This window comes from Sebastes umbrosus, chromosome 3 (assembly GCF_015220745.1).
Source record: "Sebastes umbrosus isolate fSebUmb1 chromosome 3, fSebUmb1.pri, whole genome shotgun sequence".
Classification (NCBI taxonomy): Eukaryota; Metazoa; Chordata; class Actinopteri; order Perciformes; family Sebastidae; genus Sebastes; species Sebastes umbrosus.
Genome location: NC_051271.1, coordinates 21,143,251 through 21,287,429, shown reverse-complemented (window position 1 = coordinate 21,287,429; position 144,179 = coordinate 21,143,251). Strand labels below are relative to the sequence as shown.

Sequence of the window (144,179 nt, the reverse complement as noted above, 5' to 3'; positions counted from 1 at the left end):
CGTGGATAACCGAGTTATCCAGATTACAGAGTTGACGATTTAACACGAGTCTGATTTTTCCTCAAAACTATATACATGTCACCTATTTTATTGTATTTTTTTATTTTGTCCTTTTTTATTGTTATTTTATTAATCACTTCTTTTATTTAAGTTTTATAATTGTATTCTATTTTATTGTTATTTTATTAATCACTTATTGTATTGTATTTAAGTTTTATAATTGAATTAAATTTGATTGTTATTCTATTAATCTAGTTTTTACTTCACATTGTTTTTACTACTATTACTGTTATTATAGCTTTTAATTTTATTTCATTACATTTTTATCGTTTCATTGTCTCGCGTGCATTGGTCTCAAATTATCACATTGTCATGTTATTGCTGAATTGTTTTCTCTTTTCTGTTGTTTTCACGATCCACACTTGTTCTGTCTTATTTTTGGTTTGTCAGTCATCTGTGAAGCACTTTGAACTGCACCTACCTGTATGAAAGGGGCTATACAAACAAAGTTAGATTGACTGATTGATTGAAATTAGTGGGATGAGAATAAACAGGATTATTTTAGCCTGATAAGAGCAGGTTAACCTGAACTAGTTAAGCCACATGTGAAGAACAGGACCCATGAGTATCCTGCTTATCATGGCTTTATTTAACTGAATCTGACTGTTGATTTCCTTTCTAGTTCTGGCGGTGCATGCACAGCAGCTGCATTCCTGAGAGAGTTTGTTACAGTTCCTCATTGGGCCCATCTGGACATCGCAGGTGTGATGAGTAACAAAGATGAAGTTCCCTACCTGAGAAAAGGCATGTCTGGAAGACCAACGCGTACGCTGGTGGAGTTTGTTGCTGGACTGGCCCACACTGGCTGAGAGATTAACACAAATATCACATTGGAAACAAGACTCTGACTGTGAGCTTCTTCTTCTATGATGTTTGACAATTTAAAAGATGATTTTGCAAGTCAAGAAAGTTGCAGTTTATTGTAAAACTGTTGAAGTATAAGAATGTGAAAACATGTAATAAGTCGCGTAAGTGACGTCTCTCTCTGAAGCCGCGATGTCTGTGTGTTTCATGCTGGGATGTACTCACACGAGCAACGGGTCTCGCTCGTTCTTTCGTTTCCCGGCTGATAAAAAGACCAGGAGTCGCTGGATAAAACACATCAGGTAAGATAACGTTTCATCTGTGTGTGGAACATATTCAAGTTAGCTAGCTAGTGTTGGTGACGTATATTGTGTGAGGATTACGCACTTACGACAAACTTTGACTTTCTTGCCTTTCAAAACTATCTTTTAAATTGACAAACATCCTATGTGTGATTCATGGCGCAATTCAAATGGGATCAAAAAAATATGTCTTGTCGTTGACTACTTTACTTATTTTTTCCAAATTAAGGTTCCATGGGGTCCACCGGCAGGGGGCGGACTTCACCTCTATATCATCCATGGAAGAGCGCTGAAAATGGCTGTATTTTTGTAAACCAATCGGACGACTTTGATGTTTACACACAGCTAATGCATCAATGTAAGAGGCCACTCAATGTAATGCAGGCTCAGTGTCTCCCCACTGAAGCGCTGTAGTTACTGCATAGCTGACATCATTTGTATGTTGTATAAAATAAACTCTAGAATTAATTATGTGTGTGACACATTTGTTATCTCTGTGGTTATCTCTATTTCTGCTGTCGACACAACATGGATGCACACTACTTGGTCAAAAGTATGTGGACACCAAAACCCTTAATGTGCTGCTGTAACTCTTTAAAAGGTTTACCACCAGATTTAGGAACCTGGCTGCAGGGATTTACTCCCATTCAGCCACAAAAGCATCTGTAGCAGTCACACATTTTCTGGGGATTGTGTCTTCATTCTCTTTCGTGAAACGTATTTTTTTCCACATTAATTTTGGCTGACTCCTGAGATAATTAGCAAATGATTCATATCACCTGTTGTGCAGGATGTGGTGCGTGGCTCCTGAGTGATAGTTGGGAGCAGCTGGGTGCATTTTCCCCTTTGGCCAATCAGGGTGTGACGACGCCCTTCTTCAAGGCATAAAAGAGGTAGAAAATGGGACACCTGGGGCATTCTGAACTTCCTAAAGACCAGTGCAGACATCAAGCTCACACCTCGTACATATTATATTGATGGTCGTTAGGGGAAATAGGGTTGTCTGCCACTGGGAAGTTGCTAAAAGCCAGATTACTTACTATAAGGAAAACCTTGTTACCATTGTGGAAACATTAGCCAAGCACCTACAGGCTTTATTATGTTCATTTGTGCACACCAGCATTTTTTTATACGCTACAATTTTGGGGAAAACTGTTAAAAGTGGAAAATGGGAAACCAAAATAATATTCAAGTTAAATTATTAATTAAATTATTAATATTGTATTATTATTGAAGACCCTAATTTGTTATAATTAAAGAGACTTTTGTTTATTAAATTTGAAGAGGCATTTGTTAATAAAAAAATTAAGGGGGCATCTTTCTCATAATTTCTTCCAAATACGTTTTTGTTTTTGTATTTTGATGTGGCTGGGAAGGTCAGGCTTTTACCTTGGGCTGAAGGCTGGAGAATCAGTACCGCCACACATTAGTGAGGTTGAAGGCTGTTATTCGGAGTTCATCCCGCAGGCCAGTCAAGTTCTTCCACATCAAACTTTGAAACCCATTTCTTTATGGACCTCTCATTGTGCGAGAGGGCATTGTCATGTGGAAAACAGGGAAGTCTCCTCCACAAACTGTTGCCACAAAGTTGGAAGCATCACTATCATCTAAAACCTTTTTCTCTTGTGACTCCTTAAAACAAGGCTGCTTGTGTCCCTGCATGAGTTGAGAGGAGTTCATTCAACCAAAGGGTTTTTTTCCTTTTTAAATTGATTCAGATGAATGATTTGTAAAAGCCTAAAGCCGTGAAAGTATCCACTATATATCACGAGTATATGCTCTTAGTTTGTTAATGACAGTGATTTATGAATGAGTCTTCTTGATGTGTGTGTGTGTGTGTGTGTGTACGCGCTTCTCTCATGACTATCGAATATACTTGTTTAACAGATGGGTGTTTATGGGATGCACTGTTGTCAAGTACTTTGCTAAACTATCTCTCTGTTTTTCTTTACTATGTCTAACATTCTTGATAGAGACATACAAACTGTGTACATTACATTACTGTAATTATTTTCTGTAATATGCTGCCTGGAGAATGCCACGTTTCAAGTCCCTGGAGGGTTGTTAGACAAAAAAAAATGCAAGATTAATAAGAATGCAAGTATTCTGAGTATTTCCTTAATCAATAATACTTTATTGAGAAGTGCGATCTATTAAGTGTTTAAAGGGACTGTTTGTAAGAATCAGAAATGCTTGTTAACAGCGACACCTGTGATCGTTAAGTCAACGAAAGTCAACGTCGGGCTTGCGCTTGTGCTCGCTCTACATAGACATGAACGAGCATCGCTCAAAACAGTGAGGCGACACATGTCAGCTAAAACCACAATATCACTCTATATTTCAGCTGCTTGGCAGTAATGTTGGCTGACCAGACGAAGGTCTCTCCATGAATCACTGCTGATCCTAGTGCTGGCTTTTCGTGCCTCAGCCTCCCGACCGCGGCCGGAGAGAATAGGGGAGACACCGGCACCCGGTCGGAGACGATAACTTTTCTGGCTGCAGAGCCCCGTCAATTCACAAGACACGGAAAACCTCTGTTGGTCTGGAGGAGCTGCAGCATTTATTTCTGCACAAACGTCCACTGTACATTCACCAGATATTCTCAGAGCTACTAAGTCTTCTGCAGTGTGTAGTGTGCGCGCATGCACGTGTGGAGCGAAATAGCGAAGAATGGTATAAATAAGAAATAAATAAGAATATTTCTTGAAAAGTACAGTATAAATGCACTATAAATGATAGATTATTGCACAGTTGAGTTATTGCACAGATTATTATACATATACATTTGTCTGTCCTGGCCTCCAGGTTGGGAACTACTGATGACTCTTACCTGAAACCAACAAAAACATGAAAATCAGCCCCAGACCATCAGACACATGAGAGCTGGTTTTGTCCACAGGCTTCATCCTCTCTCTGCGCATGTGCAGACCGGTCGACAGATCAAGATGTCGTCGTCACTGAGCGGGATGTTCTCCGGCCAGCAGCCGCCCGGTGCTCATCCCGGCGGGGCTCCCGGTGGACCGGGCCAGCCGGGCTTCCCCGGTACCGCTACCAGACCCCCGGGGAACAACACGCTGGTGGATGAGCTGGAGGCTTCCTTCGAGGTAGGAGACCAGCTTCCGGTAGCGGAGTGTGCTAGCTGTTGCTAAGATACGTTAGCTGCTAGGTGATGTTTAACGTTAACTCACTGCTGTTGCTAAGATACTGCAGCATCACATGAGAGGGCTATGAAAGAAACACATCTGATCTTACCACGTCTTTACTGAGTAAATCATGCTTAGATTACTCTACAATATAATACTAGATAATGCTAAAGTAAATGAGCTAATGCTACTTTCAGGCTGACTCTCTTCACATCTTCAGGCATCCTAACCTGACTCCAGCTCTACAGCCTCCTCTATCAACACTAAACATCCTAAACACAAACAATAGCAACTAGCTACACACCATCACAATAACCTAGCTAGTTTGGTTTCCCTTTACTCTGGGTGCTGCAGCCAAGACTACATCTCTTTAATCTCACACTTAATTAGATAGATAGATAGATGGATGGATAGATGGATGGATGGATGGATGGAGAGATGGATGGAGAGATGGATGGATAGATAGATAGATAGATAGATAGATAGATAGATGGATAGATGAATGGATGTAGATGGATGGATGGATGGATGGATGGATGGAGAGATGGATGGAGAGATGGATGGATAGATAGATAGATAGATAGATAGATAGATAGATGGATAGATGAATGGATGTAGATGGATGGATGGATGGATGGATGGATGGATGGATGGATGGATGGATAGATAGATAGATAGATAGATAGATAGATAGATGGATGTAGAGATAGATAGATAGATAGATAGATGGATAGATAGATAGATAGATAGATAGATAGATAGATAGATGTAGAGATGGATAGATAGATGGAGAGATAGATAGATAGATAGATGGATGGATGTAGAGATGGATAGATAGATAGATAGATAGATAGATAGATAGATGGATGGATGTAGAGATGGATAGATAGATAGATGGAGAGATGGATAGATAGATGAATGGATGGATGGATGTAGATAGATGGATGGATGGATAGATAGATAGATAGATGGATGGATGTAGAGATGGATAGATAGATAGATGGAGAGATGGATAGATAGATAGATAGATAGATAGATAGATGGATGGATGTAGAGATGGATAGATAGATAGATGGAGAGATGGATAGATAGATAGATAGATGGATGGATGGATGTAGAGAGAGAGAGATAGATGGATGTAGAGATAGATAGATAGATAGATAGATAGATAGATGGATGGATGGATGTAGAGATAGATAGATAGATAGATGGATGGATGGATGTAGAGATAGATAGATAGATGGATGGATGGATGGATGGATGGATGGATGTAGAGATAGATAGATGGATAGATGGATAGATAGATAGTAACATTATTGATCCCGAGGGAAATTCAAGTTTCCAGCATTACAGTTCTATAGTGCAAAACATGTTAGTAAAAAGGCAGTAAAAAAGTTAGTAGTACAAAGTACAAAAAAATATACCAGATATAAAAATACAAGGAGATGAGGAAAATGGTTAAAACTGAATATAGTGCAGGGTACCAACTGTGATGCAGGACTATTAAAAAAGTGAATATAGGGCAGAAGAGACTGTTAAAATGAGTATAGTGCAGGGTAACTCCAGTAGCTTAGTCTATGAAAGTGCACTATGTGCATTATTATCTGTCCTGCAGACCGTCCTCCTTGTGTGCGGATTTCAGTTTACATTTGATTCGCTTGTATAATATTTTATTCTCTTGTACTTGTCCAGCTGATTTTCAGATAGTGGCAACATGAAACTGAAAGCTGCTCTTGACCACAGCGATTTCGGCTGCTGTATGTTTCTATGCCCAATTACATAGGTTAGAAAGCTGGTACAGTATCAGTCAAGATGAAACAGATTTTCATGGCAAAACATCACTTGACACAGCCTCTCCTTCAGGACCTGCTAGTTGTCATCCTTATGCATCAAGTCATGGACTAGAGGGCTACAAAACCACCTGAACTCAACCCCTAAAGAGCCGGATGTTGAGCCACTCATTTAGAAAAAGGCAAATTTACTCATGTTGTCATCTGTGCATTTATTCTTCAGGCGTGTTTTGCATCCTTGGTAAGCCAAGACTACGTTAATGGAACTGATCAGGAGGAGATACGAACCGGTGAGTGAAGCCTTTAATATATTATTTGTTGTTGTTGTTTATGGTAGTTTTGGTTTATCGCTGTATATCAATGTTAATCTATTTGTCTGTTGATTGCAGGTGTTGACCAGTGCATACAGAAGTTCCTGGACGTGGCTCGACAGACAGAGTGCTTCTTCTTACAGAAAAGGCTTCAGTTATCTGTGCAGAAACCAGAGCAGGTGGTGAAAGAGGTAAACTATATACTGATACTTGCATTCTTATTTATCTCTTAGACCTGAATCTGTGATATGCTGTCAGTGTTTATTTATTTCCCCTCCATTTGTTAATGTGCCTTCTCTCTTCTCACCTACATTTTTTTCTTCTCACTTCAGGATGTGTCAGAGTTACGTAATGAGCTACAGAGGAAAGAATTGCTGGTTCAGAAACACTTGTCCAAACTGCACCACTGGCAACAAGTGCTGGAGGATGTGAGCGTTCAGCACCGCAAACCCTCAGACCTCCCTCCTCCTGGACCACTGGCCTTTCTGGAGCAGGCCTCTGCCAGTCTGCCCCCTGCCCCTTTAAAACCAAATTAACACTGTAAAAGGCACAGCCACATTAGTCTTCTGTTGAATGAAATTGTTCCACACCCACATTGTTATCTTGAACTGTGACCTGCAAGTTACAGAAACGCAGGCTGGTATTCATCAATCATACAGTCTTGATTGGAAATGAACGGGAGATGGAGCGAATATTTTCCAGGACAGAAGTGTAATGTGGCCGATCCTAAACACACGAAAGAAGAGTATACACACCACGCACGTACGTCATGTGATGCGCGCTGTCAAGTGTCAACCTCTGAGAAAACAGAAGAGCAGTTTGTTGTCACTGCAGCTGTGGGGACATCACAACATAGATTCATAGTTTTATTTCAACTTTTTTTTCAGTATTTTGATTTATGTAAATATTTATGTTAACTTTTTTACAGTAAAAATAAAATTTCTGAGTATTTTGACTCTGAAGTCTTAATTATGTTTTTCTTGTTGTATTACAGTGCATCATTTTTGAGTTTGAAAACAGAATTTAAAGGGACATTTCACCCATTTTACACATATAAGTTTACTAGTCATGGAGACTAACTACTCGACTCAGTCATTCCCAAAGACAGGAGATTTCATTAGGATTGCCAAATAAATTTGCAGAATTTCTTCCATAATCTTTTATTTAATATTTATATCTGCAGTACACCTTTGAGCCGCATGATTGTTGATATTGTTCTGATAATTGTAGCCTACTTATATAACATTTCATCTACTATGAAAGGCTAGCGTACATTCAGTTTGTTTTACTGATGAGAGGGGGAAAAAACGGGAGCCTGTTAACTCTACCTAAATGCATTTATTTGATCTCATTTTTAAAGTATTTAACATATATTTTCAATAGCACCTGTATAAAACAAAGTTGTGATTTATCAAACGTATATCTCTTCAAAATGGCTTCAATGTATACTATTCAACATAATATACATTGATGCAAAAATGCTCAGGCACGTTCATTTACGCACAAATTCACTCTTCTCACGATTCATGGATATAAGGCCTGTTGTGAATTGGGTCGCGATGGTTTGTCATTTTTAAAAAGTGGATCCCAGGAAGAAAGATTGGGAAACACTGAACTACATACAGAGTTGTATAATGTCTTTTGTGTCTCTGGAAGGGTTTTGTTAGGTCTGAAAAAATAAACCCTGATGGTGTTACAAACTGGGAGCCTGTTGCCGAGAGGAGCAATGGGAATTGTGGGATCCAGCATTCTTGGAGCGTTACTCATACTCGGGACTAAAAGTCAAGATCCCGGCTTCTGCTGCGTCAATTCTGACCAGTCTGTCTCTCACAAGTCTCCAAACTTTATGTAAATGCAAATGATTGGAGTCCTCCTTTCATCATCAAAGCTTGTCCCATATGGGAGCGAGGAGCTATAGGAACTATGACACATCAAATATTCACACATTTATATTAAATATGAAAGTTGAGTCATGTCATTATGGGTGAAACAAAACATGCTGACAGTTAATATTCCTTGTGACTTCTGTATGAAACCATGACGGAGGAATGACAGCCTGTTGTCTCTAATGCATGCAGTGTCTTCACACCACAACAGACTTGTTCTCCGCAGCTTCACAGCTATCGCCCGTCCACCGACAGTACAGGCAGACACAAACCTTCACAGATGGGCTTCTCGCAGAACGGGCCTGTGCACCTTGACATCAATAAACAGGGGAACCATGGATAGATTATTGAATTTGCAGAACTCTAAATGGGCTTTTCTTCTGTTTATATATTCTCATATTGAGATAATGTCTACGTAAGTGAATCAGCTGGACATAGTTGTGAAAACTTGTGTCATGAATCCAGGTTGAATATTTGCCTTATGGAAGCCCATATCTGTCAGGAAAAAAAAATAATTGATGAAATGTTTTTTAAAAATATAAATACTCATAATAACTTAAATGTATTAGACACTAAGTCATGAGATAAGTCAAATTCACCAGATATCAATATTTTCAGTTACTGAGTCAAACTTATTAGACACTAAGTCATAACTATGAAACATAAAGTAAGAATTATGACAAACTGAAGAAAAGTTATGAGATTGTAAGTCAAAATTGTGAGATATACTGTATATCAATGTTTTGAGATATTCAAATTAAGAGAAATTCAATAAAAATTATGAGAACATGATCATTCTTCCTGGCATCATGAGGGTTATGAGATGCAAAATCAAAACTGTGAGGTACTAAGTCAACATTGTGAGATAATAAATCAAATTTGACTGAGCCAAGAAGACTTTTCTGTATACTTGTCAGTAAGAGCCAAGTATACTGTACTTATGTATACTTTTTTAAGTATATCTGAAGTACATAAATAGTAAACTGAACGTATACTGTTACTTTAAGTTTAAAAGAGGTATACTAATAATAGCATACTTGAATAAACTTCTTTTTGGTAAGGGTGTGCAGGCATTACCTTTTTCTTTACTAGAATATTCTAATATAGATTATACCAGAGAAATATGGCAGAGTGAATTGTGCCAACCGACCTCGTAGACCAGGGGTCAGAAACCTTAACTATCAAAAGAGCCATTTTAGGCAAAAAAAAATAAAAAAATCTGCAAAACATTTGAGCATTGTGATGAAGGTAACACAGTTTATAGTCTAAGTATATAGTATATAAGTCTAATGCAGTGAGGGCCAAAGAGCAGATGTATTACAGAGTATTAAGGCCACATTGAGGGAAAAAACATCTGAGATTTACAGAATAAAGTCATAACATTACGAGAAAAAAGTCGTAATATTACGAGAATAAAGTCATAACTTAACGAGAAAAAAAGTCGTAATATTACGAGAATAAAGTAATAAATTAAAGAGAAAAAAGGTTGTAATGTTACGAGAATAAAGTCATAACTTTACAAGAATAAAGTCATAACTTTACGAGAAAAAGTCTTAATATTACGAGAATAAAGTCATAACTTAACGAGAAAAAAAGTCGTAATATTACGAGAATAAAGTAATAAATTAAAGAGAAAAAAGGTTGTAATGTTACGAGAATAAAGTCATAACTTTACAAGAATAAAGTCATAACTTTACGAGAAAAAGTCTTAATATTACGAGAATAAAGTCATAACTTAACGAGAAAAAAAGTCGTAATATTACGAGAATCAAGTCATAACTTAACGAGAAAAAAAGTCGTAATATTACGAGAATAAAGTAATAAATTAAAGAGAAAAAAGGTTGTAATGTTACGAGAATAAAGTCATAACTTTACAAGAATAAAGTCATAACTTTACGAGAAAAAGTCTTAATATTACGAGAATAAAGTCATAACTTTACGAGAAAAAAGTCGTAATATTACGAGAAAAAAAAGTTGTAATATTACGAGAATAAAGTCGTAATTTAAGGAGAAAAAAAATCGTAATAGTACGAGAATAAAGTCATAACTTAAGGAGAAAAAAAGTCGTAATATTACGAGAATAAAGTAATAAATTAAAGAGAAAAAAAGTCGTAATATCAATAGAGAATAAAGTCATAACTTTACGAGAAAAAAAGTCGTAATATTACGAGAATAAAGTCATAACTTTACGAGAAAAAAAGAAAATAAGACATAAAATACTACTACTTTGTTCTCATAAAATGACGTCTTTTTCTCATAAACTTATGACTTTATTTTCATAATATTATGACTTTGTTCTCATAAACTTATGACTTTATTTTCATAATATTATGACTTTGTTCTCATAAACTTATGGCTTTATTTTCATAATATTATGACTTTGTTCTCATAAACTTATGACTTTATTTTCATAATATTATGACTTTGTTCTCATAAACTTATGACTTTATTTTCATAATATTATGACTTTATTCTCGAAGTCTCAGATTTCTTTTTTTCCCTCATTGTGGCCCTGATACTCCATAAACCTACAACAATGATAAATAAAAATGAAAATGTAAATAAAAAACAGTTATTCATTTCCATTTTTATAAATCCACAGGGAGCCACTGGAGAGGAATTAAAGAGCTGCATGTGACTCCAGAGCCGTAGGTTGCTGACCCCTGTAGTAGACCTTTTGATTTCCAGATATCTGACTTGTTATTATAAAACGTGAGTAAGTATATGTGATATTATTGTTTATTGAAAACATAAGTGTATATATGTGATATTATTATGAGCAGTCTGGGTGGGTCTTCCACAGCTAGAAGTATATATATATATATATATGATATTATTATTGTCTGGGTGAGTCTTCCACAGCTAGAAGTGTATATATATATGATATTATATTATAGTAAGGAGTCTGGGTGAGTCTTCCACAGCTAGAAGTGTATATATACAGATGTAGGCAAAATTGTTGGTACCCTTCCGTTAAAGAAAGAAAAACCCACAATAGTCACTGAAATAACTTGAAACTGACAAAAGTAATAATAAATAAAAAATTACTGAAAATTAACTAATGAAAATCAGACATTGTTTTTGAATTGTGGTTCAACAGAATCATTTTAAAAAACAAACTAATGAAACTGGCCTGGACAAAAATGATGGTACCCCTAGAAAAGATGTAAAATAATGTGACCATAGGGACATGTTAAACTAAGGTGTGTCCTGTAAATAGCATCACAGGTATCTTCAAACTTGTAATCAGTCAGTCTGCCTATTTAAAGGGTGAAAAGTAGTCACTGTGCTGTTTGGTATCATGGCGTGTACCACACTGAACATGGACCACAGAAAGCTAAGGAGAGAGTTGTCTCAGGAGATCAGAAAGAACATTATAGACCTTCATGTTAAAGGTAAAGGCTATAAGACCATCTCCAAGCAGCCTGATGTTCCTGTGACTACAGCTGCACATATTATTCAGAAGTTTAAGGTCCATGGGACTGTAGCCAACCTCCCTGGACGTGGCCGCAAGAGGAAAATTGATGACATATTGAAGAGACGGATAATACGAATGGTAACCAAAGAGCCCAGAACAACTTCCAAAGAGATTAGAGGTGAACTCCAAGGTCAAGGTACATCAGTGTCAGATTGCACCATCCGTCGCTGTTTGAGCCAAAGTGGACTTAATGGAAGACGACCGAGGAGGACACCAAATCATAAAAAAGCGAGACTGGAATTTTCCAAAATGCATATTGACAAGCCACAAAGCTTCTGGGAGAATGTCCTTTGGACAGATGAGACAAAACTGGAGCTTTTTGGCAAGTCACATCAACTCTATGTTCACAGACGCAAAAATGAAGCATCCAAAGAAAAGAACACTGTACCTAATGTGAAACATGGAGGAGGCTCGGTTATGTTATGGGGCTGCTTTGTTGCATCTGGCACAGGGTGTCTTGAATCTGTGCAGGGTGCAATGAAATCTCAAGACTATCAAGGCATTCTGGAGCGAAATGTGCTGCCCAGTGTCAGAAAGCTTGGTCTCAGTTGCAGGTCATGGGTCCTCCAACAGGATAATGACCCAAAACACAGATAAAAACACCCAAGAATGGCTAAGAACAAAACATTGGACTATTCTGTAGTGGCCTTCTATGAGCCCTGATCTAAATCCTATTGAACATCTGTGGAAGGAGCTGAAACATGCAGTCTGGAGAAGGCACCCTTCAAACCTGAGACAGCTGGAGTAGTTTGCTCACGAGGAGTGGGCCAACATACCTGTCGACAGGTGCAGAAGTCTCATTGAGAGTTACAGAAATCACTTGTTTGCAGTGATTGCCTCAAAAGGTTGTGCAACAAAATATTAAGTTAAGGGTACCATCATTTTTGTCTAGGCCAGTTTCATTAGTTTGTTTTTTTAAATGATTCTGCTGAACCATAATTCAAAAACAATGTCTGATTTTCATTAGTTCATTTTCAGTGAATTTTTATTTATTATTACTTTTGTCAGTTTCAAGTTATTTCAGTGACCATTGTGGGTTTTTCTTTCTTTAACGGAAGGGTACCAACAATTTTGCCTACGTCTGTATATATATATATATATGATATTATTATTGTCTGGGTGAGTCTTCCACAGCTAGAAGTGTATATATATACATGATATTATTATTATTATAGTGAGTCTGGGTGAGTCTTCCACAGCCAGAAGTGTGTATATATATATGATATTATTATTATTATAGTGAGTCTTCCACAGCTAGAAGTGTATATATACAGTATATATGATATTATTATTATTATAGTGAGTCTGGGTGAGTCTTCCACAGCTAGAAGTGTATATATATATATATATATATATATATATGATATTATTATTGTCTGGGTGAGTCTTCCACAGCTAGAAGTGTATATATATACATGATATTATTATTATTATAGTGAGTCTGGGTGAGTCTTCCACAGCCAGAAGTGTGTATATATATATGATATTATTATTATTATTATAGTGAGTCTTCCACAGTTAGAAGTGTGTATCCTGTATAAATATGATATTATTATTATTATAGTGAGTCTGGGTGAGTCTTCCACAGCTAGAAGTGTATATATATATATATATATATATATATATATATATATGATATTATTATTATTATAGTGAGTCTGGGTGAGTCTTCCACAGCCAGAAGTGTGTATATATATATGATATTATTATTATTATAGTGAGTCTTCCACAGCTAGAAGTGTATATATACAGTATATATGATATTATTATTATTATAGTGAGTCTTCCACAGCTAGAAGTGTATATATACAGTATATATGATATTATTATTATTATAGTGAGTCTTCCACAGCTAGAAGTGTATATATACAGTATATATGATATTATTATTATTATAGTGAGTCTTCCACAGCTAGAAGTGTATATATACAGTATATATGATATTATTATTATTATAGTGAGTCTGGGTGAGTCTTCCACAGCTAGAAGTGTGTATATATATATGATATTATTATTATTATAGTGAGTCTGGGTGAGTCTTCCACAGCTAGAAGTGTGTATATATATATGATATTATTATTATTATAGTGAGTCTGGGTGAGTCTTCCACAGCCAGAAGTGTGTATATATATATGATATTATTATTATTATAGTGAGTCTTCCACAGCTAGAAGTGTATATATACAGTATATATGATATTATTATTATTATAGTGAGTCTGGGTGAGTCTTCCACAGCTAGAAGTGTGTATATATATATGATATTATTATTATTATAGTGAGTCTGGGTGAGTCTTCCACAGCTAGAAGTGTATATATATACATGATATTATTATTATTATAGTGAGTCTGGGTGAGTCTTCCACAGCCAGAAGTGTGTATATAAATATGATATTATTATTATTATAGTGAGTCTGGGTGAGTCTTCCACAGCTAGAAGTGTATATATATACATGATATTATTATTATTATAGTGAGTCTGGGTGAGTCTTCCACAGCTAGAAGTGTATATCCTGTGTAAATATGATATTATTATTATTATAGTGAGTCTGGGTGAGTCTTCCACAGCTAGAAGTGTATATATATATATGATATTATTATTATTATAGTGAGTCTGGGTGAGTCTTCCACAGCCAGAAGTGTATATATATATATGATATTATTATTATTATAGTGAGTCTGGGTGAGTCTTCCACAGCTAGAGGGAGACGGTGTTTTCTTGTTGGACGCCTTGGCTGCTCGGAGGACCGTCTTTGCCGACATGTCCTTGTTTGTGCGTTTTAATCAGCGATTGGAAAATAACAGGTAGCCTCGTCTGTCCGCCTCTCGCACCCAGATACACCCCGGAGAGAAAGAGGAGGAATCAAACACACAATAAACCCTGGCAGCACCGCTGGTTGGCGTGTTTTTATAGACAGAAGAAGCAGTCAGCAGCAGCAGCAGCAGCCGGGTTGAATCCACAACGTGTTTGTTAGTGTTAGTGTCAGTGAGAGTCACCGCAGTAGTCTGTCTGCTGCTGTGTGTGTGTTTCTATATGAAGCAGGCTGCTGCCGTCAGCTCGACTCGCCGCCTCTGGACAGCTGCTCTCCGCGGTGCTCGCCTGGATTTAAACCCCCTCTGAAGACGACATTGTGGATATGGAATGGTGCATGCTGCTGGGCCAAGTTTTCAGCCTCTGAAAAACACCGGAATCATGGACAGTCATCCGCTGTAAGTGTGAGAACAAACCGTGTGTGTGTTGACGTTTACCCAGTGGCTGCTTTGACTGATGGTGCCGCATTGACAGAGACAGCTCGGCCAGCCGGTGAGGCTGTGAGGCTGTGAGGCTGCTCACTGACCGGCTCTGTGGTCGGGTTAGAATGGCAGAGGGATTTGTTGGGAGGTGTTTTTGTTTATGACAGAGGGGATGTGTGTGTGTGTGTGTGTTAATGTAGCCATGTGTGTGTGTGGGTGTGTTTTGTGACAGAAAACAAGCTGCCACGTGATTTTACCATGAGCAGCATGATTATACATGTAGGCTATATGTGTGTTTTATTATGAAAAGGGAGAGGCTATTAGTGTGTGCTGAGCAGTGGTGGAAAGTTTACAATTTTGAGGGTGAATTAGTCTTATGTGGGACATTTCATTTTTTGCATTTCACATTTCTGGAATAGTCAAGTCAAGTCAAGTCAAATGTATTTCTAAAGCACATTTAAAATTTGTTTTGTGACAGAAAACAAGCTGCCATGTGATTTTTTTACCATGAGCAGCATGATTATATATGTAGGCTATATGTGTGTTTTATTATGAAAAGGGAGAGGCCATTAGTGTGGAAAGTACATTTGCAATTTTGAGGGTGAATTAGCCTAATAATGGGACATTTTTTTTTGCATTTCACATTTCTGGAATAGTCAAGTCAAGTCAAATTTATTTCTATAGCACATTTAAAACAACCACGAGCTGACCAAAGTGCTTTACAGACACAGTGCAGAATAAAAACAGGTCAACAGAGCAGACAACAAAATCACACACATCCACAGACAGAGACCAAGATAATAAAAAAACATGAGTAAAAGACTGTTATAATGGGCATGTTAATGTAGCCATGTGTGTGTGTGGGTGTGTTTTGTGACAGAAAACAAGCTGCCACGTGATTTTACCATGAGCAGCATGATTATATATGTAGGCTATATATGTGTTTTATTATGAAAAGGGATGTGGGACATTTTTTTGCATTTCACATTTCTGGAATATATTGTGATATGAAGCTAATACATTAAATTAAAAACCCAAAACCAAACCAAAAAAAAAAATGCAGATATCACACTCATAAAAGAAATGGTAGACATATGAGCACTCTAAATATGCCTCGTTTTCTCAGCCAAATCTTGCTTTTCTAATGTGGGACAGTCGTTGATGTCATTGATGACAGTCTGCAAATGTTCACTCAGTGGTCATGTTATTAGTTCAAGGCTGGTTTATCATCCGGGGCCCCCAGGAGCCAGGAGATTTGATTAATTGCTAATTAATCAACTATGACCAGCTCTGCATTATTAGCTAATGGTGTGACTGTCTTGCAGAGGGTCCCTCTGTCAAAAGCTCATCAGAAGACCTTATTTATTAGTTTATATTGAGCTCATATGATGCATATTTCTAAATATACTGGTGGTTTTAATCAAATCACCTGAAACCAACCGACTCACATAAAAGCTGGGGCCAGGGAGGATTACTTGTGGGGTGTAAAAGGGTTCATAAACTGGGCTCAGAGGTGTGGGCTGGTTTATTAGGTCGTCCCATAGCTCAAACTAATGCGGTCTAATACAAGAGTCCTGACGTAATAATGTTCAGTTTTTGATTCAACTTTATGGGTATTTTGGAGGGTGTAGTTTGTGGTGCTACCCTGTTCTTCACCTCAGTACAAAGAAATGACATTTAAAACATACAACAGCAACATCTCTCTCTCCATAATAATAATAATCCACTTAATATTCAACAGTTTTCACGGGGACTGTGTCTGTTGTAGAAAGTATTGTATCGTGGTGGAAGCAGAGCAACATCTCAAAACCTCAGAAAAACAAAGCCAATACCACGTGGATAGAAACTTCTAGAGGTATACATGTAATTTGGGTGAATCAACACTTTAAATGTGAAGTCACTAAATCACAGCTGCAAACCGTCCTACAGGCCTGACTCATAACACGTTTCATGCCAGAGCAACATTTGTCACTCACTGATCAATCACATCCCGGCAGACCTGTGGCCTCTGTTTCTTTTTCTTCATGCAGTGTGTTCGTGTTCGTGTGTGGTGTTAAAATAAAGAAAGCTGAGAGCAATTTAATGTTTTGTTTAATCTAGTGCACCAGCAGATTGACCTCTGATGCTGCTAATTGACATTTAACCTGCTGCGATTCAACGTGGTTGAAGCCATGTTTTTCATACTTGATATAAAATAAAGCTATTATACTGGAAGTGTTTACTTTATTTTATGTAGGGCTGACCCCTCTTAGTCGATTAGTCGACCAATCAGTTGTTTTGGTCTTAGTTGACTTAGATTTCTTTTGTCGATTAGTAGTTTTTTGTCGCTTTTTCATGCTGAATGACTTCATTCTAGGAAACTTATGAGCAAATCTCTGGTAAACACAAGATTTAAAGTGGTGCTTTTGTGTGATTCTTTGTGGAGAAACTCAGTTTATCAGTTCTGTCGATTAAATCAACTAATCGATTAGTCGTCAAAACGGCAGGAGTGTTAGTCGACTAAGGATTTCTTTGGTCGAGGAGAACAGCCCTTATTTTATGTCATAGTCATGGAAAATACTTGTTTCTGATTCACCTCCCAGCGAATCATCATCCACCCAGTCAACACATCAAAATGTGGGTTCACCCAAATTACAAAAAAACATACTTTATTACATAACTCTTGTGATACTGTGAGCGCTGCAAAAAGAAAAAAAAGAATTCACCTCCATTGCATTGGAGTGGGGGCAGAAATCTCAGCAACACATTTTAAAACGTGGACAAGTAAAGCCAAAACTATCTGCATGGCTAGATATTTTCATAATTTGGGGTGGACCAAACCTTTAACCTTCTAGTTTAATCTTCAAAATCAATGAGCAAGGTTGTTACTGTATATATTGTTCCTATTTTTTATATTTCCTTCTATCGAAATTGTTCATATTTAATATGTCTGTCTACTTTTGTTTCTGTTTTTTTTTACTGTGTCGTATCTTGCTTTTTGTTTTTACAGATGCTTCTTGTTTCTGCACTATCCCCTTTGCTGCTGTACACTGCAAATTTCCCCACTGTGGGACTAATAAAGGAATATCTTATCTTATCTTATCTTATCTTATCTTATCTTATCTTATCTTATTAAAGGTATGTTAAACTAACTAGTTAAACTCTCGCTGGTGAAACAGACCTGGTCGTGGTTTAAACTGCTTACAAACAAACTTCAGAGATAGATGACGATTTGAACACAGCTTCTCATTTATCTTGTTTTAAGTCAACATCGTATATGAAAGACAATGCACTCTGAGATGTCCTGCGACAGTCTACCCTCAGTAACAGGGTGTTGTGTGTCTGTGCTGTCCCTCTCAGGTGCACCAGACTCTGTCCACACGCTCTGGACAAAGAGGATGGCGTCGAAAAGCAAGGTCCCGTCACCCTCAACCCTCGGCACATGAGGAAGGCGTTCAAAGTCATGAACGAGCTTCGCAGGTGATGCACGTTCTCTCTCCTCAGTTCTCTGCCACCTTTTTAAAATCTTGACACCAATTGTTATAAATTTTGATCTTTCACCTACAGATAACACAGTGCATATAAACTGGAAAAACAAAGTTCGGAAACTTGTGTTTGGTGGATTATTTCTCTGTTGTTACAATGCTAATGGTCATTGTATTTTACATCGTTAGAAAGCCTGTTTATTTACCTTCGCAATGATGTCCAACTTGTAAGGATCATGCATTTGTGGGATGAGCAGCACAGCTGATTATGTGCGTAGCGCCCAGGAAAAATTTGCCAAAATGCTCTGCCAATGGTAAACAGGGTATTCTCATAAGGCTACCAGGAAGCCTGCAATGACTGCCTGTCACCGTCAGGCCCGTTTGCGCTGGTGTCGACAACACAGACAATGGAACCTGAACATGTGGGGGAATGTCATGTTCAGTGATGAGTCCAGGTTCTGTCTGCCAAAGCTGGATGGCAGGGTCAAAGTATGGAGACGACGTGGAGAACGCTATGCTGATTGTTGCACCGATGGAGTAACAGCTTTTGGTGGGGGCTGTGTCATGGTGTGGGGCGGCATCACCCTCACTGGCAAAACAAGGCTTGTCATCATTGAAGGCCATCTCAATGCAGTGAGATATCAGGATGAGATTCTGCAGCCAGTGGCGATCCCATATCTCCACAATCTGGGACCTAACTTCATCCTCCAAGATGACAACGCTCGCCCCCACAGAGCCAGGGTTATCACAGACTACCTCCACAATGTGGGAGTAGAGAGAATGGAAAGGCCTGCCAAGAGTCCAGAGCTCAACCCAATTCAACACTTGTAGGATCAGGTTGGGCGCGCTGTATGTGTTAGAGTGACCGACACAACCTCGTTGGCTGACCTGCAACGAATCCTGGTTGAGGAATGGAACGCCATCCCACAGCAACATGTGACCTGGTTGGTTACCATCATGAGGAGGAGGTGCCAGGCTGTTGTGGCTGCGTATGGATCTTTCCACCGCTACTGAGGCTCCTGACGGTGTATTAAATGAATAAAGTGTAAAATTGCCAATATGTCTTGTTTGTTCCTTGTTACTGATAGAGAGTTCAATCATCCAATCCACCAAACAGCTCAAAACAAGAGTCAATACCAACAGGAGAATACACTGTTTACCATTGACGGAGCATTTTGGCAAATTTTTCTTGGGCGCTACCCACATAATCAGCTGTGCTGCTCATCCCACAAATGCATGATTCTTACAAGTTGGACATCATTGCGAAGGTAAATAAACAGGCTTTCCAACGATGTAAAATACAATACCAATCAGCATTGTAACAACAGAGAAATAATCGACCAAACACAAGTTTCCGAACTTTGTTTTTCCAGTTTATATTAACAAACAAACAAACAAAACAACAGTTGATATTTCTACTGCTGCTATGACTTTCTATTACAGTTTCATGTATATTACTTAAAACATCTTCACAAAACATGATCCATTTAATATTTGATATATTATTAGTCATTAACCTTTACTTTATTTAAAGAAGGCACATCTTTTTTCCAAAAACTTTTAATTCGTATTGATGTTATAAATTACCTTTTCCAAACTTTATTATGTCCTCTACTCAGTAGAGGCTGGAAACAGTAGAGTCTACTATTTCCAGCCACTTGTTTACATTGGGAGGTTTCAGTCTCTTCCAACTTCTTGTAATTTGTTTGAGTGCTGTAATTCTCAGGATCCTAAAAAGTCAGAATTCCTCCCTTCGTAGGCTTTTGGGACGTGTTCCAACGACGTGTTAAGTATATTGTGTTTTTCTAGGTACCCCGCTTTCACAAAAATCAGTTCTATTATGCGTAAGATGTAAGGAATATATGTGTATGGACGCCGTTATTTTCCCCACATTTCCTCCAGCTACTAGAACAGTTTTGTGTATACCTGCATATGGTCGGTGGTGTTCTAAAGTATCTAATATTCATCTTCCAAGCATATTCCTTTTAAACATTAAAATTGTAACCTCCCGCCTCTCCGTCTCTTAAATGCCCGCACAGCCAGAGCTTGTTGTGCGATGTGACCATAGTGGCGGAGGACGTAGAGATCGCCGCTCACAGGGTGGTTCTGGCTGCTGGGAGCCCCTACTTCCACGCTATGTTCACAGGTGAGGACTCGCTTACAACCATGCTGCTGGCCATCTGGCAGGATCTTGTTTCACCCTGTGTATCAGTGTGTGTAACCAGCAGTGTTTTTTTGTTGTTGTTATATCCTGTGTGGTAATGGATGTCTAACACGTGTGTGTACCAACAGGTGAGATGGCAGAGAGCCGGGCGAAGCGAGTGAGGATAAAGGAGATGGACGGCTGGACTCTGGGCCTGCTGGTCGACTACATCTACACAGCAGAGATACAGGTCACAGAGGACAACGTGCAGGTAAACACACACACATTTATACTCACAGAAATGTCTGAATACCTACATCCTGTTATGCTTTTACGCTGCATTTTACTCTGGTAAATTGTAACACAGCCAGTTCTGTTTTAACTTTTAATTCTTGAAAATGTCCAAATTTCTAAGAGCTAAATGGCCGTTGAGTGAGAGTATTTGTTTTTCAGTTAGTTGGTTACACTGGTGTTAATCACATATATATACTATTTCATATCAACAACAAAAAGGAGGTTAAGAGATGAAATTGGAGAACATATTAATCTGTGTTGCATTAGTCTGATTACTGTTAAACGCAAGGAGCTGGTCAGATATAAAAATTCTCCAGCAGCGCCTCCAAAAGCCCCATGAGAGATCTTTAAAGATCCCATGAAACGGGTGCTTGAACTTCCTGGAAAACAGTGACTTAAAGGGACTATTTGTAACTTTCAGAAATGCTTGTTAACAGCGACACCTGTGGCCGTGAAATCAACGAAAGTCAGCGTCGGGCTCGCGCTTGCTCGCTCTAAATATACCTGAACGAGCGTCGCTCAAAACAGTGAGGCGACACACGTCAGCTAAAAGCACAATATCACTCTATATTTCAGCTGCTTGGCAGTAATGTTAGCTGACCAGACGAAGGTCTCTCCATGAACATGATTTAGATCTGATCCTAGTGTTGGCTTTTCCTGCCTAAGTGCAGGCTGAGGCAGCGGGGCTCTGCAGCATGTCTCCCTGCTCTCTCCGCCCGCAGCCGGAGAAAGCAGAGGAGACACCGGCACCCGGTCGGTAACGAGAAGACAACGTAACTCTCTGAAGAGCTCCGTCACTTCACAAGACACGGGAAAGCGCTGTTGGTCTGGAGGAGCTGCAGAATTTATTTCTGCACAAACGTCCCCTGTGCATTCACTAGATATTCTCAGAGCTAAACCATCTCTTCTGCAGTGTGGAGTGAGTGCGCGTTCACGTCTAGAGGTGGAGCGAGACAGCGAGGACGCGCGCGCCGTCTGAGTGAAGGAGAGCAGGCAGCGGAGACGAGGCTCCGGCCACACGCGAGCGCGCATATGCGAACGCGCATGTGTGCCGACCCGCTACATTTATACGCTTAAAAAGTTACAAACAGTCCCTTTAACTCTGCACTAGGAGGAGTAAACGACACATCCAACCAGTGAACTTATCACAAACAATTGAACAGTCCCACCATTTCTGATCGCCCTATCAAATGAAAGTGCCTTTTTTCCATAACTGATAACAAAACCTAATTGTTTGCACACTCAGATTGATCCCCAATAGGCATGGAACAATATCAAAATTTCATGTCATGATTGTTCTAGCCAAAATAATTGCGATTCACGATATTATCCCGATAATCATCAAAATATGCTTAAAAATTTTAAAATGGTACTGAAACATAATGGAATCACTTTATTTTACGTTTTGTGAAGAAACAAATATTTGTATTGCATCACAGATTTTTAGTGAAAAACAAACAATCTTAAATAAAGTCATATATCATAGGGTCCCTCTGGATAAATACATAATTAAAAAAATTGCAACACAGGTCTTTCTTACATGATCATTTCTGTATTTTTTTAAGTCAGGCTCTATTTTTCACTTCTCTACTATGATGGCGAGGTAGACAGCTTTTTCAAGTCACTCTTGACGATATTCACGACTATCCTGATAATGGAAATTCACCACAGTGAGTGTTTTTTTTATTGTAATCCGCAATAAAATTCTACATCGTCCCATCCCTAATCCCTAACTGTTCTATGTCCTGCCCCAATAACCTGTTTCAACAGAAATTCATGAATACCATTTCAGTCGAGTCTTCAGTAAACAAAAATTGCCTGCAAATAACTAAGTGAGAAGTTTTTATTCCCTCTAGGGACAATTCATTTGTTTATTACAACCAATAACTGTGTATCACTGATTGGGAGACGGTAAATTACTTTCAAACATGATGGTACTTTTCCATGCACAGTCATATGTTTAAAAAAGCTGACATGGTCTAGTAATCTGGCTTTTTCACCAGAAGTGAAAGTTGTAGTTGAAGTTTCATGATGCTGCTGACATCAGATTGCTGCTGAGATTAGGAAATAATCAGATCACTACAGTACAAATGAGCACTGTAGATTATAAATATCTATTTGTTTCACTTGATCATGTGTTGAGAACCCTTTAAGCTAATTTTTAAACTGCCTTGCCAACGGGGAAATTCACTCTTTTTGGAAAGTGTAAAAGATTAAAACTAAACTGAAAGGAGTTCTGCAGTTCTCACTGCTGTTATTTACAATTTAGTGTGGAAACTTAGACCATGTACTGTAATCCTCACGTACTGTATACATTTTATTATAGAAGTCTCCAGTGGAGCAGTTTAGTTTCTCACTCAACTGTAGCGCTGACAAGCGGGTCATTTTGAGTGACTGAACCTGTGATTAACTGACATAAAGATGGTGTCTCAACACACCAGGCCAACCTGTCGCCCCACTTGCACTGTAGTATATTATAGTACCAAAACTACCACTTTATGCAGGACACTCTGTGTGTGCGTGTTTGACAGGCGTTGCTTCCTGCAGCCGGCCTGCTCCAACTGAACGAGGTGAAAAAGGCCTGTTGTGAGTTCCTGAGCTCTCAGCTTCATCCATCCAACTGTCTGGGGATACGAGCCTTCGCTGACCTGCACGCCTGCTCTCAGCTCCTCACACAGGCCAACATCTATGCAGGTTTGCGTGTGCAAATCTCTATTTTTATATATATGTGTGTGAACAGCTCTTAATCTGTGAGGATGTGGGAGAGTGGATGAGACAGAATGAGAACAGGTTTAATTAATGACAATGTTGAGAGAAAGAGAGAGAGAGAGAGAAAAAAAAAGCTGTGTTCATGTGCTGTCCCAGGGTAGTTTTTCATTTGATGCTTTTTGCTGACAGAGCAACATTTCAGTGAGGTGGTTGGGAGTGAAGAGTTCCTCAATTTGGGCATGGATCAAGTGTCCAGCCTGATCGCCAGCGACAAGCTCACCATCCCCACAGAGGAGAAGGTACACACACATTCACTCTGCCCAATGTACACAGGTAAAACAGCACTTGTACCTGATGTGCATTAAGTGTCTCTTTTAATGTGTAGGTGTTTGAGGCGGTGATAGCTTGGGTCAACCACGATAAGGATGTCCGGCAGGAACACTTGGCTCACCTGATGGAACATGTTCGCCTACCGCTGCTCTCCAGAGAATACCTGGTGCAGGTATGAGAGGCTTTTATGTCTTTGTTTGTGCTCTTAAACTCAATATGGCTGTTGCTCTGTCACTTGGTATGACGCCAGACTAGCACAGGGCTGACACATAGAGACAGACAACCATTCACGCTTCTAGAAAATATGTAGCCACAATTTTTTTCTGTGACATTACTGGCAAACTGACCAAATGTCCTGCCTGAAGGCTCTGGACTTGTGACGGTGGATTAATCAACAACTGGTTGTTATGTGGGTCAGATAATCAGTATCAGTTTCTGCCATCAAAGAAGTCTTTAGGAGGAAGTGATACCTTTGATTGTTATAACACAACTATCAAAGTTTGACACTGGATTCAAGAGTTTTTCTTTAAAAAAAAACGGACAAGAAATCTTAGAAAATAATGAAATGATCTGAGTTGTGTGAATCTGTCATTATACTGAACGTTACGACCTTTAACCTCCGTTAAACCAGGTCTGCAGCAGGTTCAAGGTAATCCTGGGATACAGTGACCTTGACTGGAGTTTACGGGGTTCAGACTGAACCACAGGTGCGGTTTACGCCACAGCGTCCTAGGACACAGCAACGGGGTTTAAGGGATTATATGACTTAAAGGTGCAGTGTGTATCTGACGCCATCTAGCGGTGAGGTTGCAGATTACAACCAACTGAAACTTCTCTTGTGTGCCAAGCGTGTAGGAGAGCTACGGTGGTCGACGCAAAAACGTGAAAACGTGAATGTCCCTATCTAGAGCCAGTGTTTGGTTTGTCCATTCTGGGCTACTGTAGAAACATGGCGGCCGGCTCCATGAAGAGGACCCGCTCCGTATGTAGATATAAACGGCTCATTCTAAGGTAACAATTCTTATTTTCAGGTGATTTATACACTAAAGAAAACATACTTATTAATATTATATCCCATTTCTGCCAATAGATCCCCGTAAATGCTACACACTGGTCCTCTAAACACACACAACACAGGTTTAAACTCATCCTGAACATTAAAATCACAGCTAAGCTAACGACAGAGCAACAGCCTCAATTATTCTACTATCGAAGACAGGTTTGGAGTTTTGAGCTGCAGATCAAACTGAAGGTCGTGTGTTCTCGGTAACATTTCTTGCCTGTGTCTGTGTGGCAGTGACCAGTTCACAGTTATGTTTCACTGCAACCATCGCTGCTGCTTAACAACTGTTCTGTGCTTCAGTGCCGTTCTTGTTTCAACAGCCAGGAAGGTTAAACAATGTTTGTGTTATAGTTTACAGTCAGGCAACATGTTGCTACAAATCCAGCTTACAGTTGTCCAACTAGTTTTTTTCAGCTTTTGTTGAAACAGGAATGATCTTGCAAAAAAAAACATCAGGTCATATCTGTTATCACAGTCAAGTAAACTCCAGGTTACAGTATTGGTATATATTCTAGTTAACTGATCTCAGTCCTGTTTAGTTTTCTTTATTACTGTAACCTTCTCTGTCCCAGGATAGTGTTGACAACTAACGAGGATTCCCAGATTCAAGCAATGTGTTCATTTGACTTCCACAGAGTGAATTTTGCAGTTGCCTTCCTTCTCACAGACAAGAATGACCTGTATGTGTGTTGTTGACTGATTTACTTTCATTGCTGGCAAAACAACTGTGGGTTACTTTGATTTTTGTCTGCATGTAAAAAAGGATGCATGTAGTGACTGTGGGCACTGCTTCACTTATTAGGAAAGGTCATGTTGTTGTTTGTGATGGTCTTAGTCGATATGATTTCTTTAGTCGATTAGTCGTTTTTATGCTTTTTTCATGCTGAATGACTCTTAGAAACTTATGAGCACATTTCTAGTAAACACAATTTAAAATTTAAAGTGGTGCTTTTGTGTGATTCTTTGTGGAGAAACTCACTTTTACAGATCCGTAAATTAAATCAACTAATCAATTAGTCGACAAAATCCTATGAGTGTTAGTCGACTAAGAATTTCTTTGGCCGAGGACAACCCTAGTCAAAATAAACGATCATTGGTTGGACTCGTCTTGGACGAGTATGCGTGCTGTAAATCTTATGTTGTGGCTCTATTTTAGTTGAGTTAATGTTTGATTGCCAGCTAACATCCCTGATGTTTCATCATTTTACATTAGTCTTTATGATGGGGAGAGTTGGGCAGTCTACTATTTAATCCTATCAAGGAAAATCATGATGCGCTCCCCCAGATACATCTCTGGATGTTATCCAACTTATAAATAAAGCATTTCATCTTTTTTTACTATTAACATTGTTCAGGTAAAATCTAAAGATAAATATGTTAGGTGCCAAGAAACTTCTGATATGTCAGTAGAATCAGAACTAATCTTGATTTCTGATTAATATTATGAATTTCCCTTTGATTTTAGTTAATACGATTTCAGTTATACCGTTACTTCTGTGTCTCAGCTGCCGTGTCACAACATACTGCATCACTTTGTGTATCCAGTTGTCTGACTGGCTCCTCTCTCTCTGTTTGGTTGTGTTAGCGAGTGGAGGAGGAGTCTCTCATTAAGAATAGCAGTGCGTGTAAAGATTACCTGATCGAGGCCATGAAGTACCACCTGCTGCCAGCAGACCAGAGAGCTCTGATGAAAACGGCACGCACACGCATGAGGACTCCGGCCTGCTGTCCTAAGGTATTCACACAACCTCTACTACTGCAAGTCTCTTCACTCTTAGTTAATAAGAAAATAACAATGGTTGAGGTACAGTTCATCATGTAATGGCTCTGCTGTTTCTGTTCTGTGTAGGTGATGGTTGTGGTTGGAGGCCAGGCCCCCAAGGCCATCCGCAGTGTTGAATGTTATGACTTTGAGGAGAACCGATGGTACCAGGTGGCTGAGCTCCCAACCAGGAGATGCAGAGCAGGTAGGAATCCCTTAATAACCACAACAACAACGACAACAACGACAACAACAACAACAACAACAACAACAACCACACAAACTACATCACAGTTGAGGGGCCGGATCCTCTGAAGAACACGGTTCCATCAGAGAACCTGAACGCCTCAAATCACCAAACTAATGTTGCAAATATGATGAAAAGCTATTTTTATAAAACTGTCACTATATCCTGACAGAAGTGCATGAGACAGATAATCTGCAAAAAAATCATGTACAGTACCTCTGCCTCCTCCTGGTGCTCCTAATGCCATTGGCAAGTTTCTACCACGCCCGAATCTAAACAACCAATCACAGTCGAGCTGGAGCGGCCAGTCTCTGGGCAGCTGGCGAACTCTGTTCAAATGGTCAAACTAGGCAGCGCTGATCAAATATGAATCAATATTGTGTTACTGTAATGCCTATTTCTCGCCTCAAATGTTTTCAGAAACATCTTGTAGTGTACTGTTTAGCTGTAAAATGAGAAAGTTTGTGACCCGGCATTCATGTTGAGATCAGTTGATGAAATACCAAGCACTGCCCACCAAACTTTCTAATTTTACAGCCAAACAGTACACTACAAGATGTTGACGAAGGTTGACGACCTTTGTCTTGGAAAGACTACAGCCAACAGCCGACTACAACGTATGTTTTGCGCCTGCGTGAGAGGAAAGAACTCTCCACACCTTCAGGTGTTTGTAGTCTGTATTTGTCATTCAAAAAGGGAAACCGGAAGACCTATGACATGCTGAATCGTCCAAAAAGCCTCCGACACGGGCAGACTAGAGCCGACTTTGTAGAATACAACGCAAAAACTAGGGCGACAGACACTCACCACCGGCTCGAAATTGTCCGACAGACTAATCGTCGGCTTGGTGTGTCAGGGCCTTTAAAGAGACGGGGGCTGAAATGGAGCGTTTTCAGACAGAAGGTGAATACAGGTAAATTCAGACAGACAGTATGAGAAAAACAATGTGTTTTTTGAACATTAAAGCATGTAAACATTTTCTAATAGAAAACCCAAAATACAAGTATAAACCTGAAAATGAGCACGACATATTTTCTTTAATATATTCGTATAACTTCAATAAATCAGCGATTATTAACAAATCTAGTTTACTGGTGAGAACAGTGTTCAGGCCTTCTGGTGGGTCTAGATGAACACAAATACCTTATACAGCGTGGTCATGTGGTATCTCCAGATTATATGATTTGACAAGGTTCACCTGAACACTAGTTTACAAAATTCAGCAGCACACAGTAGAATGGAGGACACTGAGGGTTACAAAGAATTAATGTGGTATAAATTCAGGTAAAAGAAGGCTGTATCTGTGTATGAAAGTGTATGAAAAGGGAAGAGGCCTTACAATATGATGTATTTAGTTTAGAAGTACAGACAGCTACAAACTGTGGTGACCTGTGTCTTTTTGATGCTCTCAGGTCAGATCTTGGCTATCTTGGCTTTGAGATTCAACCTGTGTGAGATCTAAATCCATATTCTGAGGCATTCTTGTTTGGCTTCATATTTAAAGGTAATCCGAGTAAACAGCGTCACTCTTTCACCACGCCTCCTGGTGGCATGTTTCTGACTATCTTCCACCGCATGACATACGCCCACAGATAGGCCTCACTGTCAAGACACATGGAGGGAAACAATTTGTTAGTTTGTTACAAGGTTGTAACATCAACTGTGTCCGTTGCAGGGTTATTATAGTAAACTGAAATGAAAATAGGGCTGTGAGAAATATTTGTAATAAACTGAAACTGAATAAAAACTATATCCTTTAAAAAAAACTCAAACTAAACTGAAATGATAATGCCTGTGTAAAAAAATAATTTAAATTCATTTCGTGTTTTGTTTTTTAGCTGTAATATATCACAATTTCCGTCAGCTCTTGTGACATTGAACCACAGAAATTGAGCGGGTTTGACCTTCCAGGAGACCGCGCTGTGCTGCAGTTGCTTCAATAAAGTAGCGCGAGAAGAAAACAACGTAAAACTACTGTAAAAAAAAAACTAAATATATAAAAACTAAACCTTCAGAAAAAACTGAAAGTAAATTACAACTAGCAAACACACTCGGAAAACTACTTAAAACTAAACTAAAATGTAAATTTAAAAAGAAAATTGAAAATTAAAAACTGTTATAACCTTGGCAGGGTGCATTGATCCTCACTATACCAGGCTGTGTGAGTCCTTTTTTGTAGATATGTGTTTTTTACCTGTTTATTTCCTGTGTTGTTGCCCTTTAGGTGTGGTGTACGTGGGTGGGTGTGTGTATGCAGTTGGTGGTTTCAACGGTTCTTTGCGCGTCCGGACGGTCGATTGTTACGACCCGATGATGGACCGCTGGACGAGCGTGAGCAGCATGCAAGACCGCCGATCAACGCTCGGCGCCGCTGTGCTCAACGGACTCCTGTACGCTGTGGGCGGCTTCGACGGCAGCACAGGTACAGTCGAGTGGCCGTGACATTAAAATGTTTTTTAAATTGATCAGTGTGACGGAGAGAGTTGAAGACAGTGAATCCCTACAGGCTTTTGATTTGTGTTACAACAGGAAATTATATAATATGTGATTGTTCGTGGTGTTTTTGCTACATGATGTGTGTGTTTGCAGGTTTGTCGACAATCGAGGCGTACAACGCGAAAACAGACGAGTGGTTCCACGTGTTACCCATGAGTACCCGACGGAGCAGTGTAGGAGTGGGTGTTGTCAATGGTGAATACTATTCCCAGTTCAGTTTTACAGTCAGAAACACTATACAATCTATACAATAGTCCTGCAATGAATACACTTTTTGCAAAATGCATAACTTGTTTTTATTTTGAAACCATCAGAGGTGTTGACACCTCCAGAGTTTGTAGAGACAGAAACTGGCTTAAATCTTGATATAATAGATCCTTTTCACAGCAGACATTTTGACTTGCCAAAGCAGGAAAAGCACAGGTGGTATTAATAACATTAATGACGGCTGCTTTCCATTTAGGTGAGCCAGTTTCAGGTCTCTGGTGTTGTGCATGCTCACTCAGTGACATGGTTCGTTAGGACACTTAATGGAACGAAGCCATCTTTAATGTTAAATAAATACACCTGTGCTTTTCCTGCTTTGACAAGCCAAAGTGTCTGCTGTGAAAAGGGTCAATAATGCTCTATTGCACTCTTTTAATCTATAAAAAAACAGGAAAATTAATACTTGAAAAAAAGTTTTAAAATCAAGTTAAAGCCAAATACTTAAAGGCAGGGCAGGCAGTATTCAACAAAGCCGTATAATAATGTATTTTAATGTGTTTCTATTATTTTGTCCACCCATCGTGCCTCGCTCATTCTGAGTTGTGAGTTGCGCATGTTTCTTATGTGTGTTTTTTAGCGATCCTTTATGCAGTTGGAGGTTATGACGGTGCAACCAGGCAATGTTTGAGTACAGTAGAAGCTTACAACCCTAAAAGCAACACATGGAGCTACATTGCAGAGATGGGCACGAGACGCAGTGGAGCAGGTCAGAAAAAAAACATTATTCAACAGACAGATAAACCATTCTTACAGATGTATCCGTCAAAACAAGACAAGATAATTGTTATGCTATACTCAGTGAGGGAAATTCATGATAAGACAGAAATGGTGACCAGATCTTGTGTCCGATATCTTCTTCAGGTGTAGGTGTGTTAAAAGGTTTACTGTACGCTGTCGGGGGTCATGATGGTCCACTGGTGAGGAAGAGCTGTGAAGTTTATGATCCAGCCTCCAACAGCTGGCGGCAGGTAGCTGACATGAACATGTGTCGACGCAACGCAGGTAATGCAGACAGTCCATCCACCAGACATCCTCAGGTGTGAGATGTTAAACGAATCTTCATTCTGTATGTGTGTGTTTGTGTTTCCAGGTGTTTGTGCTGTGAACAACGTACTGTATGTGGTGGGAGGAGACGACGGCAGCTGCAATTTGGCCTCTGTGGAGTTCTACAATCCAAACTCGGACAAGTGGTCACTACTGCCGACCTGCATGAGCACAGGACGCAGTTATGCAGGTGAGTAGGGAAACACATGAGAACATACTGTACATGCCGGTTTCTAATTTAAAGGGATAGTCAGGGTGTTTTGAAGTGGTGATGTACGAGGTACTTTTCCGTAGTCAGTGATGTACTGCTGTGGACGGGGACGGCAGCAAAACGTATTTTAGCCACCTAAAAGAAAGATTTTCACTGCTTTACCTTGCCGTCAGACAGCTATACAGTCCATGTCTCCGACGGGGAACTGCAGAACACGGGAGTTGCTGGTCTACTGCTGTTAGTTTGTGTTATTGTGTGACTTTGGTTAGTTTGTAAGTCACACAATAACACAAACAAACCAACCGATCGAGGCAGCGGTAGACCAGCAACTTCCGTGTTCTGCAAGGTAAAATTACAGTTTTTTTTCAATGGAGTCTGGTTTCTTTGGATAAAGCAGCGATAACGGCTTCAGTTCCCCGACGGAAAGATAGACTGTATAGCTGTCTGACAGCAAGGAAAACGGCTGAAAATATTCTAAATATGGCGTACAGTTAAACTGATATTGATTTTTTTAGTTGAGCCTTTCTTTTAGGTGTCTAAAATAAGTTTACATACGTTAAATACGTCCACAGCAGTACATTGCTTTGCTCCCGTGCTGTAACTCCTGTCTGCTTCTCCAAACTGGGGACGTTTTACTGGATACTTTTGTCCAAATCCATAATTGCAAAACAAAAAAATTAAGTTTTTGTTTTACATATGGTATTATATATATACAGTATATAGGTACCGGACCGATACTTCACTTTTGTCACTTTAACTACTACTTGTTACATTAGTTACCGTACCACTATTTGTTATGATTAGGGCTTTCCCGGATGCTATATTTTGGGCTCCGGAGCTTCGGTAGCAGTAAGGAGGGAATATTCTAAGATACAAACAACGGCGGCAAGCGCTCTGGCTTGGCTCGTCTCCTTAACATGAATCGGGAAAGACTCAGTCAGACATAGCGCTGTCCATGTCAGCTGAGAACGCCTTCGGTTTAATTAAAGGCGTTAAATTTGAAGGATTCTGTTATTCCACAGTAGGCGTTGTTTGTATTATTATTTGTTATTGGATAAAAAAACAGTTTCCAAAAGGTTTGGTATGTTTCATGCATGTTTGTAATCTTTAGGGGTTAAAAAAAAGAACGAAAAAACAAAAAAAATATCCAAATCCTAAAATTGAAAATCTAATTCCTACACAACAAGTGAATAGTCGAATATTTGGGTCCAGCCGTAGTTTTAATGTCACTTTTTACACCTAAATTCCACCCTGGGGATGAATAAAATGTTATATACCAAGGAAAACAGTATGTGCTTTGCATTTCTACAGTAATATAAGTATTACAACTATTCCTACTTTTAACAGTACTAGCAATAGTAACTATAGTGAACATAAAAAGCTTTTGCTTTGATGTATTTCTATTATCTTTACATTCATATTATACATTTTTAGGGCTGTAACTAATGATTATTTTCATTGTCGATTATTTTCTTGATTAATTGATTAGTTGTTTGGTCTATAAATTGTCAAAAAATGGTGAAAAATGTCAATCAGTGTTTCCTAAAGCCCAAGATGACATCCTCAAATGTCTTGTTTTGTCCACAACTCAAATATATTCAGTTTACTGTCATAGAGGAGTGAAGAAACCAGAAATTATTCACATTTAAGAAGCTGGAATCAGAGAATTTTTAGTTTTATAAAATAGTTGGCAATTCATTTAATAGTTGACAACTAACTGATTAATCGTTGATATCACGTGTGGCGATAGCGGTGCTTAATCTTAATCTGCGTTTTCTTTTTTAACCACAGGTGTGACTGTGATCGACAAGCCCTTATGACTGCTCTTGACGCCTGCCACTGATTTGAATCACAATGTATTCTCCTGCTGAATACTGATCTTGGATCTGTCTATGATGCCAATGCTTCGATGTTGGGCAGCATTGGCTCAGGCACTGACGAGGATGAAGAAAATGACAAGATTGTTGTTGTTGAGGATGATGATGAAGATTTTTTGCACTTACCTGAAAGGGGGAGCTGTAACAAACGGGACGGGGAGGGAATCGAACCCGTGTTTTAATCCCCTCCTGGCAGGACTGCCGCCAGCGACTGGACAAAACCAGTCTGAAGCACCACTGCAGTGTCATTGAAACGCTACTGATATGAAGCTACTAAAACTTTAACATTAGTTATGTTAACATGGAGCAGCTCTGAGAGAGACCACTGATCTAACCTACGGGAGAGGAAGGACCATCTGGGACTGAAATCTTTGTTTCTCCTTCGTTTTTATCCTGAAAATGTGTGTGTGTGAGTGTTTGTGTGTGTGCGTGCGCTTGCATTTAAAGGTGCTCCTTTGCTTGCACACGTGAGCATGTGTGTTTGTGTGCATCTGTGTGGTGACGCCTGATCCGACGCCGCATGAACGCACTCTGTCTGACCTCTGACCTTTTACAGTGTTGCAGTGTGGCTGTTCAAGAGTGCCTGAATGTCAAATTACACCCCGCTCTCCCCTTTTCTTCTTCTACGTCCATTGTTATGCATCGAGTACTGTTACCGGACGGCTGGACTCGGCGGCTGTTCTGGGATACATTTGAGAGCTGACTCCGGATCGGTGATGATGTGTCGGTTGCGTCAGCCCGCATGAATTCAGAACAGCGACGTGAGAAGCAGAAAAATGTACATTTCTTCTTAAAAAACTTTAACTGGAACACTTCTCTTCTGGTAACGGAGACGAGTCATGTTGCCAAAAACCAGTGACGGACGGAGGGAGACGCTGTTTGAAATGAAAAACAGTTGGATGTATCAGTGCTTTACTGTCACCCGGCAGCCATCCTTGTTGTGGTTGTAACCACTAATGACAACAACAGCCTGAACTCACTGCATGGTCCCCAAACCTCCTATCCGCCAACAGTTCCCTCTCCCTCCTTTGGTGTAGCAACCCTATTAACTACTGCAACACCCTGACGTACTATGAATGTGCCAATTTTAATATGTCTCTTCATTTCTGTCTCTCTTTACTACTTTACTAATCTGTTCTCTCTCTCTCTCTGGAAAGTGACCAAACCTACTCTTGATTTTCTGTTTCTCTTCCCTCTCCTCGCTAAAATTGCTATAATACAGTCGTAACTGGTATCGCTGTTTTCTCGTCAGTGTATTGAGGAATGTCATGTAGGCTAATGACTTTGACAATGTTTCATTACTTGTTTTATATTCTCATTAATAAATATGCTTCTTGTATTTAAAGCTGTGAAATGACATAATCTGTTTTTAAAAACTTTGCCAAAATCAGTAAAAATGTTGAAATGGAATACGCTGTGTTTGTGATATTTTAATAATTATACGCTGATTAATTTATTACTATTCATATTTCGCACCATTTGCCTGCTAAGTTTCTCTCTCTTCTTAACTTTTCTGCCATTTTCTAGCTATTTTATTCAGTTAAAGTTCTTGTTATTCTGCCTGTATTTATAGACTATATTTAACTTTGGTTTCTTTTGTTAAATGAAAATGTTAAATGAAACGCTTACTCAAGTACTGTACATCAATTTTGAGGTGTAATTTACTTAAATACTTCCATTGTAGGCTAATTTATATTACATTTATTTGACAGCTAATAGTTTCTTAGCAGATTACAATTTTACATATAACACTGTCTGATCATCTTATAAAATAATAATTCACAATCAGTTTAGTGGTGCTTTAATTGAATGCAATGATACATTTTTTAAAATATATTTTTTAAACTTTATACATCAGTTTATTCGTCTCAAAGGCAAGGCAAGGCAAGGCAGTTTCCTTTGTATAGCACATTTCAGCAACAGGGCAATTAAAAGTGCTTTACATAAACATTCAAGAAAATTAAGACAAAATGCAAAAGAACATTAAGACATAATTAAAACAGTTATAAAAACATTAAAGATTAGAAAATACAAACAAGCTAAAAATAAAAACTAGGACTTCTAAAATAGAGTATAACACACAAGAGTAAACGCTCTAGTGCAGTATAAGATCATTATCTGGTTTAATAAAAGGCAGCAGCAAACAGGAAAGTTTCAAGCTTTGATTTAAAACAACTCAGAGTTGAAGCGGTCCTGCAGGTTTCTGGGAGCTTGTTCCAAATATTTGGTGCATAAAAACTGAACGCTGCTTCTGCATGTTTAGTTCTGACTCTGGGGACACTAAGCAGACCTGATCCAGATGACCTGAGAGGTCTGGATAGTTCATAACATAGCAGAAGATCAGAAATGTATTTTGGCCCTAAACCATTTAGTTGTTTGTAAACCAGCAGGAGTAACAGTGAGAACAGGAAATATAATTCACAATCAGTTTAGTGGTGCTTTAATTGAATGCAATGATCATTTTTTTTTAAATGTTTTAAACTTTATACATCAGTTTATTTGTCTCAAAGCCTCTACACCATTTCCAAAGTTGACATTGAAGTCACAAATGTAAATGTGAGCCGGAAGACACACATGTATGTGCATTATGACTCAAAGTTCTCCTGACCACCCCATCCCTCTCTTCACACAGCCCATCATCACTGCGCAGGTTATGAAAGCAGAGCTCGCCTCTGATTGGCTGTCGCTGTAGAAACATACAGTCTCACTATCATCGCTCCATCCAGCGGACCAATCAGCGAGGCCGCTCGGCCCCCTGACGTCACTCTGCTCTCCTCTCGACCAATCAGATCGCTCCATATGACTGTACTTCACCCGGCCGGCCGCCTCTGAGCTCTCAGGTAGACGGCACGTACCACGGAAAGGTGAGTTTATACCGTCCTGAGCTGAATATAAGATATTTAGATGATCTATTCTAGCAGCGATTGATAAAGTACATCTGTTGTTTATGTATTTGAGCGAGGAATAGAAGCAGACGTCGAGAAGCAGCAAGTTGGGAACATGTTGTCCTGTTTTGTTTTCTAAAACACATAAATAGTTCATTAATAATCATGAAATAGTGTCCAGTTATACTGGAGGGATGCAATGAAATGTTTGGCGGCTGTGAGTGTTTGTCTGCTTGTTTCATTGAGCTGTTTAAGTTGGTGCACTAACAGTGTGATTCTGCAGCTTCTGTGCACAATTTATTGATTCAAATAATATTTATTGGCAGTGGTGGAAGAAGTATTAAGACCTTTTACTGAAGTAAAACTACATACTACTATAGTATTAGCATTAAAATATAGGCCTACTTAGAGTATCAAAAGAAAAAAGTACTCATTATGCAGAATGGCCCACTTCAGAATAATATATATATTATTGGATTATAATTAGTGATGCATGTGTACATCACAAATTGCTTTTCCCCATGTTGTCCATGTATCTGTTTTTATGTTTTTTATTTTTTTCCCACTCACAATGTTGTTTGGTTACGATTGCCCAGAAATCTTTATAGACATTTAAATCAATATCCTCCTCACAAACACACACACTTGTCTTTTTTTTTAATATATATTTACTGTGTTGTTATTGTTGTTATTATATATATATTGTCCTAATTGTTTTGTTATCACTATTATGTAGTCATATTGTTTCTTTATATTAATCTTGTCTCTAGGTGGAGGCTTCAGATAAGCCCAGTGGGTTTTTTGCCTCTTCCTGCACTGTATATTATTCATTTATTTATTTTTTGTTATGTTGTATAGTCTTAAATTGGGCAAAATAAATAAACAAGTTGGGTTAATTTTAAGTACTTTATGTACTGCTGGGTAACTTAACCTGTGATTAAAAACATCATAATGTATTAATTGATTTTTCTTATTTTCTATTATTAATCCAAATATGCAAAGTAACTAGTAACTAAAGCTGTCAAATACATGAAGTGGAGTAAAATGTACAATATTTGCTTTCTAAATGGATTGGAGTAAAAGTATAAAGTAACGTAAAGTACAAGTACATCATAATTGTACTTACAGTAAGTACTTGAGTTAATGTACTTAGTTACATTCCACCTCTTGGACAGACCAATAGGTACATGGTATTCTGTCATAGTGTACCACCATTAGTTTTCTTCAAAGCAATAATAAAAACACATTAACACCTGTAAAAGGAGTAAATATTAACGATGAGATCATTATATGATGTTATAATCACTTAATATAAGTGCACAGTGTAAATTGTGATCTAAATGAGTTAAATTATGAGTTTAGTAATTACTTTATGTATTTCAGTGGTGTAATGTCTTAAAATTCTGCAGTGGTGGAGGATTACATTTACTCAGCAATCAAGTACAATTTGATGGTACTTGAAGCCTGATTTCCTGGAGTATTTACATGTAACGATACTTTTTATTTTTACTTACTTCTACTCTACAATTCTGTTGTACTTTTTACTGCGCTACATTTATATTACAACTACAGTTACTTTGCAGATTCAGATTTTACATACAAAAGCTATTGTCCATTTATAAAATATTATGCATGATTATAGATTAAACTATCCAACATTATATAAAGTAGGTAACAGATCCACATCGACAGCTGCAACATTTAAAATGCTGCAAATATGTTAATGCACCGATAATAATCTAATCATGTAATATAACACTTGCTGATAACACTTCTTCACTTTTACGTGGTGTTATAACAGATTTTACTTAGATAAAGTAACTGAATAGTTCTTACATCACAGTCTATTAGTCATGTTTCTGCATGCTTGTAAATAGCATTTATTATTTCAAATAGTATTTAGTTTACTAAATTTAATTTGCTGATAATTAATGTAATTTTTAAAAGGCGTCTGTGTTTTGGTGTAGTTTTAAGTAGTTCACATTTCGATTTACAAAGGGGAAAAAAAATTGATTAATAAATGTCTATAAGTTCAGTGTTTGATTATATTTTCAGTGTATTTGTATATTCATAAAATGTGTTTAAAAAGTATTTATTACTATATCATGATTAGACATTGCATTATAATGTGGTAGCAAACTACAATAACTCAGTTAGAAACTGAATATGTGCTGCAAACTAAATATTCTGAACTTTTGATGGTTTATAATTAGCACACATTGTAAACGGTGATTAAAAGTGAGATAGATTGGAGTGTAAAAGTTAATTGTTTTGTAATAATGATTTTAAATTCATCATATTATGGCAGTTTTTATTATCTATTGTTTTTTTATGATGTCTCTGCTATAAGTGGAATGGACTATCCAGTTTCCTTTCTTCACATTATCATTTTTTTTATTGAAAAGACAAACTTGTAGTGGACTAACATGACTGAGAGTATTATCTGTCCACCCGTAGCTGTAATAATACATCCTGTCTGAGAGTGTAACACTGTGTTCCTGTTTTCCCAGTCTTCTCTCCAGACCTGCAGTCACCTTGCGTTGTCCATCATGGAGGTGAACGGCACGGCAGATATCTTGAGCTCTGCCTACCTGGCGGCGGAGTATGTAGACGCGGTGTTGCCAGAAAACCCCTTCCAGCCCTCACTGAAACACGCCTGGGGCTACATGCTGGACAACTACACCAAGTTCCAGATTGCCACCTGGGGGTCGCTCATCGTCCACGAGTTCATCTACTTCCTGTTCTGCCTGCCTAGCTTCCTCTTCCAGTTCATGCCCTTCATGCAGAAATACAAGATCCAACAGGTGTGTGTGGGTTTTTTTTGGTTGTTATGATTTTTATTTTCAGAATCTAAGATGACATTATTATTTAATAAACCTTGTGTGTGTATGTGTGTGTGTGTGTGTGTGTAGGACAAGCCAGAGACGTGGGAGAAACAGTGGAGATGTTTCAAGATGCTGCTCTTCAACCATTTCTGTATCCAGCTGCCGTTGATCTGTGGGACTTACTACTTCACTGAATTCTTCAACATCCCGTATGACTGGGACTCAATGCCGCGCTGGTCAGTGGAAGTTCAATAAAACAGACCTGAACGCGTCATATTCAAAGCACCCTAGATATAGAGTAGAGTATTTATACAACTGCCACACGTGTGTTTGCAATCATCCAAAACAAGGTTTGAATGCAACATATATGAATGTATTTTTTGTCTCTTGTTGCAAACTCACTTTGCATTACCTTATCAGAAGTCGTCCATTTAATTGATTAAGAATTATTTTGTCTATTTTTCTGACTTATAGAGGACAATAAAGAATTAATCTGAATCTGAAATCTGCTACCATTCGTCTAAGGACCTTCAGTGGGATCCAACAGTAAACTCTGTTAGTTAATAACTCAGTGTGCTTCTCCTCTCTCTTCTTGTCTTCGTCTCCTCTCTCTTCTCGTCTTCGTCTCCTCTCTCTTCAGGCCGTACGTCTTGACTCAGTGCTTCGGCTGTGCTGTTGTTGAAGACACGTGGCACTACTTCCTCCATCGCCTGCTGCATCACCGCAGAATCTACAAATACATCCACAAAGTCCACCACGAGTTCACCGTGAGAACAACACACACATGATAAGATAAATAAGCACAACATTCTCTGGTTAAGCTCTTTACTGAAGAGTTACTTATTAATGATGTTGTAGCTCTCACACATAAACACACACACAAGCACATGCACATGTCTTCATCCCAGTGTCTCCGCTGTCCCTCCTAGGCTCCGTTCGGCATGCAGGCAGAATACGCTCATCCTGCTGAGACTCTCATCTTGGGAGCTGGTTTCTTCATTGGCATCATGATCTTCTGTAACCACGTCTTCTTCCTGTGGGCCTGGGTGTCCTTCCGCCTGCTGGAGACCATCGACGTCCACAGGTAGGACACTTTTTCTCTACTCCCTTTCCTTCCCTCTCTGCAGGTAGAAATAGAGCTTTGTTTGACCGTTTATCAGTACGACTCTAAAGAGAGCAAACATTTACTTTAAGTATTCGATAAGCAGAGCAGCAATTACATCACCGATTACAACAGCCAGTGAGGCGATAGTACTACACTTCCTCATTGTGTCAACTCTGTCAGTAATGTAAGACGTCGACCACTAGAGGGCCACAGAGAACACCAGATGTTACTATCATATTATCAGGTCACATAGAACTCATCCCTATTGAGATATTTATTATTATAATACATTTATATTTTGCCTTTATTTTATACACACATACATACATGTATACTGAAGACTTGTATGCACATACAGAAAAAATAACTCAAAAGACATGAGGTGGCATAAACAATACCACAAATTGTATTTTCATTATGGTGTTACTCTGTACACACGACATTTATTGCACACCTGAAGAGGAATCCCTCCTCTGTTGCTCTTCCTGAGGTTTCTTCCATTTTTTATTTTTCCCCTGTTAAAAGTTTTTTTTGGGGGAGTTTTTCCTCATCTGATGAGAGTGTCGCACCGTAAAGGACAGAGGGTGTCGTACCCTGTACAGATTGTAAAGCCCCCTGAGGCAAAATTGTGATTTGTGATTTTGGGCTATACAAATAAAATTGATTGACTAGATGCCGCCAAATCCTACAAACTGCACCTTTAATATCTGACACAGAACAACTAGTGTTGATTTCTTTGAATGACAGACTTCTGAATCCCTATTTTTTCTTCGCTCCCTCTCAGTGGTTACGACATCCCTCTGAACCCGCTCCACCTGATCCCGTTCTACGCCGGCACCCGTTTCCACGACTTTCACCACATGAACTTCACGGGTAACTACTCGTCCACCTTCACCTGGTGGGACAAGCTGCTGAAGACGGACAACCAGTACAACAAGTACATGCAGAAACAGGGAGACAAGAAGGAGCAGTAAACCACTCTCAGTTTATACCATTACGGTTCATACACTCACCTGGTTTGTCCGGAGGAGGGAGGAGACAGTGGGTTGGACATACACACAAACAGTGCTGCTTTTCCCCTCTCTCTCTCTCACACACACAAACACACACACACACACACTTGTACTGATTCTGAATCGGACTGCATGTTGACTTCAGTCCGTCTTCTGTGCCTTTTTGCAAAAGAAGTATTTTTGTCTGCTCCTTCTGTCAACAGCTGCTGGCTGAATAAAAACTGTTAACATCCTCATTTTGATCGTTGCCTTGCTTGGTCATTGAATGATAATGACCTTCTTGTGAAATGCTTTCGTTTACCTTTGAATGTCTGAGCACTTTAGCGCTTCCTCTTTAGTTAAACTGAGTCAGAGTGACGCTGCATCTCAGCGGGAACTCTCTAAACTCAAGTCAGGCATGTTTGACGCAAATCCATGTATATTTTTTGATGAAAAGGGATTGGCTCATAATGGCACTTCCAGGTTGTTCAAGCCTATTTTGTTTAAGACTGTACAAATAAATAAATAAATGTTGTTTTGGTTTTACAACAAGAAACCTTGAATATGTTTTCTGTTTTTATCATAAATAAATGAACCTATTTGAACAGGAGTTTGGTTGTGTGAAGTAGTATTTTTTCCACAACTCAAAGATATTCTGTTTACTGTCATAGAGGAGTAAAGAAACCAGAAAATATTCACATTTAAGAAGCTGGAATCAGAATTTTTACTTTTTTTCTTAAAAAATGACTGATTAATCGATTATCAAAATAGTTGGCGATTAATTTAATAGTCGACAACTAATCGATTAATCGTTGCAGCTCTAAAAAGAATGCTTCATTCTCATCAGATCATGATAAAAGCCTCTGTATTAATAAGATATTGTTCATTTTTGACACATGGACACACTTCTACACATCTTCGACTGCTCAGGCTCAGATATTTCTAGCATCACAGATGTGAATCTTCCCTGTTGGTGTTCCTCTGTAGACACTGTTGTAGTGTGTTGATGGAGAAAGTGTTAGTTTATTATGCTGTAGGTTCCCTCCATCTCCTCTCTGCTGCACTGTGGACACACCCCAACTGCTGCGTCAAGTCAGCCAGCAGCAGCAGATACCAAACAGGAAGTGAGGCAGTTTTATATGAAGGACCAAAACTGAGTTAATAAACACATGAGTAAATACATCGATAACATGGTCCAACACACTCTGAAATACATTAATAAATAAAATTAATCAAATTAATTGCTTTACTCACACTTCATTTTCTGTTGTAGGATTTGTTTTCTCCCAGCAGAGTTGATTATGGGATTTATTTTTCGTAGCTCTATATACTTTGGTGCTCTGTAATAGAAACACGCAATCTAATATTACCTGCTTGGGTTTGCAGTAGAGTTGCAACTGACAGTTATTTTCATTATCAATCAATCTGTTGATTATTTTTGTGATTAATGACAGAAAATAGTGAAAAGTACCAAACAGTTTCCCAGAGCCCGAGGTGACATCTTCACGTTGCTTGATTTGTCTGACTAACAGTCCAAAGACAAATGTACTGTTACTACTGTAGCACTACCACAATTACATCAATAATGCTATTTCCAAAAACTTGCATTACTCAAACTCATGCACTTTATCCTTAATTATTCTCTTTTGATTTTATATTTACAATATTATAAAATAGAGATCGATGATACAAAACAGAAAAAGCAATCGTCATAAACACTTGATAATGAATTTCCTGATGATTGATTAATTAATTGATTATTGCAGCAAAATGCACACAATAATAACATGTTTTAAAGTACACAAAGGAATCATGGCACATAGACTGAACACGCAAATAAAAAAAAAACCAACATCTCCTTTGTAGCTTTTGAGTATTTATTGTGTTTTTGCAGCCTTCTTTTGTAGGATATAAACTGTGATAGTAAATTGAAAAACAATCCTAATTTAAGTGAGGGATAACGTACAGCGAGCCGGTCATTGTTGTGAAAAAAACCCCGACATGGCGATCCTGCACAAATGGTGGACTCTCATCGCCCTGAAGGGGATTCTCTCACAACAATGACCCGCTAGCTGTACATTATCCCGCTTATTAAATGTCTGCTTACTCAAAAATAAATAATTTGACACAAAAACGGTCCGCCAGAGTCCGACATCAGAACTGCGGATATAGCAACGGTCTGCTATACATAGCAACGGTCTGTTATAAAGAAATTACAGACCGCAGAACGCTGTGATTGACCAATCAGAATCAAGTATTCAACACAGCCGTGTCATAAGCAAAGATAAATAGCCAATGCCAATCAAAAGCCTTATGGAAATATAAATTGTTCAATATTAATTAAACGGACTGTTTGTAACTTCTTACACGTATAAATCAATCCGGGTCGGTGTCCCATGTGCGCTCCCGTGTGGCTACGCTGTTCAGACTCAGACTCCAACACAAACTACACAGAAGCACCAAAACCTCAAAGTTCTATCTAGTGAAGCCCGTCTGTTAAATAGTTCAGCTCGTTCAGCTCGCTCCACCTCTACACACGGCAGAAGAGTTAGTTTAGCTCTGAGAATATCTAGTGAATGTACAGTGGACGTTTGTGCAGAGATAACTGCTGCAGCTCCTCCAGACCAACAGAGGTTTCCCGTGTCTTGTGAAGTGGCGGGGCTCCACAGCGAGAAACGTTATCATCTCCGACCGGGTACCGGTGTCTCCCTTGGACCGCGGTCGGGAGGCTGAGGCAGGAAAAGCCAACACTATGATCAGCACTAATGCATGGAGAGACCTTCATCTGGTCAGCTTACATTACAGCCAAGCAGGTGAAATATAGAGTGATATTGTGGTTTTAGTTGACGTGTTTCGCCTCACTGTTTTGAGCGATGCTCGTTCATGTCTATTTAGAGCGAGCACAAGCGCGAGCCCGACGCTGACTTTCGTTGACTTAACGGCCACAGGTGTCGCTGTTAACAAGCAATTTCTGAAAGTTACAAATAGTCCCTTTAAGAATACAAAAATACCTACAAATACACCTTCTGCTGCTCACCTCAGGGAGGACGAAAAGTCTTTATTTTGAAAAATTGTGACCGGATGTGTACACCTTGAGTGGTGGCTTGACAGTGGAGGGAGTCAGTAGAGCTCAGGTAGAAGAGCAGCAGCAGCAGCATCACACCACAGACACACACAGAGAGAGAGAGAGAGAGAGAAGAGCAGCAGCAGAAGGAGAGAGAGATATTTATAGCCTTCAGCGAGGCTGCAGCACAGAGATAAGGCTTGGGACCAAGCCGCAGGCAGGAAGACACACAGACAGACAAAAAGAGGACACGTCGAGGAGATGAAACAGTTCACTTGGGTCGTTTTCCTCGGGGCCGTGGTGGTCTCCCTGGTCGGTGGAGGAGCAGCAGCAGCAGCAGCAGCCGGTACCGGTACCGGTACCGAGGGTGCTGGTGAGATCTCCTTCGAGTACCACCGCTACGATGAGCTGCGGAAGGCGCTGGTGTCCGTGTGGCTGCAGTGTCAGACCATCAGCCGCATCTACACCATCGGGGAGAGCTTCGAGGGCCGCGAGCTGCTGGTGCTCGAGATGTCCGACAACCCGGGGACGCACGAGCCTGGTCAGTCTGCTTTTATGCATCAATAGATAATAAAAAAAAGTGTGCTGCTTCATAATAATGCGGTGAATGTGCAATCACTTAGGCCCTTCACTGTAGGATAACCCACCATCACCACAGGCTGAGATACACAAACACATCACTGCGCATATAGCAGCCTCTTATTTGTATTAATAATGTGTATTCAGAAAGGACTTGATGTGAGCTGAAATGACCAGATGAGATCATCAGTATAGAGGAGATCATATATAGAGGAGATCATCAATATAGAGGAGATATATGATATAGAATAGATCATCAGTATATGATAAAGAATAGATCATCAGTATATGACATAAAGGAGATCATCAGTATATGATATAAAGGAGATCATCAGTATATGATATAGAGGAGATCATCAGTATATGATATAAAGGAGATCATCAGTATATGACATAAAGGAGATCATCAGTATATGATATAAAGGAGATGATCAGTATATGATATAGAGGAGATCATCAGTATAGAATAGATCATCAGTATATAGGAGATGATCAGTATATGATATAGAGGAGATCATCAGTATATGATATAGAGGAGATCATCAGTATATGATATAGAATAGATCATCAGTATTTGATATAGACTGTGTATGTGTGGACTGTGCTACTGCCTCTTGGCCAGGTCATCATTGTAAATGAGAATTGGTTCTCAATTGATTTTACCTGGTTAAATAAAGGTCAAATAAAAAATAAATAAATAGAGGAGATCATAGGTAGGCTATAGGAGGAGCGCAGGTGTGTCGTGTGTCGCGTGCGTGCAGAAGCGGTGAGCGCGCATGAGGCCTGCTGCTGCTGCTGCTGCTGCTGCATCACTTCAGAGGAATCTAGAGATGAGAGATTTGTGGGATCAGCCATGCAAAGCCGCCATTTTGCTGGTTGATAAAGATCTCTATTCGTGCTTATCCTGAGTCGTGATGCTGAGAAAAAAAACATCCCATGGATGAATGAATGAATGGCTCATTTTTTTTTTTAACTATAACATCCCTTCCAATCAAAAGCAGATGTAGTCTTGGCTGCATGATATGAGAGAAAATAGTTCATTTAAAGAGGGAGGAGAAGTCTGTGACTGAATATTAAATGAAGTCCTGATAGGGTTGGAACAGTTATTATGTTCCTCAGTTAGACCTGATATGTCATGACTTCCCATCATCTCCATCACACTGCAGGACAGATAATAATGCACTATACTCATTTTTAACAGTCTCTTCTGCACTAAATTCACTTTTTTGAATAGTCGTGTATCACAGTTGTTACCCTGCACTATATTCAGTTTTAACCGTTTTCCTCATCTCCTTGTATTTTTATATCTGGTATATTGTTTTGTACTTTGTACTTTGCACTATTAACTTTTTTACTGCCTTTTTACTAACATATGCACATATATGCTTACATATATTTGCACTATGGAACTGTGATGCTGGAAACTTGAATTTCCCTCGGGATCAATAAAGTTACTATCTATCTATCTATCTATCTATCTATCTATCTATCTATCTATCTATCTATCTATACTGGTAGGACTGGAAGAAACCATAGAGGGGAAGACGTGAGCAAATGTTAGTTAATAGTGGTTTGAAGGGCAGTTTACACACTAACACCAGTCACAGCAACCGCAAAGCACCACTGCTGTTTTTAGATGCAACGCACCTTCTTCTTTTTCTAAAGTCATGCCTGAATAGAGGACAAATCCACATAAAGTGTAGCCAATATGTCTATGCATTATCACTTAAGTGCAACATCACCTTGAAATTCATATGATGACTTCAGAATATTGGCCATAAAACAGCAGGAGTAGATAACACATCTCTAAAGTCCCCGGTCAGTATTAAAAGATATATTAATTGTTATATTTTGTGAGTCAAATCTGAATCTGCAACGTAACCGTAACATTTCTCTGTCGGGTAATTGTAATACTACAGTGTTTTCCTCTGAAGTAGAAGTACACAGTAAGTAGCATACAGTTAAGCTGCATATTATTAAGTGCTTTGGTGTTCTTTTGTAAGTTATTTCGGGGTACAATGAGTTAGAATAGTAACATAATTCAATATTTTTCATATCTAAACATCAGAATACATCTATAGCTGTTTGGGACCCTTTTAGTTGGGGGTAAAGTCTGCCCCTGGACATAGGCCAAGCATTCGGCCCGTTCTGATCAAGCACATTTGGAACGGATACTGTATTAGTGCAAATTTTAAAAAGCATATCCTTTATGGCTACCACCTCTCAGTCGATTAGTCGACTAATCGGTTGTTTTGGTCTTAGTCGACTAAGATTTCTTTAGTCGTTTATTCGTTTTTTATGCTTTTGTCTTGCTGAATGACTTATTCCCAAGAAACGTATGAGCACATCTCTGGTAAACACAAGATTTAAAGCAGTGTTTTGGGGAGAAACTCAGTTTTTCCAGATCCGTCGATTAAATCAACTAATCGATTAGTTGACAAAACTGCAGGAGTGTTAGTCGACTAAGGATTTCTGTGGTCGATGACAGCCTAGTTATTAGACTGTGAAAACACTGGGGTCAGTGGTGGCATTAGTCCAGGACTTTATTGTTCAATCCCTGACAAAGTCTGATTTTATAAATATATTTCGACGTTGCTAGTAAAAAACTAAATTGACCATTTTTTAACCTCTCAATCCAAAACAAAATAAAATTTCAGTGCACCGCCCAAAAAAACTTGTCCTACAAAGTGTTACAAAAGGTACACTTTGTACTCCTGATAGTCAGAGGACACTGCGTTGGAACCAAGAGCAATAATGCAACATGAATGGATTAGTCTGTAGTACATTTAGCCTTAATGAACGTCTGGGTATGGGTCAGTGGTTCCTGTCCAACTCTAAACAGTAGATTTAGGTGTTACATACAGCAGGAAGTGCTTAATTTCATCCAAGTAACCCTGAAACAGAGCCCTCAAAAGAAAAAGAAAAAACACATTGCCTGTAATTACTGTATATATGGTTTACAGTCCAGTTTGTGGTGTTTAACTATATGTCTTTTTGTGTAAAGGTGTATTTTCTTCTCTGGGTGTAGTTGTGTGGTCGTCACGGCGCACCACAGGTTGTGTGTGTTTAGCTGCGTGCATGGTCACAGAGTCTAATGACCGTATGTACGTACTAAATAAGCCCGTAATAGTCTGGTGGGCGTGCGCACGCATGAGTCACAGTAGCGATGTGGAGACCTTATTACTACCAGATGAGTTTCCAAGCTGCTGCTTCACCAACAGGGGCAGCTCCCCCTCTCCTCCCCTCTCCTCCCTTCTCCTCCCCTCTCCTCCCCTCTCCTCCCCTCTCCCTTCCACCTCTGCTGAGCAAAACATCCAGAGCAAGAAGGAACAGAGTTGGAGAGCTTCAGAGACTGACAGGCTAAAAAGATGACGGTTTCAGAGTCAGTGGTAGAAAAGATAAACGTGTGTGTGTGAAATCTGCAAACACCGGAAACATTTTTAAGCTTCCCCTTTAAATAATATTTTATCTGACCCCGCAGTGTGTTGAAACTCTAAGGTGGAGCCGAAATAGCAGTTGCCGGGGCAACAGATCGGCTTAGTGCACTGAGCTGACTGGCAGCTCGTGGTTGGCTGGTTGGCTGGCTGGCCGGCTACCGGAGGACGACGGTCCTAAGCTCATGCGTCTGTCAGTAGAGCAGCCATCTGTCATAGGCTCCACTGCGGCACAGGAAGTGCCTATAGCCTAGAGTGTGTAGACACACTGGTTACATATTAATATACAGTACATGCAGTGTAGGAACACAGGCAGTGATGCGAAAGTAACTCAAGTACTGTTCTTAAAGAGGTACTGCACACTTACACGTGTTTTTTGAGCTGTAAACTAAATGATACGACTGTACTGTGATGAACCACATCAATGCAGGTGTTAATATGGACATTTCTTACCAAATTTATAAATATATATCATTTCATGGGTTGAAAATGGCTCAACACGCCATCTATCATCTCGACCGCTCGGGACTTATCTTATGTCATGATATTTATGTAAAAAAATAAATAATAATAACGCCTTCTAATCAGAGGTCACACAGATATCACTGAGCAACTCCTGCATTACCCTTTCCCCCCTCAACCTCTTAGTGGCTGGAGTTAGGCTCAGACCTGGGGGTGAAGTTACACTTTAAATAATCTATAATATATAATCATTATTTTTATATTAGCAATGGATCACATGGCTACTTGTATGTCAAAAGGGCAGCCTGTTCACACGAAAATCTGAAAATGACCCAATAATATGCAAGGCATGGCGTGTCATTGTACGCCGTCTGTACTGCAATGGAAACGCTCCACATAAATATGCTACGCTCAGAGCCAGTGACGTAGAATGAAAAGGGAGAAAGATTACTTATGGTGGACGGGTGTGTAGGTGGATGGGTCCAACAAACACACAACTTTTACCATACGACTTTCAACCAGGAGACCGGTGTTCGAGACCGGTGTTTTGTTTTGTAGATTACGTTAGTGACGTTTGTCACATGTTTTTTAGTGACGTGTTTTCCGTAGTTATGTTGCATTGTTTCTGTACATATTTTACTTAGTTTACGTACTTATTTTAAGCCAAACCATGACGTTTTTCCTAAACCTAAGGGGTTTTTATTGCTTAAACCTAAGTGAGTGATTTTGTTGCCTCAAACTAACTGCAGACGATACCGTACCGTATTTGTACAAATGACACACGAATAGCCTAAAATGCGTCCTCATCACAAAGGTAATGCCCGTGTAATGTTGTGCTATTTATACGCCTTCCTTTGAAATCGGGTTGGAAAGGGGACACGTGTACTGCAGTTCCCCTCTGCTCTACAGTGCGTCATAGCGTCTTTAGACTCATTATTTTGGTTTTTACGGCCCGCAAATAGCCTACTGTTTAGGTCCACTCTCACTGCTCTCATCATGTTGTTTCTATCTGCAGCAGGCAACTATTTTCAATAAAAAAAATCTCTAGTTTGTAGAAAAAAATCCATAATAACCTTTCAGCATATTGTAATTCAAGTGTTCTGAGAAAAAACTAGACTTCTGCACCTCCTCATGGCTCTGTTTTCAGGCTTAAAAAAATCTAGCCTGTGACGGAAGACTTTGACCAATCACAGGTCATTTGAGAGAGAGAGCGTTCCTATTGGCTGTTTATTCAACGGAGGCAGCTGTCAATCCGTATCAAGTCCCAGTCTATATAGGCTACGTTTACTTAAGTACGATTTTGGATGTGGGTCTTTCATGTTTAATGGAGTAGTTTTATAGTGTGATAAAGATCTTAATTCTTCTTCTTCCACCACTAAACATGTTTTCTCATTAGAAGGAGGTGTTTACTTCTTGCAGCTGGGTCATATTTGAGTGTACAAGAGCTGGCGAAACTCATTTGACTCTCATGTCTGGAACTATTTAGGAGGCTTCTAGTATGAGGAGAAACCCTATCTTGTAATGGGTTTGGCTTTGTCTGAAGGTGAAAAAAAAAAGAATCATGTCAGTATGAGGCATTGCTGCATCCAATATGCTGCAGACCATCTCATATGGACTGTTTTATCAGACGACAGAGGAAGTATGTAATCCCCAGTGAACACGCACACAGATGCTCAGACACACTGCTGGATACTGTATGGTTGTATCGAATGACACATTGAATATAAAGCGAAACAGAAATGGATTTAAAACACATTACAATGGAGGAGATTAGAGCATAAACCCAGAGCATTGTTTGGACAGTCTAGCTGTGAGGAGCCTCCTCAAGCAAAGATGGCAAAAACAGCTGAGAGGAAGGGCAAGCCGACGAAAAAACAGAGATAAATAAGAAAGGAATGATGATTGAGAAAACGGGAAAGGTAACAGGAGTGTAAGGGTGATGAGGGAGAAGAAGAGGGATGGGCAAAAGCATGTAGAGGGAATAAGGGAGAGGCAGAAACGGAAAGAAGATGAGAGAAAGGCCAAAGCATCAGCCAGAAGTCATATATTATACATCAGACACCGACATGCATCCTCCTCCTCTTCTCTGCCTTCACTCTGCTCTGACTACCACTCTTCTTCCTCTTCTTCTTTTTCATGTTGCTTTGCTTCTTCTGCCGCCAAAGGCTCCTGTCTGTTTCTTGCTATTTCCTGCACATATTTCCATTTTCTTTCTCTTTCCAACATTCCTTTTATTCTCTCGATTTTCTAAAAACTGATGTTGTGGGTGAATGCTAACAAAACGATCATTGTTTTTTCTCTTGGCTAAAATGAAGAGGTGTTCAAATGTTATTATCTTACACCAGTAGATACACATTAATGTAGGATATGGATATCACAGTTATAAATATTAGAGCTGATACAATTAATGGATTAAGACATTAGTCAACTCGATATCCAGCCCAGTCGCACAGCAGTTTGTGAAATAGTCACAAAATTGAATGTATTAATTCATGTACATACACAAATTTCAAATGTTTTTCGTAATAGTCAGCATGAAATCAATTTGTTTGTAATCCATGTCATTGTGAACCAGTAAGTATAGAGAGCTGCAAGCGATGCGTAGGGAGGAGGTCTGGGTGGATGGGTGAGTCTAAAAACACAGGACTTTTGCCCAGGAGACCGGCGTTCATAGCCCGTGTGAAACCAGAAGTCAAAGTTGATTTATTTGTCACGTAACTTGCGTACTTAAGCTAAGGTATCATTTAAGGCTCAAAGTATTATTTAAACCTAAAACGCAATCTTTTCCTAAACCTAACTATGAAGCTGGGTTGCCTAAATCTAACCAAGTCGATCTATTCCTCAACCTTACCAAGTGGTTTTATTTTGAAAAGACTGGAGCGGAGATTGACACATGCCTCACGTGTTGCTGGACATTCGTAGGTTAACAAACCAAAAATATGTTTTTGAAAGTCACGACCAAAAAGGGAAATTTGTGTCTATGCACACGAATCAAATAGATACAATTTCGTGACTATTTCATGAACTGCTGTGAGACTGTGTTGGTGATATCAGGCCAAAGCGGGTAACAGACCCGCCTGTCCACCAGAGGATAGCGTGTCAGTGTCACGTTTTGCCTCGCCGAGGCGTGAATATTACACACGTGTTTGAAGGTGCAGTACAAGCAGGGGGCAATAAAACCACTAACTTAGATTTAGGAAAAATGTCATATGGGCTTAAAATAAGTACGTAAACTAAGTACAATAAGTTCGGAAACAACGTAACATAAGTACGGGAAACACGTCATAAACGTCACTTACAAGCTTAAGTAGCTTACAAAACAAAACACCGGTCTCGAACATTGGTCTCCTGGTTGAAAGTCCTGTGTCCCAACCCGTCCAACATAAGTGATCTATCTCACTTTTTATTCTACGTCACTAGCTTTGAGTGTACGTGGATGCGTTTACATTGCAGTCAGTACAGACTACATGGTGTACAAATGACACACCAAAAGCAATAACAGCGTTCTTATTTTATGCTTTTGCCTTGCCCGTTATCATGCCATTCACACGCCTTTTTTTTCGTGCGACCGGGCTGCATTAGTTGATTCACAGAAAATTAGTGAGCAACTATTTTGAAAATCAATTGATTTTTTTGTCAGCTAAATATCTCTGGGTTTTGGACTGACGTTTAAAGGCATCACTATTTTCTGACATTACAGTGAACTATTTAATACACCAAACAATTAATTAATTAATCGAGAAAATAATCTGCAGCTGAATTGATAATGAAAATAAGAATTAGTTGACAACGCAGCAGGTGTTCGGTGTATTTTGTTGTTGAAAATAAAATTGAAAACTGAGAGAAATCTGGTTGAAGCGACGAGCTGTAGGAGAAGGTTTGGGACTTTGGCTCCATGAACATGTGTCAGCTATTATATGACCCAGTATTTCAGCATTATTCTATCTGTGTGTGTGTGTGTGTACACGAGACAGGCAGACAGACGCAGAGTGAGAGTGTGTTTACTCAACCCCCGACTTGATTTGTCTCCCTAAGCACCTGCCCGTGTCAGGGTTGCCACGACGACTGAGAGCTCTCTAATGTGGTGCTTCCCTAATGACGTTGCAGCTGCACTCATTATTACACGGTCACCTAGGAGACCGTATCGATCACCTGCCAGACACTCTTGGTAATTCCTGACAAAGCGTAAGATGATGCAGTGGGTTTAGTCAGCCTCAGATGTGTTGCATCGACCTGTGGAGAGATAAAATCACCTGGAGTTTAAGTGAGGAGTTCAGACTTTTACACACATTCAGGAGATCTCCACCGATTAGGGATATTTGAGATGATCTCTCTCATATGTTTTCACATGTAAAATGTATAAAAACCAAGGAAACAAGCTTGCAGAAATGTAAAAGTGCAAGTAATTCAGTTGATTGACAAAAAAATATTACTAACTGTTTTGATAATTGACTAAACATTTAAATAAACATCAAACAGAAATCGTTCTCCAGTTTCTGCAGTGTAAAGATTTACCACCTTTTTTCTGTTTTATATTATTGTAAACTAAATATAATTTGGGTTTTGGACTGTTGGTTGGACAAAACAAGACTTCATCTCTAGGAAAACTGTCAACAGCGGTGTTTCACAATTTTCTGAACAATGAACAGATTAATAGTTAGTTGCAATACAAATGACAGCTCCACCTACAATTTGGAGAACACATGGCGCAAAATAACACCCACGTTTTTGCTCACATACTGTATTTGCCTGGAGGGAGATCCTTGAATGTTGAAATGCTGCATTCTTAAAGGGGACCTATTATGCTTTTGTGATGTAAAAGATCTGTAAAGTTACAAAGCCCAGCCCAGCTGACCAATCAGAGCAGACTGGGCTATGCAACTGAAAATAAGCATAATAGGCCCGCTTTAAAATTTTGGGAGTTTGCAATAATTAGTGTGCAAACTACCCCTTTTCTGCCTTTGTATGCTGCTGTTGTCCTGTACCTAATTCAGCTCAGTCGGCAAGGCAAAGTTACGTTACGTTAGTGACGTTTGTGACGTGTTTTCCGTACTTATGTTTCATGTTTCTGTACATATTGTAGTATTTAAGTATCTTAGTTTATACTTATTTTAAGCCCAACTATGCTTTTTTCCTACACCTAACTAAGTGGTTCTGTTGCCCGCTGCAAGACAATAAAAGCTCAGCGAGGTACAGAGAGTTTGATGGAAAAGAAAAGGAATGAATTTAGAAAAAAAAAGATAGAAGAAGACACATTCGGCTCCAGAGGGGAAACAACATTTTGATGTTTTCCACCCACGCAGTGACGCATCATGCTCGTCGCCTTTGTGCAAAAGTGCACCCTCTGGTCAAAAATGTGTGTAAAAAGAGCTGTTACATAAGCGTGAGCTAGTAAAAATTATAACTAGTGATATTAATACAAAACGATTTATGCAGTGAAATATCATTAACCCTCCTCATTGTAAATTCATCATTACCTACATGTTTTGGGAGGAAAGAAAGGTCTCCAGATACTGAGCATCTGTGTAATAGCTTGAATCATAGTAACTCATGTTGGCAGAGTCCGACTTCAAAGTGTGTGCGTGTGTGTATGAACGTGTGAGTGCATGTGTTTGACAGCTCTGTCAGGCCTGTAAAACCATTCACCAATGTCAGAACAGAAAGAGTTAATTGTAGTCTTGAAATCATTAGCAGCAACTCCGAGAGGAACCAGATTCGAGTGTTTAAAAATAACCTGACTACCAGATGTGTGCAGGGCGGTGTATGCATGTGTGTGTGTGTGTAGCCACTGGGATACATCAAACACTCAAAGAAATACACTGAAATGGATCAAAAAGATGCAAATGTGAAAAATATTGACACACATGTACACGCATGTTGAAAGGATTATTTTTACATAGGCAACAAATTCAATTTAATGACGTGAAAAGTTGAAATAGGAGAAAAAGAATCCCGGATAATTGGCCAAATCAGAGTAAAAAAACAATAAAAACACACACAAAAAGGCCCTCAATAAAAACTGGACCCCTGCTGCAGTTTGGCTTCAAACACACACTCACACACCCCTCGCCATCTGCCGCTCTCGGGCTACATTTCATAACTGATCTGAACAAAAGACATTTTATTTTTTATTCCTCAGCGATCGGAGAAGTTCCTTTATTCTCGTACAGCCACAGAAAGCCACTAATCCCTGTTTTATAGTTAATCAAGAGTGTGTTCACAGTACACCGTAGCTCATACTTTGTCATGCTCTTTGTCATTTTGTTAAAGGGCATTATATAGCACCTTAGTAGCCCTTCTCTCATGCTATTGTGTATGTGTTTGTATTTGCTTGCATGAAGAGACTCAGAGAAGACTAGGTACAGATTATTAGTATATTAAACAGATGGTTAGAGCCGTGGTCATTAAAACACAGCATGCTGATATAAATAGCTCTCAGATATAAAACCAGTTTTCAAGGCCGTACACTGACATGGTAAACAAACATCAGTTAATCTAGGAAACGCAGTTTTAATCAAACACGTTGAGAAATCATCAGCATAAGGGAAATGATAAGTTGGTTAATCGACAACAATTCTGATATCATTTAGTTGTTTAAGTCATTTATCAAGAAACGAAAGCCAGATAATGTCCAGCTTCTCAAATGTGGTCTGTTTTATATCTCATCTGCTTTCACTATGCATGTAGGTGCAAAGTTACGCAGCGAGCTGAACAGACATAACAGCACATAAAAGTTGAGGCCCCTTGATGTTTTTACTGGAAACAGTTGTGCAACTGTGAAAACAGTATTGGACAACAAATTTAATGATACTGGTGATTACAGCAGTTAGTAACTTGATTCAGTTAAGTGTTAGTCAGCTGTCAAAGTGTCACTAGGCAAAGATCAACATACAGTAGTGGCTAAAGCCTCCCTAGTGTTTTCAAGTGGTATTACAGTTGCAAAGACAACCAGGTCGCTTTCCGTTTTCCTCAGAGCCTAGCAACTACCAACAACACACTGCATTTTGTTCTCTACAGTGCTTCTGTTGTTCCACCGACCAGCTTTTCCGCTGCTGGAGATAGTAACCGTAAAGACCTTACATTGACATTGGATAGCTACTAGGGGAAAATAGCGTTGTCCTATTCTTGTTTTGGTTGCGCAATGGTGGACGCATTTCATAAATCAAGCCTTTTTCCCCAAGGGAGATCGTACCAAGTCCCCAGGAAGAGCGCCGGGCTTTGAAGCAAACTCTCATTGTGGCCAAACGGTGGTACTACAACGTCTGTGTCCGTCACGTGATGCCACTGGGCCCAAAAATACTTTTTCCCATAGATTTACATTGGGAAAGAGACGTCTGTAACTCAGTGGATCATTTTTTTGAAGTGAACACTTGAATAAACCTTATTTAAATAATTAGGTATTAAAAGTTGTAAAATGCACTAATAGCTGAATCCAGAGTTATTTCCCTTCCTCCGTTCATGTGAATGAGCCCCAGACCAAGGGCTGGGAGGCGGGGTTAAAGGAAACGCTACAACGCCTGCTCAAGGAGCCCAATGGATGCGGAAGATCCGGGTACTTTATCACTGGGCAGTCGGGCCATTTTGGCTTCATGCGTCACTGAGCAACTTTCATAGGAATGAACGGGAGTCGCCTCCAACGCTGTATGTAGTTCTCTATACGATCCATAAGTCGTATGCGGTGGCAGACAGAATTGCGTAGTGAGGCTTATAGGGAATCAATCTGAATTGGTTGGACATTGAAGATGTCATCTTGGTGCATTTTGTGACATTTTTAGACTAAAAGATTTATCGCAAAAATAATCTTCACATTAATCAATAATGAAAGTAATTGTTGGTTGCAGTCCTGGTTGAAAAAACCCCAACACATTTTACTTGAGGATAACCCCACACATTTCACATGTGTATCAAATGTGAAACAGCTTTTCTAATTCACTTTTCACATGTCAAATGTCTGAAAACCATTGTGCTTCTATGAATTTTAAATGCTGTTTTAGTGCTGAAATATTAGTGCTTTTTTTGGGGGCAGTGACAGCATGAAAGGTGACTTTCAAATTACAAAAACTACAAACAGCATGAGGTTTGTTTGTCCCTAATTTCCCCAATTTTGTAACATAATGTTCTTTAGTGCAACTCTCTGTGATGTAGTCGGATCTGACCCCAGACCTGTCACTCCAGCAGGATTCAGGCAGAACAATGTGTGACAGCGTCACTCAATAAGCCACTGTCTCTCGGGCCATTATTGTCCAAATGGAGTTCTGGACTGCAACATTCAATTGTGTTTAACCTTTCAGCTGATGAGTCAGTGTGTTTGTCACTGCTGGTGTCTAATGGTGTGTGTGTGATTGTGTGTGTGTGTGTGTGTGTCCAGGGTAAACCTCCCTAACAAATGTTTCATCAGTGACCTTCTTGTGGTTCAAAAGAGATAAATGTTTGTTTCCATGATTACTGACTAAAAATGGCTTCTTCTTACAAAGATGGTGACGTTATTGTGATATTCCTCTTTGTGATTACGTGGCCCAGTTGTGTGAAGTGTGATTGGTTTTCAGTTCAGCCTCTCGCTCTGAGCCGTGAAGACGCTGTACGGATGAAGGTAGAATACAAAATGTCCGTCTGTGTCGCAGTAACACAACAAGAGTCTTTCTCTTCCCTGCAGGTGAGCCTGAGTTTAAGTACATCGCCAACATGCACGGCAACGAGGCCGTGGGCAGAGAGCTGCTCATCAACCTGGCTCAGTACCTGTGCAACCAGTACCAGCAAGGCAACGAGACAATCATCGATCTCGTCCACAACACCCGTATCCACTTCATGCCCTCCATGAACCCAGACGGCTTCGAGAAGGCCGCTTCACAGGTGATGACACAGCACGACAAAAACACCCTGCTGCGTGTACACAAACCTGATCCGAGGATTTAGCACCAGACGGATTAAGTTTACAAGACAGCAAACATCGACTTAGTAACCACAACTCTTGGCTTTAAATCACATATACACAGCAGGAATAGTAATTATTAAAGCTCCAGACACTGTCTCGCTTCTCTTCACTGATATGCAGTTTACACAGTATGTCTGAACATCCTCTCCTGTTTCCTGCTCAGCCTGGAGAGATCAAGGACTGGTTTGTGGGTCGCAGTAACGCACAGGGGGTGGATCTGAACCGTAACTTCCCCGATCTGGATCGCATCATCTACGTCAACGAGCGAGAGGGTGGAGCCAACAACCATCTGCTGCAGAACATGAAGAAGGCCGTGGATGAAAACACCAAGGTACGCAAACAGACAGTATAAGTGTTTAAAGGACGAGGTTGGGAAAGACCAAAACATGAAAGGACCAAAACAACAACGCCTCACTCAATACTTTCCGACTTGTCTGCCCTATCAGTGGCACTCAGCCCTAAACCCATTAGTTCCTACTGACCATGTAAATCCTTCAGCGTTGCCAGATCGGATTGACAGTTTCCAGCCCAATCACAACTTAAAACCCACCCAATTCAATAAAAAACTGTCCAAATTATAACCTTGCCTGACACCCAAACCATTACATGCGCAATAGAAAACACATCATAAGCAAAAAAAGCTTCATATCTGCGTCAAATAACCAAAGATAAAATGTTAGGTAAATATACTATCACAACACTAAAATCTTTAAAAATGTGTCACAAATATATGAAGTATAATTTAATTTATTTTAAAACAACAACTAAAAACATCTGGCCTCTGTAGAAAACGTTACTCAAGCAGGGCTAAAAAACTAAAACATTCAGTTCTCTAGTGAGTATTTATTGCAGCAGAATGGTGTATGTGAGATTGATTTAAAACGGTCATAATCTATGGTTGCGTCTGAAATTCCACACACAAGAAGTGTCTGAAACGAGAGACAAAGGTTAGTATACCAAAATAAAACAGGAAATAACAACTGAAAACTGGAAACAAGAAAAACATAACTTAGATACGGGATATGGATGCATGGATGTAACACAGATATTTCACTCAGGAGTTGGTAGAGACCAAAAGCGGAGCTAAAAGAGAGCGAATATTGGATTAACATCCGCCAGTTGGACAGAAATACGACCCAAAATGAATGTTAATGCTGCTGTATCTGCTGGATGTGTAAATAAGCAATATACTGGATATGCCCTGTTTCTGCTGCCCCCAAGTGGCCAAATAGAATCAGTTATTGCAGGTTTAAAACAAACTACAGAGCCCATGTTCATCATAATGAAGGGACATGACACCCAGTGCTACAGTGGAGGATGTGTTTTAATAGTTTTTTGCAACGATGGAGCTCTCTATGGAACAGAGGAATAAACTAGATCAGGCTTTACTTATCAGTAGGATCAATGAGAAAAATATAGAATATCACTAGACTTATCTTTTATAGCTTTATAAGGCATCTGGCGTGTAGTTTGGGCGTGGTAATATTGCCTCTTAGACTATGTATTTTGAGTACTGTATTTGTAATGTGTGTGTTTTTGCCTCTGCAGCTGGCTCCAGAGACCAAGGCAGTGATCCACTGGATCATGGATATCCCCTTCGTCCTCTCAGCCAACCTGCATGGAGGAGACGTGGTGGCCAACTACCCATATGATGAGACCCGCACTGGTACATAAACTCACACACAATCTCAAACACACCCTTGGTTTTTTTTCTGTTTGGGTTGTTAAATTATATATAAAACGTTCCCTTGTTCTATATGAGAATGTTTCCACTGATATTTGACCTATAAATGAAACAACAAACATTTTAATAGTTTTTCTTCAGAATGCCGTAACTAATTTAAATCAGATGGAAAATGTTTTCTCCTACTGCTTCCTGTGCATTATTACTAAAAGTACACAACATGTGTTTGCGTGGGCACAAATTTAATGTGTTGCAGATGCAGCAGGTCATTCATTAATTTATACTTTATCACAGCCGCTGTCTAAACATCCCTTCCCTTCTCGCTCCCCCTCTAAGGCTCTACTCATGAGTACAGTTCCAGTCCAGATGATGTGATGTTCAAGTCTCTGGCGAAGGCCTACTCCATGTACAACCCAGTCATGTCCGACCCTAACCGACCCCCCTGCCGTAAGAACGACGACGACTCCAGCTTCAAGGATGGCATCACTAACGGAGGGGCCTGGTACAGCGTGCCAGGAGGTAAGACACATTAATATATGTGGTTTGGTGTTGTGCAGGTAAAGAGACACCTGGGCTTACATGTTAAAACTAGGCTAGATATGGTTGAGGCTGATACTAATATTAATATTTGAGAGTTACTGTATATGTGATATATGGGACAATGTGGGGTGCTCTGGTGGGTTTAAGACCCTGATTATGCAATCACAGCGCCCTCTGTTTGAGTCTGTCTGGGGACCCTTGTTACATGTCCCCTCCATCCCTGTCCAGGAATTTGGCTCCTCTTAATAAGATATGAGTTCCCCTGAAAACATGATCTGTGAAATCTTATAGCATATTGTCAATATGCTATTTTTTCATTTATATTTGTCTGTATCATCATGGATCATGCATAAAATGTATGATTCATGCTTGACTGTGATTCATCCCTAATTCAATTTAATAATAATAAGATAAGATAAGATAAGATATTGCTTTATTAGTCCCGCAGTGAGGACATTTTCACTCGGCGGGAGGAGGAGTGGAAGGATACTTAGATACTACCATACTTCAACATCTCTACTTCCTGCCACTTTCTCTCATTAATGTCAGTATCACTCTCTTTCTCCCTGTTTTTTACAGGAATGCAGGATTTCAACTACCTCAGCAGCAACTGTTTTGAGATCACTCTGGAGCTCAGCTGTGACAAGTTCCCCAATGAGGACACACTCAAGACCTACTGGGAGCAAAATCGCGACTCACTGGTCAACTACATCGAGCAGGTAGGCAGGCAGCACCACCAGGACTATGAATATATACAGTATCCTATGTGTGTCTATTTGTCTAGTTGAATCTGGTTTTAATGAATCCCTATGAGGTTACTCTAAATTACCATTCGAAAAAACGATGACTCAAAAGTCAAATCAAGATGCTCTATCTCAAGGGAATAAAATGTTAATAATGTAAACTTTTATAGTCAAGGTATGGTTACGTTTAGCTTACTTAAAGTTGGTTGCCATCCAACAAACTTTGCCAAGTCACAACCATCCACCCTAACCGTAGAGGTTTTGTTGTCGTATGACAACATTACTTCCACCTTTGCAAACATAACATTGCTTGTTGTCAATGTTGTCGTTTTTCTGTTTGTGCATTTTATCCCCATGGTTCATGATTTTTTACAGTCATGTAAAGCATCCAAAATGTCCTTCTATCATTTCTATTCGCCTCCAAATAGCACCATGCCATTTACACCCAACCCCAACGAGACGTTTCCCCCCTCTTTCCTTGAACCAAGCTTTAATTATGCCTCTTTGTGTGTGTGTGTGTTTGTAGGTCCACCGTGGTGTAAAAGGCTTTGTACGCGACCTCCAGGGAAACCCCATTTCCAACGCCAGCGTCTCTGTGGAGGGCATTGACCACGACCTCACCACAGGTATCCGCATCCAGTTCTAATACACACAATCCTGACACCCATTGACATGAGGTGTGATGTGAGAAATGTATTAGTAAGATGTTGTAATGTCATCTGGTGGACAAAACTGGTACTGCACCACCTTTTTCAACCACTGATATGTATTTGCACCTGCTCATCCAGCTGTTGCTTACATACGTGTATTAATGAGAAAATCTGTGTTTTGCAGCCAAAGATGGAGACTACTGGCGCCTCCTGGCTCCAGGAAACTACAAAGTGGCAGCCTCTGCCCCAGGATACCTGACTGTCATCAAGAAGGTGGCTGTTCCCCACAGCCCTGCAACCAGGGTAAGACTCACAGACAACTGAACCAACCAGAATCTGCCTCACATTCACCGTGATCACTTCAAATGTAAAAGAGAAATAGCACTTTTGGTTCAATCAATGCATTGTAAATATTCTAATAGTAAAGCATGTGAGTAAGAAATCCGTATAATGAATTGAGGAATATTTGGAAATGAAACTTAAGCTTGATCACTCTAATCAGGCACCTCTAGCAGAGAAGTGTCCAGTTAGGATTTGATGCCTCATTTCCAACTGGTTTACTATTAACAATTTATATCCAGAGAGGGATTATCTACTGAAAATTACCCAAAAAGAACAGAATATATTTGATCCCTTAATTCAAAGGTTCGCAACTGTTTAAAGTTGACTGTTTAAAACAAAGTGATGCCTATTTAAAAGGGCTTAATTGTCAACAAATCCCATAAAAAGACCGAACCAACAATGAATACATGCTGCTAAGAAGTATTGCCTGCGTAGCCAAAGAGTTATGTAGCTTATTCCGAGACCTCATTAAAACCACATCAACGAGCCACATAGTTGTATTGGGGTACAACTTTGTGTTTTTTTTCTGTTCTGTGGCCGGAAATACTCTCTAGAGTAGTGACCGTCAACTGGCAGCCCGCAGGCCACATACGGCTTATTAAGGAATTTGGAAAATGTTAGGAGGAAAAAAATGCATTCCGGTATTTAGGATATCTAGCATTTTTTTCTATGTATATTGAAGCAACCCCCAAAACAATCAAGATGGAAACAATTTTATTAGGAATGATATCAACCCCAAATATGTGCGTTCTATTCAAGGGGTACAAAAGACATTTTAAATCCATCAGTCAGCTTATTATTAGCTAGTAGCCTACACAACACAAAGTTGGCAAGATCAATGCATACTTATCAGTCCATTCTTCATTAAAGCTGCAGTTTTCCATGTCAACATACAACATGCATAATAATGTCTAAACTGGTTAAAGATGATTGATATTTCTTGCCAATCAGAATGCATTAATTTCAACCATCACTCCTCAGTGAACTGCCTCCTGAGACTCTTTCTAGTTAAGTATCTAGTTATCATTAATTTTCCCATGTTCTTTAGGAGTCTGTTCACGCTGATCTGATATTGGCTAATAATATATATACTGTATATATCCCTTGTCCCTTAGACATAATGTATGTAGTTGATGACGCCTGCTCTAGGGCACCAAAATGTGTATTATTCCATGGTTGAAAATAGTCCCTAGCAAATGCAGTATTTACTTCTGTTTGAGTGCTAAAAAAACTACAGTGACCCGTGGTTATTTGAAATTACTGAGCTTTTTATTTAAAACAAAAAAAGAAACTAATTTGTGACCCGTTGTAAAGATTCATGTCCTGGGAGTGAATTGGTTTGGTGCTGAGAGCTACACATAGATGGAAAGTATAGGCCCTTTTCACAGCAGCCGTTTTGATATGGTATAACAGTGGTTATATATTTATATGGTCCCGCTGTATTTAGTAACACAGCCTTTCCAGTAAGCCAGCATGTACAATACCAGGGTCCTGGCATACCTAAATGGAACAGGGCCATAATTCATCTTATTAAGTACACCTCTGTGCAATGACATGTTAAGATGGTTGCTGTAAAAAGGGACTATAGAAACTGATGGTTTTTGTCTTCTCATGGGATATGGTAATAATAATAATAATAATAATATAATAATAAAATAATATAGAATAAGAACAGCCTTGTCCTTTCAAGCCCTCCAGGAGGAGTCTTAGCTTGTAAATTAATAAGTTATGTCTGAAAAATAAAAATAAATTCAGTCTTTGGTGGCACAATTACAAATTGGAATCTGTAAAAATAAGAAAAACTGTACTGCATCTTTCACGTCTCATCTGTCTCCATGTCGCTGTCCCTCTGTCTCAGGTGGACTTTGAGCTGGAGTCTCTGATGGAGAGGAAGGAGGAGGAGCGGGAGGAGCTGATGGACTGGTGGAAGATGATGTCAGAGACACTGAACTTCTAAACGTTTGTCTGGCCGATGATCGGACCGTCCGCACATCGATGTAATATATTCAACATTCTGTGTGCCCGTCCACTCTGAAAAAAAGAATATATTGTCTCCTCATTTGTTTTGTTCTCTTTGGATCATTATTTTAATTGATTATTACTGTTTATTACTGTAATGGTTTGCCTCATACTCCTGTAGAACATCCTGCAGACACTGACACATATACTGAGGGGCACGGGAGGAATCTGCAGGTTGTTTGTCGGCAGTGAGATCGGTGTTGATTTCTGTGGTATTGTGTTCTTTATCGTACATGTGATTTGGTAACCATGGCACCCATCTATATAACCAATGAGTGACTGAGTAACTATGTATATAAAAGAGCTGTTTACATCATTACCACATGGCTCTGTCCAAAATAAGTCATAATTTTTTCCTGTTTTAAATGTCTCTGTTTCTCCAGGCTTTAGTGCAAATACACAAGTACAACGCAAACAACACAAACGCTTTATAGGCGACTGTAAACTTGCACACACGCACTGTAAAATAAAAAATACAATGCTATAGTTTTGAGAATATTAGACATTAAAAACACTGTAAAATCACTGTATACATTATATTGTAAACAATCTATACAGGCAAGCCCATTTTTCCTGTATGTTATTGATGTTGAGATTTTTTTTTTAAACTGACTGCAGCACAGCTTTGATTTTAGCACAAGATGAATGGTAATAATATATACTGTATTTATGAACTATAGGTATAGCAAGAAATGTGTGGTTTTTAACTAAAACAATAAATAAAAGAAAACAAGGCCAATACACCTATAAATCCGTCCTCCTCTGTCTACCCAAAGACATTCCTACGCAGGTAATACTGTGGTACATAAGGAACTGTGGTACATGTATACAAGTTGTTTTTTTCAAGGATAAATTAACGCTAATCTTCTGAGTGGACACAGGAAGTTTAGCTGACTATGGATGCGGTTTGAGACCACATAAAGGATTTATTGAATGTATATCTATAAAAACAGTTACACATGTAAAGAATGAACTGATCAATAAAACTCCCCTCTTTCTGTTGTCAAACTGGAGTCTTGTCGCCTTTTTTTTAGCTCATTCAGATGAACATAGTCACACCAGACTGAGACTGGGAGCCTCCTACGTGTGTTAACTGTACTGCTCTTCTTAATAAGGCTGAATAGTGCAAATTAGTGAGGATCAAGTTTTGGTTTGAGCCTTTTAGTCCCTCAGAACTCAAAAACACCCCTCTTTTTATCTCCTAGTATTTATAAAGTGACATTACATTCAACCTAAATAAATCTGAATTTGAGATGTATGTAACTGGAATGGGCTGAGTTGGTGCCCCCTACAGTTAATACTGTATGTGGTACGATGAGATATTTAGGATCCGTCCTTTAGAGAGGTCTACAGATGCAGTCTTAGGTGAGAGTGAAATAACATTTAGTCAAATTTGTACCATTTAATAGTAAAAAGTATTAAAAGTACCTTGCTTGTGATGATTAATGAAATTCTTATGATATAAAATTCTTAATAAATGTATAAAGAAGGTCAAGGGGTTAATATACTACAAAAGGAATTGGAGAATTTTTGGGTGCTTTTTTAAGTTTTAAATATATTCCCTTACAAAAAGTCCATCATTAAGAAAAGAAAAGATAAGCTTTTATTGATCTCCAGAGAGGAGATTCAGGTGTTGCAGCAGCACAGGGACAGAAAGAAGCACAGATAAATAGAGAAAATTAAAATAATAAATAAATAGAAGTATAAAACATAATAGAAATAAAAATAGAATTATACCAGAGCAATTAAACAACATTTAGTCATATTTGTACCATTAAATAGTAAAAAAGTATTAAAAAGTACCCTGCTTGGGATGATTTATTAATTCTTATGATTTAAAATTCTTAATTAAATGTATAAAGAAGGTCAAAGGGTTAATATACTACAAAAGGAGTTGGAAAATAAATAATTGTTTTGATATTTTTGGGTGCTTTTTACATTTAAAATATATTCCCTTACAAAAAGTCCAATAAGATAAGAAAAGATAAGCCTTTATTGATCTCCAGAATGGAAATTCAGGTGTTGCAGCAGCACAGGAACAGAAAGAAGTACAGATAAATAGAGAAAAGTAAAACAACAACAACAACAACAACAACAACAATAATAAAAATAATACTTAGAGTTTTATAAAAATTAAAATATGAATAGAAATAAAAATATAACTTTACTAGAGTAAAACCACCCATGAACAATAGTGCCATATTGTCTCAAGTGAAGTGACACAGTGGTGGGATTAGTCCCTTCAAAGTCATCAAAGTGTAGAAGGCTATATGTAAGAATATTACACCATGTAGGCTACTATGACAGCATACACCGACTAATATATAATATTATACTGCATGAGTAATTATAAGCTACTTAGTTATTGTCGGCATTAATATAGAAATATGATATAGTAGGCTACACAATGTAATAAAACAGTGTAATATGAAAAGTCCTTCAGAAATATGTTTCAGTTGTGAAGAAGTCCTGTAGGAATTGTAGCATATCATTTCACCTTTTTTTGCATTTATTTGTTTTTATTAGGCTACTTGGCATTGATTGTTTGTGACCTATCGTTGGTGTATCTGTTATTATAATTGTTTTACAGCTAAACCGTACACTACAAGATGATACTGAAAACATTTTTTGGCGTGAAAAAGGCATTAACGTGACATAATATTGATTCATATTTGATCAGCGCTGCCTAGTTTGACCGTTTGGTCGGAGTTCGCGAGTGATTGACAGCCGGCTCTCATAGACAGCAGATGGACAGCAGACCTCAGATCAGCTCTTACTGCTTGTTTTCTTCCGGTCTGTGAAATCTTGCAGATGCCATTAGGAGCACCGGAGGCCATCAGAGGACACCGGAGGACACAGGAGGACACAGAGGCACATGATTTTTTTTCAGGTTACCTGTTTCATGTACTACTGTCAGGATATAGCGACCGTTTTAGAAAAATAACTTTTTTGAATCATATTTGCTCCAATCTCGCCTACTTCAGCTTTAACTTGACTGTATTGAATTTGAAGTAATTCAGGTAACAATGTCAGAATACATGAGCATTGTGTGGGGACAATGTGAGATGAATTTATGAATGACTGTCTGGACCAGTTCTTCAAGAGTCGAAGAAAAAGTAACAGTAAACTAGAGATCATCTTGCCATGGCATCACACCAGGGCTGTGGTCGAAAAGTCTGCTTAGGAAGGTTCCTAACGGAGTGAAATGACCCGGAAAGAGGCAGCCATGATAAGAGCTGTTTGAATTCTCTAAATGCTGAGGAAAGGTGCTTCAATGCTTCCTTTCTTATCTCCTTTGGCATAGGATACACGGGACCATCCTTTACCAAAGGAAAAGAGATAATGCCGCCCCACAATTCCTTGTGGCTGCAACATTTAAAGGTGTTTAAGACCGCACAGGGGGAAGCAGCGCTTTTCATAGTCCATCTTCAGAACATTGTAGTTTCACCACGGCAAACCTGCGTCAAAAACACCTACCGCCGTCGCATCATCATCAAAGAGCCTAGTGTAAGTGCAGTCGGACAAAATCTGTCCACAGACAGACATATAAACACCCGGTAAAGTACTCAAAACCACTTTTGTCGTAGTTCCAGATACAGTAGGTGTCTCGAGGACCACATTTTGCCATGATGACACATACACAGACTTACTAGGTGAAAACAGTACCAGCCACACACTATAAATAATAATACATTGTCACTGAGTTTATCTCTCAGACTCCTGTTAAAGGAGCAGTGTGTAGGATATGACGGTATCTAGCAGCGTGGTAGGAGATTGCATACTAACTGAAATAGTTTGTCTACACGCTTGGCACCCTGGAGAGGCCTCAGTGTGCCAAGCGTGTAGACGAACTATGGTGGCCGACGCGATTGCCCTATCTAGAGCCTGTTGTTGTAAGAGTAGCGTAGGTCATTTGGAGCAGAGGTGGGAAGTGAGTGGTGAAGCAAGAGAGAGAGAGCGGCGGGTAACGGCATCAATATCGAATTGAAAACATTTTGTAGTTTCAGGACAATATGTATGTAGCCCTCCAAGAGCTGTTTGAAGGCTACAGTTTTATTTCAACATTAAGATTGAATATAAAACTAGATGAGGTTTGGTTGAGGGTTAATGTTAGTTCTGATGGACAAAGTTGGACAAATCTGAGTGACTGTGAGTTTATAAGGGAATTCACTACTGAATACTGAATGTCTGTGCGTATATAGCTTAAAGTAGGAATGCATTGTTACCCAAGTGTACACACACACACACACACACACACACACACACACGCAGAGCAAGGGTGGCACTTTTAGTCCAACTATGCAGTTGAATCAGCTGTTTTAGCACGAGATGCTAACTCTGCAGATCAATGGCCCCCTCGGTCTATTAGTCATACCGGCCCTATTAGCATCTGCTATTAGCATCTTCTCATCAATACCATTGATCAAGCTGCTCTGGCTTCAGGACAGAGCGGGACACAGAGGAGAACTCTGGGAGCTGAGAGAGAGAGAGGAGGATATTAATCTGATCAGACAGTCAGTAACAGTCGGGCAACAATAGATGACACAAAACAAGTCGGCATCATGTAACTTTAGTTTGTGAAAGAAAAGTGTTGATGTTACAGCTGAAACGATTAGTCAGTTGACAGAAAATCTGACAATCATTTGAGTCATTTTTCCAAACAATAATGCCTAATACTTGGTCCAGCTTCTTAATGTGTGAGGATTTGCTGCTTTTTTCTGTTTTATCTCACTGTAATCTGAATATCTTTGAGTTTTGGACTGTTGGACAGACAAAACAAGACATCTGAATAGATCAGTTTCAGAAACTGTTGGGTATTTTTCTCTATTTCTTTTCCTAAAAAAGTGATTATCGAATAATAAGACTTCCAAGTACGCAAACTAGAAACGTTTTGCAGGAGCCAAAATGTGTATTTAACCTGTATTGTTTATTACTATTTATTTAGTCTGCACATGTTTTTGGTTACTATCATTCATTTCCAGTTATTGGCAGAAGGGTATGGTTTTCACTTTATTTACCTGTGCACTTGGACGGCAGGATTGAGACAAAGAGAGTGAGCTAGGCTCCGATATTTTCTGTTGTTCGTCACCTTCTTAGTTATTCCAGTACAGTTATTGTTTGTAATACTTTTTGTTTAATAAACAGCTCCACAAAGATAAGTATGTTTAACACAGTCAGAGTTAAGAAGAGCCTAGTACTTAGCCTCATATCGGCTTTTTGATCGATAAAAAAAAAGGTGTATCACCTTTTTGTGTTTTTTTACTTTGCAGTTTACTCTTTAAAATATACAATTTCATGAGATGAGACGATATTTCAGTGAGGTATTATTTTCCAAAATTGTTCAGCAACATTGCAGGCAGCAGTGCAGCCGCACAACACTCAGACAAGAAGGACTTCTGGAAAGTATACATCATCTGTAATTAGTTTTTTTGATAAATCAAAGAAGTGTTTTAAGCTATCATTTGTACTTTTACACTCTGGCCTGGTGTCACTCGTGTCCAGTGTGACAGCAGTCCATCTTCCTTTGTCATTACTCCTGTAATCCTGCAGATGACAGTAGTGTGCTGATGACCTGACAGTCATTGAGAGAAGTTTAGTCTACTCAAAGAGCTGAATCAGTCTCTGCTGCACCTCTGTGAGAAGGGTCCACAGCTGGTCGTGAATCATTACATGGATTTGAGCTCTTGCATCATGGAAAGCGGCTGTTGTTAGATGTGGTGATTGTGGATTGTTAGTTGTGGTTTCCCCTTCAGAGCCCACCGACTCCCAGAAAAAGTAGCTGCAGGCCTATCTTTTCAACAACCTCATCAAGCTGGAAAATTGTACTTTTTTGTACGTATACATATAATCTTTTTCATCTGATGTGTAAGAAAAGGTGTAAAAAGTGGAATCACTGACCACGGGAACAGAGAACATCTCCTCCTGGTCATCTGTGCTGCGTGTTGGTTACTTTTACTTTCAGTTAGGAATTAAGTAAGGAATTAAGTAAGGCCAGCAAACAATTCAGACACTGCATCAGTGTAAAGTACTGCATCATCAAAGTGAAGAGTAAGAAACAATATATTAGAGCTGCAACAATTAATTGATTAGTTGTCAACTATTAAATTAATTGCCAACTATTTGGCAAGTCATAATTCTCTGATTCCAGCTTCTTAAATGTGAATATTTTTTAGTTTCTTTCCTCCTCTATGACAGTAAACTGAATATCTTTGAGTTGTGGACAAAACAAGACATTTGAGGACGTCATCTTGGGTTTTGGGAAACACTGATTGATATTTTTTACCTTTTTCTGACATTTTATGGACCAAAAAACTAATCGATCAATTGAGAAAATAATCAACAGATTAATCAACAACAATGAAAATAATCGCTGGTTGCAGTCCTAAAATATATATATTTTGATAGCTGTGATCTATTTATGTTTATTTGGGAAATCCTAAATTGTGTAATTTTCTACACTCAAAAAGCATCAGCATGCATATTTTTTATTTCATTGTTTATTAAAGGGACTATTTGTAACTTTCAGAAATGCTTGTTAACAGCGACACCTGAGGCCGTGAAATCAACGAAAGTCAGCGTCGGGCTCACGCTTGCTCGCTCTAAATATACTTGAACGAGCATCGCTCAAAACAGTGAGGCGACACACGTCAGCTAAAAGCACAATATCACTCTATATTTCAGCTGCTTGGCAGTAATGTTAGCTGACCAGACGAAGGTCTCTCCATGAACATGATTTAGATCTGATCTTAGTGTTGGCTTTTCCTGCATCAGCGCAGACTGAGGCAGCGGGGCTCTGCAGCGAGTCTTCCTGCTCTCTCCGCCCGCAGTCAGAGAGAGCAGGAAGACACCGGCACCCGGTCGGTAACGAGACAACAACGTAACTCGTTGCAGAGCGCCGTCACTTCACAAGACACGGGAAACCTCTGTTGGTCTGGAGGAGCTGCAGAATTTATTTCTGCACAAACGTCCACTGTGCATTCACTAGATATTCTCAGAGCTAAACTAACTCTTCTGCAGTGTGGAGTGAGCATGCGTTCACGTCTAGAGGTGGAGCGAGCTGAGCGAGAACGCGCGCTCTGTCTGAGTGAAGGCGAGCAGGCAGAGGAGGAGAGACAGCGGCTACACGCGAACGCGCATATGCGAGCGCGCATGTGTCCCGACCCGGTACATTTATACGCTTAAAAAGTTACAAACAGTCCCTTTAAAAAACATTTTCTGTAGGTGACTTAAATCGATGCCAGTATATACAGTTAATTATCAGTAATGGAAATGTGCTAACAGTTTTGTTTTTCTTTTACTTCAACAACCACTGTTAGCTTATTAGCAGATTTTTGGCTGAATTGTATACGGCTCTGCTCTGTACTGTTATTGTTATGCATTGATGATTCCTTCTTTTCTATAGGTGGTGCAGGCTGACAGGTAACCCCCCCACTACCACCACCCGTGAAGAATCTGCTAAACATGATTGAGTGAGTTTGTGAGTGCTTTACAAGAAGTGCTTCATATTGAAGTTTTAAAAAAGCTTTGAAGCTGATTCAGTCGTACTAAAATTTTTGTGAGTTGGAAAAAGGCATTAATTTTTACGGTCTACCAAAGTTTCTTTCTACAGAAATTCAATTCTCCCTCACACACACACACACACACACACACACGTACACACACATACACACACACGCACACACACACGTACACACAGAGTCTAAGGTCTTTGTTGCTTATTTCTACAGTCTTTCTGAAAGGAAGCATATCTGCCGGGAGCAGAGGCCAGGGCACACACACAATCACACACACTATCCCAAGTTCCTGAAGAAGTGCTGTGTCAGCAAGGGACTACTGCTTACAATTACACACACACACACACACACACATACAGCATCTTGGGCTTTCAGAGCAGCGAGATGGTGTGAACAGGATGATTCAGTCTGTTATTGCTCACTCAGTACGCTTCTTTCTCTCCGTCACTGTTCAATTCACCAAACTCAGCATCATCGGTCTTTCATCCAACTGTCATCCTCCTTTTGCAGCATTGAACAAAAATGCCCAGATCAACAAATAATTTTAGTATTTTCATCTTCAGATGTTTTTTTTTGTCTAACTGGGGTGAGATTTGTTCACCTGAGTCCAATCAATCATCTCATCTGTTTCTTGGAAAGCATAGATGGCCTATTTCCCAAAATGTTGAACTATTTCCGTAAACAATGAACAAAATATGCTTTGTCTCGCTTTGAAGGTGACATTTAAAGGGAATATGTGGAACATAAGGGTGTGAAAAGTCAAAGGTGTCCCCTGAGTGCATCATTTTATAATCAGGCATTTATCAAGAGGGTATATTCTACTATATAACTCTCTCCTTTCCCAGTATTCATTTCTCTGTTTTCCATCTTTTCCTCCTCACAGCCGCACATATTTATTTTTTACTCCAACATGCATCCTGCGTTCATTCTTCTTCTCCCCTGTCGCTTAATTCTGGTGGCACGAAGACAAAAGCGGTCCGTGTCATCTTTCCAAACGCACGACCAGGATCATGAATGTGAGCCACAAGCTGGCACGTGCACACCCACACAGTCACGCCCACGCGCACGAAACACACAAAAGAGGCAGCGGAGGAGAGGCAAAGGTGGAGAATCTGAGCCCTGAGAGGTGCAGAAAAGAGGAAATAAGAGCAGGAGAGAGAGAATGGCACGCACAGCTTGGCATTTAAACAGAGGATTTCCTCTGTACCTCGTCTTCCCTCCGCTCTCTCTGTTTACATAAGGAGCGACTACTTCATATAGCTCCAATGAGAGTCCAGGAGTGTGTTAGTGTGTGTGTGCTCTCTCCACTAACACTAGACAATAACAGCCATCATTTATATGAAAAATACAAGTTTCACTCTGTATCTTCGCATGTTTAGTGAAGGTATGAATCTATAACTCTTAAACTTTCCCTGAAGTTGCTTCAAAGTGAACACCTCTTTTGTTTATTTGGCACCAATCAAATATAAGACATAAAGTGATAAAGAAAGTTAAACTGCTTAGACATTTTTGGAGCTACTAAACAATATCTAAGCATCCTCTGTTGTGCTCTGCTGTGATGTCAGCAGACTGTCTTCCTCTGGCGTTTTAGCCAAAAGGTGATGGATGTCTCTGGCCACCTCTCTGCTCTCTCAGGGGGATTTCATAAAACACTTGACACTATCAGAGTCAGCAGGCCTGAGAGAAAAGATAATATTATCTCTTTTTTCTTACCTCTTCTGTCTCCACCTTTTATTAGCTGTCTAGTGTTTTAGACAGCTTGTAAAAAGAAGTTGCTGGTTTGGTTACTTAATTGTCTGCAAAGTGTAGAATTGGCTTCATCGCACAGCGTTAAAAACAAGAATAAGACAAAATAATGAGGACAAACATCAATAACAAAGCACCAATAAAATACATAGTTTCAAAAGACTAATGAAGAGTATGCCTTATAGTTAAATATGGGGCTATGTTACTCTGCCTGTTTTTTATCAAAACTTAATTCTCCGAGCAGTCAAGTTCAATTAAAGTTACTATAATACCAGACTGAAAAGCTGTGTTTCACTACCCTCTGTGGTAAAAAGTCTGTTTCACCACACCCATTGGTGATACTGGGTGTGGTCAGTGTTCATCAGCTGGTTGCTTACTCTGCCATTTGGTGCTGAGTAGTCACCAGTGGGTTTTTAGAGCTTTTTGACTGAAAATAGCTGTCTGCTGCTGGAAACAAGGTTGATTGAAACTAATGTTGCAGGCCAGAAAAACAACACAGTGAGCTGAAAGACGCTAAAACACTCTGTAGAGCTGAGGGGAACCCAGGACTCAACAATACATTGTTGGGCTAGTAAATCTAAAAACTCACTTGCCTGATCGCACATCGTTTTTCCCAGAGTTGATAATGGAAGTAGCTGAGGAGCGAGCCATCTCGCTTCCTTCTCATCTCAGTTGAGAGTTGCACATGCACAGTACCATTTGGGCCCTCCCGAGAAAACGGCCGCGAGTAAAAACAAAGTTTATGGGCTGAAGCGCAAGCGAGCATTTTAATTATCCTGGAACAGACTTTTGGTTAGGTGGCGTTAGAGGATGCGGGAGAAACTTCCAACTATGTATTGCGCAGTTTGCCACAAATTTGAGAGCAAAGCAGATCCAATTTCTCAAAAGCACATCAAGTTTCTGTTCACTCACATGGTTGAGCTCACTCACAGTTAACGAGTCCATATCTGCGGAGAAGGAGGGGTACTCTCATACCATTAGTGGGTAACACTTCATTTTACAGGTCCGCAAATTTCATGGTAATTAGGTGATAATTAGCAAGTAACCTATTTGAAATTTCTTTGGAATTACTGCCAAATTACCCCAATATTTATAGCGGAATATAATTATTAAATAATGTTTATAATAAAGTAATTTTCGATAGATTTTGAGGTAAACATTGGGGTAATTTGGCAGTAATTCAAAAGAAATTTCAAATAGGTTCCTTGCTAATTATCACCTAATTGCCATGAAATTTGCTGACCTGTAAAATTAAGTGTTACCCTTTATTGATATGCAAGAATGTTTGTTGCTTCACATCTATGACACACTGTATCCTTGTTCTGATTCATTTACCTAAATAAAGGTTAAACTTGACGAATAGCTTTAGTCTTGTCCGCTGATGAATAAAACTATTTGTATCGGGGCAAGCAAAAATTGACTTCGGGCAAGTAGATTTCTAAAAACAAAAACGTTGAACTCTGGAACTGCAGTGCTAGGTGATAAATCTGTGTGGGTTTGTCAGTACAAGTGACCCCCTTACATTACAGATAGTCATTTGATATTGTTAATATAAAAAACATTGATTAGCACATCTTTAAATCTGAGTTGAATAAAGTCTCGAGTCCACAGCTCTGGTATTTAGCCATATTTTGGCAAAACTATGATTGTTGTCAACACTGATGCTCTAAAACTCTGCCTGCCTCCCTGTTATGTTTAGAGACGACAAAGTCACAATTGTTAAGAACATAGTAAGCATTTCAATTGACAGCAGAGAAGAGGATTATGCTCTGGGTGTGGTTCGAGAAGTTTCTATTAGATGTTTTACTGTTTTACTGCAGTGAAAATTGGTCACCATTGGAATGCAACTGACTGAAGTTAAGATAACCACAGTTACTTAATCTCAGTCTGTGGCTAAACAAACATTGTTCAACTACATTTTGATGACATTTTGAGCTGAGTATACCTTTAAAGTTAAACAAGTACAGTGCAAACCGTATGGAGTTTAGCTACTGCATATAGAATTGATGGGAAAGTGTGTTTGTGGAAAACAAAGCTAATAATAGTTCTCCAATACCTGCAGACCACAGCACTTGGAGGAGTCTCGAGGGACTGCTGCTCAGATCGAGGGTTCCTCCTGATGCGTGTGTGTGTGTGTGTGTGTGTGTGTGTGTGTTGGGGAGGGGTGGTGGTGGTCAGTGTGCTGCAGGGTCAGAATGCTGGCGAGGTACTTTCACAGAGTTTCAGAGACGCACTGATCAATAAGTGCTTTAAATAGGGACACAAATACCTGCTCACAGCATTAATCTCAATAGCTGGATCCTATTTAAGAAGAAAGCATTTTGCTGAATAGATTGGCTGGAAGGCAACCACACAGAGGTACAGTAAGTGGTTGGAGTGGCCCAAACGCCACTCAATGCCTTCCCCGGTGTTAATTAGCAATTGCTCAGGAGGGTGAAACCAGACCACAAACACACGCACACACACACACACGCACACGCACACGCACACGCACACGCACACGCACACGCACACGCACACACACACACACACACACACACACACACACACACACACACACATAAAGTTGTATTGAGGTTTATCCACACAAAGGCCCAAGTTTTGGTTCATTTAGTTTTAGTTTCTGCAGAAAGTAAACTAGTGTGGTCGCCCATGCACAGTAACAAAGGAGACACAAGTCAGACATGCTGCCATGACAATAAGTAACAAACACACAAACTAACACTTATTCCAAGAGGATATTAGTGTATCTCAGGAGTTACAGCATTTATAAAACAAATAAAAGAAAAAAGAAGGACCAATTAAAGAGACAATAAATGTGAAATTAAAATGTAAAATGAGAACCGGCAAGTATCACGTTATTCAAAGGTTTCAATATTGTGGGCACAAAAGACCTATTAAATGTTTTTACGGAGTGTCGTTGCATCTGTAAGCAGTCACTCAACACAACTAAAAACTCAAAACAAGGGATGACCATCTAACTTCAGTATGGTTTGAACTCTCCTCCAAACCCTTTTCTAATGAATCAGAAGTCGAACCAATAACAGAACAAGCCATTTTAATAAACTTGCTAATTCTTATCATTGGCTATAACGCTATTACCCTAATTTACAGCATAATGCAAATCCCTGGCCACAAAACACTGTTTTATTAGGCAAAGACAAATGACGTCCTGCCGACAGGGACGTCCGCTCTCATTCCCAGGGCGTTAAACACCGACACTTTGTCGTGGCCGTCGGAGTGTGATACCGTCGCACAAGGCACCCTTTAGCATCTGTATGAGATTCACCAGGCTTTCCATTAACTAAAATGTAAACCCATCAGTCGCAACAGTAAACACTCAAAGAAAGTGCACCGGGAGTGTGGTGTAGTTAAAAGGTCGAGAAGACACCCCGAGTGGGTGAGGGTAGGGGTCGGAGGGGTCCAACAAACACAAGGCTTTCATCCAGGAGACCGCTGTTTGTATCCCCTGTGGTTAGTTTCACTTTCATGTTAAAATCCGCTGTTCGTTCATGTCCCGTGGTCATAACGTTGTCTCATTTTCACTTTACAAATGTAGCAGTTATAAGCTCAAATTGTTTTTTCCTAAACCTAACTAAGTAGTTTTGTTCCCAAAACCTAAAGTGCAGCCAAGGGGCGTGACAAAGCGGCAGTATGTGACGAGTTAGAATGAGAACGTGTTGGGACGTGTTGAGAAAACGCTTTTATGTGTCGCTTTAGGGTGTGGACAAACAATGTCCTTTAAGTATGTTATTGTAATAACTTTGACGATCCTCTGAGTTGTTATGCTCTGATGCGCCACAATCAGGTCAAATGTTTATTTTGTGCAATACTTTGATTTATAACCAAATATCTGCAGAACTAGCACATCTTAGCATGCTAGCCTGCTAAATTAAAGGAACAGTGTGTAACATTTCAGGGGATCTATTTAGAGAAATGGAATATAAAATTCTGATTTATGTTGTATGTTTTCGTACAATCAACTGAAACTAAGAGTCGTTGTGTTTTCATTAGCTTAGAATGAGCCCTTCATATCTACATAGGGATCGGGTCCTCTTCACGAAGTCTGTCATGTTGCTCCGCCATGTTTCTACAGTAGCCCAGAACGGACAAACCAAACACTGGCTCTAGAGAGAGCCTTTCACGTTTTTACGTTACCTGAAAGCCGTTCTCCATTCTCAATTGTGAAACTGCGGTAACGTGAGCCGCAGAGTGCAAAACCGTGGTACCACCCACCTCCGTCTGACTTCCGTTGCTCTTAAAGTAGCGTTATTATGGTAAGGATGGCTGCTGAGCGAGGCGAACGGTGTTACCACGGTGTACCACTGTACACTGTACCTTTGAGATGGTAAATGGACTTGCATATATACAGTGCTTTTCTAGTCTTCTGACCACTCAAAGCGCTGTACACTACATGTCAGTATTCACCAATTCACACACACATTCATACACTGATGGCAGAGGCTGCTAAGGTGCCAACTTTGCCCATCAGGATCTAATCTAAATACTCATTCACACATTGCTTCGGGATCAATTGTCATGCTCAATGACACATCGAAATGTGACCCGGAGCAGCCGGGGATCGAACCACCGACCTTCTGACTGCTCTACCCTCTGAGCCACAGCCGCCCAACATAGTAAACATTATCTGCTGCTATGTCTTGCTAAAAACACTGCATTAGCATGTTTTGACCAGGTAAATTTCACATCAATATGATCTTCCAGTTATTATTTTTGGTTAATTGAATCGGTGAAGCTTCCACCTTTTTATGAAGGTCAATAATCAGCTTCACTTTATTACCTATCTAGGGGACAAAAATCAGGAGTGTGTTGGCCTACACTAACTAAACTCCGCGTGTGTGTGTGTGTGTGTGTGAGAGTGTGTGTGTGCAGCCTCCAGGGGATTTGTGTGCATGCCTTTGGGGCGTGTGTAGTGGACAGCTTGCGGCTGGATTGATAGAGTGACGTCAGCGCGTCGCTACCTCTCCCGAGGGCAGGATTAGTCTGGAGCAGCAGAGGCAGCAGCGCTCCGGTAATCTCCCGGTAATCAATGGGGCACGTTCGGAACCGCCGGTACCGAGTGATACCGAGAGGCCCACCTGAGACTGCTGACATTTGACTCCTGCATTTGAGGCATGATGGGTCGCCTCCAAACCGACGCGCCTCGGACAGGTACGTGAACGCAGCAGGTAAGCTGTGGAGACGCGTCAGGGTGAACTCTACTCAGGAGGATTTACCTTGGCAAGGTGTTCACAGGCTGCACACACAGTCTGTCAACAACTGCTGCTGTTTTATTTTTACTGCTCGTGTCTGCTCGTGTGTGTGAGATTATGGGGCTATTTGTTGACAACTTTACAGACAGTCCTGTGCAACATTTTTGTGAAAAGACTTAAAGGTTCTAGATTCTAGATTCTAGATTCAACATTCTAGATTCAAGATTCAGCATTCTAGAATCAAGATTCAACATTCTAGATTCAAGATGTTTATTGTCAAGCCGGTTATACAGATACAAACGTGTGTAATACTTTTTGCTGGGAAGCTCCATTCAAATAATAAGTTATATTACATTTACATTACAATTATAAAAGGAAATACTTCCAAGTTTAACTGATGGTGGTAAATGTTTTTTTTCACAATTTAATATATAATATAGTATTAAACTTGTGTTTGGTTTCACACACGTAAACACACAGGTTCATTCAGTGATGGAGGATCGTGAACCCACTTGAACTTGGTTCATCTGTTGTTGACTGGCCTACAAAGGTTAGGTTTATGACAGATTAGAGAAGACATCATAGCTGAATGACAGACTGATAGCTGTACATGTAAGCAGGTCTATCTACCTATCTATCTATCTATCTATCTATCTATCTATCTGATTGTAATCTCCATTATTTGGCATCTATCTATCTGATTTTGCTGAATTTACAGACAAAAACCAAACATTAAAGGTCCCATATTGTAAAAAGTGCAATTTTCAGGTCTTTTACGTTATAAAGCAGATTTAAGTCCTAAATAAATACTGTTAAACTATCAAAACGCTCAATATACAGAGAAATACACACAGCCCGTATTCAGAAATTGCGCGTTTGAAACAAGCCGTTAGGATTTCTGTCCATTGGTGATGTCACGAATATACAATATTTTTAGACCATTACGCAGTTTTAAACGTAAACATTCTAAATGTGACCCAGTTTATTTCCTGTTTCAGTGTACTTAAATAACATCAGCTGACAGGAAGTAAACATGGACCCAAACTGTTGCCTAGCAACGCAATTCCGTTGCAATTCCGGTGAACTGCACTAAAACGGAGTGTTTCAGACAGAGGGTAAATACAGGCATATTCAGGCAGACTGTATGAGGAAAATAAAGTTTTTTTTTTAACATTACAGCATGTAAACATGTTCTTGTAGAAACACAAAATACAAGTATGAAACTGAAAATGAGCATCATATGGGACCTTTAACAAAATACATAATTAGAAATAAAACTCAAAATCAGTGCTGATTTCAAGTAATTGTTTAATTTTTTTGATTTTGGGATGGAAGAACAGTCTCCAAACACTTGGGGGTAATGTAAGTAGTGTTTATTTCATAATGATAAAAGCGTATTTTGGGCACCACACTGTATATGCCATGCTACTGCAGAAAAGCATCTCGATCGACCGCTGGTAGACAGACAGGTGGTGTTCAACGTGTAGAGGCGCGGCAGTTTTACGCACAAGACCCAATTAAGCTTAATTGTTTTCAATTGCAATTAATCTATAACCTTAGATCTTTTCCCATTTCGCTCTTTCAAGTACAGATAATGAGGAGACGAGAGGAAGGACATTGCTTGTCATGATCATAAAGGCGACCTATAGCCTGTATATACCTCTCGGGGCATTTATGGTTTGGTTGTCACCTACTTGGCACCTGCCTCTGAAGAACCAGATAGCACTCATTAGGCACCGAGTCTATAAAGGGCTGATGGATACTAAAAACCCACAGGCCAGTTTGTATCCACCGTGTTACTTTTACCACTACCGGTTTTTACTGTAACTTCTCTGTAGCCTATTTATACAGATGCGTGTGAGTCAAAGGTCCAATAACCACTGACGCACTTTACACTTTACTTTACACTATACATCCTATATACCACTTTATAGACTGCACATATGTACATACTACATTTATTTATTGACGGACTGTACTCACTATGTTCACCCATTCACTCTGTATCTTTTATATCTCTATTATTGTTTTTATAATTTTTGTATACCTTTGCCTCTCCTGTGTTTCACTCTGTTTGCTGATGTTGCTGCTTTGACACCTGAATTTCCCTCCGGGGATTAATAAAGGTTCATCTTATCTTATCTTATCTTATCTTATCTAATCTTATCTTATCTTATCTTAAAGATCAGTGCGCTGAGATGATAAGTTTATTTATTACAGTGGGTTATTATCCAAATAAATGCGCTTTTTTCTGCTTAGTGTGTGTGTGTGTGTGTTTGTGTGTGTGGGAGTGAGAAAGAGTCTTTGCACATGAAAACGGCAGCAAATGCTCAGTGAATAGCGACAAAAGAAGACAAAAGAAAGTTTTGGTTCTGCACCACTTGGGTCGAACAGTGCAGGTATTTGGCTGTGTGTGTGTGTGTTTGTGTTTGTGTGTGTTTGTGTGTGTCTGTGTTTGTGTGTGTGTTTGAGTGTGTGTGTGTGTGTGTGTGTGTGTGTGTGTGCGTGTGTTTCTGTTTGAGTGCGTGTGTCTGCGTGTGTGTGTGTGTGTTTGTCAGTGTGTGTGTGTGTGCGATGACTCGGGTTGAGAGAGACAGTACCGGACACGAGAGAGAGAGAGAGAGAGAGAGAGAGAGAGAGAGAGAGAGAGAGAGAGAGAGAGAGAGAGAGATATTGCTCTAGGAGTGAGAGACAGTCAGTGCTGGTTGAGAAATCTGCGAGGCGGATGTTTCTTGTGAGCAGCAGACACACACACATCTGTGCGTCTTTGCGCTCAGAGATCATCCACTCCTCATCACATCAACGTCTTTCTCTCGTTTTTCTCTCCACAGCAGCCTCACCTGCTTTGCCACAGCGGAGGACAGCGGAGCTCCTCAGCGGACACTTTGCTGACAGACAGACACCTCAGAGTACTTTCACCATGGAGGAGAGCCGGCCAGAGTAACTTCTTCCAGCAGCAGCAGCCTCCTCTACAGTATATCCACCACCAGCCTGTCAGAGAGGAGAGAGTGCTTCATTCACAATGACCCGTTAGATTCCTGCAGCCGGTGCTTTCTCTGGAGAGCAGATTGACCATCTCCTAACAGCAGGAGGAGACGAGCAGAGAGGCCTTTTATATTGGTTTTCTTTCTTCAGTCTTCAGATGGACCGAGTGCCCTCGGCTCTGGCCGCTAAGATGCGCTGGATCACGCTGCTGCTCGCCGGCTTGACTTTCTGGGGCAAAGTGACTATTTGTAACTGTTTCGACTACGAGGAGCCAGACTATGATTACTATGAAGAGGAGAGAGCGGAGACCATTGACTACAAAGACCCGTGCAAAGCCGGTGAGTCCTGCATTTTTACTCAGTTTCAGTTTGTAATCATAAAAAATAACATGAGAATTAGCTGGTTTTTACGCGTCTGGTCGTCTGGTGATCCAACATCTGGAGCGCGCTGGCTCTGAGGTGGCACGTGTAATAAGTGTGTATGAGATGACAGTGTGTGTGCATGTGTGTGCATGCATGTGTATTTGTGTGCACACTGTTCCAGATGCCCCCTTTTCCTCACGATTCATAATATATTCGGTTATGATCCCTCCGGTGGTGCCACGTGCAGCCCGTGTCCTCCTCAAATACACGCGCACACATACATTCAGTGCGCGCATCACCTGTAGGCAGGATGATTTTGGTCGTGGTTGTTGTGAGTGAAGTGTTGGTGCTGCATATAGAAATGGACATTGCTGTGCATGCGCATCCAAGTGCGTGTCCGTGTGTGTTTGCGCGTGCGTCCAGATGTTAAATCAACCATCAAGGAAGATGAGAAACAGCTGGACTCAACTGTACCAAAACACGCGCTGATGCACGCTCACTCACTCTCTCTCTCTTTCACACACACACACACACACACACACACGCGTGCGTACACTCACTGTGATAAAATGTGTGTTGGACCTTTAATGAGTCTGGGAGCTGCTGTGGAACAACAGTGGAACCAGGTTTGGTCTCATATTATAGACTGTATGTGTATGTATATAATGAAAGAAAGAGCATTTATACAAATAGATCATTAATTCATTTCTCTATTGTGTCAACTGATTTAAAGCAGGGTTTATACATTAGAAATGTAAGTTTTTCCTCAATATGTTATAGGTCTTTTATAGGTGTGTTTATGTGTGTCATGTGTGGTGTCTTTTGGTGCTCCACCCAAATGAACTCATGTTGTCGACGCAAAGCTGGATATTCACTTAAGATTTTATGCAGTCCCTGTTTGGAACTAAGCTTTCCCTTCTGTCTTTCACTACATTGTCTTGTACATGCAGCCCATGTACTTATCGTAGTCTTCATTATTCAGACATTTGTATTAAATATGATACCTGAGTTTCAGTAATGATACCAATACGGTATTTTTTCCCAAATATTATTGATCACTACCTTTACATCCTTTTTCATTTAATAAAATATGCTACAATACACATAAACTGTCATACAACTTGGCCTAAAAACATAGTTTAGAATTACAAATAAGTGTTTTGATTTCCAGATGTAGGAAATGTATGATGAAAGAATAAGTAAACAAGACTAAAATCCTCAACAAGCAGGTATGGAGGCTCACTCTCCAGCCCTAAATCTGCCTTCATCTTGCACTTACAGTATAGTTCTTGTGTGTTAGGTGTACAGACGTGTGTCAGAGTTGCAACAATTAATCGATTAGTTGTCAACTATTAAATTAATCGCCAACTATTTTGATAATTGATTATCAGTTTAAGTAATTTTTCCATTCCAGCTTCTTAAATGTGAATATTTTCTGGTTTCTTTGAGTTATGGACAAAACAAGACATTTGAGGACGTCATCTTGGGCTTTGGGAAACACTGATTGAACATTTTTCACCATTTTCTGACATTTTATAGACCAAAAAAGTAAATAGATCAATCAAGAAAATAATCAACAGATTAATCGACAATGAAAATAATCGTTAGTTGCAGCCCTACAATGTTTTTTAAATATTAAGAACACTCTGTATACCATCTCCATTGTCCAGACCATTTAGGAAGCTCATTGACCAGTAAGGATTATTGTTGCCGTCCTGCAGTACCAGCATCATTACTACAGAGCAGGTGGAGGAATCTGAACCTCCTTGTCCTGTTGCAGGGGAGATGTTGCTGTGTTGCATCTTGTTTAGGTTACAACTGTCTGGTGTGTGTGTACCTGCAGATGTGTTTGTTTACACGTATATGTACATATGAGTTTTAATGGAATTTTTGAGGCCTTAATGTTGTCTGTGATGACACGTTGGACTGATAAGAACTCCACCCAGAAATCTGAGCGTCCAAACGCTGACCAACACACATTCCTCACATACCAGATACACAAACCTGACAACCCTGGACACTGGCCAGTGTGTGTGTGTGTGTGTGTGTGTGTGTGTGTGTGTTTTTATGTGCATGTTACACTGATCTCTGTGTGGGTGATTTTATGTTGATACTGCAATCCCATGACTTTGTGGTTTTTAGTTATGCTGAGACCTGCCATGTGTGTGTGTGTTTGGATTGAAGCCCGGCAGGTTACAGGGAGACAGTCAGTCTACATGAGTTTGAGTAACTGAGCGACTCTTGTAGGTTAAAATAACTGGGTGAGAAAACACAGGCAGTGTTTTTATTTGCTGGAAATATCGGTGTACATAAAGAATGTATTCATCCTTACATGCTTAGATTTCTCACAGCACACATGAATATCCCGTTTCCCCTAAACTTCTCCATAATTGATACCTGTTTGTTTCTTCCTATAAAATCATGTGTACATGTTTTACCAAACCTTTAATTTTTTATGTTATTTTTCAGGCATTGTTTGCCTTCATTAGATAACAGCAGAGAGCAACTAATAACGCAGGGAAAGTGAGGTTAGGGGGGTAAGATGCGGCAGAGGTCCCTGTCTGGGAACATCATATTCACATACGTTGGCCTCGCTTCATTCGTGCTAATTCATGCCAGACTGCTGGAGTGCAGTCCTTGTTTCTACAAGGAAGAAGAAGCAGACAGTAGTTACCGCACGGGAGCAAAGCAATTTAGTGCTGTGGATTGGGCTGACAGCAAAACGTATTTTAGCCACCTAAAAAAAAGGGCCACCTAAAAAAAAGTCAATGTCCATTTAAATGTACACTATATTTAGAATATTTTCACTACTGTATCTTGCTGTAAGACAGCCCTTTCCGATGGGGAACTGCACTGAAAGTGAAACTTATCTATGCTTTCCTCAAAGCCAGCAGATCAGTTTGCACAAACAGTATAGATACGTTTCACTTTCAGTTCAGATCCCCATCGGAAAAATATTCTAAATATAGCGTACACTAACTGATATGGATTTTTTTTAGGTGGGCCTTTCTTTTTGGTGGCTAAAATATGTTTCGCTGCCGGCCCCGTCCACAGCAGTACATTGTTTTGCCATAGACGCAGTTTGAACTTTATGGTTGGGGGTTCACAAAAAAAAAATCTAGAGGGAATGTAATGTGTACAACACAGAGAGGTACATTGTGTCCTAAGTGGATGTGACATGAGTGAGCGTCAGCGACAAAATCAGTTTGATTGCATTGTTTTCTACTTCAATATCCCAACTGGCCGCTGCGCAACGCAGCCCTGCGCAGTGTTTGGAGCTGAACTTTTTCCCTGTTTCTATTTATTCCTGTAGTTTGCTTTGAAAGTGCAGCAAGGAAGAGGAACGGCTCATTTATGAAGTTGGAATGAGGAGCTAACTGTACGATACCTCCTCATTTCATTACAAACACCTAAATAAGGTGGCAGCTGGCTGGAGGGAGATCGCCTGAAAGTCATTTTCAGTAAATGTCACAATATTAAAAGAGTGTTTTCTGATTAAAAAGTACAAACGTCGGAAGATAGCAAGTACTACTCACCCATCTTTTAAGCGTCTCCAGTCTAATATAGAGTGCATAGCTGATATGTACGTGGTTTGTTTACATGACGTAATGTAGTGCTTGCTGTTAGTACACTGTGTCTCTCTCTCTGCAGCCGAGTTCTCTGCCATCATTATGGTTGTTGTTGAATTATTCCTCGTTCAGCTTGACCTAACATTACATGTCATTTTTAATTAATGAAAGTGACATTGTGTGACTCCCGTCATTCGGTGCATTCAGACAGGCAGACAGCCGAAGAAGTGCTGTATTTATACATATATAAATCAATGTGCATCTTCTCTCGAAAATCTAAATACATACACAGATATGCACACACAAAGTGAGCACCAGTCAGAGTCTACACATGTGCATGCATGCACATAAATCACAAGTTTACAGTGTCTTTTTTGCATATTCATCCATAAATTGAAAAAATAATTAACAGATTAATCGATAATGAAGACAATGGTTAGCTGCATCTCTAGTGTGGACCCATTTTGTTGTCAGTGTGTAAAGAGTTGGTGGCTGTGTGTTTCTGCTCGTAAGAAGTGGAAGCGCGGCTCATTCCAGGCCTGACCCTGTGGCATCGGTCTGAGTGGTTGGTATTCCGCCTCCTGTTTTTGCTGGGAAAACACAAGGGGAATATTTGGCTGTCTGCTTATCTCCTCCGAGTCCCGCGCTGGTAGACAGGAGAACACACACTTCCAGGCCTTTGTGAAGTGATTTCCCTACGCGAACACACACATGCACACTGACGCACACACTCGATACACACACACGCAGAGCTCCCTCCATTCACCCGCGCTTATCTCTTCCTGGTTGTCTGCATCCTGCTACTCAGCTGGAGATGACACACACACGCGCACGCACGCACACACTCGTATGGACGCGCATGAGCTCTTACGCTCACTCAAGAGTCATTCATGCTTCCTTCCAAATCACTGTTCTCATAAAAAAGCTCACACAAACGGAGTGAAAGCTAAACAAACCACGATGTCCGAGTGAAGCTGCGGGTCATTGCTTCAGGAGTGACCCAAGAGACCGACGGCCTGTTCTTCAAATACAATAGTGGTGTATCACAGGAGTGTGCAACGGTTTAGTACAATACATAATGTACATGTTCTCACGGGCGTACATCTCTGATGTTACAGTACAGGAATTACAATAAGAGCTCAAGCTGCAACAAAGGTGGAAACAAAACAAAAGTAAATGCCAAAAGAAAATTGCATTATGATTTCACAGAAAACTTTAAAATGGAGAATATTGGTTTTGTTTTCTTCATTTTGCACAATCTGCCATTAGAAGCAACAGCAATGATGCAGCTTGACTGCAATAGTTTCCCCAAATCCCGGAGTGAGGATTTATTCTTTTCTCGTCTCCACGAGGGGATCAGAGGGCCGAGTCAGGTGATTTAGTGTCGATTTAGTGTCGAGTTTATGAGCACTTAAGTAACATGAATAGTTACATCACCGTTTCCATGTGGAGCTTGAACCAGGACTTTCCACTTGAGGGACGATCTCCACCCTGCTGCCTACATGAAGTGGTTCATGTTGGCTGCCGAGCGGACTGGGTTTAGATGCAGTGCTCATGTTATACATGATATCACTGTTGTCTTTTTTTCTTTTTACAGGTGTACATGTTGGTAATTAAGTTGATTCCAGTAACTCACAGAGTTACGTAAGAGTGATTTCTATCCAAACGTTTTCAGTGTAGTCGCTGTTCTTCCATTGGAGTTGCTCCAACCTTTTGTAGGGTCTGGGGCGCTCCACTCTGAGCACGTTTCAAAGTCACTGTCATGTTGGGTCATTATAGTTTGATAAATACATGAATGCCTTTGGTTGTTTGTGTGTCAGAAAACTTTGTACTGCACCATCTTTAGTTTGTGCAAACTGTGTAAAAGTATGTTGTAAAAGATTGATTGCAAAGGGATTTTTTTCTTTTTTTGAATTGCTGCTCTGTGTTTATTCACCACAAACAGCCAATTTAATGCCGTTAGCTAGCTAGCAGGGCGGATGTGGCTCAGAGGTAGAGCAATCGAAAGGTCGGCAGTTCGATCCCCCTGGTCCACATGTTGAAGTGTCCTGGGGCAAGATACTTAACCCTAAATTGCTCCCGAAGGCTGTGCCATCGGTGTGAATGAGTATTTAGATTAGATCCTGATGGGCAGGTTGGCACCTTGCGTGACAGCCTCTGCCATCAGTGTGTGAATGTGTGTGTGAATGTGTGTACGAATGGGTAAATGCTGACATGTAGTGTAAAGCGCTTTGAGTGGTCGAAAGGCTAGAAAGGCGCTATATAAATGCAAGTCCATAACATATGCACTGACTTTGTGTGTGGGATGTGAGTGTGTTACAGGTCTTCATGATACAAAACAGATATGCTTGATATAAACTGCAGAAAGAAAAAAGAAACCTGATCCAAAAAGGACCAGAGGACAGTTAGTACTGGTCCAAATGGCAGTCTACCTGAACGCACCCAAATAGAGAGACATACGCAGTGCTTGGAGTGGACCGGTACTCACCGGTACACAGTACCAGCACTTCTACATTTTATACTGTGGCGTTCCGTGACTTTTTCTTGTGCACACAAGCTCCCGGTACTCTTTTCTGCCCTCTCCATATTAGGCTCTCTGGGCGATTCATAATGAATTAATTAGAATTAATAGTATGACGCAGTGCCAACATTTTTGCTGTATGAATATCAAAACAATGTGGAGAGCATCTGGATGAGCTGACGCACGGCAAGGGGGAAGTGGTGGTGAGAACGAGGGTGCTGTAATTTATCAATACAATATTCAAATCCTTTTTGTAAAACAATTAACAGTTTTTAGGCTATTTGTGAACAAATATAATGAAACATTTAAAAGCTGTATGGGTTATAGCGGCTTCGTAGTGGGCCAATCACATGTCCCATTAAATCAAACAACGCTTGCGGTGATTGGCTGCGAGCAAAACCATACAAATAGTCATTTTTTTCTAGATCTGGGTACAAAAAGGATCGAATGCAGGTATCATTTGATTGGAGAAAATTAAATACTACTTGGTACTGGTTTATTTCGGTCGAGTCCGATCTCAAAACTTACCAGGAACTCCTTTTCCAGACCCTCTCTGTCTCTGTACATTCATGAAGTCGCATGTAACCACAGGATTAAATGCAAATTGTGAATAATTTTCAACTTGCATGAACACATCTTTGTCTCAGCTCAAGCTGCCAAGAGTGAATCTGTGTCTGTTTACATCGACGTATGTCTTTCAAGTGACGATAAGCTTGCACTGCCTCAAAAATGTGCTTTGAATTCAACTTAAGTCCAAAAAGGAAATCAAAAGTCCATTTAGATTCTGCAATATACGATTGTATGTATTTTATTATGCGTTTTTTTGGCTGTGATCTGGTGTCCATTCACAAAAGTTAATGGCTGTGGGACATATTGCCTATGGGCTACAGATAATTTTACAACTGAAAAGCAACTGAAGGAAAGCTGTGACAAAACAACACTTAACCAGTATTTCGTTCTTTTCTGTATTCCGGTGGCTTTTTATTGACAGTGGGTGTTCACATAGCTGTTCTTATACAAGTTTAACAAACACTTATGTATTCTGTGAGTGCATCAGGTGTATCTTAAACAGCTGAATGTGTGTGTGTGCCCATTCCCATGTATACTGTATGTGTGCTTTTGAGTTTTTCAGTCAGAGAGTGAAGCCCACCATGTCGTGACAGTGAGCTGCAGCTACTGTTCACCCCTTCCCCCATTCCTCAGTAGGAAGGAAACTAGAGCAATGTGTGTGTTTGACACTGAGGCTGCGTTGTGTGTGTGTGTGTGGGTGTGAGCAAGAGGACGGGCGGTCTCACTCATATTATATTAAACAGGATTTTCCCGAGCAGAGTGCTCCTGCCACTGAGCTTCCGAAGTCTTCTTCAGGATTCCCGCCTCAGCACAAACTCGCCGAGAGCCGACTGTTTGTTTTGGAGCGTCATTGTTCCGGAGCTGCAGAAGCCATGAGTCAGCTCCGCCGTCACTTTGCCCACCTGCCACGCATTGCTCAATTATTAAATGTCTGGCTGCTTTTATGTCACCTAGCTTTTCCTGATGGTATTTATAGCAGCAAAATCATTCGCATACACACATGATTGGCTGAGGAAAAGCCGCCTTGTCCTTACAGTCAAACTCTTATTTTCTCACACGTTTCGGATATTGTAGGAATCCAGCTGTGGCCACAGTTGCAGCCTCCCTGCACCACATGATGCACAGCTACCAAGGTCCGCTAGGTTGTACTGTGCCTTACTGTGGTCACTGTACAAAAGACCGTACTGCATGTGCAGTTATCTAGAAGTGCTAAGTCAAGGGCAACTGGACCTGAAAGTTACTAAATGTGGGATTGGGAGCATTTCTATTGCCTTTCAACAGCTCTTAACGTGGCAATGGTGAGCCGCGGCTCGCATCTAACGGTGCTAACAACGGCGAAAGTGCTGACAGAGCCAACAGTGTTTACCTGAGGGGGAACCGGAGGGTGGGCGCTACACCTCCGCAATGCCGCCGTCAGTCGTAGCAGTGTTATCAGCTGTAACCGCCATATGAGTGCAGTGCAGAGCAGCGGCTGTGAACTAGCCAGTGGGGCACGCTCACATGCGCAAACATGCACTAAAAGCACGCGCAGCCAATGTCAAGAAGCTTGGATTACAATACACACAAAGGGAGAGTGACTTCATTCTCTGCTCAGGATGCCATTACTCCTCTATGTCTTTACATAGCATATAGTTATTTGCTGCTGTATTAATGCTCTGGATATTGAATTTAGCACCTTAAAGACGTTTCTACTAGTTCATACTGGGTGTTGGGGAGTCCAAGGCATTTAACCTCTGTAGTTATGTTTAGAGTCTCATGGTTGAAGGCAAAACACCTTCAAGAACCTATAGTGAGTCCAGTTGCCCTTGACTTAGCACACCTGGATAAACCATGACCTGGATGACTGTGAATCTTCACAGTTACATGCAGAGTTGATGCACAGCAACCAAACAATGGCTGGAGCAGTGTTAGCCGCATTGTATTACACTGCTGGCCATAATATTGCAGGTTATTACAGTTTACAGAAATGCTTACAAATGGGTAAACTGCCTACTTTTTCCTTTTAGCATAGCTTTATCTATTTCTATATTTTATCAAAAAGCGCAAGAATCAGGCAATAGCTCAGATTGGCTGGAATTCTGTTGAGGAGTTTCCAACTTTTGGCTTCGGACAGCACTATCCATTCTTCCTGTGTGTAGCCCGTCTTCCTCACCCAATTCACAAAGTAGCTCTCACATTGCCACAAGGTTTTTACATTGTCATTTGAGACATTGTTATTGTAGAAATATTGATTCTAGCCTCTTTAATAAACTTTCCAACACTTCTGGACTTGAATATTAGCCAGCTCTCGGATTTCATCAAGCCCCCAGGAAGAGCTCCGGGCATTTAAGCAAATTTTCGTAATGGCCAACCGTGGAATTACAACTTCCTGGTCCGTCACGTGAGGCCATTGGGCCCAAAAAGAAATTTTCCCATAGCCTTACATTGGGAAAGAGACGTCTGTAACTCAGCGGATAATTTTTTTTAGGTAAATCAACTTCCCAGTTTGAACACTTGAATAGTCCTTATTTAAATCATTAGGTCCTACAAGTTTTAAAATGCACTAATAGCCGAATCCAGAGTTATTTTCGTGCTGCTGTTCATGTGACTGAGCCCCAGACTGAGGGGCTGGGAGGCGGGGTTAAAGGAAACGCTACTGCGCCTGCTCTATGGGCCCAATGGATGAGGAAGATCGCTGGATGATCTGGGTACTTTATCACTCGGCAGTCGAGCCATTTTATCTTCATGCGCCACTGAGCAACTCTCATAGGAATGAATGGGAGCCCGCCTCCAACGCTGTATATAGTTCTCTTTATAGATCCATGGATTTCATGTCTTAACCTGACTTTTTCATTGCAATCTGTCTACAAAACTCATTGCTCTTAGTAATTGTACTGAAATCAATGGTACATGAAACCTCAGAGAAATGAGTCAATTAGTTCAGTCTGATTAGTGAAGCTATGCAGTCGCACATGATGTACAGACTGAAAGACATGCAGAGCAGGACTATCTACCATCATCATAAAAAATAACATTTCTCTCTGTATATCTTTCATTTGACCTTCTATCATGTGAGAGCCTGTTGCCCGCCGGGCCCCTGGGTGCACATCCAGGACACCCTGATGGTTAAACCGAGCCATGATCATGTCCCGTCACAATGTCTGGCCAAACCGAGGACCTGCAGGAGAGGAATCTCAGTGTCACAATAATGTGATTAGGAGGTTACACCATCTCTCTCTCTTTCTCTGTGTGTGTCATATCGTATTATGTTATTTTGTCTCATACCAATCATTTCTTTGCCTGTTATTTCCTTTAGTTTATTTGGTGGAGTGCTCTTTAAGTTCGTGGTCTTTTGAAAGTTGCAGATTTACTGAATATTATAATTATCTACATTTTAAAGGAACAGTGTGTAGCATTTAGAGGGATGTATTGGCAGAAATGGTGTTTAGTGTATAATCACCTGGTTCTCTTCACGGAGCCGGACGTCATGTTTCTACAGTAGCCCAGAACGGACAAACCAAACACTGGCTCTAGATATGGCCATTCACGTTTTCACGTTTTCGCATCGGCCACTGTAGTTCTCCTACACACTTCGCACACAGGAGGAGTTTCAGTTGGTTGCAATCTACAACCTCACTGCTAGATGCCGCATAAATCCTACGCACTGCACCTTTACATTCAGTTACAGTACATTGCAACAACCAACTGTTTTTGCAAAGTAACTCAATAACCTTTTTATTTTAAATAATCTTCTCTTTTACTTTTCTTTTGGTTTTAACTCAAGTAATTGTAATTTGACTGTGATTTCAGGATTATATTTTGGTGTGGTCTCCACCACCGGCACTTGTGTTATTTAGTACAACAGCACACACAGTTGGATTCATGGTAATTTATGTTAAAAATAAAAAGATAAATAGTTATTAAACAGGAACTGGCAGCCTGACAGTGTTTCCCTGTTAATTTGATTTGTTTATGATCAGTCTGACCTTTATTTCCGGGTCGTTTCAGATGTCCAGTTGTTCGACTCACTCCTCATCTAACTGTCTTTAGCTGCGTTTATGCTTAAAGAAACTATCCTATCCTCATCTGTAGACAAACATACACACATGCACACACACCGCGCTGGAGGTAAACAGTGATGTGTCAGTGTGTAACTGGGTCGTTGTCAGCGTCTGGGACTCTATGATTATTTCATTTAATGTCAGAGAGGTCGAGATTATCCCTCTTCTCTCTTTTTCTGTCTCTCTCTCTGTAACGCACATGCTTGCAGGAGGGTGGGGGTGTGAACTTTTTGAACTTGGGCTGAGCTTCTACATTTTTCCTTTTTTTTCTCTCTAAAAAGCACATTTTTGACCGATGACATTACAGACTCCAGCATCTCTTCACATTGCAACACCTTACATTTGCCAAGGGGCACATTGTTATTCCATTTTAAACACTCATAAAGAAACTATAAATTATAATCTCATTTTAAAGTGCTACTTAAAGTGATGCTTTGTAGTTTGCTCCACAGTGGAGGCTGTGGTTAGCTTGGTTTTAAAGTAGTAATGGACTCCAACAGTGGCGAGATTCAAAAAAGTAAGGAAGGGTGTGCAGGGTTGGGGTAGTCGATCTGACTTTAATGCAGGAGACCGGCGTCTTTCCCTAACCTTAACCATGTCTTAACCACAGTATATTTGCCGTAACCATGATCTTTCCCAAACTTTAAACCTACTGTAGTTACCATGCACGGGTTTTGTAGAAAGTGAGAAATTGAAAACTGTTGGTATAGAGTGTAAAAACAACAACAACAACAACAAAAACGGTATTTTTGCAGAATTGTCCAATAGTGTATATCCATTTCTTCATTTTATTTTATTATCCATTTCTCTCTACTGTCTATCTGTATACTCAGTGTGTTTCAAACAGTTATAATTTTGCCAAAACATGACAATTTACAGTGCATCCATTTCAATCCTCCTGAACACCCATGCAGTCATTGGCTCCTCAGCCTTATGCTGCACTTTCTATTAGGGCTGGGACGATACACCTATCTCCTGATTTGATACTATCATTGGGTGCCGAATCGATTTGTATTGCGATTTTTAGATATTGCAGTTCTACAAGTATATTATGATTTATTGCGATTTTTGTTAACTTATTTAACACTAGACCATGGGAAAAAGTTGAATAATACACTTCCAGGGACATTTAATTTGAAAAATGTCTTATTAATACATTACAATTTTGATTTTCAGCATGTCTGTAGTCAGAGATGTCCTGAAGTCAAATATATCAGTCATTGTCAGGTATAATTTATTATTTCCCTCACAAATTAGTGGTATTTTCTTTTTAATTTATAAGGGACATGTAATGTTTTATACTTTTGGTGAATACATTCCAGTCAATCTTATTTACATATATGTATTTTGTTTTTACAGTTCCCTTTGTTAACACCTTATTTTGAAAACCAGACACGTGTATACTTCCGCTAACTTCGCAAAGTCCATCGCTAGCTCTCCCGTCAGCTCCGTTCTCTTTATACATCCATGGTCAGCTCCATCGGGGCCATTTGAATGTGTGTAACATAAATGTCAGTATATGCAGCTTAGCCATGATGTCTAGCTCTGCTTTTCCTGGTAAGGTGTGGAACCCAAAGTGTTTCCATACTTTACTGTATGTGTAGTGTTTACCAAGTCATATCTACGTGGAACCTATGCTGTTTTGTCCTTTCCGTTGCGGCCAGCTGCGGTTTGTTTTGGTTGACGGATTTGGAACAGATATGACGTCACGTTACTCAGACTACAACAATAAAAGCAGTAACTTCCAGCGATCTCCGCATAGACTCAAATGAAGCAAATAAATCGATTCTGGCATTAAAAAATGTATTTCAATAATCAATCTATAATTAGTTTAATGCAAATTTACTGTCATACTGTTAGTGAAGGTAAATGAAAGTGAATGACGGTAGAATCTGGTATTTTGTTTATAGAGGAAGTAATTGTTTAAGTGACATACCCAGTAGTCAGTCAGGTCAATGAATGAGTTTCAGGCAGGTTTTTCAGGCTAGCCAATGAGGGAGCTCGGACAGGCAGTGGATTATCATTTCGATAAATCTGGGAAATGTCCAAGAATACTGAAAAAGGTAAAAATTTCTTAGAGTCTAAGGTGAAGTTTTTAGATGTCTTGTTTTGTCTAACCAACGGTCCAAAACAACTTGACGAATGATTAACTGATTGTCAGAATAGTAACCAATTCATTTCAATTAATCGACTAATCATTCCTACTTGACAGGTGTCATGTGTAAGGATTGAGACATTAGTAGTATACTGGATTTTGCTCTATTCTGACAAAAATATGACCGTTTGGAACATACTACTACCCATACGTACATGCTACAGGAGAGGTTTGGGAAGTGTCTATGGACGTTGTAATACTTGATTTCCAAACTTGTCAGTTGTAAAAGCTGTGCATCCAATCTGACCTCAACTTCCATTCGATGTAAACTACAAACTATTAATAGCCACCTTTCCATTTTACAGGCGTTGACTGAATTATGGAAATTTTGGATGGAGAAGTATCACTGTAATGGCCCACTCAGCTGAGTAGTATGTTGTGTTTATTGTTGTGCTGCAGTTTTTGTAACCTTGCCATTTTCAACACCGTCAGCGTACAGTGAACTCGAACTGCTGCACCTGTTGTTGCTCACAAAGGGTTAACGTGGATCAAGCGGCTTGCACAACAATTACTTTTGGAGAAAATCCCCAAACAGGGCAGAGATAATCTCTTTTTAATATCGCAGTACGTTCACTGTCAGTCACAGTTATATACGGTATAATAATATCGCACAAGTAGAAGGGCTCATACACATGCACATGTTCACACACACGCACACACATCTTAGCCCTCCTACAGTGTGACCTTATATTTGCTTAATGAGGAGCTTAGTGAGATGTGTGTGTGTGTGTGTGTGTGTGTGTGTGTGTGTTTGTGTTAGATACACCGCAGTGAGTACAGCATGAGTGCATAACTCAGCAGTGCATAATTCTCTACTGTATTGTACTGTAGTAAAATGTCAAAAGAACAGATAAATCTCTTATAACAAACAATATGAGAAACTGGTCCTAAAAAGTATTGACACTAACTGATATTGTGTGTGTGTGTGTGTATATATATCTATTTATATATATATATAAATAGATATATATATACACCGATCAGCCATAACATTATGACAGCATGGGCACCCTGACCGGTCTGCGGCTACGCAACCCCATACGCAACAAACTGCGATGCACTTGTGTTCTGACACCTTTCTATCGGAACCAGCATTAATTTGTTCCGCAATTTGAGCTCCAGTAGCTCTTCTATTGGATCGGACAACACGGGCCAGCCTTCGCTTCCCACGTCGCTCCACATAATCAATGTTTTTCCCTTCATCTGTCAGTGGTCTTAATGTTATGGCTGATCGGTGTATATATATTAGCCTTTGTGCTGCTGGGTTAGCTCGCTGAGTAGTGGTTCTCATTCGTTCTTTGGCTCAGTGGGTGTGTGCTCATGAATGAGTTCACTTTTGGACTTCGCTGTCGGCCTATTTGTCCATGTTTTCGTCCATTTTTTTGTTTTTGTGTTTTTTATTGTACGAGCTGTTGTTTGTGTTTTGAGTTGTCTGGGTTTACACGGGTAAGAGGTTTTTAAATTATGGAGGTTGCTGGTGTTGCATTGGCTCATGTGTTCGCCCAATCACCATACACTTACCGTGTCATTCACGGTTCCTATTGTGCTGGAGAGCACGTACTCTGAAATAGGAGCTAAAAAAGTCTCTCAAGAACTACGATCGTTCTTGTGATGCTGACACAATAAAAAGGCGTGAAAAAGTTCCTTCGGTCCGAAAACGCCTACGGTTGTAGGTTTTTGACGTTTGTTAACAGGCTGCAGAGTAAACTTGCAGAAAGCCGACATCAGTCCCGTCTGCCTGAGAAGTTGATCAATACAACACAAACCGATCTGCTCGCTCTCCAAACAGCCACCATGGTGGGAGCTGCTGGATGCCTGTGAGGGAAGTCTGCCTCTCACTTTGTGTTTGGTGCATTATTCCTGTGTGTGTGTGTGTGTGTGTGTGTGTCCCTGTGTGTGTGTTTGCTGCAGTGCCCCTGCTGAAGGGCGAACAGTAAGGCCCTGGTCAGCATGATGTAGGTCTCCTGGGACTTCCTGGGGTTTTTGGATCAATACTTTTCCTCCTGCATCTCCCTGCCTCACTGTCCTCACCCCTCCTCACCCACTGGCTTGACTTTGTGCTATTTATGGTATCTCTATGGATTAACAAGACCCCAACAATCAATGGGCCAAACTTACTATCACTGTACTCTCCCTCCTCTTCTCACTTTGTGTCTCTGCTTGTGTCAGCTCCTTTTCTCTATAAAACTTTTAGTCCTTGTAGTTTCTCTTGTCCTGAAATATCCGAAACTACTAGGAGTGTAATGTCCCACAAATAGAAACAGAAGCCTGGGGAATATCATTTCTAATGCAGGTGCAATGTGATGCGGACTATGTTTATTTGAGAATTCACACAGATGATGACCTTTTGCTGGTGAAGTGTGAGTTTCTTTAGGTGTTGAGTGGATTTTATTTTTGCACCCATTTGGTAGTTTTTTATGGCTCACTATGACACCACTTTGGCAGCGTTTACAGTAGACGGGAGTGTCAGTAGAAATTGTGTCGCCTGCAGTGCAATTTGTACCAGCGCCTGTTCCGACCACATCTCAGCTCAAGTGCTGGTGTAATTGTGTTATTTTTGTGGCTTTATATGGCAAAGTCACACCAACATCAAGCCCTTCAGAACCAAATAAACCTCTTTTATAGATGTTGAGTTTGGCTGCTTTACTTTTAAATCAGTGACTCACTAAATGCAGCCTTTTAAGTTAAAAAAGCACGCAAGGGAAATATATTTTATTGCAGTACAAAGTTTGCTACATCTGCACACTTCATTATGGCACAGATAACTGTTTTCCAGCTGTAGCGACATTACAAGTCAAACACAAAAGGACAAGAGCTGATGTGATTGGTTGTGAGTCCTATTACAACATTTTGTTCTAATCAAACCACTGTTACAGCTGCATCTGTACCAGCTGTCTGATGGTATACTTGCTTATGATCAGTCATGGTCAAGTATGTCAACACCTGTGTGTAGTTGCACTCTGATTCAGAGAAACAGGACACTGAAGATACAGTATAATTAATTAATGATGACGAGGGCTGTCAAAAGTTAACGTGATAACCCGTTAACACATTTGTTTTAACTCCACTGATTTCTTTAACGCATTAACACAACTTGTGATTTCTAGGTTGTAGCGGGCTCAGTTTTAAAGCTAGAAGGAAGAAACTGGTATCATATGAAACTAGAAAAGGAATCTATTGGTTCCAACCATGCCATACTATCTTGTCACGAAGGAGGCTAAATAACACTCCAAACTTACAGTAAACTAAATTCATTCATTTTAACACCATTCATTTCTTTAACACATTAACGCAACTTGCGATTTTGAGGTTGTAGCAGGCTCAGTCTTAAAGCATGTTATGTCATACTAGCTTGTCGGGAAGAACGCTAAATAACGCTCCAAATTATGCCAAATTTTGGCAAGGAAAAACTTTTCAATGGACCTCTCACCTCAAGATATGTGAATGAAAATGGGTTCAATGGGTACCCACGAGTCTCCCCTTTACAGACATGCCCACTTTATGATAATCAAATGCAGTTTTGGGCAAGTCATAGTCAAGTCAGCACACTGACAGCTGTTGTTGCCTGTTTGGCTGCAGTTTGCCATGTTATGATTTGAGCATATTTTTATGCTAAACGCAGTACCTGTGAGGGTTTCTGGACAATATTTGTCATTGTTTTGTGTTGTTAATTGATTTCCAATAATAAATATATACAAACATTTGCATAAAGCAGCATATTGCCCCCTCCCATGTTGATAAGAGTATTAAATACTTGACAAATCTCCCTTTAAGGTACATTTTGAACAGATAAAAAAATGTATGATTAATTTGCGATTAATCACAATTAAATATTTTAATCGATTGACAGTCCTGATAATGACAAAACACTCATTTTGAATGGCATCATCTGATTTATAGAGTGACAGAAAAATTAATCAGCTACTATTGCCATAACCAATAATTGTTAAAGTCATTTTTCAAGCAAAAATGCCAAACATGTCACGGTTCCAGCTTCTCAAATAAGAGGATTTGATGCTTTTATTAGTCTTGAATTATAGTAAACTGAATATTTTGGGGGATTAGATTAAGAGTTAGAGTAATCTATTATATAGTTTTGTCTATAAAAATAGATTCATGATATGTAATAGTAAATACATATAATGCAGGAGTTAATAATAAATACTTTACAGCAGCTCTATATCCTTTAGATCAGACGTTGTCCTCATATCCATCTAACCAACATATACCTCCATTCACCAGCACATACTCCCAGTCTGTATCTGATATCATGATTTGTAAACCATCTGTGGTCATTGTGGTTTTTCTCCTCACTTCAACAATAGCTCGAAGTCAAGCACAATGGCACCCTGACCCCCCATTTCCTTTAGTGGCAATCCTGATTAGCTAAGTGACAAGCTTCTCCCGTGCCATTGTTAATGTATTAGTGTCTTGAGTCCCTGTGGAGGGCAGCAACTCCGCTCAGCTAATCATTTAGCGATGGTTATCATCTACTTGTTCATTGTTAGAGGCTGGGAGATGTACTGTAGATATGGAAGGAGAGGGAGGGAAGAAAGAAAGAAACTGATTGTAAGGAGCCACAAAAGGATGAGGGAGGATGGGGATTGAAGCAGGAGCGATGAGGAAGGAAAGGAAGGTCTTAAGGAGTAAGATGATGAAGAGAAGCTGGCAGATGAGGCACGCTGTGGGAACAGGAGGGACTTGTGCAGGAGGGAAAAATGTTTGTTATGACCGGTATATACACACACCACCACAAACAGATGGAATAATGTAATTTAATGCTCGAAACTGGAAACATTGCGTTACACACACAGTTTTTAGATTTTTGTTTTGGGAATTTTGCCTTTATCTGAGCCAAAATTTTAACCAAAGAGATTCAGCTTTATTGTCATTATATAATACATGAAATTAAATGCAGTTGTACCCCCCTCCACACTAAACACACGGGAAATGTATAAACACATATTGAAATAAGTAGATTAGAATAGAATAAAACAAATATTTTACATATTTTCATACATGTAAAATATGTGCAATGTAATATGCAAGTTATTGTGCAAAAAAGACTTTAGGTAGTAGTGAGAATGAGGGTAGTGCAAAGGTAATGGTGTGGTAATGTTTAAAAAAAGACCAGCGTAATAGAATAAAGTAAAAAGCTCCAGGAACTATTAAAACCAGAAGAGCTTAACTCAGGAACTAACTAGATGCGACAAGTCCCTTTTGTGCGTTCCTGTTCAGGCAAATTAAACCGATGACGGATCGTAAATTGATGGCAGCGTTTGAAATTCAATTTTCACACATAAACACTTTCGTGCTTTACTGACAAGATATTCATTACCTACATTTCGAAATAAAGACACTGTAGTTTGTTTATTTAAACAACACTGAATGATACAACATTTTACAAAGAAAATTGTGTGTTTAAACTGGTTTCTGCTTGCTGTTGATTTTGTCCACAGTGCAAACTAGGGATGCAAAACCGAAATGTAAAAAAAGGAACTGTTCAGTGACTGTACAAACCAAACCGTGGGCTTGTTGAACCGTTGCACCACTATTAAATACAGGCCTGCTAATTATTTGATGAGGTGCCAGAAACATAGAAGAGGCAATTATCTGGACATAGGCCTACTGAACCATTAAGTAGCCTGCTTTATTTCATGTAAAATGACTTCATATAATATAGAAATATAATTTATTACTATCAATCTATCTATCTATTTATACATTTTGGAGTTAAAACACATTGGAAATGTTTTTTTTTCCTCTCCCTAATGTGCAAAACAAACCAAATCGTGGGCTCGTTGAACTGTTGCACACAAACTACAGCATGATCGCACAGTAGTGCGTACACATTAAAGGATAGGTTCACATGTTTCTACATAAAGTATGCCTTCAAACAAAACTGACATGCCCGTTAAATTCTGCTGACGTTAATACGGGGCTCCGGCAGTCTTGTAGTCAATTCAAGTGGGTATCTTCCAAATGTTTTTGGTACAAAATTCTCTCCGTGTGTTTCCACAGACAGATAACATCGCCTCGCTGAGTTGCAGCGGAGGGATAGTCACAAAAAGAGTGAATTTCTTCTTAAAAAAGGCTATAATTGTTGAAAATACCTGCTTGTTTTGCCTAACCGCTGATGCATCATATTAGCTTTGGCTGACCATAAACATGCACGTTAGGAAGGGATCGATTCACAGCCAGTGAAGAGGAAGAATGATTACGACGACCGATAACCGTTTCAATGTACATGTGGAAGCGTGAGTATTGTTTTAGGACAGATTTGATGAAATGTGAACCTATCCTTTTAACAGTGTGCACTAGTCACACTGAAGCTTTAACCAGATTGTATGGACAGAGGGAGGATGTGAGGATGAGGAGGAGAGGCTGGAGTGGTCCAAGCAGACAGGGAGGAAGAGAGAGAGAGTAGTGGAGGGGACAGTGGTGGGAGTGTCATTTGCCTGATACCAGACCACTGTAAGACCACCGGCAGCTGATGACTGTGGATGTGTGATGGAGAGGAAGGGAAAGGAAGCTGTAATAAGCTCTCTGGGCACAAGTTTATAGGTATTAGAATGTAATATCGGGTGTGTAATTGGAGTGAGTGAAACTATGATGACTCTGTCTTGTGGTATGTATGACAGTGTTGCTGTAATCAAGAGAATCAATAACCAGAGGATTCAATTCAGTGAGATGACTTCACTTCTACAGATAAAGAAAACATCTGAGCTACATTCTGGCGCGTGTTTGTGACAGCTACTGTACCGTAGCATACTGCCCACATTATATTTACCCAAACAATGGCTCTGAGAGCTCTGCATTCCAGGTCCGAGTGGGTCGAACTGTTTGTACTTGAACTGAACTTAAGTACAAATAAATCCAGGCCTGAACAGCCTTGAAGAACAAAACAAAACAAAACAGGGCATCACTCTGAAAAAGACAATGTGATTTGTTGGCCATTCAGTAGCTCATTTGGGGCACCTTAGCCATAGTAATGAGGGAGGAGCAAGTGCTACTCTTTCACTTTACCCACTCTTAGTTCTTTGTAAACCTTTAATTCCTGGTTCACACAAGTATTTTATTAAGAATTATCAAACCACACACCATGAACAGAACAAAACAGACACATTTCCAGTGGTCTGTCTTATGTTGCAGCACAAGACATGCAAACAATGTGTATAAAAGGAAATATAGGTTGTGAACATTACTGGGGATGGCTGGTAATGCTTGCTCACTTACTCCATGCCACAGAAATGTAATAATGGCAACGTTTAGATCCTACTTGGATCTTTGTCAGGTTGAATGAATGGCCTGTCACTGGCTTTTGTGGCATAGAGTAAAGGCCTTTACACACCGACTGCGTCAATATATTTTTTCGAACTGTTATTTGTGTCATGAGTACTTTCACACAGAACAAGAATATTACGCGGCGAAAAAGCAATATATTTTCTTTCGGAACGAGATTGAACTGTGAATAAAGGCATCAACCAATCACGCTGTGCGTAACGGGTTGACTTACGCCTATATTTATGAAATAACAACACAGAGACTCAGTAGTCCAAACCAAGACGGGAAACTTTATTACTCCTTTCAACCTTGACAAATGTAGCGCAGACCAGATCCACTCCTTCTGTTCTTAAAAGCCCTAGATATATAATATTCGTCATTTATTCGTCACGCCCCCAGTGTGTAAAGGCCTTAAATGTGCAGGGGTTACCTTTTTCTTCACTGACGCTGTTTTCTGATAGCCTTGCACCTACGTGATGTGCGTATCCTTCACTCTGGACAAATGCCACACACCTCACACACCTCATCCACAACAATCAAGGCAACGTGGCTGCCTCCCACCCAGAGAGCAGCGCTCTTGAATAAACAGTCGGTAACAATATCAGACTTTTGTTGGTTCTTGTTTGATCCGTTAAAAATGTACATTTGAGATAACACAGACCTGAGACAGAGGAAAAGGTTGAAAAGCACTAACCTTGTTCCAGTGACACACAAATAATTAATTTTGCTTTTAATAATAACAAACATGTCCTTTCTGGTGATGATGATGATAATATGTTAATGATTCTGCTGTTGATTGTGATTATAACCGACGTTTTTCTCTCAACTTCCAGCTGCATTCTGGGGCGACATCGCTTTAGACGAGGAGGACTTGCGCATGTTCCAGATCGACAGGACGATAGACCTCACACAGCACACACACATGCACACACACTCCCGGCAGGGGCACACGTCTGGTGAGTGGACTCAACATCTAACTCTCACAAAGTAATCATCATGTAACGCTCTCTCTCATGTTTCCTCTGAATCTCTCTCTCTCATTGCCCATCGGCTGCAGAGTAAAGCAGCTTCAATAGGAAGGAAGTAGACAGCAGCCACCTGATACTGTATCAGCATTTATTGTGCATTGTTTGTGTTTTGATTCTTGGCTCTTGTGTGTGTCAGGTGGCCTGGAGGAACATGACGTTTCTAAGAAGAGAGGATCTTTATATCTACTGCTTGAGAGAATACGCAGGTTCGGCTTCGGTAAGGACCCTAAACCTACATACACACACTCATTTCTGCTACCACAGACCATGTTTAAATGACCGTACTGGTGGTTTTTCATGTTTTAGCTAATAAATTACGAATGCCATACATCACTGGTTTACATTTATTTCCATACAGTATGAAAACCAACTTTTCTGCAGGAACTTGAAGCTTTGACTAGACCTCTAAAACCAAGCTGTCTGAGCAGCTTTGAATGCACTACCAAGAAGATTTTTTTACTCTAACCGTGCAAACGTTGACAAACAAGGTGATGAAATGTTCACTGTGATAGACGCAAGCTGCAACCTCTGGTTCTGAGAAGTGAAGCCAATGCAGAAGTGCCTTAAACTTGGATTCTTTCTAATAGCCAGCAGGGGGCGACTCCTCTGGTTGCAAAAAGAAGTCAGATTGTATAGAAGATGACGTGACCGATTTTAAAATCGCTTCTCTTGGCTCAAGGAAATGTTTACAAATGGATGAATCCATGGATCAAAAATTCATAATAGAAAGAGTCATTATTGACCTTGTTTGCAGTTCGACGTGTCCTGTCAACAGTTTTACAGACGCCTCTTTTACAATGGTGGTGTATGATGTATGGTGGTGGAAAATGCTTTTTGGACAGCAGGAGGATGAGTGGCCACTGGAAAAAAAATTGGAGTGGTGGCAACGTATCCAGGTCTTATTATACATCCATGATATTTGCAAATCACTATTTGCCAATAATAAACCCTCCCAGACTCAATCTGTCCCTTCCTGCGCAAAGCCACTATAATGTGAATGCAGCTTAAATAATGCAAACCACTGGTCCTTTTAGGCTTCATTCAATGATGAATGTCCATTTCACTGTTTTGACTCTCAGCTCTAAAGCACAGTCAGACCCTGATGAAGGCTACAGGCTGTAATGCAGTTTCATAATGAAACTGTTTTCAATACTCCAAGTGTTGCTGGACCTTTGACAGTTCAAGACTTTGCTTTCCTTCTTTATGCTCTTTGCAGTGGGCTGAGTTTGTTCCCCGACTCTGCTGAAGCATTATCAGATCCAGAACTACAGAATGTTTGAGTTATCTTTATTAGCACAACTCAACTCATTCAGTAAACATTAGAAAAATTCTTCATATTAAATGTTTAATAAAACGGTATACAGCCAGAGCTATATCTGTCTGAGTGTTATTACCCTTTGATCTGAGAACAAACTCTGAAAGGTCACATATAATAAGATCTAATAATCTCAGAGCACATTTATGAACTGATATCTTTAATAATAGACCAGCAATTTATTCTATTTGAACATATAACAAGAACTTAAACCTGACTGTTGTTTCTCTCTCCTTGCTCGGTTAGACTATCTCCCCAAAAACTCCAGCAAGGGAGCTGCCAATCCCAAGAGCCAAACTGGGAAAGGTGGGAAGACTGGGAACGTTGTGAAGAGCCGTTTTCCTCGAGCGGCCACATCCCGAGCTGAGAGGATATGGCCTGGAGGAGTTATTCCCTACGTCATAGGAGGAAACTTCACTGGTAAGCAACTCTACTGGACGGCTGCCCGTACGACTCAACAGTAAAATACACATCGACGTGTGATTGTGTAAAAGTAGGATGTGAAATGTGTGTGTTTCAGGTAGTCAGAGGGCCATGTTTAAGCAGGCCATGCGTCACTGGGAGAAACAGACGTGCGTAACTTTCATTGAGAAGACAGATGAGGAAAGCTACATCGTGTTCACCTACAGACCCTGCGGGTGAGTTTGGTGAATCTCTTTGTGTGTGTGTGTGTGTGTATGAGTGTGTACCTAGAGTTCAGTAGTGACCTTGTCACAGCGAGAGACGATACGGTCACTCAACAATGGCTCCACTTTCCTTCCTGTCCTGCTGCTGTTTCCCCATCCCACCAATCACGCCGCTCACTCTAAGTTTTTGTATGTTTGTGCAGTTTTTTTGTTCATACGCTGCAGAAGCGCATTGTTCTGTCGAGTGGCAGCACGGTGGGGTCATAGTGTGTTTGTACAGTGGTGGCACTTCACTTACTGGTTGTAAGTTGTCTTACGTTTGGGTTTATCTCTCCAAGCTGTTGCGTGATGATGGTTGAAAGAGTACAACATGTAGGATATTGAAATGATAAGCTGATAAATTGATTAGTTGACCAGCAGCAAATGAACCAACAGCAATTATGATAACTGATTAATTAGAATAATTTATCAAGCAAAAACAAACATGCACTGGTTCCAGCTTATTAAATATGAGTAGGGCTGCAACTAACGATGTTTTCATTGACGGGCGATTATTTTCTCTATTAATCGATTAGTTGTTTGGTCTATAAAATGTCAAAAATGGTGAAAATTGTCAATCAGTAACGTCCGAAAATGTCTTGTTTTGTCCACAACTCAAAGATATTCAGTTTACTGTCATAGAGGAGTGAAGAAACCAGAACATATTCACATTTAAGAAGCTGGAATCAGAGAATTTGTACTGTTTTTCTTAAAAAATTACTCAAACCGATTAATCGATTACCAAAATAGTTGGCGATTAATTTAATAGATTACTAATTGATTAATCAGTTAATCGTTGCAGCTCTAAATATGAGGATTTGCTGCATTTGTATATCTTATATTACTATGAATTCAAAACTTTACATTTTTAACCATTGGTTGTACAGTAAGTCATGTCATGTGTTATGGTTGTATAATTTTGTATCAAATGTCTTTTTGCATTCAGCAGCATCCAGACATATTTGATATCTTTAGAAACCTTGAAATATAAGTTAACAGGGCTGGAATCAAACCTCTGTACTGTTTTGGTATTTTGGCATCAATATGGAAACTCAAGTATTGTATTGTATCGCTACTAGTTTGATACTCAGAGCTAAATTTTAATATCTTTTGTGGACTGAATAATAATAGTAAGACTAGTCTACACAGTTTCTTTGCTCTCAAAATAATATTTGATGCCTGATGAAGATCTTGAACAATCAAAATGTTGCACTGTTACAGTGATTAATAATGTTTTGTCAGAACTAGGCTACCCTCTCTTTTGTGTGATTCTTTGTGGAGAAACTCAGTTTTACAGATCTGTCGATTAAATCAATTAATCTATTAGTCAACAAAATTATATTGAGTGTTAGTCGACTAAGAATTTCTTTGGTCGAGGACAAAAAGTATGCAGATTCTACTGTGTTTTCATTTATATTTCTTATTTGGTCCAGCACCTGTTGAATTCTTTCTTTGAATGTGCACACTCAACAATTATAGTTACACAACAAAACACGAGTTCCCTTTCAAAAATATATCTGATTTTTAAATGCAAATGCCATTTAGATGAGTGAAAGATCTGCGTGTTAACAGATGATGCCAGTTGTCCCGTGCTCTGTGATTGGCTGGCTGCATCAGACATTAGACACTTTAATCTGATGTATGAACACCCTGCAGGGTGGATGTGTGACAGAGACAGACAGATAGAGAGAAATGCAGAAAAAATAAGTAATTCTTTATAATAGAAGAAGCACAGTGCATTTGGTGCACCTGTTGTGGGTGAAGTGCTGATACTAGAGCTGCAAATGCTAAAAGAAAAGACTCTATCTACTCCAGTGACTCCTGATCCTCACCCTGCAATCAGCTCGCTGGATAACTTTAATCAGATTTGTTAGCCTGGCACGGACGTCTTGGCTAACCAGAAAAAATGTGTGTGTGTGTTGTGAGCAGCGATATGTGTTGTGAGTTCTCACGGCTTATTCACATTGGGTTACGAAACTGCTGCGTTATCAGAGTGTTGTATGTAAATAAATCGCTTTCTCTTTGGTGGACGTAGTACGGGGCAGGAAATCCTGAAAAGACTGTGTGTGTGTGTGTGTGTTTGTGTGTGTGTGTGTGTGTGTGTGTGTGTGTTCATACAGCACTGCTGATGCTTTTTTTCCACTGCCAAATGTGTAGTAAGTATCATCCGCCTATCTCCCTGCTATCAACTTCCTACTAATCCTTATTAGGTGTTGTTCCTATGTGGGTCGTCGTGGCAACGGGCCCCAGGCTATCTCCATAGGCAAGAACTGCGACAAGTTTGGCATCGTGGTGCACGAATTGGGCCACGTCATTGGCTTCTGGCACGAGCACACGCGGCCCGACCGTGACGATCACGTGACCATCATCCGCGACAACATCCAACCAGGTGAGACTCAGTACCCACGATGCACCTGGGTCTCCTGTTAGAATCATTCAGGGTAACTGGAGACAAGTGAGGACGTTTATGAACGTGCGTATGTGTGTGTGTTTTTAAATTCACACTGGTGTCCGACCCTGTGTGAGTGTGAATGAGGCTTTTAATGACTGTGAAGTCACCTCGAGCCCCAGACGGTGTCTCTTCCTCCCACACACTCCTCTGCACCACAACGCAGTCTGACAGGTGTTAAATCAAATGACACAGCAGTGAATCAGACCTGACACAAGTTTTTATTTAGAAAGAGCTCTCCACTATGCTGCTGACTTCTAACATTTACATAAATGCCGTTATTTTTTCATACTTAATCATTTAAATTATGCTTTTTTGTGTTCAGTGTTGGGTAAAGCGGTGGTTCCCAGGGTCCGGGCCCCTCTTAGGGGGGCGCCAAATATCACGGGGGTACACCAGGTGTAGTCAAAATTAGATTTGCTCATGTAAAACTAAAATCATAATAACACACTTACTGGATAATTTATACAATAGTCTGCATATAAAACTATTTTAAAAGATATATTTCTTTGCTACTTAGTAGCAAAATCTAACGAAACATTCTGCCTCAATCGATATTTGTTGGCGTTTAGCCTTTCAACAACAACATTTTCACTGCGGTCAAAAACCTATATGCTCTCCTGCTTGACACACACAAAGCGAGGCCCCCACATGTATTAACGGGGCCATAAATTACATTTATTTAACCACAATAGGAACAAATCTGTGTCGGCTCTTACACTAATAAAGTAAATTAATGAAGTCGTTACAAAAAAAAAGATTGTATTATGTATCTGCATTCACTTGGCGAATCCGACAAGAACCTGACGAGTAATATTCATTAAAGAAAGTTGATTTGATAAGGAAAAAACTCAGTAAATACACCTTTGTTCGTGGATTTGTAATTTTTTTTGAGTGATGACATCCAGAGGGAGGAGGGGCTCAGATTGGGAACCACTGGTGTAAAGGATATACAGTATTTGTGTTTGTGTTTATGTTTTCACATCAAACTAAAACCTTCTAACGCTGCTGTCCTTGTCTTTATGTGTGTGTATTTGTATGTGCGTATGTGTGGTTCCCAGGCCAGGAGTATAACTTCCTCAAGATGGAGCCCGGGGAGGTCAACTCTCTCGGGGAGCCATATGATTTTGATAGCATCATGCACTACGCCAGGAACACCTTCTCACGGTAACCAGCGGCACAATCTCATCTCTTGACTTGTGTTGAATTTACAAAACAGATTTTTCTCAAGTTTAGTCTGCTCTGTAATGTTGTGAAACCGTGACCTTGATGGTATTTATGATTCTCTATGTTGATGTTGTTTTACTTGCCTCATAGTATTGCCTCATAGTGTTGAGGCAAGTAAAGGCTCAGTGCAACATGTTAAAAATGAATATAGAAAGACTGCGACGGTTCCTTTTCCTTGGCACATAGTGAATTACAACCTACAAACATTTTTAACATTAACTATATTTATCATCATCATTGCTGAGATAAAACGTGTAACAAACAAAAGATATTTTAGCCAGAGATAGTAGTGAAGGGGACGTAGTTTGCTACGTTTGTTGACACATGTCATGTGTCTTTCTTGGGGTTCGACAAAATACAAAGAAAAATAATGTGTAATTATTTATAACCACACAATATAGTATTTGTACTCTAACTGGAATACAGGAAATACTACAGATGCTAAACGTATGTTCGAGTCAGGCAGCTGTTATTAAGTTGTAGCAACGTTTCCCAATCTGTTTGGCTTGTGACTCGTTAAAACAAACCAATATCTTCTTGTGACCCCATGTCAAGAGTTGATTATGTGTTCTGGCTCCGACCAGTTCAAATTAAAAGTGTTTTTTTTTTTGCAGTTAAAGCGGCTATAACTGATATTTTTATAATAGTAATGTGAAAACAATGTGAAAAGGTCTCTTGTAGTGATGAACCTACAGAGAATTACCGCCTGGATCTGCAGCTCCTCTCGGCTTTACAGACTTTTATAGAGAGTTTCAGCTCATTGTTTAGCTGTTCGGCCACAACTTTACTGTTCTGGTTCACTGTCATTGCTCTCATAGCGTATTTGACCACAGCAGGCCGCTGATTTCAGTAAAAAAAAAGCTCTAAAAACCCACTGTACACTACCGGCTCAGCACCAAACAGCAGACAGACACAGTTAGAGACATTTAGCAGCTAAAGAGACAGATATTTCCCTTCAAATGAATGATAATGTTGCTCCATATCTGCTGGATGTGTAAATAAGAAACTGTTTTCTAAAAAGTGCACCATATCAAATTAAAAAAACATATTCAAAAAATCAGTTATTGTAGAATTATCCAGTAATTCACAAAAAAATCTAAATAAACACATTTTGTGCCACAAAAAGCCACTGAGTTAGGGCGTTTTCACAAGCCAACATTTAGTCAGTTTGAATAGTTGTTGCGGTTCGTTTGGGCAGTTGTGAACGCAGTAATCGTACTCTGCAAACCAAAACAACCGGTCCGAGACTGCTTGTCCCGATGGTCTCGGAACGTTTCCAAGCGAACCAATTCAAGTCAAGTCAATTTTATTTATATAGCTAAATCGCAAATCACAAATTTGCCCCAGGGTGCTTAACAATCTGTACAGGATACGACACCCTCTTTCCTTTACAGTACGACCCTCTCATTGGATGAGGAAAGACTTAACCAGAGTGCAGGCTACCTGTGCAGGCATTTCTTGAGATGGACAAATGTAAATGACAGGTTAACATGAGTGGGAGAAGACTGACCTGGACTTCTGCAGAAGTCTGATGTTTGCTTTACATCTGGTCTGAAGAGAAGATTCAGAATATGCCAAATAAAGTCCGTAAAAATAGTGACGTTTATAAAGTCATTGGAGATCAACTGGAGGAGAAGGGATCCACGCGCACAGTCGATCAGTGCCAAGTCAATGTGAAAAACAGCAATAATGTCAAAGTCCGTTATTCCCTGCATAAAAGTGGCAGCTCTCGAGACGAAAAAGATAAATTCTCTCCTTTGTACACACCCTTCAACAAATAATTGTTTTATTTGTTCTGTTTTAATTTGTTCACCGTGAAACTGAACCAGACTAAATAGAAAACAAACCAAAAATATAAATTTCACTCTGATTCAGAGTAGCCATATGGATTATGGCTTGTGAAAGCACCCTTAGAGTATCTGAGTTCTAATGAGAAAGGTGACTTTTGTGGACATCTAAGACATCTATAACACACTTAATTAGGGGCAAATTAAAAATAATCACTTAGCAGCGCAGTAAAGCTAATGAAAGCTTTTCAGCATCATGAAACCTCTTCCCGTGTTTTCTCCACCATCTGAAATCAGCCAGTTATTTGACAGTGAGAGCAGTCTAGGGCTCACTTTACATGTGAGGATGCTTTTTAATCTCTGCAATACCTACTCTCATAACCCCTCCTATTCCCCTCTCACACATTAGAAGAAAACACAAAAACACTGCAACATTGGTGGGGCGATCTGTTATGTGATTATGAAGATACATGTACGTGTGTTGAAATCTTTTATTTGTTTTCATTGACATCAGAGCATGAGGTGTGTTAAATGTCTCTTTTCCTTCCTGAAGAGGGATGTTCCTCGACACCATCCTTCCATCCAGAGATGAAAACGGGGTTCGGCCTGCTATCGGCCAGCGGACCAGACTCAGTAAAGGAGACATTGCACAGGCAAGGAAGCTGTATAGATGTCCAGGTACTGATATATTTACTATGACACCACAGTGTGTATGTAATATGTGTGCGTATGATCATTCTAGCCAGGAAACAAAACACGACCTCTGTTTATCTGCTCGTATCTTGGGCGTAAAAACGTGCCCGCCCCACCATTTCTCCAAGGCACAGACGTGAAGTTGAGTAATTTGTTTTTCCAATGTGACGCTTCCCTCTCTGTTTTTTGGTCTCACACACATCACACACACGCACTTCCCATCAGTTATTGCGTACATCCGTGCTGTTCGGGGCGTCCCTCTGGTCCTAGTTCTTAACGTGATCTGGATCTGCTCTCAAGCCGAGCGTGTGCGGTAATGTCGCAATGGTTTACGATCGCAAATGCCGGCATCCCTTTTTGGCCCACACACACTCACATCCCCAGGACAGGTTCACGCTGTAGGTCATGATGATGTACCGTATCTGAGACAAACAGATGTCACCCTTCTGGTTTATTAAATTCACCAAAGTCTCTGTGTCAAAGTGTGTGTCTGGCTAATTTTGTTCTGTTAAAATCCAATTTATCTGAGAATATGCATTTATTTTATTCGTTAATATTAATAACTCCACATATATATTACAGGATATGTTGTCCTACTAAATCAATTTTGATACTGGAGCGAGAACAAGCTGCGTGTCCCAGCTGGAAACAGATATAACTTCAACCTTATATGGTCATATTTGAGTGATACCATATTCACTGACAGATGAACAGAGCCCCAGGGCATTGTGGGGGAAAACAGCATGCATGATGGGATAGGAGGGGCACATTTGGCTAACCTCCTTTTGAGAGGGAGCGACGGCGTTAAACTCAGAATGAAGAGAGCAATATTGTCTGAGATATTTCCATGAATTTCCATCCAGCTGTAATAGTTTTCTTCATTGTGATGGATTTAAAGTCTGTCAGTCTTGTTCACTTACAGTAAATGACTGCTTAATTCTGTTAAATAGTGACGTGGCTTAATGACTGCGGTCGGACCTCACATGTATACTGATACACATAGGAATACAAGCATACTGCAGTCTCCAACATACCGAACTAAAACACGCCAAAGACAACATGATGTTTGTTTGGAGGGTAATTTTAATTCCTTTACTGCTTTCCGATTCATAAATACACGTCTAACAGCTTCCAAATGGACGGATCAGATATTACAGAATGAGGTTGTTGTTTTGACAAAATCGTCTGTAGTATATTTATTTTGGTAAATTGGCAGTAAAAGATTGAGAATAATAATAAATGTGAGAGCCATGTGTTCTTTAGTAATGTACCAATCATATCGGTACACAGCTGAAAGGATTACGCATAACAGCGGGACTCACCACAGAAATGTAACTCCATCTGTTTGCGTTTCTGTGTTGCAGCGTGCGGCGAAACGCTCCAAGAGTCAACGGGCAACTTCTCGTCTCCTGGTTACCCCAACGGGTACCCTTCGTACACACACTGTGTCTGGAGAATATCTGTTACACCTGGAGAAAAGGTGCACACACAGACACACACACACACATATGCAGTACCAATAAGAGACTGCTGACAGAGTGACTGTATATTGATTATATCCTAACACTACAGGTATCTCCCTCTTTCTCTTGTCCTCCTCTCCTCATCTTGTCTCTGAGGTGCAAACATTGGTATGAAACACATTATAAATATTTATTTTTGCTCCTCCAGATTGTTCTTAACTTCACCACCATGGATCTGTATAAAAGCAGTCTGTGTTGGTACGACTACATCGAGGTTCGGGATGGATACTGGAGGAAAGCTCCGCTGCTCGGTAAGATCAAGGGACAGTCAGCCAGAGGGGCACCGGTTACCCTCTAATAAACTGGCTTTTCTTGTTTGCTTGTTCCTTCATTAGCTTTTTAATTCTGCTAAAATCAAACACTGAAATCACCTCAGATGATTAAGACTGTAAGGTTTGTTCTGATTGACAATAGCAATATATAAAAAATGTATGTATGTGTTATGTTTTTCTTTTTTCATCTTTTCTTTTAATTTAGAAAAGGTAATATTGCAGTGTACAAAAGCTTTTCAATATTTTAACATAAAACCCTTATCCATTTTTTTTATATATAAATGTACATACAGGTATTTAAAAGTCCTCAGGAAAACTTTCATGTATACCCTTGCTTATAGGTTCAACCCATCTACACATAATACACATCTATATTCACCTGCATACCCACATGTTTACAGCCTACATACCTATGTGTACTTCTACTACAATTCGTCCGCAATTTTTGTGTTTAACTTTCTTACATATGCCTATCCCACTCTCTATATAAACATAACTATATAGTAGAGCTGTCAAAGTTATAAACTGAAGTAGTTATAAAGTTGGTTACAACTTTACGAGTATGTATAACGAGTCTCCCCTTTACAGACATGCCCACTTTATGATAATCACATGCAGTTTGGGGCAAGTCATAGTCAAGTCAGCACACTGACACACTGACAGCTGTTGTTGCCTGTTGGGCTGCAGTTTGCCATGTTATGATTTGAGCATATTGTTTATGCTAAATGCAGTACCTGTGAGGGTTTCTGGACAATATTTGTTATTGTTTTGTGTTGTTAATTGATTTCCAATAAAAAATATTTACATACATTTCCATAAAGAAAACATATTTGCCCACTCCCATGTTGATAAGAGTATTAAATACTTGACAAATCTCCCTTTAAGGTACATTTTGAACAGATAAAAAATGTGCATTGACTTTGCGACTGACAGCCCATCCAATGTAGGTGGTGCTGGATTTAGCCACTTGCCACCAAAAGGGTCTGTGGCAGCTTTGTATCCCTCCTCTGTTTCAAAAACAAAACATGGCCCAGATAAAGAGTCTCCAAGTTCTGGGGCATTTCAGTCTTGGATATCGTGCTTAATGTTTTGTGAATGCCATTCCAATAATAACTCAGTGTGGGACAGTCCCAAAATATATGGAAATGATTTGCCTCCATTGAGCCACATTGTCTCCAACACATCAAATTCATATGTTTGTATTTGTCCTGGTGTGGGGTCTTAAAATATCTTATAATATTTTTCCAGCAATGTTCTCTCCAATCCATGTAGTTAGTTCATCATGTTTTCCACATCACCTTTCATAGGCTGTATCTCATCAACAATCATTGGACAACACAAATTATGATTCTTACAGGGTTTGTTTTTATGTGTGTGTTTTTAACAGGCAGGTTTTGTGGAGATAAAGTTCCCGACGTCTTGATCTCCACTGACAGCAGGATGTGGATTGAGTTCCGCAGCAGCAGCAACTGGGTGGGAAAAGGCTTCGCTGCCATTTATGAAGGTAACTGTACATGATGTAATAAGTAGGGATGCACGATATACTGTATATCGGGCCCGATAAGTAATAATACAAAATTGCTTTCATTGACTTAACAAGTGCCGCATCTACACACGCCGATACAGTAGGTGGCCGTATGCACGTTTAAAGTTTTCAATCAGGCAATAAACACAGAGAAGAAGAAGTCAGTGTGGACGTTTTTCACAGTTTCAGAGGAAGACAACACAATTGCAATTTGTAATACAAGTTTTTTTTATGTACTTTTCTAGAAAAAATAAATGAATATTTGAAGAGTCAGAACTGGTCTTTGTTTTTGTTGTGATGTCAGTTAGATTTGGTTATGTCAGAGCTATGGAATATTAATTTATCCATCTTTGTCCACTACATCCGAGCCTTTCTTACCCTCAGATGTGCATAAACTACAGGTTATGAACTTCTTTTTAAAATTAAAAAAATGTGAAGTTATTGTTTCTGATATCTTATCAGTATCGGCCATGAGAAGCAGGTAATTATCCATTATCGGTAACGACTGAAAATAATCCATATCGTGCATCCCTAGAAATAAGGGCTGCTTTTAAATTTGATGAATGACTGTGACTTTTATTTTCTTGCATAATTCATAGTCTACATACACTTGTGCTTTCAGGTGTTGTTGGTCAGTGCAGTTAATGCTAATCTTTCCTATCTCTCTCTCTCGCTGTGTCTGTCTGTCTCTCTGTCTCGCCGTGTCTGTCTGTCTCTCCTGTGCAGCGATCTGTGGAGGGGAAATCACCAAAGACTCAGGACAGATTCAGTCTCCCAACTATCCTGATGACTACAGACCCTCCAAAGAGTGTGTGTGGAGGATCACTGTGTCTGAGGGATACAACGTCGGGCTCAGCTTCCAGGCCTTCGAGGTGAGTGTGTGTATGTGTGTGTGCTCATGTTTGTGTGTGTGTTTCTCTCTCTTCTGCCCCCACTGTGTGAGTGTGTGTGTGTGTGTGTTTGTGTGTGTGCTCAGGAATGTCTGGGTCAAATTTCACGCTCGTATAGCTGCTAGGAAGTTAATAATGTTAGTGATGCATGTGTGTGTGTGTGTGTGTGTGTGTGTGTGTGTGTGTGTGTGTGTGCGTGCGTGTGTGTGTGTGTGTGTGTGTGAGTGAGAGAGAGTGTACAGGGACACAGAGTAGTTGAGGATTAGTTTTGTGCTGTAAAAATGTCAGTACGCTCAGTGACTCAATCTGTCCTCCCAACCTCACTTCACTCTAGAACGGTCAAAGTTCACCATTACAGGAGCGAAGATCAACCTCATTTAAAAACGATCCAGACACTTCTCTTGCCTTAAATATTGGGTCAGTGATCTTGAGAAATTAACAAGAGTACACTAGATTTTAAAAAGAAGCACTAGCTCCAAAAGTCCCTAAATCTAGAGAGAAAGTCGCTAACACTGGCAGTCCATCCCTTCAGGCCTCCCTCCAAAGCCACTCCCCCAAAATTATCGATTTAGATTAATCGATTAGTTGTTTGGTCTATAAAATGTCAGAAAATGGTGAAAAACATTGATAGGTGTTTCCCAAAGTCCAAGATGACGTCCTCTCATGTCTCGTTTTGTCCACAACTCAAAGATATTCAGTTTACTGCTGAGATATTTGATGGCGACAGAATGGATGTTGATATTTACAGTGGTGTCGTGAATCTCACTCCTCACTCTGTGTGTGTTTGTGTGAACCTGCATGAATGTTTTTGTAGATCGAGAGGCACGACAGCTGTGCTTACGACTACTTGGAGGTCCGAGACGGCCCCCTGGAGACGAGCCCTCTGATTGGTCGATTCTGTGGCTACGACAAACCTGAGGATGTGCGCTCCACCTCACACACACTGTGGATGAAGTTTGTCTCAGACGGGACGGTTAACAAGGCCGGCTTTGCTGCTAACTTTTTCAAAGGTGTGTGTGTGTGTGTGTGTGTGTCAGTCGATTGTGTTTTCTCACCTGGCTTTCTATCCAAAGCATTCTTCATGTGTGTGAAAATAAATGTGCGCTGACGTGTGTGTTTTCCAGAGGAGGATGAGTGTGCCAAGCCAGACAATGGTGGATGTGAACAGAGGTGTGTAAACACTCTCGGCAGCTTCAAGTGTGCCTGTGACCCGGGGTACGAACTGGCTCCTGACAAGAAGAGCTGTGAAGGTAACTGTGTGTGTGTGTGTGTGTTTGTGTGTATGTAATGCTGAATTCATGTTTGTATGCGCATTCCTTTGCATGCCGCTGTGTGTTTCTGTAGGATATGAGTCTAACTCATCAGAAAAAAAACATCCGAACGGCCTCCATCAACAGGAAAAAACATCCTTCTGACACAAAGCCACATGCTGCTGCTGCTTCAATGCCACAAATGATGTGAAGGTTCTTTAATCCCACGAAATAGATTAACTACCCGTAATGACGCACATACTGAAACAACTAAACGAACCACTTCTGAGGCTGACAGAGAAAAAGCTATGCTGTTGAAATATCCAAACTGTGGTTTTACTGTATTTCTTTAAAAAGCAGTAGTTACTTTGGTATCCCCAGTGATTTAATGTATGGCAAAAATATTTAAAAAATATAGAAAACATCTGTAGTCTGTATTAAGGCTGTTTATTGGAAAGAATCTAGTGATACGTATAATGATATAGGGGTTACGATTCAATATATTGAGATATATTGCGATTTTTTAAATCTAATTTTAGGAAAACTGTCATAGTATAAAGTATACATACACCACCATATGCATAAAATCTGAGTTCTGCATTCAGAACAGTGGGATCTGCATTTGCATTTATCACAGTCCCTGTAACTTTCAGCATCATAACACTACTTTGAGAGGCCACATCTCTTTACAAATGAAATAAAATATTGACCCGCTCCCTATGTAGATATAAAGGCTCATTCTAAGGTAACGAAAACGCAACGATTCTTATTTTCAGGTGATTATACACTAAAGAAAACATACTTATTAATATTATATTCCATTTCATCCAATAGATCCCCCTAATTGTTACACACTGTTCCTTTAAAAAGGAGAAATTGTTGGAGAGATGCTCGGCTGAACAAGGTCAAGTACAGCAATAACAAATATGGTCAGGAGAAATATCGGGGCATAGAGAGGAATTGAGTTGTGGTGTAAGGAGAATTTTCTATTTCCTCTTGAAATAAACAAACATCAGTAGTAATGGTTTTTCCATGAATATTTCACTTTTTCTTTGAGCTGAATCTAGTTGCTATATGACAAATATCCCCAGTGGCATCATCAGTAGAAGCAGAGTCTGCATCCTTAACCGCATCATATCAGAAAAAAACCCTCCTGTGACTAAAATAAATGCAGTGTACAACTGTGTTGTTCAAAAATGTGGCAGTAAAATAATCCTTATTGCACAAAACCAACCACTCAAACTCAAAATGATAGCTCTGTTTCTTTACATGTTGGGGGAGTTGTGGATTTGACTGAATCCAGTTGCTGCAGCCTGGAACGCAAAGCTGGCATTGAGCAGAGTCATCCTGTCTGCTAATGTGGTTTGGCACGGTCGGGGGAATCCCACTCCCACCACGATGTAAAATAAAACAGCTCAGAAACTCCTTCTTTGCTTCTATACAGTTCTGTCCTTGTGGCTTGTTAAACATGTAAACACATATATAATTTCCTAGGCATGTGTGTGTGTCTGAATTGTTTGTGTTTGTGTGTGTTTCCAGCGGCATGCGGCGGCCTCCTCTCTAAGTTGAATGGGACCATCAGCACTCCCGGTTGGCCTAAAGAGTACCCACCCAACAAGAACTGTGTGTGGCAGGTGGTCGCGCCCACTCAGTACCGCATCTCCATGCAGTTTGAGGCCTTCGAGCTGGAGGGAAATGAGGTGAGTGTTTGTGTGTTAATAATAGGAAGGTGCTAATCATAGTAGCCACGTTGTGGATGCTATCACAAGCACTATTTGTGTGTTTAGGTGTGTAAATACGACTACGTGGAGGTACGCAGCGGCCTCTCATCCGATTCTAAGCTGCATGGTAAATACTGCGGCACCGAGGTCCCTGAGGTCATCACCTCTCAGTATAACAACATGAGGATTGAGTTTAAGTCTGACAACACCGTCTCCAAGAAAGGCTTCAAGGCTCACTTCTTCTCAGGTAAGACACGTGTGTTACAGCTGTGTGTGTGTGTGTGTGTGTCAGAGGTGGGCAGAGCAGTGTGTTTTGTTTAGAACATACAGATGAAGTTAATTATGCTGCAGGAGCAGTTTGAGAAGTTTCTAGTGTGGATATTTTGACACCTGCAGACTATTTCCATCCTCTAACAACACTGATATTGGATGAACCTTTAACTCCTCCAAAATTGTTTTTGAATGTCAACTGCCAACTTTTTGTTTTAATTGATTCTATTGTGTTCATTAATTATATCTGCAATATCCATTCATAGTGACTACTATGTGGTTAAATGGTTGAGTTTAGACAACAATCCAAATTCCCCTCCTTTGGCAGTAGGGCTTTGCACGCCGCCGTGTAGGGTAAGGTGTCCCTTTTCTGTTGGGGGTCGAGGGGTAGTAGTCATCTAGGCCTCCAGATTTTGTGAACTAACGCATGCAACATGCAACATGCAACATGCAACATGGCTACTGGTGCGGAGAAAGCAAGCCCCCAGGAAGTGCACCAAACTTTGAAGTTTTCATTGTGGCCAAACGGTGGATTTACAACTTCGGTGTCCGTCACGTGATGCCATTGATCCCAAATATACTTTTTCCCCATAGACTTACATTGGGAACGAGACGTCTGTAACTCAGCGGATCATTTTTTTTTAGGCAAATCGACTTGAATAGCCCTTATTTAAATCATTAGGTCCTTAAAGTTGTAAAATGCACTAATAGCTGAATCCAGAGTTATTTCCCTTCCTCCGTTCATGTGACCACTGAACCACTGAGCAACTCTCATAAGAATGAACAGAAGCCCGCCTCTGGCGCTGGATCCAGTTCTCTTTATACATCCACGGGAGAAATAGGCCCATAAATATGTATGTCGTCGCAAATAATTATGCAAAAATGTTAAAGTATCTTAGTTTATTGTAGATGCAAAGGGATATGTAACTGGATGTTTGTACAGTAACAAGCATTGCAGAAAAATCGTTACTCACAATATCAATCGAGCTTTGTGTAAACAACTATTTGTGAGTAACGTTACAGTTATTTCCATGTCCCGTGTATAAAGCATGGAAAATAATCCAGCAGCAAATTTACTGCATTTCCCCACTCATCTGATATACTGTAAGTGCAGGGCAGACATTTCTATGGGCTAGCAATAATTTATAATTTAATCGGCTACTGATGACTTAATGAGTGGCGTCCCATTTCATAGGTAAAGATTTCAGACCCTACCCCATGTGGCTCCGTTCTGAAGGGCCACTATCCAGTCGAGGGCACTCCAAAACTAGGGGTAGGGAATTGGGATTGGAAGGTTAGGGAACGATCATTTCTATGGTTAGATATCAAAAACAGTTAAAGCCAACTGCTGGTGGAAGATGTAACGTAAACCCGGGTCATTACCCGCCCATTTAACAACACCCCCATTACCTCCATTCCTTTACTTTTGACTGTGCTACATAAACGTCACACTCATTCCTGCATTTGCATAGAGTGCATCTTTTTCATTCCAGATCTGCCCACCTCCACTGTGTGTTCATATGTATGTGTCTGCTTGCATGGTTTTAGTATTTTTGTAATTATCCATATGTTATGTGTGCACACACCCCTCTGTTCTCCTGCCTGTCTACATGTGCTGTGTCTGTCTGTCATGCTGAGTCTCCTGAGCCTCCACCGGCCTCCTGCACACATCACCCTGCGCTCTGCCCTCTCTCCCTCAGACAGCCTGGCTCTGTGTCGTATGATTGTGTTTGAGTCATGCCAGGACATAAAGCGCGGCCGCTCTCCCACCCGTGGCCATGTCAACAACAAGCTGGCAACCTCATCAAAGGTCAGAGGTAACATGACCTCACAATCGGAAACTCTGATTGGCTCTGGTCTCCCGTGCGATGAGGGAATGGATGGATCCCGTTTTAATGGCGTGGATTGGTGTTTGATCCATTCTCCTCCAGAGGGAAACATGTGCTTCGTCCCAATTCCATGCAACATACTAATACAGTACCACTGATAGTATTAGTACAATACAATACAGAGGAGAGCTACAAACGCAAAAAAAACGTCTGTCACAGAGTGACTGAGTAATGAAGTTACAGGATTGGTCGGCCGAGTGTTGGAGTTTCCTCATTGGCCGTTTCAAAATGAAAAGGTGGGAACAGTCCTTTGTTTACATTTTCAGGGGGGCTGTCAGCGGTTCCACTCACCAGTGTGAGTGATCGCCTCGCTTCCCAGCTTTGGACACAGTCGCGCAGGACGCCCCTGATTTGCATAAAGTAGCCTTGACCTCAACTTTATGCAAATGAGGAGCGGCCAACGTGACGCCCAGTCTCTTTAACCGCACTGCCAGGGTACCAGAATGCATTGCAGGGCTGCTTACTTAGACAAGGAATGGAAAGCGTGGAATGGACGGAGGCAGTGGACACTTACCATTAGTGGATTTAACATTATAGACATGACCACTAGCCACAAATTCACAGACTATTTATTGTTTGATGATGTGTTCCAGAAATGTCACAATTTTCCACTATTTATTTAAATTTGAAATTAAATTAAGATTAATTTAATTTGAATTTGCTGGAGCTGTGAGAAGATCCTTATTTTCTGTTGTACATTGCGTCATGGGACAAAAGTGTCATCAGCACCACACTCAAAAATCAAGTGAACATAATAAATGTGTATGTTATTGCTTGTTTCTTTCCTCCAAGCCTGAACACACTACATACTAGAAAGAGTTGGTACGTAGTATGGAATTGGGACACCGCTATGACTCCCCAGTAAAAACACAACAAATATCTCCTACTCGCCGTTTCAGGGATGAATTTGTTGGATGTTAACATTAGATAATAACAATTTTAGGAAGTTGTCCTGAAAAATATTTCTCTTTTGTTACGTTAACTAAAAGGGAAATGGCGAATGATCGAAAAGGCAACTTCAACGGCCTTTTCCTCCTCCGTCAGAGGAAGTAAAGCCGTCAACTGGATGAGCTCGTCTAAATGAAACTACCTGCAGAACACCTGGAAGTTAAAGCACTCAGTGGAGCGTTTCACAGGGAAATTACTTACTCAGATACAGATAATGTCTCTTCTATTGTCAGAAGCTTTTGGTTGGCAGAGATCCAGCAGCTGTAGGGAGGTCCCTTCGGCCTCCCACACACTACTAATCCATGTGAGTGTGCACGTGTGTGCGCGCATGTGTGTGTGTATGTGGACATTGTGTGCTTGACCTGAAGAAAGCTACAATGAACACTGTGCAGCATCAACCGTAAAGCTTCTTAGCCTGTGTTAGGGTGAGACTGTGCCCACAATAGCACCGTAATACCACATCAGACACAGACAAACACACACACACACACACACGCACACGCACACACACACGCACACACACAAACACACAGGGAGAGGAGGATTTAGTAGTTTCATTAAAAGCAGATCTAGTTTGATTCACCAGCTCTTGGGTTGAGGTGAGACTCGGCGTCTGTGTCTAATCTCACATCTCTTTATAGGAATCTGTCTCTCACTCACAGTCACAAACACACTGTGCTCTGTCTCCTGTCCTCATGCTCTGTCTCCTGTCCTCATGCTCTGTCTTCCTGTGCGGTCATCTGTAATTCCCCACCTCTCTGTTTCTGTCTCTGACTCCATCACTGTTGTCAACGTGGCAGCACCACACAGAGCGAGTCTTCGCCGCTCCTTCCGCCTCCGCCCTGTGATCCTCCAGTGTTCAGCTTCACTAAAAAGCTCTTTGTCATCACCCAGCCACGCCGAGGAGAAGCCGTGTGGTTAGAAGAAGCCACATATTAAAGGAGGAGTGAGAGAAAATAAGCGAGAAGCGAGAAAACACCCCAGTTGTGTTCTTTCAGTTTTTGTTTTCAGGCTGCAGATATTCAAACCTTTTAACCTCTTAACAAGCAGCGGCATGCCAGTCATTATAAACTCATGCTGTGCAGCCAAACATTGTTCAAGTTTACAGACATCTTTATTCCACGTTTTTGTGGAAAACTAAATCTCCAAAAATGCCAAATATGTCAGGCAGAACTTGGGGGAATGTGTGTAAAACGTTTGACAAGACATGTGGAAATGGTGCAGCCAATTAAAAGTCTTAAGGTTTGAATATTATATTATAATATTATTTGAATATTATATTTTCACCTACTGTAAACATCATAGCTTCAATGAAGAGGTATGGACAACCTGATCCAGAATATGTATGATACTGTTAGACAGTGTGGAATAGGATTTTAACAACCTTAAAGCTACTTGAGGTGAAACAAAGGGGAACATTGTTTGTTAAAGGAATAGTTCGATTTTGGGAAATACGCCTATTTGCTTTCTTCCCAAGAATTAGATAAGAAGATCAATACCTCTGACTTTTCTATGGTAAATATGAACATACAAATCACGGAGAAGTAAGTCTCCTCCAGTATCTTTCCAAATTTATGTCACAAACGTGATGACAGAAACTCTCGTCACATTTTTACAGTTTCTCTTCAGTCGGCTGAGTGAACACATCAGACTGATTTAGCGGTGGTGGTCTGGCCCGAGGAGAGAACAGCTGTTATGGTCAGAGGCGTTTCAGAGTCAAGACCTGAGTTTGACCACAGATCAACCAGAACCATGAACCCCAAGAGCAGCACAAAGACTTTAGTTTTACAGGCCAACAGACACACTAACTAGCTTAACCCTTTGTAGTTGTCTGTTGTTGCATTAACTTCTGTTAATGCTTTCTTTCTTACACTTTCCTTTCCTCTAACCTTACTTTTGGAAATCTTTAGATGTTAATATTTCAAAACAATTGTGTTGCAGACAATATTTAAGGGTGTGATGGCTCTACTTGATCATGTCCAAAGAATGCTCCTAAAACCTGAATAATATTGGCGTATCACACATTTCTTAATCGGAAAATGCTCCATTCGGAATAAGGCCTAATTCAGAATATCCAAACTGAATATGCTGTTTACATGCCCCATAACAAATTCAGAATATTGTCGTATACTGAATAACAGTGGAATATTAGTGTGCATGTAAACATAGTCATTGAAAACAGTAGCAGATTTACCACTCGAAATTCTTAGTAATTCTTGAAACAATGATTCCCTGATTTCATATAGAGGTAAACAAAAACAGGCTTTCAAGCCAGCAACTGCTCATTTTGTTGGTTGAAATCACAGCTAAATAATCACAAGAACCCTGTAAAGGATCTTAAATACGTATTTGATGACTACGTGCACTACGATGCTAAAAGATTGAGGCTAAAACTACATGTCCCGGACAAAAAATCACAAACTATGTAGAAGACATGGAAATAGAGGTGCAGCATTGTTCTTATGAGATTTATTCATGCTTTGTTGTTCCTTGTAAATGTATATATCACGTTTACAAGAGAAAAGGCTTTAGGGATTTGGATTAACCAATGAGTTTGGCAAAGGTAACGCTATCTGATGTAATGGAGTGTAAACTTCCCCCAATCCAATAAAGTGCAGGACAGAGCTGCTAACACTGATATACAGTAGTAGTATCCAGCACCAGCTTTCACACAGTGGTTGTGTCAGTCCTGAACAGGGCTTTCCTACAATCGTAACCCCATGCACAAAATAATGTAGATAGCTAATGAAATGGAAGTAACACCTGGTTATTGCTGTATGTAGTGAGCTAGTTAGGCGGGCATTGCTAACATTTGCAGCTTTCTTTAGAGCAGAAAAACACACAGTTTTACACATTCATTACACACTTGCTCTTATGCTTTTGGTTCAGGAAATGCAAAAAGAAAAGAAAGTGGAGAAATTCAAAGCTTGACATTCCTGCCGTGCCAGCCCGTTCTCATTCCCAGGGCATCAAATACCAATGCTTTGTCACACAAGGCACCCTTTAGCGCCTATACGAGACACACCGGGCTTTCCATTGACTACAATGTAAACCCATACGCAGCAACAGTAAACACACAGGGAAAGTGTCCCGGGAGCATTGTGATGTAGTTTAATGAGCGAAAGAGACACAGCGGGTGTGCGGGAGGGGAGTTGGATGGGTCCAACAAACACAAGGCTTTCATCCAGGAGACCGCTGTTCGTGTCCCGTGTGCGTTATGTTTCACTTTCACCTTACAATCAGCTGTTCGTTCGTGTCCCGTGTTCACAACGTCAAGTCCCGTTTTCACTGTACAAACGTAGTAATTTTAAGCCCAACCGTGTTGTTTTTTCCTCAACTTAACTGAGCTGTTTTGTTGCCTAAACCTAAGCAAGTGTTTTTTGTTTAATTCACAACATTAAGCACGTGTTTACTGCGACCGAAAAGTGACGCCGAGGGTTCTGACAAAGCGTCAGTATGTGACGAGTTGGGATGAGAACGTGTTGGCTGTGTTTTGGGGAGGGGGGGTTAGCGAACTGTCTATTGATCATTTCTCTTGGCTCTAACTCTTTGACAGGTGAATAATGAACAGTATCTTGCAGTCTTACTGTTGTTGACGGTGATCATGTTTGCCTAACATGATTTCTGGATATTTATGTTCATGTTTCTCTTTATTTGTCACCTTCTCTTATTTGTACTGTACCTATTTTTTACCTTCCTAATTTGATTTGATTTCCATCTTATGGCCCTCTCCTTATATAACTGTTTGTTTCTCCACCTCTGCCTTTTCCCTGCTTCTTATCATCTCTTATTTTTTTTCAAAAACTCTCCTCCCCTTCCTTAAGGTCTCATCTTTCCACTCCTCTCCCCTGCTTGAACTCTTGCTTCCCTCCACCCCGCCTTTCTTGCTGTTTCCACATGAGTGATGTGTTGCATGTGTATCTCTCACAGACAAAGATGAGTGCAGCAAGGACAACGGCGGCTGCCAGCACGAGTGCATCAACACAGTGGGCTCTTACGTTTGTCAGTGTCGCCATGGCTTTGTACTGCATGAGAACAAACATGACTGTAAGGAAGGTGGGTTTCACGTCCATTCACATCAGCACACACACCGGCACAAAAGCCTCGGAGTGCACATGCACGTGCAGCCACATTCACACAAGCATGTGCTCTTTCACAAGAACAGCCATCGTCCATCATACAGTCCGTACTTTGTTTATCCACATCAGAGTCCACATGACAACAGACTGGTCCTTTCCATCTGAGGGTAGTATTTTCTGTACATACTTACATTTCCACACTTGGTGGCTGCAAGCAGAGCTGTAGACTTGAGGCTTAGGATGTGGGCATGTGTCACATTAAGTTACAAAGGTGAAGAATAGAGACATGACTTTGACTTGAGGGCTGTGAGACTTGACTGACTAGAAACTTGAAAACATTCAAGTTTTGCAAGTTTTGCTGTATGCATTAAAATGACTTGCTGTCGGCTATTAAAGGTCCAGTGTGTAACATCTGGCGACATCTAGTAGTGAGGTTGCAGATTGCAACCTCTCCCGTGTATTAAGCGTGTAGGAGAACTACTGTGACGTGAAAATGTAATTGGCCCTATCTAGAGCCAGTTGTTGTAAGAGTAGCATATCATTCAAAGAATAGCAGAGCCAGTGTGTAGAGTGTGTGTGTGTAAGTGAGAAGTGAGTTTTGAAGCAAGAAAGAGAGAGCGGCGGCGAATATGTGTGAGCGAACAAGTGAGCTAGTGGAGCTTTGAGAATATCAAGTAAATGTTGCTGTTTGTGCAGAAATCAATGCTGCAGCTCCTCAAGACCAACAGAGGTTTCCTGGGTCTTGTTTCCCGGCGGCTGAGTGGAGTGATGGTGGGGGTTAAATCCGGGGCGAGTAACGTTACTTACGTTAACTTGAAACTTCATTGAACTTGAGACTTGACTTGGACTTGGACCACAAAATGTTTAAAAACAGTGCTGGTTGCTAGTCGCTATATCTCTGCTCACTGAGACTTGACTTGGACTTGAGACTTACTCTTAAAGACTCGAGACTTGACTTGGACTTGTCTCAAATGACTTGCTCGACTTGAGACTCACTCTTACGCCAAATTTGCACCAGAGCAGCATCAAAGTGCGGCCTGCCGCGAGCTGCCATGCAATGTGTATGTAAAGCTGCGTCGGGCCGCTCCCAAGCTCAGCGAGCTGCGGCCGTTTGATGCTGCGGTGAAGTGCAGCCAAACTAAAAGTTGGGAAAAGTTTAACTTTTAGCCACGAAGTGCAGCCAGAAATTACCCGTAGCCAATCAATAAACAGATCCAGTGACTTCTGTGACATGTTGACCTATGTTACAAAGAATTTCTTCCGGCCTGAAAACATGAACACGCCTCCCAGTCGCAGAAAAATTTAATTATTGTGGCGAGGTGTGAATTTGGCGTTAAAGACTTGTCTCAAATAACTTGAGACTGGACTTGAACTTGTCTCAGAAGACTTAAAAACAGCTCTGCTTGCAAGTCACTAAAGCTGTGTTCCCTGTGTCGTGTGTTTGTGTTTGTGTGACACACGGAGAGGGAAAAAGATTTCAGTTTGACAGAAACATTATTTATTATCAGCTTTTAGCACATTCCCCTGCACACAAACACACACACACACACAGACACAGACACACACATGCACACAACTGTTGAATTGACATATTATACGCAACTCTTTGAAGTTGAACTTTTGAACGTGTACACACACACCACATCAACACACACATACTCACCTCACTAAAGGCTCCCTGTGCTGCTCATAAAAACACTCATGTTTCAAACATCTGGGAGCTTGAAAGCTTCACATGTAACTCCGTCTTCCTGTGTGTGTATAAGTGTGTGTGTATGTGTTTACATGTGCATTAGACTAGCTTGACCCAGTAACCTTGCAGAGTCATGTAAATCCATATTCCCATCACACAGCTTGTGTCCGTGTGTGTGTGTGTGTTATGTACATACATACAGTATGTGCTTGTGAAAGTTTCAACATGTGGAGATGGACATTTGGATAGCGTGACATGTGCTGATAGCATGTTGGATTAATGCAAACATCACCGTTTAGTGATGGCAGTCACCTGACAGACGTGTGTGACAGCAGCAGTGGAAAAGAAAAGAAAGCAAGAAAAACTTAAATCTGTATTTTTTTATGGTCTCAGGGATCCCGTTTAATCTTTTCCATGAAAGGAAGACATCTGTTGAACTGTTGGGTTATGATGCTGTGGCATTGTAGATTATTACCGACAATAGCGTGATAATGTGAAAAGATAGTTTTCTATGTCAGACAACACATTATTGTCAGAGCTTAAATCTGTATCATGTCAGGGGGGTCTTCTGTAACAACAGTGTGTGTGTTTGTATTTAATACTTTGCCTGTTAGAAGACTCTCTTTTACATTTTTACTTTGTTGTTGTAAATCCATCCATCTCATTCTGTACGTGGGTTCAGTTTGTCTGACTCTAAATAAAAACTGTCACTCTGGAATACATCCTGTTGTCTGGTGCATGCCTCCTGCCTCCCATCACCTTCATTAAGCCATTCATTTAACTCACACACCACACACACACACAGAGATGTGTGAGTGACTGTAAGGACTGCCGTGAATAGCTTTAAGCGCTATTATTTTAACTCTCCAGGAGGAAAACAGTTAGCAACTTCAACGAATTATGTTGCTATTGCTCAGCCGTGCAGAGCCGAGGAGTAACGCAGAATTTGCACGAGGCACGACCGAAGTGCACCTCGCCGCAATAATAAAATATTTCTGTGGCCATGTGTTTCAGGGCTGGAAGAAATACTTTGTTGGTCAACATGTCACAGGGTTCGTGAAGGTAACCCACAATTTGGGAAACAATTTGGTTAAGGTTAGGCACTGACCTTGAATAGTTAAGGTTAGGGTCGGTCGTCGGGCAGCGGATCTCACAAGAGTTTTTGCATGTTTTTGCAATTTGTGGGTTACCTTCTAGACACAGCCATGTCACAGGATCTGTTTACTGATTGGCTGTGGGTCCTCTCTGGCCGCACTTTGCCGCTAAAAGTTCAACTTTTCCCAACTTTTAGTTTGGCCACACTTCGCCAGAGAATCAAACGTATGCAGCTAAGGAGCAGCCGCCACAGCTTTCTTTAAACATTGCATGGCAGCTCGCCTCAGTCCGCATTTCACCGCTGCTCTGCTTTGAATTCAGCGTAACTAACAAAACAATAACAGAGCAGTTGACTACAGATGAAAAATAGACTTTTGGCTAACTCTGACACATTTACAGCAATATTTATTAATGTGCACAGTCCCTGTTGAATACACTAATAAATACATAAATAATATTGACTACTGAGAAACTGTAGCGGCCTGCAGCCAAAAAGTATGGTCGTGTCTAGATGGTACCCCTCAAATTGCAAAAAGTTGAAAAAACTCTTGCGAGGCTCGATGCCTGACGATCTATCCTAACCTTAACCATTCAAGGTCAATGCCTAACCTTAACCATCTCACGTCATGTTGCGGTAGCCAATCACGTAACCAGTGATCCAGAGCTGTACAACGCAGCCATGAGGGAAGAAAAGACGTTAATTGTCGTGCCGTCAATGGGCCGTTAAGGTGACTCTCCCACACCGCCGCACAACCCCTACTCTGAAAGACTGGAGACTTGACTTGACTTGCCCGAAAGATGCAGCACAAACAGACCGCACCACTGTTTCTGTAGCATTATAGAGTAGCAATGTGGGCACAGCTGCACCTCCCTGTTTTCTTTACAGAAGCTCATTTTTGTTGCTTTGGAGAAAACCCCCATCAGAGGTGCAAATCAAAGATGTTAGTGTTGATTGGGTTGAGATGTGGTGACTGTGAAGGCCAAAGCGCGTGACTCACATCATTTTCACATTCATCAAATCATGATGATCCCTCGGACGATGTATCGAAGCATCTGATTGCGTTATGTTCGTCCATCTCTATCTCTCTTTCATCTGTCGCTCATTTCTGAACTGGATCGTAAAGGGATTAGATTGAATTTGCTGGATGCGTTAACAATCTCGTAACTGTGACCTTTAAAAAAAATGTGCGAGGAACTGAATTTGAAGCTCAATAATTTGATGTTTAGGATCCAATCCTACACATCCTGTGTTTTAGGATCCATTTCCTAAACATCTAATCCAACCAATGGCTTAGATTTTGGATAGCAGTGTTTGCAATGAGTGTTTTGAAGGAATGGTTACCTATTAAGCAAAAAAAAATTACATTTTCTCTGCATTGGATCCATATTATAGATTTTTGCTTCTATAAATACAGATCGCATTCAAGGTTCAAATGACACCCATCATTTTACCTTTAAATATTGTAGGTAATAGATGACTTGTACTTATATGCTGTACTTCATCCATGCAAAGTTTAAAAGACTGACTGTAGTGGTGTGGTTTATTAAAGCATGCGTGCATGCGTCCATGTGAAATTCACACTGAACTTGTCATCAGGATGTGTTTCTTTGAAATCGTTTCTCCCTCTTTTGGTTCTCTCGTTTCTCTCCTTCCTGTTCCCTTTCCATTTCCTCTGACCTTTTCCTGTGCAGCCATGATTTTAACTTCCTCTCTGTGTGTGCTTGCATGTTTCTGTGTGTGTGTGTGTGTGTGTGTGGACATGTGTGTTCAGCTGAGTGTGAGCATAAGATCCACAGCCCCAGTGGGACCCTGAGCAGCCCGAACTGGCCAGACAAGTATCCCAGCCGTAAGGAGTGCACCTGGGACATCACGGCCACGCCAGGACACCGAGTCAAGATAGTAAGTGTATTGCAATCAAGCAAATCTTGCGGCTCTTTAAACCCTTTACTTTAGCATTATTGTCCTTCTCCCCCTCCTCATAACACTCTGTCTGTGGGGTCATATCTTATGTGAAACCCTCGGGCTGCCCTCCCCCCTTCTTTCTCTATGATCTCTCTCTCCAATGTTCCACTTATGAAACCCAAATGTGAACGTGGGGAGAAAATGCATGTTTGTATTTTCGGGCTAACTGCAAGCGTGTTCTCATGCGTTAGAAAGAGGCCTTGGGCAGTGGCCATCTGTGTCCTTGTGGCTTTCTGTGTGTGTGTGTGTATGCATGCGTTTAGCCGCACACACACACACACACGTGCACATGCATTTTATGCATGTAAGCATTTATGTGTCACCACAAATAGTCATCTCCACATTTTTCGAGTTAACTGCAGATACTTATTTAGGAATAAACCGACATATCTGCCGTGTGTATCATGGATTGAAGATAGTCAAGGCTGAAAAGTTCCAAGCGTTGTGTGTGTGTGTGGTTTGTTCGAAGAGAGAGAGAGAAAGGAGAGAAGATGATGTGACAGAAGACAGATGGTGTTTGGCTAACAGTGTTAGCTTTGATGCAAATGGAGTTTCTCCTGACTCAGGTGGATTCACAGAAGATGCTTTGCAAGAGGTGATAGAGTGGTCTAGACACACACACACACACCGAGTCTAACCTTGACGCTCAAACCACACAAAATGTCCTCACTCTCTAGTTTTACATTTTTTGATACACTTTTACGCTTTCTACCAACACGGATACACACTGTAGACAACCAGCTGCAACGCAAGCTGCAAGTCCGAGATGACATTTTCGACCAACGGACCAAATTCAGTTTATTGCCGTATGACAAAAAGAAAATCAGTAAATACACATTTTAGAAGCTGAAACTGGTTGATGTTGGTATTTGAGCTTGAAACATCACTTTCACATTTTGTGTCAGTCAACTAATCAACTGATCAGCTGATCTAAAATGAATGTATATCTCGATCCTGAAATGCAAATTGGTCCTCACAAAGGTACAAGTACAGGAGCACACATGCCCACATTCACACAGATAATCCTCCTAAAGTCCCCTCATGTTCCACAGACAAACACAGTGCATTCTTTACAATATGCAGCAGACACACTCCTGGTCTAGACACAAAGTCAAATATTTAGGATTAGTCTCCTCACCTCCCTACCTCAACTGTCATTTAGTTTTGGTAATCTCTTATCAAGGCTTACATAACTGAAAACACATTACATCATCAGCTATGATGACACATTTAGTCGTTTTTTTTTTATTTGTTTTGAGTGTGCGACTATATGTAATTTACACACAAATATACACAAATTGGGAAATTTGTTTGGTCACACAAATGTCATGGTAATTAGGTGAATTAGCAGGTAACCTGTTTGAAATTTCTTTGGAATTACTGCCAAATTAACCCAATATTCACCTCAAAACTTATCGACAATTACTTTATTATAAACATTATTTAATAGTTATATGTTAAAATAGCATATAATTGTTAAAATAGGGTCCTTAGGCTTGAGAAGCGGCTGTGCGCTGCTCTTCATCGGAGCTGGAAAACCAAAACTAAAGACACTTCTGATCAGGCACAAATCTCACCATTGTGTGACTTATTGTCTACACAAATGTAACCTGGTAGCTAAAATGATACAGGGAGTTTTTAAAGAAATTTTAAAGAAGTTATTTGCTAATTATCATCTATTTACCAGCAGACATGGAAATAAAGCATATCAATTAACTTTGTATTCTTTTCCTGGAAATGTATTAAATAAATAACCAGCTATTTGGAAATAGCGGAATATAATTATTAAATAATATTTATAATGTAATTTTTGATAAATTTTGAGGTAAACATTGGGGTAATTTGGCAGTAATTCAAAAGAAATTTCAAATAGGTTACTTGCTAATTATCACCTAATTACCATGAAATTTGCGGACCTGTAAAATTAAGTGTTCCTCTTTGTTTTTGTGTGTGTTGAGATTAGCGAGGGTGCTCTGTATAGCCACAGTAATGACATCACAGCGGGAAATAATTTATACCAGAAATCTGAGCATAGGCATGAAGGTCATTCTGTTATTGCTTCTTCACTCTCTGTCACACACACACTAAATCCTCTTGGGAGTAGTAAACAGATCCACCATCCAGTGTGTCACCCGAGCTACAGTTAGAAACATCTGGAAGCCATCACGACCCACGAATCAAACACGCCAGCCCACCTTCGCCCTTCTCTCTCCCTCCGCCTGGCTGATAAAAATCAGTGCGGTGTGGCGTTTGTGGCAGATGGTGATGGAGCGCGGCTCACGAGACAATCAGAGAGGTGTGTGACTGTGTGTGGGAGAGAGAGGCCTGCAAGGTGTTATGACTCAGCTCACGGTGACTTGATTAGATTAGGAATCGTGACACTGTGTGTACATGCATGTCAGTGTGTAAGCAATGTGTAGGCAAAGAAGCAGGGAGGCAGGCGCTCTGTTCTGTAAATATTAAAGGGGACATATCGTGAAAAACTGACTTTTGTAATGCTTGTGCTCATACATTTGGGTATCTGGAGTGCCTACCAACCCACAAACTGTGAAATAAGACAACCCAGTCACTTTTTTGTGGGCTGCCTCGATCAGAAAACATGTGATTCAACAAGCCATTCAGATTTGGCTCCCCTTCCTATGTCACATGCAGGCTCATTAGAATATATCGCCCACAGCTTGAGAGCTAGCTTTACAAAGGTGCACCATGTTTTTCTCACAAGCCAATCAGATCAATTCAGGAGGGGGGCTGTGTATGTGTACTGCCTGTGTATGTGCCTGTGTGTGACACGCAGTCACACACAGGCACATACACAGGCAGTGCTTGTGCAAATCTCAAATACTGTTACTCCTTTCATGTCCTCTCAAATGTCAGCATTTTCAAGAGTATGTAAACATTATATATCAGCATCTTCTGCTACTACTGCTGCTGCTGGTGCTGCTACTCACACTGTAGCTACTACTATGACTACAACAACTGATGCTGCTACTACTACTACTACTACTACTGCTGCTGCTGGTGCTGCTACTCATACTGTAGCTACTTTACTACTATGACTACAACTACTGATGCTGCTACTAAGACTACTACTACTACTGCTGCTGCTGGTGCTGCTACTCATACTGTAGCTACTGTACTACTATGACTACAACTACTGTTGCTGCTACTAATACTACTACTACTACTGCTGCTGCTGGTGCTGCTACTCATACTGTAGCTACTTTACTACTATGACTACAACTACTGATGCTGCTACTAAGACTACTACTACTACTGCTGCTGCTGGTGCTGCTACTCATACTGTAGCTACTGTACTACTATGACTACAACTACTGATGCTGCTACTAAGACTACTACTACTACTGCTGCTGCTGGTGCTGCTACTCATACTGTAGCTACTGTACTACTATGACTACAACTACTGATGCTGCTACTAAGACTACTACTACTACTGCTGCTGCTGGTGCTGCTACTCATACTGTAGCTACTGTACTACTATGACTACAACTACTGATGCTGCTACTACTACTACTACTACTACTGCTGCTGCTGCTACTCATACTGTAGCTACTTTACTACTATGACTACAACTACTGATGCTGCTACTACTACTACTACTACTACTGCTGCTACTGTTGCTACTTCTACTAGTAGTAGTCTAACGACTTGTAGTTTTAAAGGTTTATTCCACCCAAATACTACTTTCTGTCTCACGACTTGTAGTTTTAAAGGTTTATTTCACTAAAATAATACTCTCTCTCTCTGTCTGTCTGTCTCTCTCTGTCTCTCTCTGTCCGTCTGTCTCTCTCTCTCCGTCTGTCTGTCTCTCTCTGTGTTTAGCAATGCAGTTCATCCGTCAGATATTCATGAAAAGCTTTTCTTTTTTCCGTCTATTCAGGAAATTCACTTCAAATGTACCACTTTTGACAGGGTTACAGTTTAGCTTTCAGCTTTTCAAGCAATGTATTTCAGCTCTTAGCTTCTTTATGTAATGCAGTTCAGCTTCCAACTCTGCCAGTTTTACATTTCATCTTCTAGGGTTTTCAGCAGTGCAGTGCAATGCATTTCAGCGGTCAGCATTCACACGCATTTTCAGCAGGAAATGCATTTTCCAGTTAATTCTAGTTGCTGCTCTCTGATGTTATGCATACATGTACATACCGTAGGACATACATTTGTGGCTTCGTTGTAATTCCTGTGAACAAAATAAGAACATCGCCAAGAAGACTTCCAGCATCTACACTGTAGTTTACAGTAATTTGTGGACCACTGAGTTTGACCGTGTCTAAATTCTGCATCATTGCTTTACCCACAAAACTAAACTGCTTTACTTCACGAAACGAGGAGGAAGCCACAGATCGCTCACTGCAGACAGAGCTGTTGTCAGAGTTTTCTACTTCCAAGGTGCATGATGAGGGGAAAAAGTATTGAGAGGTCAAAAGAACAGCAATACTTTTTTTTATTAGTTGTGACCTCTTCAGAGTTTTCTGCAGTAGCCGTTAGTGGAAAGGTGACTTTGGCTACTAACTACTGGCTTCCTATCTTCTCACAGTCTCTGAGATTTCTGTCATCATCTTCCCAACAGAGGTTAAAGCATTGAAAAATTCTATTTAACAATCTTGCCTTCCCAGAAACCCGTTTATTCTGGATAATCCAGGGACCTCAGCTTGAAAAGTTTTCCCTGGAACTACTTTCTAACAAATAAATAGTCCCTATAAAAACTGTGGACAGCGAGGTCAACAGTTCTTCACACATCTCACTCAATGATCTCTCACCATCTCTGCTTCTTCTACCTCTCCAGGCCTTCAATGAGTTTGAGATCGAGCAGCATCAGGAATGTGCATATGACCATCTGGAGGCCTTTGACGGGGACAGCGACACGGCAGCCATCTTGGGTCGATTGTGTGGCAGCAAGATCCCCGAGCAGCTGGTCTCCACCGGCAACAAGATGTACCTCCGCTTCATTTCTGACGCCTCAGTGCAAAGAAAGGGCTTCCAAGCTACACACTCCACAGGTGTGTGTGTCTGTGTGAAAACATATTTCAATATGTATGCGTGTTAGTGATAATATCTCACTTTATGTGCAACACTGTGTGTGAGTGTTTGTGTCTGCAAAGAGCATCACTCACAGTCACCAGCTTAGATTTCTCAAGTTTGAATAGTTTTGTAGGAGCAATATCTCCCTCTGGTGGTTCACAACAGCACATACACGATGTGTAAACCATTCATGAAATCTTTCAAGAGTTTGTTGACTATCTGAAACAAAACAAATTAATAAATGGCAAATTTTTTAGACTTTACTCTCTCTCCTGTGTCTCTGCAGAGTGTGGAGGTCGTCTGAAGGCAGAAGTTCGTCAGAAGAACCTCTACTCTCACTCTCAGTTTGGAGACAACAATTATCCGGGTCACACTGACTGCGAGTGGCTGCTGACGGCCGAACAGGGCTACGGCATCGAGCTGAGCTTCATCACGTTTGAGGTAGAGGAGGAAGCTGACTGTGGTTATGACTACATCGAGCTGTACAACGGGTACGACGCCAACTCACATCGACTCGGACGCTTCTGCGGTTCAGGGGTAAGATGTCATGTTCTTATTATAGGCTCATTTTCCATCTTTGATGTGAAAACAAATTTAAGGGACTGTTACACCATAGATCAAAACCAACAATGAATTGATTTCATTAATAAGTATTGCTGGAGTAACCAAAGACTGAAATATCTTATTCCACTTTGCTATAGAGCATTCATTGTTGTCTAAAACCACATCAATGAGTTAGATAAATATATATAATAACATCAGTCTTAGCTACAAATCATGTTCTTTGACCATTTTTGAATGCATTGTGCACACTTTTAGATTTTTCCTACCATTACAGGCAGCCATGAGTTTCATTCATTTGGTATGAAAATGTTATTAGCATTGTTTTCCTTGAGTTGTGTAACCCATCACAGTATACATCAGCAGATATTTAAGTTCTTGTACAGTTGATTGTATATTATTGTATATTTTTCAATACCATAGATTGAGAAACATAATCAGGTTTATATATATATATATAAACCTGATTATGTTTGGTCTGCTATAAAGAAATTACAGACCACAGAATGCCGTGATTGACCAATCAGAATCGAGTATTATTATTATTATTGTTATTATTATTATTATTATATTATTATAAATATATATATGCACACACACATACCGAACCAGACTAAATAGTAAAATAATCAAAAGTATCAATTTCACTCTGATTCGTACTAGCCAAATGGACTATGGCTTATAAAAGCGCCCTAAATGTCTGAAAAACTGCTTCACATGTCTCTGTATCTCCCCTTCCTCAGCCCAGGGAGGGGATCTACTCGCCCGGAGGCGCCATGCTGATCCGTTTCCATAGCGACGACACAATCAGCAAGAAGGGCTTCCACATCCGCTACACGAGCACCAAGTTCCAGGAGAGCCTTCACACCAGGAAATGACCTCACACGCAGCCCGTGACCTCTGACCTCTGTCACCCTGACCTTCACCACGGCAACGAGAAAAGTACAGCCTGTCCCCTCTTCTCGGACCCAGCAGACAAGATGCGGACGTTTGTGGACGTTCGCCAGCCGTGGGAGGAAGACGACACTTTACGTGAACATTAGTCTCCCTCTGTGGCTCCACGCAGGTCATCGCACTCTGAGATGAGACAATGAGACATCAACATGAGCCGTTTCTGTGGAGGAGATGGTTTTCATTACTGCACATCAAGCTGCCCTCAGTGTGGATACTCACGGTTGCAACAACAAAAGAGTACAAACACACATAAACACACTAGATTCATATTCAGAATTATAAACTACGGATGCTTGAGGAACTAAGGAGCTTCTACCTAAAGACAATGCATCCAACAGGGGAGTCTTTTCTGACTCCTTAGACTGTGACTTACTGTGACAGCTGCTCATAAACACAGTAACTGAGAGGGAACTCTAAATAGACATTTCTATTGCCTTTGATGCCTGGGAACTGGTCTCTTCAACCCAGCTCAGAATGGCTGCAGATGATTTTATTTCACGTCTTATTGTAAAACCCATTGTGTTTACTGTATGTGTGTCTATGTGTACAGAGAAAAAGAACAGACAGGAGGCTGAAGTCCGTCATTTTGCTTAAAGCTTATGCAGACGACCATCGTGGAATGGGAAAAAAAAATAAATGAAAAAATGCAAATGGAGAATTTCCAAATGATGTTAATGTTAAGCCTTGCATTATGTTGTATGTGTGTCCATGCTGTTTTTTTTTTGAGTTTGCACCATCTTGTAACAAACTCTCATGGATGTTATACAGTTTCCACCTCACCCCAAAAATAAAAAAGTGGATATCTGAAGGGAATATTTTCACAGCTGTCTCTCAGAGTGACACGATTCTGATTGAAGGAGAGATTCCCATGGTGCTAAAAATAAAAATACACTGAATGACTGAATGGAAGTAAAGGTTTTCAATAGGAGACACAGTCAGCGTGGAAACAGCACACTGCATCAACAGCACTAGTCCTGTGGAACTACAACATTGCCTTAGAACCAAAATGTATGCTGTCGGAGGTCGCTCCTGTGCTCTTGTGTCAGCGGCGTGTTTTAAAGGTTTTTTGGCAGCGTATTTCATTTGTTTGGAGATCTCGAATGGTTTTATTGTGAAAAAAAAAACATGGGAAATGTAGTCTGTGTGTGAGATAGAGTGTCAATGGTGCATGTGTGTTTGTGTGTCATTTTTGTAGCTGCTCTCAGAGATACATACACACATGCTTACAAATACACGAATACACAAAAACTCATTTATGTGCATTTTCCCCGAACATCTGAACACACACTTCCCCTTCTGTATATTTGGAGCGTGGAGAGCAAAGTGCTGTAAAGTTGAAGGAATATCAAGGTGCATACAGGTTGCATCGTTTGTTGTGTTAAATGCAAATGTGTAAGTGTGTGTTATAGGAGATTATAGAGAAATAATGTGTGTGTATGTCTGTAAACTGTATGTTTTTAAGTTGAATCATTCATTGCTGTACGTGCCAAGCTCCAGGTGACCCTGATCCACTGTAGTTTTTGTTTTATCAGTCCACCTCTGTGTCTGTAGCTCAGAGACACTGACATGACGTCCTCTGCATCAGTCATTAAAATACACACAGGTAAAAACTACACGCTGCTGTGTGTTGTGGATTATTGCTGTGTTTTGAGAATTAATTTATGTTTTCCATTTTTTTTACCCATTTAAACGAGACGAGAAGAATTCCAAACATTGAGCCATAAATCAAATCCTGCTGTTTTCCCTTTGTGACATTCAAGTGTTTTCGTTCACATGATAATTATAGCACATTTGATGGTGTTAAGGTTTGTTGAAATGTATTACTCTGTTTCCCTGTCATAGTCCATGGCAAAGGTGTAGTAAAATAAGTCACCCTAAAAGAATCTTTAAGCCCATTTTGAGTGTTTTTGTTAGACTAACTTGATTTGCTGTCTGCAGTTGTTTCTATCAATTTAAAGCTCCTTTATTCTACCTCAACAGCCATGTTATGTCTGGAGTGTGCAACTAGAGTAAATATAGACTTTTTACAGTGGTAAACTATAATCAATTTATAAGTGAATACATTTTGTGAATTATGCATATCTGCTTTCTTGCCAAGAGTTAGATGAGAATATGAAGCTGGTTAGCTTAGCTTAGTTTAGCATAAAGACTGGAAACAGGGCTGGCTCTGTACAAAAGTTCTGCCTAGCAGCACCTCGAATGCTCATTACGTTTTTACATGATGTTGTTTGTAAGGATGAACAAAACAAGATGTAATTTGTTAATTGGTGAGCTTTAGAAGTGCAGGTAGATTATTTTGTGGCTTTTTTTTTTGTGAATTTTAGTTTGTGTTATTTCATTTATTTATATGTCTTCCTATCAAATTCCATTCCACAAACATTATGCAGAAATGCTATAATTTTAATATATGTAAGCAGTGTGCCAGCTAAAAATGAAATGATGTCCAACTCAAAAAAACATCAGAAATGATCAGAGCAGCAACAGGAGATCTGATTGATCGGTTGTTGCTGCTCTGATCATTTCTAATTTTATTTATTTATTTATATTTAATCAATTTACTGAGTACAGTTAAACACTGAACACGTTTTTAATCACTCTGGTGGCGCCATCAGACTCCATATAAAATCCCATAGTAAGTAGAGGCAAAACTCCACCTGCTGGCAGCAGAAGAAATTGTGGTTTTATTGGTACTGAGCAATTTAGAAAATAATATTATTCTGGATTGATGCTTGACATGAAAAAAAATCTACAACCTTAGTTGTTGCTGTTATTTATCATTATTATACAATTTAAGGTCAGTGGCTGACAGAATAGGGGTGTTTAAAGGGACTGTTTGTAACTTCTGCGCGCTCGCGTCTCGTCTGCGCGCTCACGTGTGGCTACGCTGTTCAGACAAGACTCCATCACAAACTACACGGAAGCACCAAAACCGCAAAGTTATATCTAGTGAAGCCCGTCTGTTAAACAGTATTGGCCGCGGTCGGAGCTCTGAGAATATCTAGTGAATGTACAGTGGACGTTTGTGCAGAAATAAATGCTGCAGCTCCTACAGACCAACGGAGGTTTCCCGTGTCTTGTGAAGTGACAGGGCTCCACAGCGAGAAACGTTATCGTCTCCGACCGGGTGCCGGAGTCTCCCTCCGGCCGCGGTCAGGAGGCTGAGGCAGGTAAAGCCAACACTAGGATCAGTATTGATTTGTGGCAGCTGCCAATTCTCTGGTGCTTGCTGTTGTTTCCCTTTTCCCTGGTGTTTTTTTGGTTGAGTTGCTGAGTGATTAGAGGGTTATTCAGTTCACCTGTTGCACAGGGTGTGGGGACTGGCTCTTAAATGATAGTTGAGAGCAGCTTGGTGCATTCCCCTCTTGGCCAATCAGGGTGTAACGACGCCCTTTCTGTAGGGCTTAAAAGAGGAGGGAAACTGCACACCCAGTGTCATTCTGATCTCTCCTTCACTCAATGCAACATGTGTTATCAGCTTTACCAGAAACTCTGGTCTGTTTTGGGCCCTTTTGGGATTCTGTGATCTTTGTGTTTTGTTTGTTGAGAGTGTTGACTCCTAGTTGGGGAAACAAGTTAAGTGCCAACCAATTAGGTTACCTGCACTGGGACGATTAGGTGCTATTTGTGCAACAGCTGGCTTGCCTTACAATAGCCTAACGCCTGCAGGCTGTATTTTTGTATTCTATTCATTTGTTGATTTTCAATGAAACCCTTTATACCCATTTCTTTTAGTGTATTTTATTTGGGAAAACTTTAAAGGAGGGTAAAAGGAAAAACACAAACCAATATTTCAGTTTCCTTAATTGTTTGTTAATATAGAGGCATTTGTTCATTATTGAAGAGGCATTTGTTCATTATTATTATTAAGAAGGCATTTTATTTTATATTATTATGTGGATGGGAACTGTTTTTCAGTCTTCTGACTGAACAACTAAAGTCTGGGGAACTCAGTACCGCCACATAATTGGCAACCACGAAGGGACACGTAACACAAAGCATAATCTGATCCGCCACAGATTCATGGAGAGACCTCCGTCTGGTCAGCTAACAGTACTACCAAGCAGGTGAAATATAGAGTGATATTGTGGTTTTAGCTGACGTATGTCGCCTCACTGTTTTGAGCGATGCTCGTTCATGTCTATATAGAGCGAGCACAACCGTGAGCCCAACGCTGACTTTCGTTGACTTAACAGCCACAGGTGTCGCTGTTAACAAGCATTTCTGATTCTTACAAGCAGTCCCTTTAATATAATTCTGGATTAATGCATGACGTAAAAAAATGTACAAGCTTAGTTGTTGCTGTTATTTATCATTATTATACAATTTAAGGTCAGTGGCTGACAGAATAGTGGTGTTTGGCTGGCACACATGATGTCAGGTGGCTGTAGTATGGACAAAACAACAATGAGCATGCTCATAGCTCCTGGAAGGTAACCCACAATTTGCTATTTGTTGCGAAACTCTCAGGAGATTTGCCACATGTGGCTGATTATCTGTTGCATTGCTGCAGTCTGATTGGCTGTTGGTTGTAGTAGTGTTGTCAGTTGACGCTAGTATTTCTAGTAGTTGCGGAATGAACTTGTGGTTTATCTTCTACAGCTACTTCTTTAAAGTCTGCCTTTTGAATTAAAACTTGAGATTAAACACCTCGGTACGCAGGACAGCAGGACAACACGGTAAAACTGGGCAAACATAGCTAGCTACAGCAGTCTATGCTAGCTGCAGCGGTCCACGCTAACTACAGCGGTCTACACTAGTCTATGCTACAACTAGACGTTGAGGAGAACAGGTATGTGCTCAGTCTGATTATCACCTGTGTTAAACTGTGTGGGAAACGGGAAATAGCGCATTATGTCAAATTGTGTAATTTTCACGAGTGCAAAGTTGTTGCCTCATCATTTTTTTTACTTAAAAACTCCCCTGCATACTGTACTATACTGTAGGTACTGCCACCGTTTCATAGTGATACACCCACTGAGGTACTAGTTCAGGGGTCAGCAACCTGCGGCTCCAGAGCCACATGTGGCTCTTTCGCTCCTCTCCAGTGGCTCCCTGTGGATTTTTAGTGGAAATGAATAACTGTTTTTTTGTTTACATTTTAATTTTCATTTATCATTGTTGTAGGTCTAATGTATGACATTAAGACGGAGTATTAGAAAAAAATTTAAGTATTTAAAAAAACAAAATCTGAAATTTTGAGAAAAAAAAGTCGTAACAGGAAAATAAAGTCATAACTTTACGAGAAAAAAAATCGTAGTATTATGAGAATAAAGTCATAATATTACAAAGTAGTAATTTTACGTGTTATTTTCTTTTTTTCTCATAAAGTTATGACTTTATTTTCGTAATATTACGACTTTTTCTCGTAAAGTTATGACTTTATTCTTGTAATATTACGACTTTTTTTCTCGTAAAGTTATGACTTTATTATGTAAATCTAAAATGTTTTTTTTTTCCCTCACTGTGGCCCTAATATCCTTAGTACATTTGCACTTTGGCCCTCACTGCATTAGACTTATATATTATATACTTAGACTATAAACTGTGTTACCTTCATCACAATGCTCAAATGTTTTGCGGCTAAAGATTTATAATTATGAGTTATGAGTGGAATCATAAAAAATATCAAAATTGATCAAGGCCTTAACCATTTTAATGAGCTTATCAAGAACATGAATGTGGCTCAACAATAGATTAACGTTTGCCTTTTGACCCATTTTAAACACAACAGCTTCTTGGTATCTTGAGGATCAGCCACTTACCTTTATAGGATCAGTTTGTTGAGCTTCAGGTGTCACACATTTGGTTCAACACACACACACACACACATAGCTGTTTGGTGTCACTGTTATACAACCAGTCAACCACTGGAGGTCGCTCACTTTGAGCTATTGAAAGGTCAGTGCTCTGAAGTACATCAACTATTTCCCCCCAAAAGTAAGTGTTTTTAGTGCTTTTACTTCCTGATAACTTCATGATAGCATGACTTTCTCTGAGATTAATACAAAACATGAATTGAATTTGTGTAAAACCCATTAACCCATTAGCTGCTGCAGATGTTTTACCAGTCTGTAGTAGCCAGTGTTCTCTTTTTTGCTGTGGTATGTTGGGGGGGGTAACATGAACACAAGGGATGCCAACAGACTGAACAGGCTGGTGAGGAAGGCTGGCTCTGTGGTTGGATCTGAGCTGGACGGTCTGGAGGTGGTGGCAGAGGGCAGGATGAGGAGGAAGCTGGACGCTATCCTGGAAAACCCCTTCCACCCCCTCCATGATGAGCTAGTCAAGATGAGGAGCACCTTCAGCCACAGACTCATCCCTCCTCGGCACAACACAAAGCGCCTGGGTCAGTCCTTCATGCTGGTAGCCATCAGGCTCCACAACCAAGGCTGACCCCCTTATAACAACTATTAGGACTTTTAAGAAATTTAAACATGCACTATCTGGCGCACTTTACACTCACTTTACACTATACATCCTATATACCACTTTATTGCTGACTGCACATATATACATATTACATTTATTTATTTATTTATTTATTGTACATACTACATTTATTTATTGACGGACTGTACACACTATGTTCACCCATTCACTCTGTATCTTTTATATCTCTATTATTGTCTTTAGAATTTTTGTATACCTTTACCTCTCCTGTGATTCACTCTGTTTGCTGATGTTGCTGCTTTGACACCTGAATTTCCCTCCGGGGATTAATAAAGGTCCATCTTATCTTATCTTATCTTATCTTAATACCTGTTTTAAGGGACACAATACATTTTAATTTGGAGTTTTAGTATGAGAGCAAGGCTGTGTGGTGTTCATATTGTATATTCATGTTGAATCAACATTAAGGCTGTCCCGAATACCAATTTTTGGGCTTCAAAGCTTCGGTGAGAAAAATTCAAAGGTATTCAAAGCTTTGGGACACAACTGTACACACTACACCTCTAACAAACAGCAATATCCATCTGAGAATAACTTTTAATAATTAATCTTGAATATGAATAATGTTGTGGGATTATTCCTTATTTCATGGGCTATTTGGGGATTTATACATTATTATTACATGGTTATTTATATAAAACAACAGCTAAGCATTCAAATATTGATTTGGAGGTCGATTACCATGCCAACAGTCAACGCTTTGAAGCATTAGGGTCAGCCCTAACTAGCACCATATTAGTCAGCCTGCAGTATCTTAATGTTGTCTGACCCTTTAGAGGAGCAGCAGAGGGTCAGAATTGCTCTTGTGTTTTAACTTTGGCTCCATCTACAGTTCATCCAGAGAACTGCAGTCAGACTGCTGTAACATCACTGTATGTTGAGGGCCAAGCTCTCAGGACCAGTTCACCCAAGAAGAAACACATTTTCTGTCTTATCCTTAATGGTATCTACATTTTCTATATAGTTTTGGTTTTATTTGCTGAGGTTTTGAGAATAACACTACTGTGATTTCTATCATTCCAATACAATGAAGTTGCATAGAGGTTTGTTTGTGCTGCTCAAAGCATTGAAACATGACATGAACAGAAAGAAAACTTCAGGTACCCATGCATATAGGAGCAGGATGTGGACTTTATAATAAAAACTATTTTATTTTTCAAAGCCTTTGAACCCTGGTGAAGGTTCAAACCGGTCTGTTTTTTAAAAACATTATTATTAACTCATGAATAAGCTATAAAACTACTAAAGGATTTTCATTATAAATGCCACACTGGCTGTTTCTGCTCCTGTGAAAGTGTGTGCCTAATGTTCTTTGTCTAAAGATTACGACCATAGAAGACTAAGAAGGTGCATCTTAAGACTTTTTCTGGACTTTCATTGAACAATTAAAACATTATTTAGGGCTGCAGCTAACAGTTATTTTCATGAATTTGCAGGTTATTTTCACGATAAACTGAATCATCCTTTTGTCCACAAACTGTTGGAGATTAGAGAAAATGCCAATCACAGTTCCCCTGAGCCCAAGGTTACATATTCAGATATCTTTCTTTGTCAGTTCAAAAAGCAAAGCTGTTCTGTTTACTTACATATAAGACAAAGTAAAGCAGGAAATCATCACATTTTAGAAGCTGGAACCATGAAATCTGTAGGACTAAAACTAACGATTATTTTCATTGTCGATTAATCTGTCAATTATTATTATTAATCGATTAGTTGTTTGGTCTATAAAATGTCATAAAATGGTAAAAAATGTCGATCAGTGTTTC

At 40.1% G+C, this 144,179-nt stretch overlaps 6 protein-coding genes across 8 annotated transcripts in view; all 6 read left to right on the top strand.

Moving 5' to 3' along the window:
- lap3 (leucine aminopeptidase 3) overlaps window positions 1-1,646 on the top strand; it is an 8,275-nt gene extending 6,629 nt beyond the window's left edge. The window contains exons 13-14 of the mRNA XM_037765194.1: window positions 683-910; window positions 1,396-1,646. Coding sequence (XP_037621122.1) covers window positions 683-869 — 187 coding nt within the window. The 3' untranslated portion in view covers window positions 870-910; window positions 1,396-1,646. The remainder of the gene's footprint in view (window positions 1-682; window positions 911-1,395) is intronic.
- A 2,393-nt stretch (window positions 1,647-4,039) lies between these two features.
- On the top strand, window positions 4,040-7,372 carry med28 (mediator complex subunit 28). The gene is made up of 4 exons (XM_037765195.1): window positions 4,040-4,270; window positions 6,323-6,389; window positions 6,489-6,601; window positions 6,743-7,372. Exons 1-4 carry the CDS (start codon window positions 4,043-4,045, stop codon window positions 6,944-6,946), a joined length of 612 nt encoding a protein of 203 aa, XP_037621123.1. The 5' UTR covers window positions 4,040-4,042; the 3' UTR covers window positions 6,947-7,372.
- Window positions 7,373-14,490: 7,118 nt separating this feature from the next.
- Window positions 14,491-34,324, top strand: klhl2 (kelch-like family member 2). The gene is made up of 15 exons (XM_037765386.1): window positions 14,491-14,983; window positions 18,347-18,466; window positions 20,511-20,617; window positions 20,764-20,885; window positions 23,440-23,602; window positions 23,807-23,916; window positions 24,003-24,119; window positions 26,596-26,745; window positions 26,860-26,977; window positions 29,244-29,441; window positions 29,609-29,710; window positions 30,360-30,488; window positions 30,644-30,784; window positions 30,873-31,016; window positions 32,829-34,324. Exons 1-15 carry the CDS (start codon window positions 14,916-14,918, stop codon window positions 32,855-32,857), a joined length of 1,818 nt encoding a protein of 605 aa, XP_037621314.1. The 5' UTR covers window positions 14,491-14,915; the 3' UTR covers window positions 32,858-34,324.
- A 1,342-nt stretch (window positions 34,325-35,666) lies between these two features.
- On the top strand, window positions 35,667-41,277 carry msmo1 (methylsterol monooxygenase 1). The gene is made up of 6 exons (XM_037765912.1): window positions 35,667-35,778; window positions 38,310-38,603; window positions 38,712-38,860; window positions 39,265-39,391; window positions 39,554-39,708; window positions 40,514-41,277. Exons 2-6 carry the CDS (start codon window positions 38,349-38,351, stop codon window positions 40,701-40,703), a joined length of 876 nt encoding a protein of 291 aa, XP_037621840.1. The 5' UTR covers window positions 35,667-35,778; window positions 38,310-38,348; the 3' UTR covers window positions 40,704-41,277.
- Window positions 41,278-43,860: 2,583 nt separating this feature from the next.
- Window positions 43,861-64,178, top strand: cpe (carboxypeptidase E). The gene is made up of 9 exons (XM_037765146.1): window positions 43,861-44,326; window positions 56,914-57,110; window positions 57,356-57,523; window positions 58,741-58,858; window positions 59,213-59,395; window positions 59,996-60,135; window positions 60,686-60,785; window positions 60,994-61,112; window positions 63,010-64,178. Exons 1-9 carry the CDS (start codon window positions 44,047-44,049, stop codon window positions 63,106-63,108), a joined length of 1,404 nt encoding a protein of 467 aa, XP_037621074.1. The 5' UTR covers window positions 43,861-44,046; the 3' UTR covers window positions 63,109-64,178.
- A 12,712-nt stretch (window positions 64,179-76,890) lies between these two features.
- tll1 (tolloid-like 1) lies at window positions 76,891-137,576 on the top strand. 3 transcript variants are annotated; one of them, XM_037765345.1, is made up of 23 exons: window positions 76,891-77,602; window positions 80,475-80,966; window positions 101,963-102,085; window positions 102,294-102,374; window positions 103,719-103,892; window positions 103,993-104,110; window positions 106,348-106,526; window positions 107,648-107,753; window positions 110,154-110,278; window positions 111,658-111,773; window positions 111,965-112,067; window positions 113,476-113,592; window positions 114,340-114,485; window positions 115,318-115,513; window positions 115,628-115,753; window positions 117,293-117,453; window positions 117,541-117,721; window positions 119,445-119,561; window positions 124,512-124,637; window positions 129,221-129,348; window positions 134,213-134,426; window positions 134,735-134,985; window positions 135,753-137,576. In XM_037765345.1, exons 2-23 carry the CDS (start codon window positions 80,786-80,788, stop codon window positions 135,885-135,887), a joined length of 3,204 nt encoding a protein of 1,067 aa, XP_037621273.1. In that variant the 5' UTR covers window positions 76,891-77,602; window positions 80,475-80,785; the 3' UTR covers window positions 135,888-137,576. The 3 variants fall into 3 exon arrangements, with proteins under 3 accessions (XP_037621273.1, XP_037621271.1, XP_037621272.1); XM_037765343.1 differs by lacking the exon at window positions 119,445-119,561 and having other exon boundaries at window positions 76,893-77,602; window positions 135,753-135,887; XM_037765344.1 differs by lacking the exons at window positions 119,445-119,561; window positions 124,512-124,637 and having other exon boundaries at window positions 76,893-77,602.
- The last annotated feature ends 6,603 nt before the right edge of the window (window positions 137,577-144,179 follow it).

Excerpts from the sequence above, each read along its gene's own strand:
- tll1 (XM_037765345.1), top strand. The coding sequence starts at position 80,786 with ATGGACCGAGTGCCCTCGGCTCTGGCCGCTAAGATGCGCTGGATCACG. Across the intron at positions 103,893-103,992 it reads CATAGGAGGAAACTTCACTG|GTAGTCAGAGGGCCATGTTT; the intron begins GTAAGCAACTCT and ends TGTGTGTTTCAG. Across the intron at positions 134,986-135,752 it reads GACGCTTCTGCGGTTCAGGG|CCCAGGGAGGGGATCTACTC; the intron begins GTAAGATGTCAT and ends CCCCTTCCTCAG.
- cpe (XM_037765146.1), top strand. The coding sequence starts at position 44,047 with ATGAAACAGTTCACTTGGGTCGTTTTCCTCGGGGCCGTGGTGGTCTCC. Across the intron at positions 44,327-56,913 it reads CCCGGGGACGCACGAGCCTG|GTGAGCCTGAGTTTAAGTAC; the intron begins GTCAGTCTGCTT and ends TCTTCCCTGCAG. Across the intron at positions 60,786-60,993 it reads TGACCACGACCTCACCACAG|CCAAAGATGGAGACTACTGG; the intron begins GTATCCGCATCC and ends TGTGTTTTGCAG.
- klhl2 (XM_037765386.1), top strand. The coding sequence starts at position 14,916 with ATGGTGCATGCTGCTGGGCCAAGTTTTCAGCCTCTGAAAAACACCGGA. Across the intron at positions 29,711-30,359 it reads AGGAGTGGGTGTTGTCAATG|CGATCCTTTATGCAGTTGGA; the intron begins GTGAATACTATT and ends TGTGTTTTTTAG. Across the intron at positions 30,785-30,872 it reads CATGTGTCGACGCAACGCAG|GTGTTTGTGCTGTGAACAAC; the intron begins GTAATGCAGACA and ends TTGTGTTTCCAG.
- msmo1 (XM_037765912.1), top strand. The coding sequence starts at position 38,349 with ATGGAGGTGAACGGCACGGCAGATATCTTGAGCTCTGCCTACCTGGCG. Across the intron at positions 38,861-39,264 it reads TGGGACTCAATGCCGCGCTG|GCCGTACGTCTTGACTCAGT; the intron begins GTCAGTGGAAGT and ends CTCTCTCTTCAG. Across the intron at positions 39,709-40,513 it reads GAGACCATCGACGTCCACAG|TGGTTACGACATCCCTCTGA; the intron begins GTAGGACACTTT and ends GCTCCCTCTCAG.
- med28 (XM_037765195.1), top strand. The coding sequence starts at position 4,043 with ATGAGAGCTGGTTTTGTCCACAGGCTTCATCCTCTCTCTGCGCATGTG. Across the intron at positions 4,271-6,322 it reads AGCTGGAGGCTTCCTTCGAG|GCGTGTTTTGCATCCTTGGT; the intron begins GTAGGAGACCAG and ends TTTATTCTTCAG. Across the intron at positions 6,390-6,488 it reads TCAGGAGGAGATACGAACCG|GTGTTGACCAGTGCATACAG; the intron begins GTGAGTGAAGCC and ends TGTTGATTGCAG.